General features: G+C 37.5%; 6 protein-coding genes across 13 annotated transcripts in view; 4 read left to right on the forward strand and 2 right to left on the reverse strand.

Annotated features, from left to right (window-relative positions):
• slc6a4b (solute carrier family 6 member 4b) overlaps positions 1 to 12,085 on the forward strand; it is a 16,111-nt gene extending 4,026 nt beyond the window's left edge. The window contains exons 6-13 of the mRNA XM_079814737.1: positions 1,328 to 1,431; positions 3,637 to 3,764; positions 3,904 to 4,016; positions 4,885 to 5,016; positions 5,277 to 5,376; positions 7,550 to 7,650; positions 9,649 to 9,816; positions 9,931 to 12,085. Coding sequence (XP_079670863.1) covers positions 1,328 to 1,431; positions 3,637 to 3,764; positions 3,904 to 4,016; positions 4,885 to 5,016; positions 5,277 to 5,376; positions 7,550 to 7,650; positions 9,649 to 9,816; positions 9,931 to 10,011 — 927 coding nt within the window. The 3' untranslated portion in view covers positions 10,012 to 12,085. The remainder of the gene's footprint in view (positions 1 to 1,327; positions 1,432 to 3,636; positions 3,765 to 3,903; positions 4,017 to 4,884; positions 5,017 to 5,276; positions 5,377 to 7,549; positions 7,651 to 9,648; positions 9,817 to 9,930) is intronic.
• Positions 12,086 to 21,201: 9,116 nt separating this feature from the next.
• ankrd13a (ankyrin repeat domain 13A) lies at positions 21,202 to 40,614 on the reverse strand. Of its 4 annotated transcripts, none has more exons than XM_079813908.1 (16): positions 39,848 to 40,614; positions 38,993 to 39,128; positions 38,530 to 38,654; positions 36,901 to 36,946; positions 36,674 to 36,817; positions 35,726 to 35,915; positions 35,055 to 35,121; positions 34,776 to 34,857; positions 34,000 to 34,061; positions 32,234 to 32,364; positions 28,288 to 28,445; positions 27,739 to 27,879; positions 25,782 to 25,957; positions 25,635 to 25,696; positions 23,380 to 23,579; positions 21,615 to 23,297 (listed from the first exon to the last, which is right to left on the reverse strand). In XM_079813908.1, the coding sequence occupies exons 1-15, from the start codon at positions 39,953 to 39,955 to the stop codon at positions 23,384 to 23,386; spliced, it is 1,824 nt and encodes a 607-aa protein (XP_079670034.1). In that variant the 5' UTR covers positions 39,956 to 40,614; the 3' UTR covers positions 21,615 to 23,297; positions 23,380 to 23,383. The 4 variants fall into 4 exon arrangements, with proteins under 4 accessions (XP_079670033.1, XP_079670031.1, XP_079670034.1 ...); XM_079813906.1 differs by having other exon boundaries at positions 27,727 to 27,879; XM_079813907.1 differs by having other exon boundaries at positions 21,202 to 23,579.
• A 304-nt stretch (positions 40,615 to 40,918) lies between these two features.
• Positions 40,919 to 74,217, forward strand: git2a (G protein-coupled receptor kinase interacting ArfGAP 2a). 4 transcript variants are annotated; one of them, XM_079816199.1, is made up of 21 exons: positions 40,938 to 41,349; positions 44,900 to 45,033; positions 47,931 to 48,043; positions 48,244 to 48,349; positions 50,941 to 51,027; positions 51,113 to 51,243; positions 53,105 to 53,199; positions 53,488 to 53,536; positions 55,397 to 55,448; positions 56,178 to 56,250; positions 56,351 to 56,448; positions 57,588 to 57,699; positions 57,784 to 57,926; positions 58,406 to 58,555; positions 60,686 to 60,955; positions 62,648 to 62,746; positions 66,992 to 67,074; positions 67,269 to 67,460; positions 70,749 to 70,904; positions 71,661 to 71,724; positions 72,834 to 74,217. In XM_079816199.1, the coding sequence occupies exons 1-21, from the start codon at positions 41,268 to 41,270 to the stop codon at positions 73,044 to 73,046; spliced, it is 2,502 nt and encodes an 833-aa protein (XP_079672325.1). In that variant the 5' UTR covers positions 40,938 to 41,267; the 3' UTR covers positions 73,047 to 74,217. The 4 variants fall into 4 exon arrangements, with proteins under 4 accessions (XP_079672322.1, XP_079672325.1, XP_079672324.1 ...); XM_079816196.1 differs by lacking the exon at positions 62,648 to 62,746 and having other exon boundaries at positions 40,919 to 41,349; positions 72,834 to 74,216; XM_079816198.1 differs by lacking the exon at positions 62,648 to 62,746 and having other exon boundaries at positions 70,749 to 70,933; positions 72,834 to 74,216.
• A 2,877-nt stretch (positions 74,218 to 77,094) lies between these two features.
• tchp (trichoplein, keratin filament binding) lies at positions 77,095 to 85,291 on the reverse strand. The gene is made up of 12 exons (XM_079816205.1): positions 84,701 to 85,291; positions 81,760 to 81,970; positions 81,607 to 81,663; positions 80,675 to 80,743; positions 80,301 to 80,474; positions 79,278 to 79,390; positions 78,698 to 78,764; positions 78,420 to 78,592; positions 78,255 to 78,336; positions 77,773 to 77,958; positions 77,551 to 77,694; positions 77,095 to 77,451 (listed from the first exon to the last, which is right to left on the reverse strand). Exons 1-12 carry the CDS (start codon positions 84,889 to 84,891, stop codon positions 77,419 to 77,421), a joined length of 1,500 nt encoding a protein of 499 aa, XP_079672331.1. The 5' UTR covers positions 84,892 to 85,291; the 3' UTR covers positions 77,095 to 77,418.
• Positions 85,292 to 87,208: 1,917 nt separating this feature from the next.
• On the forward strand, positions 87,209 to 94,389 carry gltpa (glycolipid transfer protein a). Of its 2 annotated transcripts, XM_079816207.1 has the most exons (6): positions 87,209 to 87,276; positions 87,361 to 87,469; positions 90,562 to 90,620; positions 90,748 to 90,881; positions 92,674 to 92,824; positions 92,975 to 94,389. In XM_079816207.1, the coding sequence occupies exons 2-6, from the start codon at positions 87,367 to 87,369 to the stop codon at positions 93,155 to 93,157; spliced, it is 630 nt and encodes a 209-aa protein (XP_079672333.1). In that variant the 5' UTR covers positions 87,209 to 87,276; positions 87,361 to 87,366; the 3' UTR covers positions 93,158 to 94,389. The 2 variants fall into 2 exon arrangements, with proteins under 2 accessions (XP_079672333.1, XP_079672332.1); XM_079816206.1 differs by having other exon boundaries at positions 87,248 to 87,469.
• Positions 94,390 to 95,712: 1,323 nt separating this feature from the next.
• On the forward strand, positions 95,713 to 122,750 carry trpv4 (transient receptor potential cation channel, subfamily V, member 4). Its single transcript, XM_079816195.1, has 17 exons — positions 95,713 to 95,916; positions 101,092 to 101,183; positions 104,850 to 105,286; positions 106,312 to 106,487; positions 107,765 to 107,917; positions 111,032 to 111,172; positions 116,251 to 116,549; positions 116,638 to 116,817; positions 117,102 to 117,260; positions 118,221 to 118,313; positions 118,540 to 118,613; positions 119,107 to 119,272; positions 120,156 to 120,222; positions 120,317 to 120,621; positions 121,092 to 121,219; positions 121,318 to 121,430; positions 121,602 to 122,750. Exons 2-17 carry the CDS (start codon positions 101,175 to 101,177, stop codon positions 121,712 to 121,714), a joined length of 2,613 nt encoding a protein of 870 aa, XP_079672321.1. The 5' UTR covers positions 95,713 to 95,916; positions 101,092 to 101,174; the 3' UTR covers positions 121,715 to 122,750.
• The last annotated feature ends 21,429 nt before the right edge of the window (positions 122,751 to 144,179 follow it).

Below are 144,179 nucleotides of genomic sequence, written 5' to 3' on the forward strand. Positions count from 1 at the left end.
TTCTTGGCTCGTAATCATAGGGGAACCTTTTTTAGTGCTATATAGCACCAATTTTGGTTCTTCAGTGGTTCTTCAGCGGTTCTTCAGAGGTGCTATATAGCACCTTAGTCAAAGAACCGGTGAAGAACCGCTGAAGAACCTCTGAAGAACCGCTGAAGAACCACTGAAGCACCAAAATTGGTGCTATATAGCACTAAAAAAGGTTCCCCTATGATTACAAACCATTTTGGTGCCATATAGAACCTTTTTTTTTAGAGTGTATTAACGAGTTGCTTATTAGCATGCATATGACTAGGATATTGGCTGTTTATTAGTGCTTATAAAGCACATATTAAAGGGATAGTTCACCCAAAAATGAAAATTAGCCCATAATTTACTCACCCTCAAGTCATCCTAGGTGTATATGACATTCTTCTTTCAGACGAATAAAATCGGAGTTATATTACAAAAGTCCAGGCTAATCCAAGCATTAGAATTGCAGTAATAGTGGCTCTGTTTTTGAAGTCCATAAAAAGTGTATCTGCCCATCAAATAACGTGCTCCACGCGGCTCTGCGGTGTTAATAAAGGCCTTCTGAAGCGAATCAATGCGTTTGTGTAAGAAAAATATCCATATTTAAAACTTTATCAAATAAAATTTCGGCCGACCGCCTTCCCTGTTCAATTTATGGAAAAATTGTTGAAAGTTCCCCTGCCGATCGAAACACTAACGCGACCAGGTAGGCATCTTGAGTTTCACTTTCAACATTCAACACTTTTCCACGGAAGGTGGTCGGCCGAAAGTTTACTTGATAAAGTTTTAAATATGGATATTTTTCTTACACAAACGCGTCGATTCGCCTTTATTAACACCCCAGAGCCGCGTGGAGCACGTTATTTGATGGACAGATGCACTTTTTATGGACTTCAAAAACAAAGCCGCTATTACTGCAATTCTAATGCTTGGATTAGCCTGGACTTTTGTAATATAACTCCGATTTTATTCGTCTGAAAGAAGAAAGTCATATACACCTAGGATGACTTGAGGGTGAGTAAATTATGGGCTAATTTTCATTTTTGGGTGAACTATCCCTTTAATGCCTTAGTCTGCATGACCATATTCTACATCCAATATCTAAACTTAACAACTATCCTGCTAACTATTAATAAGCAGTAATTAGGAGCTTATTAAGGCAAAAGCTGTAGTTAATTAGTTCATAGCGAGAATTGGACCCTAGTCTAAAGTGTGACCGATTATTCAAATGTTTACTCATGTACTGAGATCAATTTATTGAGCCATTTGTTTCTACAGTAGCTACCCCTTATTTACATTATATAATGCTTTGTAGGTATGGGTAGATGCAGCGGCGCAGATCTTCTTCTCTCTTGGTCCTGGTTTTGGCGTGCTGCTTGCCCTGTCCAGCTACAATTCCTTCAACAATAACTGCTACAGGTACAGACAAAACCTTCATTTTCATTATGTTGATCTACTGGAATTTTAGAATCTTCTATTCATCAGCATTCGCAATGAGTTCTTAATGTTTGCTTTAAAGATATTAATGTCCCCCTGTGGTGAAAATCAAGTTTTGAATGTTGTTTATATGTCTATGTGGTGTTTTTAATATGCTTTCAGACAAATGTGCAAATTCATAAGTCAACACCATTGTTGAGTATTTTCTCTTTAAAACTGCAGTGAACCAAATACAGCCTCAAAGACAGTCACTGCTGTTTCTGACATCACAAACTACTGATATGAAAAATTGGGTAGATTTAGCAATATAGAGGGTGAATTATGTGTACGATGTATATTACTATGAACTATATGCCTTTCTTCACTGACATTCTAAGTTACACGTTTCTAAGGATACTGACTGATACTGAAGGCAGACTGAGATGGCAAATGGGAACATGGTTTGTGTAACATATATGTACAAATTTTTTATCGAATCAGCCAGACGGATCCGCCATTTTAGGAGCCTGAAACCAGTATTTTTTGAAACCGAGTCCCAGAGTGGATAAATCTGAAAACGACACCCTTGCGTTTTTGTGTGTACAGCCAATCTGTCTATTTTGTGAAACGGTGATGTCATCACACCACGTCCCGCACGGTAAAGACTAGAAGGGAAACAGCTACGGGCACTCGGTATGCGCACATCAATATTACGTCATTTAATTACTGTATTTGCATTATTGTAAGGGTAGGGTTGGGGTAGGTGTAGCCATTAATAAAACACAATCTGGTAAGTAGCACATTTATTTATTGTTATTTTATCGTGAGATTTTGTCTCACTTCCGACCGTTGCTGTACCCCTTCTAGCCACAACTCTTCTTCCCCGTTTTTAGTGTATTACTGTGGCAGAATTACAGCGCCACATACTGGTCCTGCATGTATACTACATTGTTTTGAGTCGGTTTCAGTGGTTTCGTGTGGATGCTGGTATTTCTTCAGACGAGGGGGAAAAAAAGATTGAATAGGGAAAGCTCTGGCTTCGTGTGGATGTTCCATTGACACAAAAAAAATTTTTTCACTAGATCAAAGATACGTTTTAAGGGATAAAATTATTCACTACAGGTGGACTATAAGAATAATATTTACTCCTTGTTTGAGTTAATAGATGAATCATAAATGAATACTTTGTCATTTTAGCAGCACACATTACCGTTTAAAAGTTTGGGGTTGGTAAGATTTTTTTTATGTTTTTGAAAGGACTGCTCACCAAGACTGTGTTTATATGATCAAAAATACAGTAAAACAGTTTACAATGTTTACAAAACATATTTTACATTTATTTTATATTTTACCTAATTTAATTCAGCAAAGCTGAGTTGTCAGCATCATTACTTCAGTCTTCAGTGTCACATGATCCTTCAGAAATCATTCTAATATGCTGATTTGGTGCTCAAGAAACATTTATTATCATCATCAATTTTGAAATTCTTTAATGAATAGAACGCAATTATTTGAAATAGACATAATTTGTATCATTATAAATGTCTTTACTGTCACTTTTGATAAGTTTAATGCATCAATGGTGCATAAATGTATTAACTTCTATAAAATAAATCTTACTGACCCCGAACTTTTGAATGGTGGCGTATGTTATAACTGAGCAACAACAGTTCAGTGATACACTGTAGTGTATTACTAACAAAACAGACCTGCCAATTCTGGACAATGTGATTTCCACTCACTCTTAATTCTGATTCTATCTATAGCTTAGCCATTTATTTACATCTGGCTCTGTGTCCACTAACCAAGGAGAAATACCATCAAAATGAACTGGGCCCTGATGAATCATACGATGAACTGAAACAAATGCCCTGTCCCATGTGTAAATTATATAAAAACAAGATTAGAACTGAGAATTAGGGCCAGTTTGAAGAGATGAATGGGCAGCATAGTTGAGTCAAGGGAAATTGAATTGTGTACTACTGTAAGACTGCGCACGTGGGCAATCTAAAGGGGTCAAGTCATATCTAAGGACAAGAATATCACATAGACTTGGGCATGGTCTCTTTTGACTTGAGCCACCCAGAGCAACTGCATAGCTCCCTTGAAGCACCCATGGCGAATTTTGGACAATCAAGCATCACTCACATTTTCTTAAGAAAACGTAAATCTAGTTTGTAAGTTACTTTTTGTTTGTGTCTTGTACAGAGATGCTATTGTAACCAGTCTGGTGAACTGCCTGACAAGTTTTGTGTCAGGATTTGTTATTTTCACTGTCCTGGGATATATGGCGGAACAGAGAAATGTAAACGTTGAAGACGTAGCCAGGGACAAAGGTGAGCTTCCACTTTTACTGTGCGTGTGCTAATTTAAACCAAATATACTGTATACAGTATGAGTGGCTTTCAGCCCTACAAATAAAGCATCTCTACTTTTACTTCAAGTTTGTCTTTTGACCTTCTACAAATCCTCTAGGGCCGAGTCTTCTCTTCATCACATATCCAGAAGCCATTGCAAACATGGTTGGGTCGACTTTCTTTGCCATCATCTTCTTTGTGATGATGATTACTCTTGGATTGGACAGCACTGTATGTATATACACCAATACCTGTAAATGTGCACAAACAAAAAAATATTTCTAAATATGCATCTGCAGTCGGCAAAGGTATATTATTTATAAATGATATAGATAAATATAGATATGAAAAATGAATGACTAAAATTAATTCAGAGGTTGTGTGACGAAGGCTGTCCCAATTCAAAGTCTCCTCCAAATGCGTCCTTCGTTTCCTGTGAAATGAAGGATACTACAGATGGATCTTTTGCAGCTTTGCCTACCCCAGATTTCATTACGTATTGGGTTTCAGCATACTCAAATATCTAATGAATCAAATGTAAAAATTAATTAAAAAAAACTTTAAAGCAGTTCAAATGTTGACTTAATGTATATCAAAAGATGCCATTATATATAGTTTATACTATTTATTATATACAGAAACGGACCATGGTGGACATATTTAGACAGTTTGTGAACCCTGTTTTGTTTAAAAAGTCCAGTACAAATGTTACAGTCACTCATCAACGGCAGCTGTCACAGTTGCTAGGCGACAACAACAATCCTCCGTAGGCTAGAACGTCCCATTTAACAATGCCCGGTCCGACCTTCGTGGCCTTCGAAGGCTGCAGCCTCTGAATTGGGACACTGCGAGTGTCAGCACTGCTGATGTAAGCCAGTGTGAGACTTTTACTTATATAGTTTTTAAAAAACAATAAATGGCACATCGAAATGTCTGAAATGATCTACAAAACAGTTTGAATGGAGTCTGCACATTTAACAATTCAAGGTGAATTGTAGAACATTGTGAAGAAATAGAATAAAAAAGAAAGAGACATTTCAATACAGTTTTGCCTTGTAAGCTGGGTTTTTTTCTGTCTATATGTGCATTTCTACCCCAGTTTGGTGGGCTAGAGGCCATAATCACAGCTGTAATGGATGAGTACCCAGATGTCCTGTCCAATCGGAGAGAGCTTTTTGTTCTTGGACTGGTCGTTGTTTGCTTTCTGGGCTCTCTCAGCACCCTTACGAAAGTGAGTTTCAATTAACCTCTGGATTTGTCTATGTTCAGTAAAGTTTACCAATATAATAAGAATATTTCACAGAGTATATAATGTAGAATATAGAATTCGATTACATATCTTGCAGGACAGTTGAGATATAGTAAAGATAAAAAATAAATATATTTTCACCAAATAAATAAACTTAAAATTGCTCCTTGTGATTTCTGACTTTGAATCAGCACTTTATGTACGTACTTATTTATTTATTATGTAACTTTTTTTCATGCAAGGGTGGTGCATATGTTGTGAAGTTACTGGAAGAATTTGGAGTTGGTTCTTCAATTATAGCTATAGTCTTTCTGGAGGCCACAGCAGTATCCTGGTTTTATGGTAAGATTTATTATTTAAAAAAAAGTTATTTTGAACTTTCTATTCATCAAAGAATCTTAAAGGAAAACTCTGCATTTTGATAGGCTCATTTTCCAACTCCCCTAGAGTTAAACAGTTGAGTTTTACCATTTTCGAATCCATTCGGCCGATCTCCGGGTCTGGCGGTAGCACTTTTAGCATAGCTTAGCATAGATCATTGAATCTGATTAGACCATTAGCATCTCGCTCAAAAATGACCAAAGAGTTTCAATATTTTTCCTATTTAAAACTTCACTCTTCCTTAGTTACATCGTGTACTAAGACCGACGGAAAATGAAAAGTTGCGATTTTCTAGGCCGATATGGCTAGGAACTATACTCTCATTCCTGCGTAAAAATCAATTAACTTTGTTGCCGTACCTTGGGTGCAGCAGGCGCAATGATATTAAGCAGTGTCTGAAAATAGGTGCTAACGGTCTAATCAGATTCAATGATCTATGCTAAGCTATGCTAAAAGTGCTACCACCAGACCCGGAGATCGGCTGAATGGGTTAAAAAAATGGTAAAACTCTACTGTTTAAAGGGTCAGTTCACCCAAAAATGAAAATTCTGTCATTAATTACTCACCCTCATGTCGTTGGACACCCGTAAGACCTCCGTTCATATTCGGAACACAAATGAAGATATTTTAGTTGAAAGCTGATGGCTGAGAAAGGCTTCAGACAGGCCTCCATTGGCATTCAGTACATTGACACTTCCAAGATCCATGAAAGGCACTTAAAACGTCGTTACAAAGTCTATCTCACCACAGTGGCTCTACAATAATCTTACGATGCGACGACAATAGTTTTTGTGCACAAAAAGAAATCAAAATAACACCTTTAACCAACTTGTTCTCGACTTCCGTGTATGCCTCCACGACGCATGCGCGAGAATATGACGCAGATCCGGCGTTCGGACACATGACCCAGAAGCGATTTGTTTACGAGCAGAGGAAGACGCGCGTGTCTAAGCTGTTGGATTCTACATTGATCGTGCTTTAGGTCTCGGCGTAGTTCTCAAAATGGGACTAAAGTGTGTATTTCATGGATTCCCGAACGCCGGCGCTACGTCATATTCTCGCGCATGCGTCGTGGAGGCATACACGGAAGTCGAGAACAAGTTGGTTAAAGGTGTTATTTTGATTTTTTTTTGCGCACAAAAACTATTGTCGTCGCATCGTAAACTTATTGTAGAGCCACTGTGGTGAGATAGACTTTGTAACGACGTTTTAAGTGCCTTTCATGGATCTTGGAAGTGTCAATGTACTGAATGCCAATGGAGGCCTGTCTGAAGTCTTTCTCAGCCATCAGCTTTCAACTAAAATATCTTCATTTGTGTTCCGAATATGAACGGAGGTCTTACGGGTGTCCAACGACATGAGGGTGAGTAATTAATGACAGAATTTTCATTTTTGGGTGAACTAACCCTTTAACTCTAGGGGAGATGGAAAATGAGCCTATTTATAATGAGCCTATGAGTGTTCCTTTTAAATTAAAAAAAAATCTTGGTTTCCTCAAAAATATTACATTCAGCTGTATTAAGCCGCTTTCAAATTAATTACATTTTAAAATATATTAAATTAGAAAACCATATTTTAAAATTTGATTAATATTTTACAATATGTATATATACCCAGATAACAGAAATATGTTATAAGAATGTTTTGCTAACATTCCCATGAAGTTAAAAATATATATATATTTCAGAATGTTCTCAGAGCGTTCAAATTTTTCATCTTGGTTGTATGCAGAGCTGCCAAATCCACTGCCGCTTCATGGTTATGTGAATGTTAAGGGAATGTTCCATTTTGGAAACATTATTTTTGAATATTCTCTAAACATTCATACATTTTAAAACATGCAAGATGAACATCCAACTAAAACGTTTCAGAGAAACTTTTCATGAATGTCGTATAGATGTTTTTGTGCTAACGTTTTAAGAACATTATTAAAACCAGATAATTCTGAACTAACGTTTTATTAACATTACTGGAAAAAAACGCTTGTTCATAACTTTGAGAGAACTTGCTAGAATGTTACGAAAGTTCTGAGAATGTTCCATGTTAGTTAGTACATAAACATCATGTCTAAGTGTGCATGAACAAAATATTCAATATATAAAAAGAACAAACTAATTGATTTCATTTTCTCCAGGTATTAACAGATTCAGCAATGATATCAAGTCAATGTTGGGATATACTCCAGGATTGTTCTGGAAAGTTTGTTGGGTTGCCATCAGCCCAGCATTTCTTGCTGTAAGTTTAAACAAAGATCTTCTGATTTATCATTCAATACAGTATGTGTGAAGTGTCACCGCTGGTTTGAGTGCGGTGGCTGGTGAAATGTTAAAGTCATCTTTCATGCGCTCAAAACTATTTAAGCACCCACAACCTCCTTTCCACCCTTATTACCTTTATAATCTCATTCTCTCACCTGTCCACAGGTCACAATTCCCAGTCTGCAAATGTCAAACTGCATGCACTCTTATAGCTTAGTATTTCTCATATACTTCTGCATGCATTATATCTAATCTCAACAGGCCTGAGCTGGCACACACACAGCTGACATTTCCACAATCATAATTTCCCTGTTTCTACTTTTTTCATTCTTTAAAAACACATGATAAACGGCTGCCTGTTTCATCTCCTGAGACAGAGTTTGAGGCATTATTTGAAATGCTGGAGAGAAGACATTTGTCACTGTTCCTTCAAGACACAAAGGCCACCAATACAATTTTCCAGTCTCCATAGACCACATAGAGATGTGTCAGGTCTACAGGATAATATGGACCTTTTGAATATAAAATAATCAGATCAGAGCCTCAATCTAAGGATGTTCTCAAACATATCAATCCACTTGAACTCGCACAGAGACTGCAGTGGCCTACAGAGTATCCTAATCCGAATTCATTGCTAAATACTCTTAAAATGATATATATTTAGAAGAAATGTTCAATATTTGATCAAATGGAACAATTTAAAGCAAGAAAAAATGCTTTTTACATTTTTGAAATGCATCAACAAATAACACACTGTTTTATTATTGTTTGTATGTATGTATAAAATGCTACCTTAAAGTCAAATTGAAGTGGAAGTAGCGATAGTCCAACCCAATCTCACGGCAAGTCGTACGTATTTTAAATGGTGGCCTAAATCGAAAGCTTTGCTAAATCGTACGAATTTGACGAGTTGCCCAATTCATATTATTTCGTACGAGCACCCCTAAACTGCGGTTTAGACAAATCTCACGCTATCTCACGACTAATGCGTACGTATTTGTCTGAGGTGGCTAATTCATACGGATTCGTACACCTCACTCGTATGAATCTGTACGAATCTTAGCCACCTCGTATAAATACGTTCGCATTGGTTGTGAGATAGCGTTTGATAGTCTTTTCTTCTCTATTGTGACGTACTTTAAATCTGAGTGAAACGACTTCTCGAACAAGAAAAAAAGAAGGTGGGACTTGATTTTGTCCATCAGGGAATTGATTGGATCGTTGTAGTTTGCTATTGCTGTGATGTGTGTGAGTTGTCACGCCCTCACGCCAGTAAACACGTCATCAGAGCAGAGATGTCGCTGAAAAAGGGAAGGGAAATTATTTTGGTAACACTTTAGTTTAGCGTCTAATTCTCACTATTAACTAGATGCTTATTATCATGCATATTACTAGAATATTGGCTGTTTATTAGTGCTTATAAAGCAAAAATAATTCCTTTTTCTGCATGGCCATATTCTACATCCCTTACTCCTATACCACACTGTAAAAAAAAAGTTGCTGCCTTAAACTTTTAAGTATAATCAACTTGGATATTTAAGTCATTTCAAATTAAATGACATTAAACTGACTTTGAAAAATTTGTTGAATCTTGTATAGCGTATACATTTTGTTTTTGAAAATTGCTTAACTTTTTTTGATGAGTTAAAGCAATGTAAAAACACGTTGTCATAACCTATTGATCATATAATTTTTTTACAGTGCAATACCTAAACTTAACAACTACATTACTAAATATTAATAAGCAGCAATTAGGAGTTTATTGAGGCAAAAGTTGAAGTTAATAGTGAGAATTATACTTAAGTGTAACCATTATTTTAATGAAAGATTACGAGCAACTAAATTTTAAAACATGACGTGCATGGATAAATAATTTAAAATAAATACTGCAATATTCAATAAAAATAAGAACTGTCCATTTTGATTTCATGGTGATTTTAAGTCACTAAATATTTTTTTCTCCACATTTCTTCAGTACATTATTATCAGCTCACTGCTGAACCCTCAACCCCTCGCGCTATTCGACTACAAGTTCCCAGACTGGAGCATGACGGTTGGTTTTGTCATCGGAGCTTCCTCCTTCATATGGATCCCCATATACATGGTGTATAAGCTCGTTTGGACCCCAGGCTCTCTTAAACAGGTGAGACATGCACATTAGTTATTACAATTACTCCACTTGGTAGATTCCCCCTCATTTTATAGATCTCACTTAAATTATTAAGTTGTTCACACATTGTTTTCAATCCGATTTCAGCGCCTTGCTGTATGTCTGCGACCGGAGAGAACACTGCCAGATATCCACGCTGACAGTATGGGGTTAAGTCCGGTACCTTAGACCACTGAGAGAAATACACAACTCGCATAAAAAGGCCAGATCTATTGGGTGACGTGTCCACAGCAAACTAAGAATTTATTATAAGGGTAAGGAGCAACTTTTGCATAGTTTCAGGGGTTTGTCCATTTGAAATTACAATCAAAAATGAATTATTCGAAAATAAATGATGTACAATTTGATTTAATACGAAAAATGAAACGTTCGATTTAAGTTATAGTCCCTAATATAACATGCTGTGCAATTTACAAATGGTTGATGTTCTTAATTTAAGGTTTACGTATAAAATGAAGAGTTCAGTGTTTTTTTACATGGCAAGTCATATATACACTCCCAGTCACAGAACGTTTTTTGAGATATACATGCAAGTGAGATTACCTCATTGTGAGAAATTCAGCCAATGAGAAAATGAGAACAGAGAACTTCATACACATTTCTCTCTCATTTTTTTTTTTTCTTCAGAAATAACTGTTGTCAAGATTGAATCATTATGGTGTTTTCTGCCTTAACTCTGCCTAAATATTGTTGCTACTTCATGTCAAAACTTTGTTAAACCTGTATTGATATTGTGCCTCACCAAGAAAAGGAAAAATGACAAAAATAAGGGGTTTCTTCTGTTCCTCATTTGGAACTAACACGCAACCCGTTCTCACTCCCAAGGCGTCAAAATCCGAAGCATGGTCAAGTGCTTTCCGCGTCACAATAAATATGCTAAAGGTACTCCTAGGCGTCACTATATCGACGCGCTGCTCCATTCATTTCAATGAGAAACCTTTGGCGTCATACGCGTTGGGCATGGGAACGTTATCGTCATGATGATCATATATTGGGTTATGATTTTGCCATTATTGTTGGAGTGTGATTCTCAATTTAATCAGCCAGCATAATTTTATTTACGCTATCTAGACATGTTTTAACATGTAACCCAACCCCATTCCATCCCTAAACCTACCCATTTGTGTGGTGTATAAAACACAGATACTATAACAGGCAGATAGATGCGACTGCATGCACATTTTATTAAAAAAAAAGTACAAATATTCCAAGTGTTCCGAGGCCAAGCGATTGATTTGTATGAAGGAAATCCCCAAAAGCGATCAGCGTCTCCATCCGCAGAAGATCATGAACACATTAAATTTCAAATATTGCCGCCCGTTACGTCAGTTTTCATAGTGAAATTGCATTGGCTCTCTTTGTCTCGTGACCAATTGCGTCGTTGCGTCAGCTTTGATTGTAAAATGTTATTGGCTCTCTTGTGTCTCGTGACCGATTGCGTCATGCTAAAGAGTCGTGTGTATTATTTGAATGAAATATGAATGAGTGCGTTCTCGGAGCGGCGGGATCATCATCTCAACGATTAAAACATTAAGATCAACTCTGTTCTTTACATAAAGACATCGTGTGACTTGGAATGCAACATGAGTTAATACTTTTATACAGTTTTTGGTCAGTTTTTGCAATAAATACATGTGACTGTACTGTATTTGCCTGTTACGCGTTTTATATTGTTTAGAAGTGGGTAGGTTTAGGGTTGGAGTTGGGTTAGCTGCTCCAAAATATAAAAGTAACCTTTAAATATTAATAAAATATTAATGAAATCATGTCTGCTTTTACAAATGCAAAGAATAAAATGCGTCTTGATCTGACACATTGGGTAAACAACTGAAATTAATGGAGCATCCAGTGCGTCGATATAGTGACGCCTAGGGGGGCCTTCAGCGTCTTCGTTGTGACGCGGAAAGCACTTGACCATGCTTCGGATTTTGACGCCTTGGGAGTGAGAATGGGTTGCAACCAACACTAAACGACTGTTTGAAATTTTCGAACAGAACTTGAGCCCAAATCCTAGCTATGTGTTGCGTGTTCATTTCCCCACGTTTTTTCCAAATAAAGAACTGAGGATGTTACTGAACTCTGGATGTGACCAAATACTAAATTGCTATGAATGTCTTATTATGGATAGTTGAAAATGTGGTTCATATACTATGTCTGCACTGTAGGTTGTGGCAGAGAGTTTTGCTTGTATATATGTCTGGAAAATTAATAAAGCTGTGCTGAATATTCGTATCTATCCATCCATCCATCCAGTACTATGGATTTGTATGCGATTCTCACCTTCGTTCTCTTAGTGTGAACAGCCTTGCAGTGTTGCGCCTTAATTAACATGTTGATTTGCATTGAGCTGCAGTATCCAGCATCTGAAAACACAGAAGTGGTGAGAGAACATCATTGTGTCAGGGATTTAAATGAGATGTTTTATTAAAGACTAGATCTTCAATCGCCACCAATCGCAGCTCTGGGAAACGCTGCTCAGTTGTGCCAGTTTCAGGTATGGGGTGAGAGAATAGAGAAAAGATAATGCTATTCCACATTCAGCCACTTCTAGCAGAGGCCGCAGAATGGATCAAAGGCTTCAGTGCAGGCGACTGGAGTAGAGGTGGACCTCAGATTCAACTACAGAGGAGCCTAACAAAAGGGCTGCAGGCTATGTGCTCCTCTGTTAATTACCAAAAATGAAAGACCAAGAGTTGCATGGAAAAGGCTAGTGAGTGACAAACTGTATGTGACCTGCAATAACACTGTTTCATGAGGTGAAGTTGAGGCCATAGTGATATCTGAAGCAGGATTTACTTCAGGGTTTAGTTCATGAACAGTTGATGAAAAACTAATAATTAAATCATTAAATAAAAAATAATTAAAAAAATATTTAATTATATATTATATATATATATATATACACACACACACACACACACACACGACCAGTCGAAAGTTTGGAAACTACTGTTTTGATTGTTTTTTAAAGAAGTCTCTTATTCTCACCAAGGCTGTATTTATTTTATCCAAAATACAGCAAAAACAGTATTATTGTGAAATAATTTTTACAATTTAAAATAACTTTTTTTTCTGAAAGAAGTAAAAAATAAAAAAGCTTTCTATTTCAGATAAATACTGTTCTTTTGAACTTTCAATTCATCAATGAATCCTAAAAAAAAGTTTTACACAACTGCTTTCAACATTGATAATAATCATAAATGTTTCTTGAGCAGCAAATCATATTATAATGATTTCTGAAGGATCATGTGACACTGAAGACTGGAGTAATGATGCTCAAAATTCAGCTTTGCATTACAGGAAAAAAATACATTTTAAAATATATTCAAATAGAAAACAGTTATTTTACATTTTAATAATATTTCACAATATTACAGCTTTTTGTGTATTTTTAATAACATAAATGCCACCTTGGTGAGCAGAAGAGACTTCTTTCAAAAACAATAAAAATAGTACAGTTTCCAAACTTTTGACTGGTAGTGTATGTATATATATATATATATATATATATATATATATATATATATATATATATATATATATATATATATATATATATATATATGAGCATACACTCACTGGCCACTTTATTAGGTATGCCTGTTCAACTGCTCTTTAACGCAAATATCTAATCAGCCAATCACATGGCATCAACTCAATGCATTTAGGCATGTACATATGGTCAAGGCGATCTGCTGAAGTTCATCAGAATGGGGAAGAAAGGTGATTTAAGTGACTTTGACCGTGGCATGGTTGTTAGAGCCAGACGGGCTGGTATGAATATTTCAGAAACTGATCTCTACAGAGAATGATCCAAAAAAGAGAAAATATCCAATGAGCGGCAGTTCTGTGGGAAAGAATGCCTTGTTGATGCCAGAGGTTAGAGGAGAATGGCCAGAGTGGTTCAAGCTGATAGAAAGGCAACAGTAACTCAAATAACCACTCGTTAAAACCAAGGTCGGCAGAAGAGCATCTCTGATCTCTGAATTTCACGTTGAACCTTGAAGACCATGCAGGTGCCACTCATGTCAGCTAAGAACAGGAGGCTACAATTTGCATGGGCTCGCAAAAATTGTACAATAGAAGATCGGAAATACGTTGGCTGGTCTAATGGGTCTCGATTTCTGCTGTGACACTCAGATGGTAGGGTCAGAATTTTGCTTAAACAACATGCATGGATCCATCCTGCCTTGAATAAACGGATCAGGCTGCTGGTGTTGTAAATGTGTGGGGAACATTTTCTTGGTACACTCTGGGCTCCTTAGTACCAATTAAAAGCCACAGCCAAAACTGAGTTTTGTAACTGACCATGTCCATCCCTTCATGACCACAGTGTACCCATCTTCAGACGGCAGCTTCCAGCAGAATAAAACGCCATGTTATAAAGCACAAATCATGGTTTCTTGAACATGACAATGAGTACACTATACTCAAAACCTTTGGGACGTGGTGGAATGGGAGATTCGCATCATGGATGTGCAGCCAACAAAATCTGCAGCACTACGTAATGCTATCATGTCAATATGGACGAAAATCTCTGATGAATGTTTCCGGCACCTTGTTGAATCTATGCCATGAAGAATTAAGGCAGTTCTGAAGGCAAAAGGGGGTCCAACCCGGTACTAACAAGGTGTATGTAATAAAGTGGCCAGTGTGTGTGTATATATATATATATATATATATGAGGAAAATAAGTATTTGAACACCCTGCTATTTTGCAAGTTCTCCCACTTAGAAATCATGGAGAGGTCTGAAATTGTCATCGTAGGTGCATGTCCACTGTGAGAGACATAATCTAAAAAAAAAAATCCAGAAATCACAATGTATGATTTTTTTAATATTTATTTGTATGATACAGCTGCAAATAAGTATTTGAACACCTGAGAAAATCAATGATAATATTTGGTACAGTAGCCTTTGTTTGCAATTACAGAGGTCAAACGTTTCCTGTAGTTTTTCACCAGGTTTGCACACACTGCAGGAGGGATTTTGGCCCACTCCTCCACACAGATCTTCTCTAGATCAGTCAGGTTTTTGGCCTGTCGCTGAGAAACACGGAGTTTGAGCTCCCTCCAAAGATTCTCTATTGGGTTTAGGTCTGGAGACTGGCTAGGCCACGCCAGAACCTTGATATGCTTCTTACAGAGCCACTCCTTGGTTATCCTGGCTGTGTGCTTCGGGTCATTGTCATGTTGGAAGACCCAGTCTCGACCCATCTTCAATGCTCTAACTGAGGGAAGGAGGTTGTTCCCCAAAATCTCACAATACATGGCCCCGGTCATCCTCTCCTTAATACAGTGCAGTCGCCCTGTCCCATGTGCAGAAAAACACCCCCAAAGCATGATGCTACCACCCCCATGCTTCACAGTAGGGATGGTGTTCTTGGGATGGTACTCATCATTCTTCTTCCTCCAAACACGTTTAGTGGAATTATTACCAAAAAGTTCTATTTTGGTCTCATCTGACCACATGACTTTCTCCCATGACTCCTCTGGATCATCCAAATTGTCATTGGCAAACTTAAGACGGGCCTGGACATGTGCTGGTTTAAGCAGGGGAACCTTCCGTGCCATGCATGATTTCAAACCGTGACGTCTTAGTGTATTACCAACAGTAACCTTGGAAACGGTGGTCCCAGCTCTTTTCAGGTCATTGACCAGCTCCTCCCGTGTAGTTCTGGGCTGATTTCTCACCTTTCTTAGGATCATTGAGACCCCACGAGGTGAGATCTTGCATGGAGCCCCAGTCCGAGGGAAATTGACAGTCATGTTTAGCTTCTTCCATTTTCTAATGATTGCTCCAACAGTGGACCTTTTTTCACCAAGCTGCTTGGCAATTTCCACGTAGCCCTTTCCAGTCTTGTGGAGGTGTACAATTTTGTCTCTAGTGTCTTTGGACAGCTCTTTGGTCTTGGCCATGTTAGTAGTTGGATTCTTACTGATTGTATGGGGTGGACAGGTGTCTTTATGCAGCTAACGACCTCAAACAGGTGCATCTAATTTAGGATAATAAATGGAGTGGAGGTGGACATTTTAAAGGCAGACTAACAGGTCTTTGAGGGTCAGAATTCTAGCTGATAGACAGGTGTTCAAATACTTATTTGCATCATACAAATAAATAGTTAAAAAATCATATATTGTGATTTCTGGATTTTTTTTTTAGATTATGTCTCTCACAGTGGACATGCACCTACGATGACAATTTCAGACCCGTCCATGATTTCCAAGTGGGAGAACTTGCAAAATAGCAGGGTGTTCAAAAACTTATTTTCCTCACTGTATATATATACCTGGGAAAAATTGTCAAACATGTCATTTGATCACTAACAGACAGTGAAAATGCAAATATGCTATTAAATTACTGAAATATTAACGTAAATTTCAAAAGGGGTATCTTCAAATAAATATTTTAGGGAAAAAAATTGGGCAATCCCTGATCTAAAGCATGGAGCATTTCAATATGGGTCTATCATTCAGAATTTATTTTAGTAGGGGAGAGCGGAGGACAACCTAACGCTTTTTGACTTTCTCAGTTTGTGTAAATCTATTTAGGGTTCAGAGTATTTTTTTTTTATTTATTATTCATTTCACATTTCACACATCTAGTACAATTATGTGGTTTTGTTTCATTAATACATTGTATACTCTTTTCTGATTTGCTCCCAAAGAATGGAAGTGAAATGTGACAACATGCCCCAGAGGCGGGGTACGTTGTAACATGTGCATATGACACCTTAAAATGTTATCTGATCTAATCACAAAAATATACAAGACAAACTAAAATATTTTGTCAAAGAAATACAATTATTAACTTTTTAATATAAAATTATGGCACTATTTAATAATTAAAAATATACTAAATTTTGAGTTTGACAACGGACACACCACAAAACAGCTATACAGCATAGTTCAAAACATACATTGACTCTCAGTCTTTAGTCAACTCTTTCTCATGGGTTCTCAATAGAATTCATAAAAGTTGTTAATGTGAATTATATCACTAACATCATAAAATTATTAGCATAGTTCTAATAGGGGCTCATTGTAACGCAGTGTTACAACGCACCCCACCAGCGCAACTAGGATCTAAACCCGGGCTAGTGTCTTCTGTAAGTAAGTAAGTAAGTAAAATTTTGACCAGAAGAACGAAGAGTACGAGAGGAAGAGTATGGTGACACAGCAAGTCTGTGATATATTGGGGGGTCTGACCTTGTAGTGCTCTAAAAGTTAGAACTAAGATTTTATAATCAATTCTGTATTTGACAGGCAACCAATGTAATGTAAATAAGATTGGAGTAATGTGTGCCCTTCTGTTGGTTCCTGTTAGAAGCCTGGCTGCAGCGTTTTGCACAATTTGGAGACGACTCAGTGAGGATTTGTTAAAACAAGTAAAAAGAGAATTACAGTAGTCTAAACGTGAAGAAATGAAAGCGTGAATAATCAACTCCATGGTATCTTTTGGCAAAAAGGTCCTCAGTTTAGAGATGTTTCTCAGGTGATAAAAACAGTTTCTGACCAACTGTCTAGAATGACCATCCAGAGACATTGAATGGTCAAACAGAACACCAAGGTTTCTTAGGCTCAACTGAATGGTTGAGTCCAAGGAACAGAGATGTTGTCTTCTGCTGGTTAGATAAACATGAAAAGACTATCTAAATGGCTAAATAACAGATTGGAGATTAAAATGACAGCAGATTTGTCTTATTTTATATAAAACTAAAAATTTAGATGAAAAATTTAGCTATGGTTAAATAAATGTTCAGTGATATCTTCCAAATATTTTTTTTAATTTTGGCACTATTTTTTCTCTATATAGTGTTGATATGGCAACAAGTAAATACACTAAGTTTTGTCATGCTGGCATGTGTGGAAGTATCCGCATTAGGTTGTGCCCCGCTCACCCCTATTTAAAAATACAGATTTAACATGAATGCGATTCTAAATGGAAACTATTTATATGGTCAAAATTAACCATGTGTACAATGCCTCATCCAAAACAATCTTTGCACACTTACAGAAAAAAAAGCTTGGTTAAGGGGTTAATTTTGTGATAATGACTGGGACACATAACATGAAATATAGATTTAGTTTAAATAATTATCTAATAGATTCATGCAAAAGCTAACTTATTAGTATAAAAAAACAATTACAGCATAGAAAACTATGAATCTATCAACAAAACAAACTAAAAATGAAGGCATTTTGGCCTGTAATAAAAATACTGACCAAACAGAATCAAGAATAGAAGTGCCCTAGGCCTACATTGTGTGCAAAAAATATAAATTCCCCTATCATCATTGGATTTATAGTAAAAATGTAAAAAGTCTGCCTCAATAACATTATGGACAAGTTATTGATGCATAATCGCGGTTGAAACCAAACGGCGTCCACTAGATGTTGATGTTGTTTAAACCGACGGCGTTAGGACCCAGCGTTGAGCTGCTGGGTTGCATCCTTCTTACTGTTTCGCGACAATGTCAGCACGCCTGATCTCTCTCATCATCGCTTGCTGCATAACGTTTTTCCAATCTGGAAATGCTCAACTGGGAGAGTCCAAAGTAAATGGCAGACCTTATGAAGTCCTGCTGAGGCAAAACCTGGGTAAGAAATGAATACACACGACACGCGACTGAACCTGTGTCAGGCCTGTCACATCCACAATGGGTGAACCTGCCAGTGTCATTATACCTGACATCACAGTTGATCATTGATTCGGTTTTATAAAGGCTGACGTTTGTATAATGCTAAATTGGACTGTAAGTTAAACACTTAAAACCATGTTGATTTCACGGTAACTTAATGTGTTGTAAATTACTAGGTATCAGCATATTTATTTGATTTGTTTATTTTATCTCCTCCTGCAGTTCTTCTTTTAAGTGTTCTGTCCACACTGTTGGTGATAATGATTGGAATGGCAGTTTGTGTCTACAAACCTCTTCGACGCAGGTGACAATCCCTATGGATGAAAGAGAAAGACGCCGTGAACTGAACTCTACTATGGCGAAGGCTTGCTTCTGAATATTAATGAGTCTATGCTTCGCCATTGGACAAGAACCGCGCAACGTCTGCACGAGCTACTTAATAGTCGGGATCCAACAGTTCGCTATTGGGCGGTTTCAAATCAACGTCAGTATGACTACATTAATATTAATGAAGCCCTTAGCGTCTTCCATGTCAGTGGAATCGAGGCTAAAGCTCCACGAGGATCGTATTAAGACAAAACCCTATAATACAAGTTGTTAAAACTGAACACAATTTTAACCACATACATACTACAACGTTTTTTTCTGAATTTGCACAGTTTGTAAGCTGCTATATTGTTCACTGTCTGAATTTATACGTATTTATTTTTTTAATTTAATTTTTATTTTGGTGTATTTATTGAAAGATGTTTATTTGACAGGTTTTGACATCTCAGACCCCTTGAATAGGCATACTGAATAAATGTCAAATCTGTATGAATGTGAATTTCAAAAAATAAAGAACTGAAGGCAACAATACCTAATCAACATGTTATACATTTTTATTATGTTTCACTGCCCTTTCATAAAGTTAATTACCATTTAAAAATACTATGGTTGTATTTGGTATCAGATCGTAATACCATGCCCCTGTGTGAATTTTCTCCTTCCCATTAGGGAAGAGAGAACTCATCCTCCTAATCCAGTCGCATGCAACAAGATCAGCATCTGCTGAGCAGGTTATCTCTTCCTCACACCGGTTAAATAGAGGACAGATTGATACTTTTATATATATTTGTATAATGGCTTTTCATCAAATTTTTAGTAGGTCCACAAGCCAAACACCTGCTGAGCTGAACTCACAAACAAAGTTGCTTTGGGTAATTTGCCAGCATAGCACAAGACACTTGAGCTGATTAAGTCAAACAACCCAAATGAGTGAAGAACACAATTTCCTGTAAAAAATAATGAAAGGCTTTTAAAGCCAAAAATGAATACAGGCTGTAGCATTAAGGAATCATCCTTTGCATCAGGTAACACACGGTTGATCTATATAGTAAACACGACTGATATGAATTCTTACTTGCTACATAAAAATTAATTGGGCAGTTAGACTGAAATTCTTAGAATAGGTTTGGGAAGTAAAAAAAAAATTATCAACTTGCACCTACACTAGAGAGGACAATTAGCCTATATTTATATAAAATGACATGAAGGCCAACCAAGCTGCTGGCCTACATTCATTTTGCATTCATTAAATCCCACTTTACGTATTTAAAGGGATAGTTCACCCAAAAATGTAAATTCTGTCATCTTTTACATACCCTCAAGTTGTTCCAAACCTGTATGAATTTCTTTCTTCTGCTGAACACAAAGGACATTTAGAAGAATATGGGTAATCAAACAGGGGCCCCATTGACTTCCATAGTATGGAAAAAATGGGGCCCATCAACTGTTCGGTTACCAACATTCACTGTAAAAAAATCAGGTCTCCAATTGAACATTTTCTAGTGACTGATCACATCTACATTTTTTAGTTGGCCAAATTGAATTTCTGTGTGTAAAAATTAATTTTGCATCAATTCACAGAAATTCAATTTGGCCAACTAAAAAATGTAGATGTGATTGGTCACTAGAACATTTTCAATTGGAGACCTGAATTTTTTTTTTTACAGTGAATGTTGGTAACCAAACATGTTGATGTTTGATCATATCTTCTTTTTGTGTTCAGCAGAAGAGAGTGAGTAAATGACTATGTGAGAATGTGAGTAAATTTCATTTTTGGGTGATCTATCCCTTTAAGAAAATAAAAACTGTAGTTGTACAAAAAGCCTTTCAGTTTATCATGTAAAACCATATCATCTATCAGTAATCAGCCTTAATGTAAAGTTTGATGCAGTTGACACTAAAATTCCTTCAAGTCAGCTTCTTCAAAACTGTTAATTTCCTTCACTTTCACATGTAATCTCATAGAAATCATGATTTCATTCCCAGAGACGGCTGAGATTAACTGCACACTGCCTCAAACCACTGCTGACATACAGCTTTCCTCTGCCAACACATGGCACTCGAAGCTCTGTTGAGATGCGAGTGAAAATGAGGTGCCAAGACAACCGTTCACATCTAACGCCTGGACCTATATTCACAAAATGTCACATAAGATTTCTCAATGGCAAACTGTACATTTGGATGAATAAACAACCATTGTCACACACTTTTCTCACAAAACCCGAGTGATGTACCCTCGTGCGTGAGGCTAATAAACTATCAAACCTGAAACCTTGTTGTGCTACAAGGAGAATACCAGAGATCTCAAATGCACTCTTTTTAGAATAATGTTACTATAACTGTGTCACAATCTAATTGGTTGACTGTGGGAAGGAAAACAGAAACAGAAAGACCATTAACACATTTTCCTTTAAAAATACTCGCGATGAATAGGCCTACATTTTTCACAAAAAAAAAAGATATTATAAAAGGCATTCAAAACATGTTTAAAAAAGAAAGGATAAAAGGACAGATTGGTACACATCAGAACAGTGCCATCTGTTGGTTTGTTTAATACAATTCATGAGGCACAGGAAATGGATAGATTTTTCTCAAATAAAAGTTAAATAAATGGATAGATTTGAAACGATCGTATTAAAAACAGAGCAGCATGAATTTTAAGATAAACGTAAAGCCATTTCATGGATAAATCAAAACCATACGTTCGACATTTCAGATATGTCACTAATATCCAAAGTAAAAATACATTTTTATAACTTGGTTTTCATGATGAAATTGATCTGATCAACTTAACTGCTTTTATGCCTTTATTATTTGATTTGCCATGTCCATGCAGCTGTCATATAGTTAATGAAGCGCCATAAAGTCAATAAAGTGCTTTTATTAAAGTAAAAACATCTTTTTTTGTTTGTGTGTCAAACATATATCACAGTTTACAAATGCCTTCAGGATTTCTTCAACATGCTGAAACAAGATACTTTAAACTCGCATTTTGTAGCAATGACAATTAACCGAGAATCAAACCAACACTAACCCTGATCCAGTAAAGACCATTAAACATTTTGGCAATTAGTTAGTTAAGACTTATATCCAAATACCAAAAGTTAAATTAGGTTTTAAATAAAGAAACAAAACTATATTCTGTGTCCATGAATAATGTGTGGATAATCGTAGCCAGAACATTTGATTTATTCTAGTCTGTTATTTCAATGCAGGATACGAATAAAAAGAGGAAACTAAAATCATTATTATATTATATTATAAATGCAAGATTGTGGCCTCAGATCCTTGTTCGCTACAGGAAGAATAAAGCAATAGAAAAAAGTATGAAGTGACAGACATGGTAAAAATCAGTTCAAGCGCACACGGGTTCATACAAAAAGTAGTGAGAGATACTGCAAGCTGCAAGTCAAAAGTCAATACTCAGCCTCGCAAGGCTTTAAAAACACATACAGGAAGAAGTCAACAAAAGAACATTTAAGACATCAGGGAAAGAAAAAAACATTAACAAAATAAATAGCAATGTCTGCTACAAGAGGAAGGAACAGCATGATATTCCCTAAAGATTCCCAGACAGAGCAGGGCAGGTTCTTCCACATTTATCATTTATCAGAACCTCTGTCAGCAAACAATGCTGTCCAACCGCACACATTCCCACAGGCAACTATTTTAAAGTCACCTTCCGAAACAAAAACAGCTGGTTTTCTCTTCACACATTCGCCTAGTCCTTTAGTGTAGCATGAGGTTTGGTTGGTGCCAGGAAAAGTGACCCAGTACTGCCACATTCATGCTTTCATACAACATACGTATGGCGATCCGAGTGGTTTTAATGTATCATTTTACAAATTAGGCAGACTAAAAGCTTGAGGCGTATTGGCTTACATCAGACAGCCCCTTTGAGGAATATTCCGGTCTGTATGAGTGCCTCTCACTCCAGCGAGGCACAGTGGTGTGGATTTATTGCCTTTATAGTAGAGATGCTTCAGTCAGAAGTTGTGTAATGACAAAAGCACACGGGTTAAGGATGGTTCTGTCCTACTGCTTTGTGTAAAACATTCATTTCTTTCACTTTTCTTGGCGGTGTATAAAATGGTTTTAAAGGAACCGATAACTGGTGATCAGTTTAACCCTGAGATATAGTATTAATAAAACCTAAAGCTAATGTTAAATGCAAAAAGCCTTCCTTTCTATCAAAACAAACTAAATCTGTATCTAGTCATTACTGTCAAGATGTACAAACTCGCACAGGTTCATGTTTGGACTGTTAAGGACATCACAACCTTTCTACCACATAACCTTAAAAAAGCAGCACTGGATTTCTTATAAAATACAAGCGTGATAACCTCTTTACAGGAGGGAAAGAAAGAGGGAAAAAACGAATGCTTATTTCTTGGATAAGGAAGCAGAACTTTTCAGATGTCGGCTCCAAACTGAATATGTAACTAAGTGTAGTCGTATGTCAGTGGCAACAGAGAGCTGCATGAATCTGAAGAAAGGTATAAATAAAAAGGTTTTAATGGTTATGGCAATAACAGGAACTCCCTTTTTCTTTCCTTCCCTCGTCTTACTGTGTCACTTTTCCGTTAAGGAGAGTTGTAAAATCCTCTCTAATTCCTCTTCTTCTTCTTTCCTTCTCTTTTCTTCCTCCTCCTGTGCCCGGGCCGAAAGCTCCATAGCCAATCGCAGTTCAGTGTCGGGGCTGGAGGTGGAGCCAGAGCTTGAGGGTGTGGTGTCACTGAGGTCTACTAAAACTCCCTCAGACTCAGACCTGTGGTTATGTAACAGAACATGAGACAAATTAAGAAAATGTACACAGGAATGGACAGAAAGCACTACCCATACTTTTCCTAGACAGACTCAAATTTCCAAACCTCTCTTTAGATTATACAGCATAATTTTCAGCTTTATATTTGGCATTGTTGGGGAGTAACTAGATTACGTAATTAAATTACAAAATAAATGTAACTGCAATCAGTTAGTTACTGAGAAAATGTTTTATTACAGTTATGAAAATGTTAATGATCACAAAGTTGGTTACATCTGAATATGCGCGTGATGCGCGTGGTGGGAGCGGCGGCACTGTGTTTGACAAATCACTAAAGAACCACTAAACAGCTGCCATGAAAACACAATGTTTGATTTTTTCCCCATTAAATTCTTAATTTTCTATTATAGAAAACTAAATAGGGGCAATAGTTTGGAAATGGAAATATCAACCCTCTACGCACACCTTAGCAATAGAATCACCATTGGCTCGTACATTTTTTTGTTTAGTCGCCAGACTGATTTTACTTTATTATATTATATTATATTATATTATATTATATTATATTATATTATATTATATTATATTATATAAATTCCACCAAATGTATCAATATCTTTGTAAAATGGCACAGCTTTTTAAATATCTGAACGTACACTCTTAACATCAGTCAATCAAGCATTAGACTGTTATGATATTATTATAATCAAGCACTATTTAATGATAGAACTTTAGTAATTAGAACTAAAACTGTTGGTAACCATGTATGAATGCATTGTCATTTAACTGAACTTTGGACTGGTGGTGGTGCTTGTTGGTGTTTCTGTATAAAAAAAGATAAATGGTAATTAAATTATATTATTAAAAGATAATAATACTACTAATTCTACTACTAATAACAATGTACAATGCACTAAGGATTGATGAGCTGCTGGGTTCATGAATATTAATCACGTTGACAGCATTCGATCAAACTGATTTGCTGAAACCAAAACAGGGACAGGAAAAGATGAGCGGCAGCCAATGAGATTCCCGTTTGAGCATTAGTTCAGTCCACTACCGGAAAAAAGGCATATCTTCTGCTTGTTCTTAAAAGCTGAATAATTCCAAATGAACTCAAAGAATATTGTTAACATGTAGCGCGTCGATTTTGCGTGGTATGTAAGACTCTTGCACTCTCTCTCCCTCTCTCTCTCTCTCTCTCTCTCGCTGTGTGTGAGAAACGCGCTCAGCAAAGCGACGGAGTTCTTCACACTAGAGTTCACGGTACACTCAGATGAGCTGATTTGAAATCGTATAGATTTGACGAGAGCGAAACTCTCAAGCGCTCATTCGGAGTGTTCAGCGAGTAAAAATATATTTACGCTAAACTTATTCTTAGCATCTAACACACACTGACGAGTAAAATCTGAGAATTTATTAGCCAGCGGCTAATGATAGATATTATTTAATAGCCCAGAGTGACGATTTACTCGCATATTTGAGTGTTTTACTCGCATTGTAGAGGGTTGTAAATATTTTTCCATACTTTTCAGGACCTGGAAATAACTCAAATCAAATTCCATACTTTTTAAAACTGCATAGGAACCCTGACCTAGACTACTGCTCAAAAGTTTGGGGGGCCGGTGAGATTTTTATTAATGTTTTCCAAATTAATCTCTTAAGCTCAGTAAGGCTGCATTTATTTGATTAAATATAAAGTAAAACAGCTATATTGTGAAATATTGTTACTATATAACTGTTTTCTACTTTAATATATTTGTAAAAGTAATTTATTTCTGTGATGGCAAAGCTGAATCATAACTCCAGTCTTCGGTGTCACATGATCCTTCAGAAATCATTCTAATATGCTCAATTTGGTGCAAGAAACCATTCTTATTATTATTGATGTTGAAAACAGTTGTGCTGCTTAATATTTTTGTGGCAACTGTGACACATAATTCAGGATTTTTTGATGAATGGAAAAAAAAGAACAGCATTTCTTTGAAACCGAAAACAATTTGTATGTGTAACTATTTGCCACAGAATAAAAGACTGGACAAATAATGTAAAAATTACCCATCACTCAAGCGGTTCATCATGGATTGTGTTGCCTGTCCATCGGAATCACTCAAAGTGTCCTACAAAAAAGACCCACCAGACAGCATATTAGAGACAGACAACATCAAGAATTGCACAAAATACAGTCACAGGAAGCTTTCTGACCTGTGAATTAAGTGCACTGGACTCAAGCAGGCTCTGGTGAATGGCATACTGGAGCAGCTCTTCATCATGATGCACTGGGTTGTAATGGCGTGTGTTGGAGTGGCGGTTACCTCCTCGGTGGTGATAGTGTGCAGGTGCCATGAATACAGACGGACACACCTCGAATTGAGCAGGTCCTGCAGGAGCAAGTAAACAACACGCTACAACATTTCCCTGCTGGATCAATCCAAATAACGCATTCTCAATATGAACTTTGAGATGGATTGTGAATGGTACATTTAAAGGGATAATTCAACCCAAAATGAAAATTCGGTCATCATTTACTCAACTAGGGCTGTAATCAACCAAAGAAAATCTTGGTCGACTGAAGTCCTGAAATTTTCGACTAAAAATCGACTAAAAATGACGTTAGGAAAAAAAACGTTAAATTAATTAGCTGCGCACTGTGCGCAGTACTTGGTAGCCTTGTTGTCTGCATAAATGAATTATAAATAAACATAAAAAACTAGTAGGCTATTTGCAGTATATTAAATAGTTTTTGAGCTGATTATTTTGCACTGAAATGAGTCTGACACGCGAGTCTGTCGGCTATGACAGCGTTGCATCACGTGCACCTGCGCAATATCATAGCCTATGATTTCCCAAAATATAGTACTATTGTCAACTAGATATCATCACAAGAACTTTTGAGGAATATGCAACATAATTTAGACAATTGTTTTTGTCATATGTATTATAATAACTGACAGACAGTAAAATTGCAGCCGCTCTGTGCAGCTCGAACAGGAGCTGAGCTCAGCTTCACGGCTGAGACACGAATAGACTATTAACTTAAAGCTTTTACTCTTAAACACAAAAGGCACGTCCACTTTAATAAAAAATGAATATTTATTAAACAAGCCAGATCAAGAGCAGAAAAAACGCTCTCACAATTAAATAAATAATATAAGTTACAGAAAACTAGCCTTCTTCAATCTGTCTCTCTTCTCCAGTGGGTTGGGCTAATCCAAAAGTGAAAACAATGGGGGTGTTTTGAAGACAGTCTGTTACCTGTGAAACAGGGGTGCTCTGAAAACACCCCCATTAGCAATTAGTGCTTTCCACCTGATGAAATGAACGCGGCGCGGCAAAACTGATGAAATGAACGCGGCAAAACTGATGAAATGAACGCGGCAAAACTGATGAAATGAACGCGGCAAAACGGACAGTACAGATCCACTTTTGCGGCACGACTGAAGCGTGGTGTTGTGACGCTTCCCCTCATGTGTATGTTGATGGGCGTTCCTCAAGTTTACCGCTATGGGCGTGCGTTTGAGCCAGCGGGGAATGAAAAACAAAGGACGGGCGAGAGACTTCTCTTCGCCAGTTGGTTGGGCTAATCCAAAAGAAGTGAAAACAATGGGGGTGTTCTGAAGGCAGACTGATACCTGTGAAACAGGGATGCTCTGAAAACACCCCCATTAGCAATTAGTGCTTTCCACCTGATTAAATGAACGCGGCGCAGCAAAACTGATTAAATGAACGCGGCAAAAACTAATTAAATGAACGCTGCAAAAAAATCGACCAATCAAAATTTTGGTCGAGCCAGAACGTATCGACCAATAATCGACTAATCGACTGGGAGATTACAGCCCTATACTCAACCTCAAGTTGTTCCAAACCTGTATGATTTTCTTTGTTCTGATGAACACAAAAGATATTTTGAAGAATGTCAGTAACCAAACAGTTGATGGGGCCCCACTATTTTTCCATACTATGGAAGTCAATGAGGTCCATCAACTGTTTGGTTACTGAAAATTCTTCAAAATATCTTTTGTGTTGAGCAGAAAAAAAAAATTCATACAGATTTGGAACAACTTGAGAGTGAGTAAATGATGACGGAATTTTTATTTTTGGGTTAATTATCCCTTTAAAAGTTATTTAAACAGACTAGGAATACATTCACCTATTTCCAAACCTGAAGCCTGGTTGTCACACTTCTCTTCTGTGGGCGTGGGTGTAGAAGCTGATTGGTTGGTGTCCAGGGGCTCATCTGTACTGCACTTGTTGACGCTTCCAAATGTGATGCGGGCATTTAACACATGGAACAATGGGATTTCTGTCGGAACACAACAGAAATCAAACCCATGATCTAGTTATATTAAAGCCATTCACACAAGAAATATACAGAATTTATTTCCGTTTTCTCGGTCTGACTACCAAAATGTAAGCAGAAATGTTTGACAAAGTTTTCTTTAAAGACAACGCCTAAGTCCAGGCTTGAGACATTAAAGCAGTCTTGAAAAACAGGAAAGTTAGATTAGTTAATACTAAACTATTTTCCATTCATAATTTGGAAACGTTTAGCTGAATTTCATAAGTGCACTTGCAGTTTTGTTGCAGGTTAGATAAGTTAAAATTTAAGCTAATGTATAACTTTACAAATGCAAATTTTATGCTGGACAGGGTTTAATTTTAGAACTGAAGGGTAGGGCTGTTTGATCCTCTTTTTCATTCTTTCACTCACCGATCTTCACAGGAAAGCCAGGGGGAAACCTGAGGTTGATGAAGTCCCTGAGCCGGGCAAAGTGAGTGCTGGTGCGAGCCATCAGGTCAATGATGGGAGTGACTTGCTCCACCAGAGACAGAGGATGCTCCTCGCTCATCCACAGGGTGCCTTTAAACCTGAGAAGGGGTCACAAAAACCTCAACCATTTCTTCAATCCATATACACACACTCTCCATAGGCGTAATGGTAACAAAAAGGTCTCTTGTTACATTAACCAACATGAACTAACAAATGTATTGCTCATTGTTACAGTATTTATTAATCTGTTAATATGAGTTCATAAAAATCCATCTGTTAATTGTTTGTTCAATTTACTTCACACTCACATTGCATTAACTAATGTTAAAAAATGCATCTTTTGATTTCCATAATGTATTAGAAAAAAGTTTAAAATAACATGAACTAAGACCAATAAATGCTTTATAGAAGTATTGTTCATTCTTAGTTAATGTTAACTAAAGCAGCTAATGTACCCTTATTGTAAAGTGTTACCAGCGTAATGGTTTTTATATTGTACAAACCATATATTCTGTCTCCCTAGACTAACCCGACCAGGTCCTGAAATTAACACCCGACCACGCGCCAAATGCGGGTGAATTTTGCAATTGGCGGGTAACACTGTCAATCTACCTGCCACATTGGCAGGTAGCCAATGAGAATTGAGTGATTCATTGGGCAGTACGTTCATGTGATCGGAAAGAAGATGAGGCCCTTTTCTGACTACGTTTGGATGTGCGAGTATTAAACTGTTAGTGAGATGGGACGAGATAATGCAACACTGACGTAGGCTACAGTATAATGACAGTTGCACAGATGTGTGTGCGTCGTGTGCGTGTGCATGTTGGGAGTTGGGAAGTGGTGAGAAAATGTCCGGTACGCGGTAACTTTACCAGTAATAATAATATTAATTTAGTTCTGTTTAACCGTTCCTTAACGTGACTAAATCAGGCTTCAACACAGCTGCGGGTCTATATCTGGATTAACAGCAGTCAGTATGACTGTCTGTGACACTGGACATCAATGAATAAAAAGATTTTTTTTAAATGTATATTGTAAGAGTTATTAATACTTATATTGATTTTGTTAATAACTTGACAGCACTTAAATGTGTATTCTTACAAGTTAAAGAACAATGTTTGTGGGACAAGTGGATTTTTGAAGGGGCAAGTGAATTAAAATTTTACTAGACAGATTAAAACATCAATAACAAAAAACTAGGGAATCAACAAAATGCAAGAATGATTCTGCATTAATTTAGCACAAGTGGGGATCGATAGTGGATAATAATATATAGCCTAATGTATAATAAACTGACGGTAGCAATCAGGGCCGTGCAGAGAGTTCGTCAGGGGCAGGGGCTCAAATGTAAAAAGGGGGCAATATGTAAATATAAATATATATATATATATATATGTAAATATAAATATATATATATATATATATATATATATATATATATATATATATATATATATATATATATATATATATATATATATATATATATATATATATATATATATATATATATATATATATATATATATATATATATATATATATATATATATATATATATATATATATATATATATATATATATATATATATATATATATATATATATATATATATATATATATATATATATATATACCCTGTTCGTCCCTGTTCGGGCGAACCAGCCTCTTACTGCATTTCGTTGCCTTGTACCTGTACTTGTGTAATGACAATACAGTTGAATCTAATCTAATACACATTATATTTATATATATATATATATGTATGTATGCATGCATTTATGTATGTATGTATATATATGTATATATATCCTTATGCTCATCAAGCCTGCATTTATTTAATCAAAAATACAGAAAAAACAGTAGCCTAATATTGTGAAATATTATTACATTGTATTCTTTTTAACTTTTTATTAATCAAAGAATCTTGAAAAGAGTATCACAGTTTCCATCATTGACATTAAATCCTCATATTAGAATGATTTCTGAATGATCATGTGACACTGAAGAGTGGAGCAATGATGCTGAAAATCCAGCTGTGATCACAGGAATAAATTATATTTTAAATTATTTTAAAATGAAAACCATTATTTTAATATATTTCGCAATATTGCTGTTTTTTTATCAAATAAATGCAGGCTTGATGAACATAAGAGACTTCTTTCATAATGCTGCATAATATTAAAAAATGGTAATATAATAAAGTCCTTTCATGTAACCATTTTGCCAGCTTACACTTCACATAATAGGCCTGTAGGAGCCGCTGGCACTTGGGTTTTGTTAACTTTGATAGTTTCATGAAATAGTAAACGGTGTATCAATATACATAAATACAAGTGAATTTAACACTACTTACCATTAATGCGACTTTTGCTGCTGTGGTTTTGTGCAGGGATTTGTTTGTTGTCAGTTAAAATCCATTTTGTCAGTGATGCAATTTATAAAATTAGACAAACCGCAGGAAATTGTTCCACAAACGTTAGTTCGTCTGTCCATGTAATTTTCAACCGATTTATGAATAAGAACAGAAAATTACCGTTTCACATCACCCAATGGAATTTGAACTTGCTTTGCCAGATCACGATTGGTTGGTGTATATACATGACAAACGGGCATTGGTGAATTGTGTAATACTTTAAAATATATATAGCTAATATATAGATTTTTAATTAAATCAACACATTAGCTCTGATTATGGATGAAAAAAAAAATATTGGTTTACTTTTTTCCCGCGAGGCCACACACTCTCTGAAAGGACCATTTTTGGCTCGAGAGCCGTTTCCGAACAGTGGAAAATCAGCTGTCAATCAAAACGCATGCGACCCATAGCAACGCGTTATGGCAACGCCTCAACAGAAATTGTCCGACTTTTGAGCCTTTCGTTACTATTGTATGCATTGTCATGTTATAATAATCACATTTATTTAGTTTTATTGACCACGATATTATCATTGATATTTGTCTGAGAGGGGCACTTTTGATTCATTTTGAAAAAGGGCAGGGGCTCGAGCACCCAAAGCCCCCCCCTCTGCACGTGCCTGGTAGCAATGTTGCGCTGTTGATGCTCGCGCAGCCTCTCGAGGAGAAATCAATGTTACTGAATGATTCAACGCTTTGAATGAATCGTTTGTATCAAAGATTCAATGACCTGTTCATAAACGACTGCCTCATTCTTGAATGAATCAGCCGTTTGAACGAATCGACTCAATGACTCAAATTAAAACGGTCACCTGCTGCCACCTACTGGTGGTTTACTTTCATGTTTAAACATTCTTTCCAACTTTTCTCATAATATTTTTTAATGCAGTTGTAATTTTTCAGTGTAAATTATTTAATTTGATTGGTAACAGCCCTACAGTGTCTTATTATTCAAATTTAATTTATAGATCAAATTTAAGAATATAAACTGAAAGCTGAAGCATAGCCTATATTTAATTAGATTATGGAAAAAAATAACCTTTATAAAAGGTAAAAATATAAAAGATATGCAGATTTAAATATGTCAAAGCTGATTGAACACTGTTGAGAATATTTCTTCAGTATAAATTATATTCTAAATTATATTTACAACACACACAAAAAAAGCCTGACAAGCACGTGAACAGGGTTAATGTCGAGGAGAAAAAAGAAAGTGGCTGGTGGTCAAAAAAGTTAATTTCAGGCCCTGAACCCTACCCCCTAAACTACCCATCACAGAAAACGTTCTGCATTTGTTTGAAATTCAAAAAACGGTTTAGCATGTTCTTTAAGCCATTTGGTTTACGAGTTTAAGTGTCCTCATAAGCCATGTTTACGTTGCAATACTCATGTCATTATATACAAACCATATATACACAAGAAAACACACACACTCAAAAGACTAAGGTCAGTAAGAAAATAATTACTTCTGTGTTCTAATGGTGAGCTCAATGGGTCGACCAATATCTCTACCCTCCAGGTCAAAGTTGGGATTAAAGTACTCATCTGGAGTAATAGCTGTGGGGTTTGTGGCAGTAGCAAACTCCATAGTCATGTCCTGTAATCAAACACAGAAACAATCAATACAGAATCCTAATCAGAATCAGATCCTAAAATCAGAATCCTAAAATACAGTGGTCTCAAAAAGCACTGGGACGCCTAAAGTCACTATGAAATTAAAACTGACAATTCTTATTTCTTCATGAAATATCGCAGTATTTATTGTAAATTATTTCAAATGCACATCGTGTGTCCCCCATTATCTTTAATCAAAATAACTGCTTCTCTCTTACAGCAATACCTCTACTTGCTTAATGGGATCTGATTAGACCGCTAGCATCTCCCTCAAAAAAATGACCAAAGAGTTTCGATATTTTTCCTATTTTTAGACTTGATTCTTCTGTAGTTGCATCATGCACTAAGGCCCCGTCCACACGGAGACGCGTTTAGCTGTATACCATAAAATTTTGTACCGTATCAGCGTTTCGTCCACACGAATCCGGCGTTTTGGGAGCATGAAACCGATATTTTTTACTGGGTCCCAGAGTGGATAAATCTGAAAACGACACCCCTGCGTTTTCGTGTGTACAGCCAATCCGTATATTTTGTGAAACGGTGATGTCATCACACCACGTCCTGCGCGGGAAAGACTAGAAGGGAATCAACTATGGGCACTGGGCATGCGCGCATCAATACTGCGTCGTTTAGTTACTGTATTTGCATTATTGTAAGGGTAGGTTTAGGGTTGGGGTAGGTGTAGCCATTAATAAAACACATCTGGTAAGTAGCACATTTATTTATTGTTATTTTATTGTGAGATTTTGCCTCACCTCTGACTGTTGCCGTACCCCTTCTGGCCACAACTCTTCTTCTCCGTTTTTAGTGCATTTCTGTGGCAGAATTACAGCGTCACATACTGGCCTGGCATGTATACTACATCGTTTTGAGCCGTTTTCATGCTCACGTGTGTACGCAGGTATTTCTTGAAACGAGGAAGAAGAAAAAAAGATCGGATAGGGAAAGCTCTGGCTTCGTGTGGACGGGGGCCTAAGACCGACAGAAAATGAAAAGTTGTGATTTTCTAGGCCGATATATCTAGGAACTATACTCTCATTCCTGCGTAATAATCATGGAACTTTGCTGCTATACCATGGGTGCAGCGGTGCATTGATATTACACAGTGCCTGAAAACAGGCTAACTTCCGTCAACATAACCATCGTGACAACCTTCTTGCATAGAGAGCATGCTGGGGACTATTTTCAGGTGCTGCGTAATATCATTGTGCCTGCTGCACCCATGGTACAGCAGCAAAGTTCTTTGATTATTATGCAGGAATGAAAGTATCGGCCTAGAAAAAAAAACAACATTTTCTTAGTACACAATGTAACTACAGAAGAGTCAAGTTTTAAATAGGAAAAATATCGAAACTCTTTGGTCATTTTTTAGAGCGAGATGCTAACGGTCTAATCAGATTCAATGATCTATGCTAAGCTATGCTAAAAGTGCTACCGCCAGAGACCCAGAGATCGGCTGAATGGATTCGAAAACGGTAAAACTCAACTGTTTAACTCTAGGGGAGTTGGAAATTAGCCTATTTTCAAAAATAGTGGAGTGTTCCTTTAAGTGTGGCTGAAATGTCCAAACAGTTAAGAGGAAAATAAATTCCGTGTCTGTTTCGTGTGCTCGTCTTACCCCTTGAGCACCGATCTGTTGTTCTACAGTGCCGAGTAAAGATTCCAGAACATTCCTTTCACCTGTGGAGATCAAAAGCATCAGTAATTTATATTAATCAGTAAAAATAACAGAGAACCGCAGGGAACAGCCTATTGACTCTTTACCACCGACAGGGTGCTGGAGCCCAATCTGGAACAATTCCATGTGCTTTCATTGGCAGAAAAGCAATTATGGGCTTCAAACTGATAATGATCAAAGGCCAGGGGACAACGTAACATCTGCACTAAATAAAGTTTTCAAAACAACTTAATCTGGCAACGCTGATTCAAAACAAAACTAGATCATACTAGATTGTTCCTCAAATCTGTTTACAATGGAAACACAGATGCGGTGATTGTCGCACGTTCAAATGACAGACATTCTGTTAATATGTTTGTCACTCCGCAGAGCCGCTCCTCTTATTTTTCTCTGTCCATCTATTCAATATGTGTGAATTGATTGTTATAACTTTAACCCATTCCATCAAAAGCAGCTTGTGATGATATAAAGACCATGAATCAAAATTCTTTGGATGTTACTCTGTTTAAAACAAAGACTGTGGTGTGCCAAATTGTTTGTGTGCTGGTTATGTACTTTAATAACATCAATAAAGTCACTGTTCATCCCTTAAGTAAGTGTAAAAAAAATAGGTTGGTTTTGAGAGAGATTTCCAGCTTCCCGGTCGAGCATCAGCACCATTTTGGTGGAAAAGGGGAATGATATATATAGTGTAAATCTTAAAGTGGGTTAATTACTTTTTATCCTCGCCTTCTCCTCGTCTGTGAGGTGCTCCGTCCTGGTGCGAATCACAACGTTCACATTGTTCACTGAAAAAACCTGCCAAAAGCAGCATCATCACCCACAGGACAAAGACTGCCTTATTCTGAAGCTCACTGCTCTAAAAAAAGAGTCTGATGTTTCTGAAGATTAGCTTTTCACTTTGGAGTATCTGTAACTCTAAAAGGGTTTCAATGTTCTCTTTCCAATTATTCTTAATGGTATATTAGTTCATAAACAGCTGGTTGATGGCTCACCTTGGCTTCAAATCCATTTACTACTTCTGTTCTGTCTGACCTCCAACCCCAAATACCGGATTTAGACCTGAGCACAGAATAAATGTTTTAATAACATCTCTGATTTAAACTTCAGCAGAAAAGTTGTGTTAAGAGTTCCTTTTTGAGAATGAATTTAAATGGTCCGTTTTAAATTCAGCAATTTAATTCAATTACTGAATTCTTTTATAGCAAGGATGCATGAAATTGATCAAAAGTGACTGTAAAGACATTAACAATGTCACAATAAAATTATATTTCAAATAAAAGCCGTTCTTCTGAACATACTACTCATTAAAGAATCTTGAACAACATGTGCCAGGGATCCACAAAATTATTAAGCAGCACAATTGTTTTCAACATTGATAATAAGAAATGTTTCTTGATCAGTATGTTAGAATGATTTCTGAAGGATCATGTGACACTGCAGACTGGAGTAATACTTATATTAAAATAGAAAACAGGAATTAACAATTTAATAATATTTCACAATATTAGTGTTTTGACTGGATTTCAAATAAATGCTTCCTTGGTGAGCATAAGAAACTTATTTTCTTTTTCTTACTGACCCTAATCTTCTGAACGGTAGTATATTTATTAGAAGTAAATCTATATACATATATATGTACTATATAAAATATACATGGCCATACCTCTCAAACGCAATGTCCTTTGTGTCCAGATATGTGTTGACAATGGAGCTTGTCAGCCTCTTGGCAACTTCCTGTTCAGCGGGCTGCATGGAGTCCAGAGTGACATCTTCAATCTCACGGGAAAGATCAAAACGCTCTGTGTCCACCACCTCGTCCTCGTGATTCACTTCCATCAGCTCAGTGCAGTTGTCTGTGAGAACACGCATGTAAAGTCCACATGACACTGATCAATCACAAATAAACATCAGGCATATCATTCATCCTCATGCAAAGTGCACTAGTAAACATACAAATGAAGAATTCACAGCACATTTGCTAGAACCCCTAGCCTGATATCGTCACACTCAATTCTAGTCAGAATATGAGTCTGATACTGCTCCATTGGGCTGTGATTATGGGGCTGGTTTCAACCGAACCAGGAAAGAAAATGCCTCTGCACTCAATTGGATAGACCTACAACCAATCAGAGCAACGGAGCGACGCATAGTTGTCAACAGAACTCAACTGCACGTACACTGGAAGAAGTAGAAGAAGAAGATTAGCGTAAACAATCTTTTCTGGTGTTGTAAAAAATTATTAAAGTATACACGGATTACTTTCCAACACGATCAACATTTTTGAGAGAAATAGTAAAGGTGAATGCATATATTAACAAGTTCTCCGTTTAGGATTAGAACTAATTCATCCCAAGCACTGTTTGGTGACATGAATGATTACGTTACAGTTCATCATCTGTCCATCATCATATAAAGTCCGCCCTGACAAATTGATTGGTCCGAACAGCTCTGGTTCGAGCATAGTTGCTCCACAACAGATCAAGTCCAGACTGAACCTCCCGACCTCAAATGTTGTGGACGGGGCTAAGTTCGGCTGGCATCCAGGTTATAGAACCCCACCAACAAATACAGACAGCCTAGACTAGACAGGCAGACAGACAGAATAACTAACTCTCTTCTCTGAAGATATAGCTTCTTCTTCCTCTGATCCAGGTCATGTTTTCAAAGCCCAGCAGGGTGGTGTCCACTCTCAGACAGGCCCCACTCTTCCAGATTCTGCACACGTCGCTGGGACACACGCGGGAAACGAGAGGAACTGGAGTGAGAAAAGAAGCACAGGATAAGGATCATACTACATCCTAAAAAAAGGATTCATGTGAGGGGAAAAAAAGCACTTACTCCAGCTAGTAAACTCCCACTTCATTTCCATGTAGAAATCTGGAGACTGGGATGAAAAGAGGTTCATTACACTTCAGGCCTTTTCACATGACTCGTGTGAGGGGTTCAACCAGTAGCAGGTCCTGACTGTAAATTTAGGTAGGGCAGATTCTGGGCTAGATTTTGTAAGCTTTATACTCTAATCGCTGAACACATGCAGAACACTTTTGGCAGAGGCGCGACACACATAGACACACAGAATGCAGAATTGCCTTCATGTAGTGCTTATTGCCTCCGAATGTTGTTTTAGAATGTCATAAAGTTGTGGAGGAATTCCAGGCGAGGAAAAGAAAGTCATGTGTATTCTCAGAACAAACATAAAACAAACACAACAGAACAATATAAAGGCTATTCACATGTTTAAATTAAAGGATTTATACTTTCATTAATTTGATACGCTAGTCCACACATGAAGAACAGACATGCCAACTAGTTACTGACCTGATTCACATATCTAAAGCAGATTGATATTGTCTCTGTCTGGAGTGAGGTTTGCATAAGGTAACGTGAAAATAAGCGGGGCAGTAACTGCCCCAATAGCCCTCAATTAGAGCGTGCTACAGTTCCATTTTCACCACAAATTTACATTGGAAAATTGTGGGGTGCTGGACATCTGGGCAGGGCTCAGGCTCTCTCTGCCCAGCTTAGTATCATAATACACGCTTGCCAAATCTATACGTACAATTTTTGTATATCCTGCTCACGTTACGATGTAAAATAGTCTTGAATAATCAAAAAATATTTGTGGCAGAAAGCTGAACACATTTACAATGTAATATTGAGTCAGTTTATATATAGAGGTCTATGTTTTGGATATATATTGGTGGGGCACTGCCATTACAGATGAGCCGCAGCTGGCTTCAACACAAGTGCAATGTGCCATTTTGACTGCCATATAAAAATGTTGCAGATAGCACTACAGAAGGGCAATTTTATGAGGTTGTTTGGTAGCAAGAAAGAATAAACACAGTGAACAGTGAATAGTGAAAGCAAAAGCAAAGTTAAAATATTTGAACTTAGCACAGAAAATGCATGTGCCAAACGAAAGAATAAAACGTCTATGAATATCACACTATGCCTTTGATGTTTACACACAGAATGGGTTTTGTAATGACCATGTAGCTAAATCAATTTACACACAATCATTCAAAAACATGGGGTCAGTAAGATTTTCTAGGAAATTGTAAGGATGCATTACACTGATAAAACTTGACAGTTCACATTGTTAACAAATGCTGTTCTTTTGAACTTTCAATTCCTCAAAAGAATCTTGAAAAACTCCATCACAGTTTCCACAAAAAATATAAAGCTGTTTTCAACATTGATCATAAATAAGAAATGTTTCTTGAGCACCAAATAAGCATATTAGAAGGATCGAGTGACACTAAAGAATAGACTAATTAAATTGTAATAATATTTCACAATATTACTGTTTCTACTGTATTTTTTTTATCAAATAATTACAGCCTGGATGAGCATAAGAAACATTAACAAATCTCACCGCCCCATACTTTTGAACAGTAATGTATATTACACAATATAACCTCAAAATTCACCAAAATAATCAACAGGATCAAAAGACAGACGCACCTCTCGGATCTTGCACAGTAGATCTGGAACGCCACCCAGCGCAGTGGAGGCTTTGATATAATCTCGCCGCTGGAGCACCAGCTGCACCATCTCAGGATCTCCCGTGCTAACTGCTTCCTGCAGCACTGTGCAGACAACAAGATATATTAGATATTAATCCTTATCTAAAGAAATGGAAATGGAAACATACTAGTCTACCACTAATATATAGTGCACTATAAATCACATATGATAAAAAAGACTTAAATCTTTGAGAGGAGGTTATTATTAGAGTATATTTATAATGCTCACTGCAACGGGAAAGCTGAAACAGAGGTACTAAACACTTTCACTGACTGGAAAAACCACTGATGACACAAGCCGAGGAAGTGGTGGCGGTAATAGTTCTAATGGCATTCTTGGGAGAGCCAATGCAGTTTACTTTGAAGACTGCTATGGCGATAGTGCACAGCTTCATTCTCACCTGTCCAATGTTTGTCATTTTCTTTGGAAACATCCGCGCCATGTCTGAGCAGCACTCTCACCGACTCCAAGTGTCCAAGAGAGACAGCCAGGTGCAGAGGGGTCCGGCCCCTGGGATCCACCTCTTCAATGTAACTCTGAAAGGAATGTAAACACAGACAGTTTTTATGGAGGAAACTGAAAGGGGGCAAAACTCATAAGCATTGCTGCATGGCTTGTGGGTGGGGAGATGAAAATGTGGAATGGAACTGTAATTAACTAGAATATTAGATCCTCTTCCTGTGAAACGGTCATGATGTCTGATTTATTTGTCGAAATTGTCACCTACAGAAGGGGTGACTTTCAATTTTTTAGATGCCACATATAATATGATCATCCTCATGTGAGAGACCCCCCATCGTAAAATTTAAAAGGCAGCTCTACATTTAAATGTATAAAGAACCCATTTATACTGTGAAAATGTTATGTTATAATATGTGTAAAATATCATTAAATACATTTATTTATTTCACAATGTTTTACTCTAAACTTTTCCACAGAACCCAGTTTAAAAAGCCCTGATTTATAGCATGGTGCAATAAAATGAATCTCTTCTGCTGTTAGGATGAGCTCACCAGCTCTCCAGTGCAATGCAATACAGCAGGGCTGTGGCTAACAAGTGGATGGCAAGCTGATGAAGCATTTGCAATAACATCCAATAATGCACCAAGTCCAATTTCATTAGATTATTAAATACATGACAAGCAAGTCATTACATCCACAGGAGGCAGAAATATCTCAGCAGTCAAATCAATGATTCTACCATTAGCTTCATATAGTCGACATACATCAGCATTTACGGATACCTCACACATACCGTCTGTAGCTCTCTTTCCAGCTTCCTGTAATCATTCTCCCACACCAGGACATGCAGTGGATACCGGAGGATGAAATCCTCGACGCTGGCAGCGGTAGCGGATAACATTCTGGCTCGATCTAACTCCCCGTGTCTCACCCTCCAAAATCAAGAGCCAGCCTTCGAGCTAGCTACTGTCATGAACCATCAAATCTCTTCATGCGTTTAATTCATTTCAGATAAATATACAGAGACTATGGCTATTAAACAGATGCCTTAGTAAAGGAGACGCCGAAAACGCAACCAACTTTTTTTCAAAATAAACTTTTGAAAAACAAGGAAGTGGCAGGTTGAAACTATTTGTATAGGGGTGTACCCAGTCATTTGACAAACTGTTCCTCCAAACCTTTTTGCATTTAGTTATGTTTATAAATAATGGTCTCAACATAAAATGGTCGATAAGAGCCTAATTAGCCATATCTACTCTATCAAAAAATCGTAAAGGATAAATTATTATTATTTTTGTATAATTAAAATTGACAAGCCCAACGCCAGACTAAACCATTCCATGCGAAGGAGGGGTGGTCATGCTATAAAAATATGGCTATAAAATCGTGATTTTTGCGCAATCCTAATTAGATTTTTGAATATTACGCATAAAACAAAAATGTTACCAAATGACACATCAGTAAACAATCGTAATTATTCATCTTACTGTTACGGTCTGAAATTCGTTCGCTTGAGAGAGCGCGACGCCGCCTCGGTGTTTTAAAAGATCTTTAGCTCATAAGGAGCGGCGAGCGACTGGAATCCCTCCTGCGCATGCGCGGTGACGAATGCAGTATGTTATGAAGATCGCGTCCTACATACCATTTCATTTCCGACAGTGTTTGGCTCATTTGAGTTTATATATATATTCCAAACATAAAGAGGATTTGCTTCCCCACCCCCCAGACTTACTTATTCAATATAATCGTCTCACGGTCTGTGAATATGGAACAAATGGATAATAGATATAAATGGATCTCACGCGCTGCAGTGACGCGTCTGTCCACTGTGTGTCAGGCAGCGCTAGAAAGCTGATTTATCGTCACTATAAACTCAAATGTGTGGTCTGGGAGGGCAGATGGCACTCTACTGCGATCTGATGGGTTGCTGGGCAAGGATATCCGTAGTGTAGTTTAATGCATCATGTCAGAGGCTCCACTGTCTGACTCGTCTGTCCTAATTTCAAGCTAGACAGTACGACCTATAACGTTACGTTATTTCCTATGGGTATTTCACATGTAGCATTCGCACACATTTATCTCCTCCGTATGCGCGTCCTCTTCGGGTATGAGATCCTCTTTCAGTGATACAATACTTTTAAACGGATCCCGTCATTATGTCAAAGCGGTACATGCTTTAAATTTATCCGTGGACGATTCTGGGTCGATAATACATGGTAATACCCGCGTTACCGGAGGCAAGGATGTCGAAACGGCTGCGAAATAGCGAAGTTTGTGCGGACTGCAGCAGTTCGGGTGAGTATATTCCGCCGTATATTCGGCTCAACTTGCACTGGACAACCAGGTGATATTACTCAATTAAGTGACCGAATGATAACATTTAACTATACAAATACATGATTCAGATTTGTATGCAACCTTCTAGTCGCGTTAAAACCAGATTTAGGTTGGGGTTTGAATAGATATAGTAAATGTATGCGTTTTTGCAGCATGATGTATTGCCACTGGCTTTGTCTCAAAACCAAGTGAGGTGACTAACTAGACAACATTTTAGGCATCTTTAGCGCCTGTCCAAAAATTCTTCTCTCTGGCAGCTCAGTGTGTTTTGAGACAGAGCCACTGCATGCCGTGTTGACTCAATTTCACGGGGTTTTCTTCAGGTTCCAATGATGCTGTGAAGGTTTGTGAACAGTCATTGTATTCATATTTTATGTGGAGAAATGGGTACTTATACTTTATTGACCCTCAAGGGGAATTCCAGGTGTAAACATCTACAACATCTAAGTTTGCTTGATGTGGCCTTATTTATTACTAACAACAAGTGACGCTAACCAACACATGCAGTGCCCTGACTTTGGAGAGAAGAGATAAATAAAATGTCACATAGCATTGTTGTCGTCATTACATTATATAATAATTTACTGTCTTGATAAATACATTGACCGTGAATAACTAGAATTCACCTCCAAAGACTATAAATGACATTAACAACATTTATTTGATTTGATAAATGTGTAGAGAACAGTTCTTCATTTATGAATTGTACTGTATAGGATAGACCCATTTTAGTGTTTGAACTATGAAACACGGTTAACTTTGTCCTGTGATTTGTTTGGTTATGTTCTGTGGTTGAGTTTTCTCCTCATTCCACATATTGATTCCTCTTGATTAGTTACGCCTCAGTCACCAGCTGGCCTGGGCTGCCCCAACATGTCAGGATCATTGGGCAGTTGTTGTTAGGATGAATATTTTTAGTCATTCAGCACTGGGTTTTATTTTAGCCGCTGCAGCACTTGATGGGGAAGAGATCAGCGCTTGGCTTAGAGAGAAAGAAAAAGAGAGGGAGGGAGAATGAGGGTGAGAGGGGAATGATGCTTGTGCCAGGTGCTTGATTCTGGCCCTTGGCCTCTTTGCAGCTGTTGTTTGATACTTCCTGTGCATGAAGGGAAGTGACTTTTGCGTCTAGGCTGCTCTCTGCTTATCAGTGAATCGGTTTTTAATTTAGATAGCTCATGTTTCTTTTAGACTGGTGCAATTGTGGTATCATATATCCCTTCACACTGGCTGTAAAACCCCAAATGGTCACTAACTTCATAAGTGTCGGAGACTTTAATGACCTGCTCACTTGATGCAGTAAAAGGATCCATTTTAGTCCAGATTTAAAACTCTGATTTTCTACTTTGTTTAGGGGCCACACTAATCTTCTGCTGTCAAAATAGACCTAAGACAATAAGCGTATAAAAAAAAAAAAGTGTGTATATATATATATATATAATATAAATAAAAAATGTTTTTTAAATGATTGTAATATATTTTGTTTCAATAACATTCATTCTTTAATATTTTGTATTTTCAGGGTATTTCATTTTGTGGTACTAGACAACATTCTCTCTAAATGATGCACCATTTATTTCTATATGAAATAATACAAATAATACTGAAAATAGGGCTGTTTATTCCCTAGCTCCTTCCTTTATAAGAGTATTTTCAGACTTTTATTTTATTTAGTATTTTAATCTTCCGTATAAGAATGGAAAAAATTGATTGGGTAATATTTGCATTTAGTGAATAATTATTTAGAAGAAAAAAAAACATTTGCCTGTTATCAATCTGAAAATAAAATCCTCAACTCTCTCTTCTTGGGGAATTCTGACACTCTCAAGCGCTGACTCACATCGTTATTTCTGAAGGAAGTGAAATCACATGTTGGCCTGAATCTGTCCTTTGGAAAGGGGTGGGGGGTTGGATTTGGGTTTGGGGGGAGGGGGTACAATGCTGAAGAGTATGGGCTGCTCAGACACATTAGTCATAGGTCCAGTGTGGTTGGCCCCACTTTCACTGATTTGGCATCATGACTCAGTGAAGGAGTGAGACTATGTATGACATATTCTATTAAAAACTGCCTTGGTATGTAACGTCCATGAAGGACAAGTGCCAGTGACAAGTGTTGATTCTGTCTCCGTATAGGTCTTTGAGTTTGTCTAGTGTAGTAGGGGATCTCTGAGTGATCTAGGTCTCAGCTGGTGGGTCGTGACCCAAAAATGGTTTGCTGGTTGCGACTAACCATAGCTAATATATAACTTTTTTTGTGTTCAAGATTTACAATATACAACATGTACACGACTCGCCATAGACATAACCAAAGAGAAGTAGCTCCGGCTGTAATGTTCTTCCGCAAGACGCATGCAGTTCTGTTTATTAACCACTAGAGCGCCAAAAGTTACGCACTGCAGCTTTAGGTAAAAGTATAGTAAAATGTAAAATACGATGCTTTCCATATCTTCTATTGGCGACTTCTGGTGCACCCAATCAAACTCTCAACCCGATCACTTTATTTAGCATTCATGAAAACACTACGGTTGGATTTGCTTATACTAGTGAAAATTTACCAGCTAATACTGTTGCCGTTTTTAGCCATGTTTCCTGCATGCGTTGCACTGGTAAATCACTCCTCTGCTGTTGGTTATGCATTTCCAAATGCTATAAAAAATCCTGTTCAGCCTGTTATGTTATGTAAAAATTGCTGTATTTGTGCAGTTCATGGTAGTCTGATAAATGTTGTTAATACTGTATGATGAAGACATCTTTTTTTTTTTTTTTTTTACATTTTTGTATGATGAACAGATTTGTTAGTGTATGTTCGGTTGCCACTTTATGCTCAGTGTCTGAATCTGAAGTGAAACTAGTTTAGAATCACGCTGCAGTAGACAACCCTCTCGAAGGTAGTGAAACTAAGAAGCCGCACAGTGTTTCCCAGTTCACCTGCTCGTACCCTGGAAGTAAAGCTCAGCTGCTTAGCATTTGTTGTGGTTTTAATGCATGTGTATGTAAGAGGAAGTTGGCGTGTTTACTGCCATACATGAAAGGATGACAGTCAACCTTTGCTATTGTGGCCTTATAAGGAAGAACTGAGCACCACATTTTGTTGTCGTCATATATTACATCACATGCATATCAAAGCTACATATTAGACATCTGTGCTACTAGTAAAGGTTTATCAGGCTATTTTAGTGGAACAAATTAATACACATACAATGTATAATGTAAATGTTTAATTCAAATGAATACATTTTGAAGTCCAAGCTCTAAAATGTCCAAGCTTTCTTAATGCTCGTTTGTGATGATACGATTCATTTGTGCATATTAAGTTAGTTTGCTTCCGTGCATTCTTCTAAGAAGCATCTCCCTTCCATGCCTTTTAAAAGTATTGTATTTCTGTTTCCATTCTCATACACCAGCCCAAAAGCTCCATTAGCGTTATTATATATATTGATCAATGATCAACACTGCTGAGACACACTGTTGTTTTCTTTCTGCTAATCTGTTGATTTTCTTGGCTCCTTAGATCCTCGCTGGGCGTCTGTGAACAGAGGAGTTTTAATATGTGACGAGTGCTGTGGCGTTCACCGCAGTCTGGGACGGCACAACTCGCAAGTGCGGCATTTGTCACACACCTCCTGGCCGCCTACCCAGCTACAGGTGAGCCCTTGTCTTTAACTGATCAATCTCCTTCATCTTTAGCCTCAGGCACATTTGAAAGTAGTGGTTGAGTCTTGATATGGGTTTTATAAAGGGGACATAACACACACAGTTTCTGCCAGTTTCATGGTAATCTTGAGTACCTATAGAGTTGTATTGCATCCTTCATATTTCTGAAGAGTCTTTAGTTTTATCAGATTTATTAAAGACAGATACAGCTGCACCGCTTCATTCTGATAACAGTCGAGCTCCTGGAGGCGTGCTGTGGGCGGAGCTAAAGATTCACTATACGTTCGTGGTGTTTACATTATATGCACTTATGCGCCAATTGCCAACAGAACACAGAAAACCTGATGTTCCTACTCATGACAGGGATTTGTTTATGCCTGGGACTGCTCCATCTTTCAGTTTCAAACAATCTCCAAAATCCAGTGTCAAACTGGGTCTTGTTTAAAAAACATTTGTCACTAAAATGCCAAAAATTTGTTTTGAAAGGGAGGGGGAGGAGGGGGGGGGTGGATGGATGATGCTGAAGAGTATTGGCTGCTCAGACATTAGGTCTCATTCACAAATTTCGTGGATTCTTTCATATTTGTATGCACAGGAGAACTTCTCACGACAAATCTCTCATATTTGTATGCACAGGAGAACTTCTCACGACAAATCTCCGCCTGATTCACAAAACGTTCGTACACACATTTGTTCTTAACCTCGATCTGATGTTAGTGATTTTGCAGTATTCTAAATGAGCGGCCGCGTGCACGAGGTTAGTCATTTGCATAAAACACACCCAAACCATCTCCATATAAGGGCTTTCCTTACAGCCTTTCGTCACTCTCGTCAATCTTGCCGCTGTTCGCAGGCGCGCTCTCGCCCGGATCCTCGAGCAGTGCCAAGTGTGCCATTCTCACCAGTTCTCAAAAACACCTTTTATAAAGACACAGATTACAGAGCTCTCATTAGCCAGCTGTACATACGCGTACATCTGCGTTATTCAGAGAAACCTTGCAGCTGAGACTATAATGCAGCTTTTCTTACTCCTTAACTGTATATGATCGAATGTATTTAAAGGTTCCGTTTTCCCTGTGTTTTTGAAGCTTTGATTGTGTTTACAGTGTGCAATATAACATGTGTTCATGTTTTGCGTGTAAAAAAACACAGTATTTTTCCCACAATTTACTTATCTGTATACCGCTGTTTTCACTGTCCTAAAAACGGCCTGATGATTTCCTTGTTCTATGAAGTCCCTCCTTCAGAAATACGTAACCAGTTCTGATTTTGCCAGCGGTTCCCATGTTGTGATTCGACAGCAGCTTAGCGCACGTTGCCCGGGAAGGTCACGCCTCTTACCATAACGGGGAGATGCATGCGCTCAATGTTATTGTAAACATGTCTATATTACCGTATCAATTTGAGCCGGATTCAGACCCAGGATGAAAATAACACTGTCTCGGCGACATGGTGACAAACACACTCTACAAACGCAACACTTCCTCTTCTCCACGTGGGAGAGCAACAAGACCACGCCCCCTTTTTTGCGTATTCTTGTGGGCGGAGGTTAGTCAACAAACTGTTCAATTGACGTCATTAAAGCAGGAAGTACAGGGATGTAGTACAAACCGGCTGTTCGCTGTAGGCTTTGAAAGGGAACTTCTGTTAAATAAAATATCTCGCTTGGCATTGAACTTTGAGCTTTATAATTTTACAGGTATTATTTATGCTCTAACAGCAACATTACACATTACAACTTTAGAACATTACACACTAACTAAAGTTTGAAAAATGGGATCACGAAGAACAGGACCTTTAAAATGAAATTGTATTATTTATATTATATAATACATTTAATGCAAAATACTTCAATGTAATTATAGTCATGTTAGGATGAAATATAACTTCTTAACACGATTATAAAGCCATACAGAGTAGGTTATTCTTGCGTACGTGTGGTTTCAGTTTTTCATATATTTTTTGTAAATTTAGAAAAAAAACGATATTCCCAAATCTTTGGTGAATTGTGATTTCTTAAAATCGTTCATACGCAGATTTCACACACAAATCTGTGCGTACTCGTGCTTCGTGAATGAGACCCACTATGACCATGCATTAAAGTGTCAGTTCACCCAAAAATGAAAATTACCCCATGATTTACTCCGTGGATATCTTTTATGATGGATAGATGCACTTTTATGGACTTCAAAACAAAAAACAACCATTCACTGCCATTATAAAGTTTCGAAATCTCAATACAACATCTTGTATTCATCTGAAAGAAGAAAGTCATATACACCTAGGAGTAAATCATGTGATCATTTTCATTTTTGGGTGAACTATTTTTTTAACTAGACTTTGACCAGACAAAATACATGTAAAAAAAAAAAAAAAAAAAAATTCTGCCTGCTAATGCAATAATAGTAACAACTTTTCTTTTATTACTTTACTTTCTCTTGTAATCTACAATTACATTTTTTAAAGTCAATCTACATTCCATAGAAGGATATAATAATAGCTATTGTTTTAGTCTATGGTTCTGTAACTACTCCATCATATTTTAATTTGAATTAATGTGTTCTTCTTATACAGCCAGCAGCATCCTCTCTCTCTCAAGTTTCTGTTCTCTTGATGCACACGACCGATTGCTTTGATCCCATAATGTCTCTTTTCATTGAATGTGTCTACACTTGTACATTTTTCCAGTCTTATTTACAGATCAGTATTTTTTTAATCCTTCAATGGAGTCTTTTGAATCGTTTTAAGAAAATGGCTTATTGGTGTGCGACCTCACTGGAGGGCCTTCCAACAGAGAGAGTGACTCACAAAGCATATTTAAAAGAGCATGTTTTCATAATGGATTCTTGTCTTGTGATGTGTGCCCTGAATTTCTTTCTCATTCACAGATGGTTCAGACATTATACAACAATGGTGCTAATGCAATATGGGAGCACACTCTGCTGGACCCGTCATCCATCATGAGCGGGAAACGCAAAGCCAATCCTCAGGATAAAGTCCAGTGAGTATATTTTTACATCTTCTAACATAGCAGAATGATTGATGTTTGATATACTCCATCGTTCAAAAGTTTGGGGTCAGTAAGATGCATCTGTATTTTTGAAAGAAATTAATACTTTTATTCAACAATGATGCATTAAATTGATTACATTAAACAGTTGACTGGCTTTAATTGCTCCATTATTTCTCTCACCTAAAAAGCCCCAACAAGGCAGAATTCATAAAAGCAAAGTATCAAATGCTGGCTTACGTTCATCGTTTACCCTGTCGAGATGACGACAGTACAGCAGCCGCTGATCTAAGCAAGGTAAGGAAAGAGTTGACTGTTGTATGGTTGTTCTTCTTCAAATTCTTGTCTTTTTTTTCAGGTTTGACTTAAATTATTCTTGTTGAATTAAGAATTAAAACGGTTCCTCTAGCACATCTAAGACCCATCAGGTTTTTGTCTGCTATCTGGCTTGTTGAAATATCACTATTAGGGGTTGCACAGACTAGTCGTCTAGTCCAGGGGTTTTCAAACTGGGGTCCTCCAGAAGGTTCTAAGGGGTCCTCAGAAAATTTCAAAGAATAAAAAGATAAAGCAAAAATGGATAAAGTCTAACAAGTTTTTCTCACTATATCTTGCTCTCTGGGGTTGTCAGGCAGTATTCTGAATGCAGTACGGATGCTGCTTACGTACACTTATTGTGAGAGTTGCTTATACAAATAATTTTTAAGTGAAAATTTTCTTCTTCAGGTGTATAGATCCAACATTAAGTATAGCCAATTTAAGTTGGGAAACAATGTTATATTTGTAATGTTACACTTACTACCGGTATTTATCTTGTTTAAATGTTTTTTTTTATTCATAAAAATAGATGGATTTTAGGAAGGGGTCCCTCATAAAGGTTCATCATATTTGGGGGTCCTTGGCATCATAAAGTTTTGAAAACCCCTGGTCTAGTCGACATAGAGTGGTGCAGGTATGACGTCACTTTGTAGGCCAATTGGCAGTTAGCATCACACAGGTTCTCATGAGATAAACAGAAAAAAAGGATTTTCCTGTAGGCTTTTGGATTATCGCCAAAAACAAGCTCTGTGATCAACAAAAGTTATGATACTTACACGTTTTGTCCGTCAAGATAATTTTCACAGATAAACGCCTCTTTTATTAATTTTATTAAAAATCTAAATGCAGTCACCAGAAGTAAAAAGCTAAAGGTAGGCTATAAACGAATTACACCATGGGCCCGCAATTTCAACATCACCTTCACTAAGCTTCCGACAACTCTTCCAGTTTTATCTCAAAACATTTCCCCAGAACGTTTGAGTTAGGCTAGTTTATAGGAGCATAATGAGGCTGTAAAAGCAGACTGAGCTCACATTCTCGGCGTGATGCCGTTTAATGTCCCAGACAGCCACTGTAGTCCCATTTAGCTACTTGTTAGCAACCGCCTTTTTCAAGGCACGTAGCAGCTTCAAAAAAATCACTAGTGGGGTAATACTGATGTATTTTATGTCGTGGAATAAAACGTGAAAGTGTCTTGACTTGAGCTTGTGTTCACCACAAACCTTATTTCAGCCATTTAAACAAAATCCCATTCAAAAAAACCCTTGACTTTGGCACGAGGGAACCGTAAGTGCTAAAATGCTAACTCTGTCCTGCATTTTGGCCTGCATTCTCGGTCCTGCATTTTGGCCTGCGTTCTGCATTGATTTAAACAGGAGAAAGGGAACACCCCGCTGCACATAGCAGCTAAAGCAGGGCAAGTGTGTCAGGCTGAGCTGCTCTGTGTTTACGGGGCAGACTCTGGGGCTCCCGACTCTAACGGCAAAACGCCCATCAACTATGCAAGGTAATCAATAGCTACGGCATTGAAATCTGCATTTATTGAGTACTTTCTATATTTTATTTGTCAATGTGGTGATTTGTGCAAAAGACTACTTGTCATGTATTTGGCTGGTTGCTTTCACTAAAATATCACTATATTGACTTCGGGACGAGGGAACCGTAAGTGCTAAAATGCTAACTCGGCCCTGCATTTTGGCCTACAAAGTGATGTCATACCTGCACCACTCTATTAATGCTCTGTGCCATGACGCTTTAAACTTGATGTCGTCAAGTCGCTGATCATGGCCTATAGAGGGCGCAACAGGATAAGAAATCTTTGAAGTCCACTTCTACGTTCTGTTTCCAACTGTTAAAATGACAAATAAATCCATACTCCGAGAGCGCTCCACAAGATATGTTTGATTATACCATCTGGATCCATATTGATCGGGTGAATGCACTTTTTAAACAGCTTATTGTACACAAGTTAATCGCTGTTCTAAACTAATGCTCTGCTGCATTGTAACCCCTCCCACACACATAGAGACAGTAGTGCACATATCACGTACAGATCGCAGGCACACAGAAACATTCAGTAGTGCAGAAATGTATTGTCAACACTGTACTGTGATTTATCAATAAAATAGCTTAGAAACTGAAAAGTTCTAGCATATATTTCTTAGTAACTAAAACCCCTCAGCTTCACTATTAATAGAGAGAAGCTGCCAGGTAGAGTTAATTCACTCGCAATCGCTCTCTCACTAATGCATTCCTATAAATTTAATGTTTACTGTGCTAGTTTATCTGTATCTGATTTAGAATGAGCAGAAATCTTTGATAAATATAACGACCCAGAGACAAAAGAACTGATAAAAATAAGCTGTTATGTAGGAGCAATAGCTTTGTGGGCAGCGCTGTGTCATATGCCATAGCTGTGCACAAGGCAACTCGTGTTGGGTCTCAGCTCGAGGTTCAGGCTTATGCTATAAGTTCATTAATGATGTCATCAGCGACTAGTTGACTCGACTCGACTTTAATCACATTTAACCCCTAGTCTCTATTGATGCACATTGTCTTTGATTCTATAGCAACTTCACTCCAGCGTTAGAACCGGCAATCTTGAGACTTGTTTGCGGTTACTGTCACTTGGGGCTCAAGCCAACTACTTCCACCCGGTAAAAACCTCTCTTCTCACCTCAATTTATCATATTCGGTTACATACAAAATGCATTTTTAACTGTTCTGCATTGATTTAAACAGGAGAAAGGGAACACCCCGCTGCACATAGCAGCTAAAGCAGGGCAAGTGTGTCAGGCTGAGCTGCTCTGTGTTTACGGGGCAGACCCTGGGGCTCCCGACTCTAACGGCAAAACGCCCATCAACTATGCAAGGTAATCAATAGCTACGGCATTGAAATCTGCATTTATTGATTACTTCCTATATTTTATTTGTCAATGTGGTGATTTGTGCAAAAGACTACTTGTCATGTATTTGGCTGGTTGCCTTTAACAAATATCCATGTTAAGTCCATGGTAGTGATATTTTAGTGGTGTTGTTTATACACTATTATAGTATTTATTTAAAGTAGCTTTTATTTTTATATCATTTAATTAAAATTTTATTTTTAGTAATTTTGCTGTGCACTTTTGTAATTTTTATCAGTTTTTGAATTTTTTTTAATATTTATATTTCTCTTACATTTATTTTTATTTCAGTTTTAGTAATTTTACGTAGTGTTTGTGTAAGGCCAGTATTAATATTACAAAAGTTGTTTTTATATTTTCTTCTTTAAAAAGAGTCCATTGTTCACATTTGTACTGTATATCTTTCTGGAGCAGGGTGATTTTGTTTGTTTGAATCACACTAAAGCTGATGGTCTACATTTTTGGAGAGGTCTTGACAATGGTATTAAAAAGTAGGGCTGATCGATTATGGGGAAAAAAATCATAATCACAATTATTTTGGTCAATAATGAAATCACAATTATTTAACACGATTATTGGTGGGCGACATGATCAAAGTCTTATTTCATGATATGAGTAATTTTCAATGTCATGTGGCTGCGGTCACTTTAAGAGCTGCACAGATCCAATATACTGTTACACACGAGTTTCAAACACGCTTTATCACATTTTTACATTGACTTAAGACATAAACGACTGTGTTTACGAGGATGCTTACCAAAACAGCATTTCGACATAAGTGTAGGCTATTTGACCGTTTAGGCGGGTATCTGAAACCCACAATATACATTGCTTATAATAATAATGAATAATTTGTTACATTTATATAGCGCTTTTCTAGGCACTCAAAACGCTTTACATATAGAAGGGGGAATCTCCTCACCCACCACCAATGTGCAGCATCCACCTGGATGATGCGACGGCAGCCATATTGCGCCAGAACGCCCACCACACACCAGCTGATTGGTGGAGAGGAGACCAATCTGTATATGGGGATGATTAGGAGGCCATGATGGAGAGGGGCCAATGGGCAAATTTGGCCAGGATGCCGGGGTTACACCCCTACTCTTTATCGAAGGACATCCTGGGATTTTTAATGACCACAGAGAGTCAGGACCTTGGTTTAACGTCTCATCCGAAGGACGGCTTATGCGCGTTCCGCCCTGTTTCGGAGCGCATGCACAGGCGGCCGCATAGGGAACAGCGTCTCTTCCGCAGCTTAATGCACTTTTAATAACACTGTTTGATATCAATCACGTACCGCAGTTTAGCAACAGAAGACTGCATTTTACATCACTCTTATTTGGCTGATTTGGATGTTAAGTTTGGCATTGGGAGGAACGAAAGCGGAATGCAGCAGCGGCACAATAATCGTTTTACCCCGATTATCTTGCTTTCATAATCATTGGAAGCCGAAATCGAATTCGAAATACGATGAATTGCACAGCCCTATTAAAAAGTATTCTTTTGTGCAGATATCTGCATAGATTTCTAAGTTTTCCATCTTATGCTTTATTTCAGCTTTATTTCAATAAACAAAAAAGCTGCAATCTAAATCAATTATATTTATATATAATTATTAACAACACTGGTCCACGGGTCTGTATGCTGTCCCATTTGTCATTTTATTATTCAGAGGGCCTGCTGTGCACCCTATTACTGGTGCAGATTTCATTGGAGACTCCGAGAAGGACCACAAGGGTTGAGGGCAGCATTTGGCAGAGGACCTAAAAGTTCAAAAATAAAAAGCCATGTGTCATAACGTCATTGTGGGTTTTTTTGTGCTCAGGCAGGCTGGCCATCAGGACCTGGCAGACAGACTGATGGAAATACAGTACGAGCTCACAGACAGGCTGGCCTTCTACCTCTGTGGGCGGAAGCCTGGTGAGTCAGTGCACTGACGGGGTGTTATCATGATGAGACCTGATGTTTTGATATCCAGCTGTAAGGGTGTTTGCGCTGATGAAGCCATTTTACAGCATGCTTTCACTTTAGTCAGATTGGATGATGGGTTATGGTCTTCAAAGCGCCAGATGCCTCAGTAAAATACCACCGTGATGTTACAGTGAGCTTGTTGTGTTTAATGCTTCAGTGTGCATCTGTGCAGTTAATTGTAAATGATAAACTATGCCAGTATGTCAGTCAATAGTGTCAATACATTCTGTGTTTCAGATCACAAGAATGGACAGCATTTCATTATACCACAGATGGCGGACAGGTAGTAATAATCTGATACATTCTGATGTTCCCCTGTTAATGATACTGGTGCCATCCGTATACAGTGGTGCTTGGAAGTTTGTGAACCTTTTAGAATTTTCTATATTTCTGCATTACTTCCCGTCTGCAGTTTGCTAAAGTGGACAAGTCAGAGGGCCATTTGAAAAATGTTTTGTGGACGGATGAGACAAAAATAGAACACTTTGGATTAAATGAGAAGCGTTATGTTTAGAGAAAGAAAAACACTGCATTCCAGCATAAGAACCTTATCCCCTTTGTGAAACGTGGTGGTGGTGGTGGTGGTGGTAGTATCATGGTTTTGGCCTGTTTTGCTGCATCAGGGCCAGGACAAATTGCCATCATTAAAGGGATAAATTACCCCATAATTTACTCACCCTCAAGCCATCCTAGGTGTATATGACATTATTCTTTCAGAAGACCAAAAAAGCTCCGGAGGCCTCCTGAAGCAAATCGATGGGATTTATCTAGCTTCCAGCGGACCACCTTCCATATTCAACTTAACGAATAAAGTGTAGCACAATGCTTGCGTTACGTCCGACGTCATCGTCGCGCCAGTAATGTTTTTTTCATAACTTGAATATGGAAGGCGGGCTGCTGGAAGCTAGATATTTTACTTTATTACATGTTAAATATGGATATTTTTCTTACAAAAAACAATCAATTCGCTTCAGAAAGCCGTTATTAACCCCCCGGAGCCGTGTGGAGTATGTTTATAATGGATGGATGCACTTTTTTGGGCTTCCATTCACTGCCATTATAATGCTTGGATTAGCCAGGGCATTTTTTTAAAAATATATAACTCAGATTTTATTTGTCTGAAAGAAGAATGTCATATACACCTAGGATGGCTTGAGGGTGAGTAAATCATGGGGTGATTTTCATTTTTGGGTGAACTATCCCTTTAATGGAACAATGAATTCTGAATTATACCAGCAAATTCTAAAGGAAAATGTCAGGACATCTCTGTCCGTGAACTGAAAATCAAGAGAAAGTGGGTCATGCAGCAAGACAACGACCCCAAGCACTGAAGTCATTCTACTAAAGTTTGGTTAAAGAACAACAAAGTTAATGTTTTGGAATTGCCAAGTCAGTGTCCAGGCCTTAATCAAATTGGAATGTTGTGGAAGGACTTGAAGCAAGCAGTTCATGTGAGGAAACCCACCAACATCCCGTAGTTGAAGCTGATCTGTACTGAGCAATGGGCTAAAATTCCTCCCAAGTTATTGTGCAGGACTGTTCAGCAGTTACCAGAAACATTTAGTTGCTGTTATTGCTACATAAGGGAGTCACACCAGACACTGAAAGCAAGAGATCACATACTTTTGCCACTCACAGATATTTAATGCTGGATAATTTTTATCAATAAATAATTAACAAAGTATATATTTTTGTCTCATTTGTTTAACTGTGTTCTCTTTATCTACTTTTAGGACTTTTGTGAACCTCTGATAATGTTTTGGGTCATATTTATGCAGAAATATAGAGAATTCTAAGCGTTCACAAACATTCAAGCACCACTCTAGAAGTTTTTTCTGTAGTAGAGGAGTATTTGGGGATGTGCTTGGTCATGTTTTGGATGTTCTGATGGCATCCCAGAATACTTCCCTGAACAGCTGAGATGGTGATCCGAGCAAGTTTTTAAAGTTAACATTATTTTATGTTAATATCTTGTTATTTCTTTCTCGTTTTTTGCTCTCTTTGATGGAAAAGAAATGTGTAAGTATTTTACATGGCAGTTCATTAAATAGCACCTTATCTTTCACCATTACAAATTTTATAATAAAGCTGTTTTAATTTTAAAAAACAACAACAAAGATAACTAATATTTTATTCCTTTTTATAGCAGTCTGGAGTTAACAGAGTTTGCAAAAGCCGCAAAAAGAAAACTGCAGTCTGTGAGTCCTCTATTTTACTTTATTTTATTTATTAGTTTCTTCAGCATTGCGTACAGAACAAGACTAAGCACCAATGTTGGGGTGTAACTAACTAAAAGTAGAATGCTGCTAATCTAACTAGTAGTGAATCAGAACATTAGTGGAAATTTAACACAACAATTTCATGATTTGTAGCAAAATACTAAGCTAAATTCTGCTTTATTAATTTAAGCTGATTATATTAAGCAAAATATTCAATTAAATGGCCATCACTATGTTTTTGACTAGTTTTATTTACTATCAGTTTATCTGTTCAAATGCGGTCACCCGTAAGTGAATACAATCTACTAGCAAAACGCGAAACCATATCCTCATTGTTTTTTACTAGATAAATGCCACTGTGATTGCAGAGATAAATTGTACCATTTGTAGCTGCATCTGAAGAGTACCCCTTTACATATTGCTAGTAGATTGTAGTATAGATAACTACTTTTAACTGAAGTTTAACTACTGTAGCTTGTTACTTGGAAAGCTCATTTTAAAGCAGCTTCACCAACACTGCTGAGCACAGAGGAAACCGTTTGGGTTCTCTGAAGCAGATGGCTGTTAAGTGCCCCAACCCCCCCCACAACCGTTATCTGCCAGTCATTGATAAATAAGACAGCATCTTTATTTGCTATTTAACCTGTCTCTAAACATGCTTACAACCATTGATAGCACAGCTTACTAATGTAACTAATACTGTTGCAGCTCAGCGATCATTTGTTTGAGGAATTAGCAATGGATGTGTACGATGAAGTGGATCGAAGAGAGACAGATGCAGGTGAGATGATCAGCATGTGATGAACAATGGAAAGAAAAGGCTCATGAAATGTACATCATACAAGTGCAAAGCATGACACACTTTCTTTGTATTGGTGTAGTTTGGCTGGCCACTCAGAACCACAGCACTTTGGTAACAGAGACAACAGTTGTGCCTTTCCTTCCTGTAAACCCAGAGTACTCATCGACACGAAACCAGGCAAGTACTGCACAGAAAGTTTTGACGCTGTCACTAAAGTCATCTTGACAGGAAATAAAGATATAGCACTTTGACAAGTGACATTTTATAGCACCTTTTATGCAGTGTTTGCAGCTCAAAGTGCATCATGCAGAAGTGTGCCAGACGAACATGCAAACAGAGACGCCACAAAATTAATAAAGAAGGAAATGACATCAAAACAGTTATGCACTACTAGTTTGCTTAGACAACCCAAACCACAACGATGCATATTATTTGATTAGTTGTGCCTTTTTAACACACTGCCAACTAGTCAGGAAAGCAGTGCTTTTGTAACAAACTGTCCACTTTCAACAATACAATGTAAGAAAATCAGTTTTCTATCATTAATTGATTAGTTCTGTGCAGTAAAATTATAGATATTTAGCCTATTCGGTGAATATGTGTCTGTTGAATGAAGAGCTATTCATTCAGTTTGCACTGTTTTTTTGGCTGAGAAATTACCTCCAAAAGTCATTATTGTGTTAAATGAGAACAGCATCAAATAGACATTACAAAAAGGATCTTTAGAAATAAATATTATAATAAATTTAACTATATTATTACCCATAATATTTTAGGCTACAACGGCCAAGGGTGAGTAAATAATGACCAAAATAAAATTTTTGGTTGAATTATACCTACCTAATGTGTTTTTTATTAAAAGGGAATATGAAGACATTTTTGCCCCAATATCTTAATTCTTAACTGCATTCTATAGGCTACATCACGTAGTGAGCTGTTGCCCTACATCGTGTTCGTCACCATCAGCTGTATGAAATGTCAGATGACCTTAGTAGGTCTGGGGCGGGGAGGGTGCATTAAATGCATTCATAATTTTAGTGCATACTTTTTTTCCTTAATAATTAATTAAATTAACACATTAAATCGCCAGCCCTAGTTAATATATTAATAATAATGTCATCCTGAGGCCTCCTTGTAAGTTTGCGGAGTCCCCCTAGTGGGCCCCGGCCCCCTGGTTGAGCTGCTTTTGAATACAAGAATGTGTCCTGAAAAGAAAAATGCCTAATCGGGCTCTAATTATACAGGGTTTCCATAAGACCAGCTATTTGTTCAGACGGTGAATATGCAGTAAAATCATGATTTAACTTCTTTTGCAGGGAAGACAAAAGCTGGCAAGGTTCAACGCTCATGAATTTGCCACACTTGTGATTGATATTCTAAGTGATGCAAAGCGACGTCAGCTGGGGAATTCAGTCTCAAGTCCTAAAGGTACAGCCTGCATTCAAACACACCAGCCATTAGTCTTTGAGTTCTTTGTGTTGTTTCATGATTGTTGTGTCTACTTCTTCATAGACAATGTTGACGTGTTCTTCAAAAGTATGGGTAGTCGCCATGGAAGTGAAAGCCAGGAAATCGACCAGCCAGACTATGACAGCGTGGCATCCGATGAGGACACCGATACTGATTTACGAATAGGCAAAGCAGACAGAGCTAAGGTGAACTATCCCTTTAAGGAAGTTACAGTTTCAGCCTGTTTCCTGTTACATTTCTCAATGATTATAATAGACGATGGTGATTCGTGTATTTTTAAATGTAAGGTTTTGAATGTTTATGACCGTAACTACTTTGTCCTCTCTTAAAAGAACATGTACCTAGTTTAGTTGTGTTGCTAAAGGTCTCACTTCTTGCTTAAAATGTATGATGATTTGAAAGTGGTTTTGAATTAAACGTATTTAAATTCCCATGCAAAATGTTTTTCAGATACTTAAATGACATTAATGATTTAATGATTAGAATAATTAGACCATTGTGACATTTGTGTGATAAAACAGATACTGATTTACGAATAGGCAAAGCAGACAGAGCTAAGGTAAGCTGGTGGAGCTTTAGGAATTCTGTCTTGTGCCGTTCTTGCCATCCCAGCGTACATGTGTACATGTTGGCCATCTTTCCATCTTTCTTCTTTTCTCCTCAGAGTCTGGACTCTGATCTGTCTGATGGACCTATTTCGGTGCAGGAGTTTCTGGAGGTGAAAAACGCACTTTCAGCCTCCGAGGCCAAAATTCAGGAACTGATGAAGGCCAACAGTAATCTAAATGAAGAGCTGAGATTGATGCATAAAAAGGTACCAGAGATTCAGCAGTGAGCGCTGAACACCCTGGTCAGAGCAGCATTTCTGCTCCTAAACAAAGCAAGACTGTCTAACCCCTACACCTGCACCTCTTCTCGCACGTGAGGGGGCAAAATTGCAGGTGGCCTAAAAGTCCCTTCTGACTGAAGGATTATGATTAAAACCCTCTGGAATGCTGATGTCAAAATAATCCTGTGATAACTGATGTAGTGATCAAATAACCAGCATGACCTTGACCTCTAAACCACTAGAAAAGATGCTCTATCGATGACATAAAATCAAAACATACTGACTGTTTGGCATTTTATTGTTGATGATTAGTTGGCATGCTATTGCTAACCTCCCTAACTGCAAACCTGATTCAGCAGTTGGCTCTTGCATCAGCATGACTCGTTTTAATTGGCTGTTTCTCTATGTATGTACGTTAGACAGGGGTTTCCAGAATATAAATGATAAAAGCTCTGAGATAAAGTTATAGATTTGAATATAAGATAATAATTCTCAATTGAATTTGGAGCCTTTCAAGCCTTTACTGTAATTTCTATATGAAAATAGTTAGAAATATATATATATATATATATATATATATATATATATATATATATATATATATATATATATATATATATATATATATATATATATATATTTTCTTTCACGTTGACATTGAAACCCATTCAAGGATTATTCTGTAAAGACAATAAATTATAATGTAGTTGGAGAGAAGTGAATTTGCTCACACTCACTGAAGTGTGTTTAATAGTCTTGAATATATCAAACAGTATTTTAGTGATATTTTCTCAATGATAAAATAAGGGCAGTCCCTCAACGGCCAAACTTAAAGGGATAGCTCATGCAAAAATGAAAACAGTTGGCAGTAGCTGTTGACCTCCATAGTATGGAAAACAATACTATGGAAGTCAGTGGCTACCGTCAACTGTTTGGTTACCCACATTCTTCTGTGTTCAGAAGAAGAAGAAATGAAAGAATTTTCTTTTTTGGGTGAACGGTCCCTTTAAGGAAGTTACTGTTTCAGCCTGTTTCCTGTTACATTTCTCATGATTATAATAGAAGATAGTTATTAGTGTACTTTAAATGTAACGGAAGGTTTTGACTGTTTATGGCCGTAACTACTTTGTCCTCTCGTAAAAGAACGTGTACCTAGTTTTGTTGTGTTGCTAAAGGTCTGACTTCTTTCTTAAAATGTATGATGATTTGAAAGTGGTTGTGAATTATATGTATTTAAATTCCTACACAAAAGTTGTGTATTATGTTTTTCAGATTCTTTTGTAAATGTTCATGATTAGAATAATTAGACATGTGACAATTGTGTGATACAACTGTGTGGCTTTGCATTGGATGAACATCTGAAAATAGAGATGGCCAAAATCATCTTATCATGAGTGAAGTCCTAAGGCTCTTTTGTTGCGCTCTGAATTTCCTTTCTGATCCTGGCCAATGTGTCTAGCTCGAGCTATCTGGCTTCTCTCTGAGCTGCAGAGTGAATATCTGTCTCTGTTTCTTAAACACATCTAACATGCGCTTGTTCTGTGAACATGTCTAGACATTGCAACATTGCACATGTCAGTGCCTGCATGCAACTTGGATTTATTGAGCAACTCCATTTAACGCTTTTCTATCCCTTTTTCCTTATTTATTCAAAGTTCCCCTAAGATATATACTAATATAATATATATACAAATAATTACTTATTTTAATAAGACCTAAGGTAACTTAATATTTCTATAAAATAGGACATTTATTTTGTTATTATTCAAATTTGATAATTCGTTTTTTTTTTTTATCATCTCATGAACCCCCTACAGTTTCATGTAGCAGAAATCCTCTAAAATATGGATATTCTATTTATTATTCATAATATTGGCAATCTCATATGCCAGATTTAAAATAGGATTGTCGAAATTAGGATGTGATTTAATTTTTAGGATTTTTAGTGCAATTTAGTAATATTGTTTTGCTACTATTTTATTAGAAGGAAAATACAAAGTCTGATTTAATCATTTACACATTATTTATCTATTGACAGTTTTTCCTGTACGCTCAGCTTGGCTAGAGTTTCTGCTTTTCTATGCGTTTCTCTCGCTTACTCGTGTTTCTCTTCAGCTGCAGTCTCTGCAAAGCGAGAACAGCTCTCTCAGGCGGCAGGTCTCCGCTCAACAACCCTATCAGGCCCCCGGTGGCCCTGACCACCCCAATCCCTCCAGTCCCTCCTCCTCTTCCTCCTCCTCTGCCCTGAAACGCCACCTGTCTGCACGGGCCAGCCGCCCCATGTCTATGTATGAAACCGGCTCTGGTCTGAAGCCCTTTCTCCCCAAGGGAGAGACCCCTTACCCTGAGGAGACCTTCCCCACCCTGCAACCCTTCCCAACCTATGTAAGTAAAGACCTGCCTCTCGCCGCCTTTTCCTTCTTCAGCTTTCTTTTCTAATGTTGCATCATGCTGGTGGTATGTTTCCAATTCTCAGCGCTTCATGAGAGTTTCCAAAATGCACATTTGTGAAAACCTTTTTGGATTACTCAATGTATTACTTCACTTTGTGTCCGGTTGGCTCACACAGCAGCTATTTCTTTTTTCTGTTTTAATTTAATGTGTCATTTGGGACTGACAAAGCATGTCTTTATTGCCAACTCAATGCACAAGTCACACAGTCCCATTCTCTTTGCTTTATGTAACTTTGTACATATAAATTCAAATCACAGGTTTAGGTGCACCAAGCAATTTTTTCTTTCTATTTTGCTGGCTAATATGACCAGTAATGTTGTACCAGTGTTTAAAGATTAGGGTTTAAGTGAGTAGTATTTGGCTGTAAATGTAATCTCAACATGACGGCAATTTTTTTTCAAAGGTATTAAGCATTTATTTAGGGGTTCAAATTTTTCATAGTGGAAACATATTTTTTATTTGTTTTATATTTTGTTGATATTGTTTTAAAAAAACAATATATTTTGGACATGTCAGTTACTCACAAATTTCAGTATAATCTTGATGTAAAATGCCCAGTTTTTTATTTTCAGTTGTCTTTTATACAATGTAAGTTCCTGTTTCATTTCCCTTTTCATTATTTTCTGACCTCTTGAGTGTTTATATTAAAAAAAGGTTTTAACCCTATGGTTTTTCATCGCTTTTACTGCATATTAATGCTACTGATTAGTTTTAAGTGCATGCTAAATTTAGAGCTGTTCAAACTTCATTCATCAGTCGTTATTATTTAACACTTGCACTGGGTTCTATAAAACTGTTGCTAAAAAAATTACATGTTTTACCCCATTTATTAATCTAGATTAATGTTCATTTCAAAATGTAATATTGTTCTTTCGTTGTGAATTAGTTTGTTCTTAATACATTAACTTATATTAATTTATACAACTAACAACTTGAAATGTTAGAAATGTATTGGTATACCCTACCGTTCAAAAGTTTGGGGTGAGTACAATTTTTATTTTATTTTATTTTTTTGAAAGAAAGAAAATACTTTTAAAAAGAGTGCTTTTAAATGAACCAGAATTGACATTTATAATGTTACAGATATTTATATTTCAAACATTTATTTTGAAGGTTATATTTATGAAAGAACACTGGAAACAAATGTATCATGGTTTCCACAATATATTATGTAGCAGAACTGTTTTCAACATTGATAATAATAAATGTATTTCAAACGCCAAGTAAGCATATTAGAATGATTTCTGAAGGATCATGTGATGCTGTGAAGACTGGAGGGATGGCTGCTGAAAACTTCTGCTGATAATAAACTAAAATTTAAAGTTAAACAGTTATTTTAAATTGTAATAATATTTCACTATATTACTATTTTACAGTGTTTTTTATCAAATAAATGCAGCTTTGATGAGCATAAGAGACTTCTTTCAAAAAAATCTCTTTTTAAAAAAACTCTTACCGACCCCAAACTTTTAAATGGTACCATTTTGTCAAAAAGTTTATATTGACAATATCATGCAGTTTTACAAAAGTCAAAAATGCCTTTATTCCAGGCTTTTCATCATGGGGGAGGCAGGGGTGTATCTTTCATTCTCTGTCTTAAGTCTTATTTGCACCCCTTTTTAGATTGGAAAGGGTGTATTTGTGGCCACCTCTTCATCCCTCCCCTCCCTTCCTTCCTCCTCAACCTCCCCGTCCTATTTGCAGTATGAGAGTGCGCGAAGGGTTAAGTACATCCTCACATGCTCCGTTCCTCGTGGGACCGGCCGAACACCCCCAGAACCCTTTACCTCCTCTCCACCATCCTTCACAAACTCATCTTCTGCCTCCTCTACTCCCATCCATCCCTTTTCCTCCTACTCCTGTTGTGCTCCACGCATCACCATGCATGAACGGTCCCTCCAACAACCTTCCGGGGGCTGCTGTTTTCAACTGATACGTATTTCTGCCTTCATCATCCTCATAAATAGCAGATACATTTCATGGCTTGTGTCTTTATTCCCAGGGTGCACTGCTCAGGGCTTGTCCACTGCTGCTGCTCACACATCTGTTCAGGATGCCTTGGAATGCTACTGCACTTGCTCTGGGCTGAAAGTAAAAATATGAAAATGCACACTGAAATATGCAGATGAGCTTGATTAGCTTGTTTATTTTTATGTGTGCAGATTGCAGCCATATTTAGATCCATGTTTCTATTGTCACAGAGTCTGTGAATTGTGGGTCTTGTTCATGGCTGTTTAGCACTTGGAAAGCCATGTTTTGTCTGTAAATGTTTGGTCTGATAATTTTTTTTTAAATGCATCGATCTGACAATAGAATTCAATAAATCAATTTACATTTTTTTTTATGAACGTATGCTTACCAAGGCTGTGTTTATTTGATAAAAAAATGCAGTAAAAGCAGATATTTTGTGCAATGTATAATTACAATTTCAAATAACTATTTTCTATTTTAATATACACTATATTGCCAAAGGTTTTGGGACGCCTGTCTTTAAACTTTAATGACATCCCATTCTTAATCCATAGGGTTTAATATGGAGTTGGCCCACCCTTTGCAGCTGTAACAGATTCAACTCTTCTGGGAAGGCTTTCCACAAGGTTTAGGAGTGTTTTTATGGAAGTTTTTGACCATTCTTCCAGAGGTGCATTTCTGAGATCAGGCGCTGATGTTGGACGAGAAGGTCTGGCTCACAGTCTTCGCTCTAATTCATCCCAAAAGTGTACTATCAGGTTGAGGTCAGGACTCTGTGCAGACCAAGTTCCTCCACACCAAACTCGCTCATCCATGTCTTTATAAAACTTGCTTTGTGCACTGGTGCGCAGTCATGTTGGCAAAGGAAGGGGCCATCCCCAAACTGTTCCCACAAAGTTGGGAGCATGAAATTGTCCAAAATGTCTTGGTATGCTGAAGCATTAAGAGTTCATTTCACTGGACCCAAGGGGCTAAACCCAACCTCTGAAAAACAACCCCACACCATAATCTCCCTCCACCAAATTTTACACTTTGCACAATGCAGTCCGGCAAATACCGTTCTCCTGGCAACTGCCAAACCCAGACTCGTCCATCAGATTGGCAGACAGAGAAGCGTGACTCGACACTCCAGAGAACATGTCTCCACTGCTCTAGAGTCCAGTGGTGGTGTGCTTTACACCACTGCATCCCACGCTTTGCATTGCACTTGGTGATGTAAGGCTTGGATGCAGATGCTCAGCCATGGAAACCCATTCCATGAAGCTCTACTCACTGTTCTTGAGCTAATCTGTAGGCCACACAAAATTTGAAGGTCTGTAGCTATTGATTCTGCAGAAAGTTGGCGACTTCTGCACACTGTGCACCTCAGCATGAGCTGACCTCGCTCTGTGATTTTACGTGGCCTACAACTTCATGGCTGAGTTGCTGTTGTTCCCAATTGCTTCTACTTTATAATACCACTGGCAGTTGACCGCAGAATATTTAGTAGTGAGGACATTTCACGAATATACTTATTGCACAGGTTGCAATCTATCACGGTACCACGCTTGAATTCACTGAGCTCCTGAGAGCGACCCATTCTTTCTCAAATGTTTGTAGAAAAAGTCTGCATGCCTAGGTGCTTGATTTTATACACCTGTGACCATGGAAGTAATTGGATCACCCGCATTCAATGATTTGGAGGGGTGTCCCAATACTTTTTGCAATATAGTGTATTTTTAAAATGTAATGTATTCCTGTGATGGCAAAGCTGAATTTTAAGCATCATTACTCCAGTCTTTAGTGTCACATGATCCACCAGAAATAATTCTAATATGCTGATTTGGTTCTCATGAAACATTTTTTATTATTATCAATGTTGAAAACAGTTGTGCGTTCATATTTTTGTGGAAACTTATTTTCTAGGTGATTTGATGAATAGAAAGTTCAAAAGAACAGCATTCATTAAAAATAAAAATCTTTTGTAACATTATAAATGTCTTCACTATCACTTTAGAGCAATTGAATGCATCTTTACTGAAAAAAATCTTACTGAACCCAAATATTTTAATGGTAGTGTGTCCTCCCTGGATGTTGAATGAGGATCTGGATTTTTTTAAACTGATTATGTTGTGTATAAGAATGCAGTACATTTGGTATTATTAATTAAAATATAATAGATATTTAAACTCTTTATTGAGTTTTTAAGAAAACTGTCAAATTAATATATCACAATGCATTGATGCATTTTACACCTCTGTGTACAAGGAGATGTGTGTAGAGCAAAAAATTAAAAAGGTGATTGTGTGTTCAATGGAACATTAGTTTGATTGTTCCGACATCATGTGGCGGTTTTCCAAGAATCCTGACCGGTGCTGCCCTGACAAGAAATTGCTACAATATTCTGTTACACTAATTTAGTAATGTCCAAACTCGGAGTGCTGCTGGCATCTGACCCCATTACCTCATATCCTTGAGCACAGTAAATCATGCTCCAGTGAGACTGTCAATTATCTTTACTGTAAATGCTTTACGGCACTGTGAAGGAATACTCTAATCAGGGCCATGACCTAGATTCAATTGTATCCCTGAGGACACACTAGTTGTTTCATAGCAAAGATGATCGACCTACACACTGGACTTATACGTGCATTCAATATACACCGTTTAAATGTTTGGGGTCGGTAAGATTTTTTAATGGTTTTTAGTCTAAGTAATATTAACAGTAAAAAAAATTGTGAAATATTATTATTATTATTATTATTATTATTACAATTTAAACTTACATTTATATTTTAATATATTTAAAATGTAATTTATTCCCGTGATGGCAAAGCTGAATTTTCAGGATCATTACTCTAGCCTTCTGTGTCACATGATCCTTCAGAAATCATTCTGATATGCTGATTTAGTGCTCAATAACCATTTCTTATTATTATCAATGTTGAAAAAGTTGTGCTGCTTTTTTTTAATGTAAACTGTGATGAGTGTTTATTTTCACAATTCTTTGGTGAATAGAAAATTCGAAAGAACAGCATTTATTTAAGATGGAAATGCTGTAACAATGTAGCAGTCTTTGCTGTCTGTCACTTAAGATCAATTTAATGTTGCTAAACAAAATATATGGAGACTGGCACTCGGTTAAATGTGGTAGATTTGAGCTTGGCTAAAGTGCATTATTGATTAACATTATTGATCTAAGACCGCTCTCTTAACCACATTTAAGGACTCAACTAACCTGTTTGCTCACCTAAATTTTTCACATCTTGTGATGCTTGTCTATGGATCACCTAGAGCAGGGTTCCTCAAATTCGGTCCTGGAACACCTCAAACACTGTCTTGCAGAGTTTAGTTTCATCCCTGATCACACCTCAGCAAGCAAATCAATGTATTCAGGATCACTAGAAAATTCACAGGTGGGTGAACTTGATCAGGGTTGGAGCTAAACTCTGCAGGACAGTGGCCCTCCAGGACTGACTTTGAGGAACCCTGCCCTAGAAGGACAGTGGTGGGAAAAAAACGCAATTCTGACGTTATAACTCGCAATTCTGACTTCTTTTCTTAGAATATGATATAAAGTCGCAATTGCATGTTATAACTGCGAATTGGGAGATATAAAGTCAGAATTGTGAGAATCGCAGTCACGCAATTCTGACTTTAACACGCAATTGCAATTTATATTATGCAATTCTGAGAAAAAATGTCAGAATTGCGAGATGTAAACTTGCAAGAGAACACCAAAGCATTGCCAAATAGTTTTTTTTCTCCAGTCTCATTTTTTTCTTCACCATGTCCCTTTTGAGTTAAGTGCTTGAAAGATCTAATGAATCTAATGCAAAATGTGCTTCGACGCTATTGACCATTCCATCTAATGCAAATTGAATTAGTGTTATTTCATATGAACTAGCAAACATGTGGATATTTACAATTCCATCACCGCAGTTTCATTGCTTGGCACCTTTGGCATTTAGTGACGTCACATGTTTTTCTTGCCGTGTCCTTTCCTGTCTCCTTTAGGCCTCCAAATTTGACAAGCAGAGCAGTGTGTCTGATGGTGACTATGATAACACGGTCAACGAATCTGATCTGGACGACTCCGGGTATGTGTCCATTTTCGTTTTATGACCTAAAATAACTCAAATTCTAATGGAAAACAAAACCAACGGTCCTCCACTTTTAGCCTAGCAAACTGAGGAAACACACTAATGATGCTGCAAAGGCATGGAGCATGCATCAAGCATTACTCATCCCTGACGCCTTGGTTCCATTTATATTACCTCCTCTCTCCCTGCAGCTTTGGCCGTAGATGTCGCCTGCGCAGCAGTGGCTGGATGGGAGAGAGCGGCTCTATACCTGAGCTGGATGATCACGAATGTGAGCCTGACCCCAGTCTGCCCAGCACAGAAGACGTCATCCGTAAAACTGAGCAGATCACCAAGAACATCCAGGAACTGCTGAGGGCTGCACAGGAGAACAAGCATGAGAGGTGAGAGGACATCCAATGTCAATATTGTTCCTTCATCATTTATGGCAGCAAAAAAATCTGAGGGCATTTAATTCCCTTCCTCCTTTTTGTTAACTTCTGCCACATATTTAACAATTTCATATGTAAATGTTTGGGACTTTCCATAAGTAGGGTACAAATTGTTTATATTGTTTCCCCATTACTTGGTTTAGGGGATAATTCACCCCAAAATGAAAATCACCCTCATGGCATTCCAAAACTGTGACTTTCTTTCTAACAGTCATATGATAAATTTAGGACACCCTATTGAGTTCCATGGTTTTCTGTATCAGGGCATAATAAAAAAAATTATCAGGTCTTAATTTGGAAAATAAAACCTCAGATGAACAACAACACATGACATGTCACACCGTGTCATTATTTATTTAGCAGAAATAGAGCCAAAATGGAAAAGCCATGGGTGACAAAGTTAGGACACCCTTACTGTTAACATAGGAATTAAGAACCAACGTAACCAACGGTCAGGCAAAGCTAATCAAATGCCTTTGATTGACTGATCACCAGCCAGTGTGATCACCTCTATAAAAGCTGAAGTTCTGGCAGTTTGCTGGTCTGGAGCTTTCAGGTGTGTGTTAACACAATGTCAAGGAGGAAAGACATCAGCAATGATCTTCGAGAAGCAATTGTTGCTGCCATCAATCTGCGAAGGGTTACAAGGCTATTTCCAAACTATTTGAAGTCCATCATTTTACAGTGAGGAAGATTATTCACAAGAGGAAGACATTCAAAAAAGACACCAATCTTCCCATGAGTGGACGTACCAGCAAATTCACCCTAAGATTGCACTTAATAACTACATCTCACTCTACAGACCTACAAGTTCATGACAATCCAAATAGAAAAAGATGGGTCAAGTATGGCATGTTTGGAAGGGTTGCCGGGAGCCTCTTCTCTCTAAAAAAAACATGGCTTAGGTTTGCAAAGTTGCATCTGAACAAACCATAAGTTTTCTAGAACAATGTCCTTCGAGCAGACGAGACCAGAGTGGAGATGTTTGGCCATAATGCTCAGCGCCAAGTTTGGTGAAAACCAAAAGAGCATATCAGCAAAAAAAACACCTCATACCAAAAGTCAAGCATGCTGGTGGAGGGGTGATGATTTTGGGCATGTTTTGTAGCCACATGACCTGGACACCTCACAGTCATTGAGTCGACCATGAACTCCTCTGTAAACCAAAGTATTCTAGAGTCAAATCTGAGACCATCTGTCCGACCGCTAAAGCTTGGCTAAATAGGGTCATGCAACCGGACAATGATCCGAAGACCACCAGCAAATCTACCACAGAATGGCTGAAAAAGAAAAGAATGAAGGTTTTGCAATGGCCCAGTTGAAGTCCAGATCTCATCCTGACTGAAATGCTGTGGCAAGAGCTGTGCATAAACAAATGCCCACAAACCTCAACAAACTGAAACAATGTTGTAAAGAGTGACCAAAATTCCTCCAGAATGATGTGAGGGAAGCAATCATTTCCTGCATGATTTATCAGTCTAAGTTATTGCTGCTAAAAGTGGAACTACAGGCAATTGAATGATATGGTGTTCTAACTTTGTCACCCATGGTTTTCAACCCATGTCAACCCATCATTTTGACTGTGTTGAATTAATATCAAATTCATTGTAGTAAATATATATTTTTTATTACAATGAATTTGATATTAATTCAACACATTTATGGGAAATGTAAGCCACTATATCCAGGATTTTATACACACACACACACACACACACACACACACACACACACACACACACACACACAGTAAAATAATGTAATATTAATACAATTTAAAATAACTGTTTTGTTTTTTAAATATATTTTAAAATGTGGTTTATACCGGGCAATAAAGTTGAATTCTTCGATGAATAAAAAACATTTATTTGAAATTGAAATCTTTTGTAACATTGCACGTCTTTTATGATCAATTTTGATCAATTTAATGTGCCTTACTATATACAAGTATTAATTTATTTTTAAATAATCGTACTGTACCCACACTTTTGAATGATAGTATATTAATATTTATTTAATAAAATATCTGTGTATATTAAATATTTTTTGAAAAAATAAAATAATCAACAAATCAAAGTAAAGTAAATGCAAAATGGCATTGGACATTTTCTAAAGGTTAAGCGCTACCCTTTGTATATAGACATTTTATTACAGTTTTTCTCAGTCGCTTTGGTACATTTCTCAGATCAGAATTGAAATTCTCAAAGCTACCTGTTCAATCTTCACATCTTCACTTGTGCACATCAAAAAGCAGTTTCTCATTTCTTTGAACAAGTTGCAAATGCTTGTGTACATCCATGCAAATGATTATGTACAATTCTCTGCTGTTTCCTACATTATCAGTTGCTTATGTCATGTTGATCAAAATGTCTTATAATGGGTCTCTGTTGAATAGTCTCACCCCCCACAACATTTAGGCATTAGTTCATAGCATAAGTCTTTACATGCAAAATGGTTGAACAAGTTGTCATAAAATGTCAAGCATATTTCTATACATTTCCATTAGACGTTCACATTTCTACTTTTGTTTTTCTGTTTTTTTTCCTCTTTGTGCTATGCAGTGCTGTCTTTTCCTTTCTGTATCGCAATGACATGGTCTGTCAACAAATTACAGTACAAACAGTAAAAGCGTAAATGTGAATCTTGTCCAGTCTCTTGCATTCAAACTCCCACATACACTAAGGTGTAACCTACAATTTACAATAATTGTCATCAAAATTTTAGCCATATTTACATCGGAACATCCCTCCAGAGTACACAGTTATATTGACAACATGACTAAGCAATTTGACTGTCTTATTCATACACAATGACACAAGGACTTGTCATTCTGATGGCACTGACATGTTCATTGACACCGATATTTACTTTTGAGAGATGAACTAAGGATTTTGAGCAAGAGACTGGCTTTTGCAGGTAATCCATGGTGTTTTGCTATTTGTACGAATTGTTTTGAGAAATGGACTTACTGTTTTGCAAATGTCGAGGATGATTCGAGAAATGTACCAAAGCGACTGAGAAAAACTGTAAAAATAAATGAACTGAATACATTGTTGTACCCTATTCATGGAAAGTGCCTTTGTTTTGTAATTCACTTGTTTCCCAACCAATGAATCATTTTCTCCGTTCATACCTTCTCCATTTTCCATCTGTTCTCAATGGTCTGTGTTCATCATTTGTGGTCTGTCCTATCGGGGGCCACGCTCTTTTTGGGTCCCGATCGGTCTCTTTCCCAACCAGTGGACCATGTGAGCAGAGGGAGAGTGTCCGCAGACTTAGACACAGTCTGGGTTGTTTCAGCACACTGGTGCCTTGGGCAGACAAGCCCCCGTCTCCCATGCAGTCCCTCGGCCTCAGAGCTCCCCACCCTGCCAACCCCAACAACCCTGCCTCCTGGTACTCTGGCCTCTGTCCCTGCCTCACAGGCACAGTGTCTACCTCTACCTCTCTCTTCATAACTCACACACTAATTTGAACATGAATGTAATATGCATGATTACTAGTATGTCTACGGTTTTGCCAAAGGCCTGTATCAGTTTGCATTGCCTTCTAAACTTCACCTTTATTTGCAGGAACTCATGTTGGTGCATTTGGTTTCTCTTTTAGGAAAAGGCTTTGTACTGACATCCATCTAACTTTTGACCTTTCGGTTTTGCACTGGTTTGACTTTTATTGCAAAATAAGCTGTGTGATTTTCAAGATATTTATCAGTTTGCTGAAGAAAGCAAATTAGTTGGGGGGAAAAGTTTTACCCTCTGCATCATGTCTTCTGCACAACTAACGTTTAAAAAGGTCTGCATGTTATTGTTTGTTTTTTGGTGGATTAATGCACAGAAATGTTAACTTATAAATGTACTTATAAATAAATTAAAGCCAAATATATACCATATATTTTCTAAATATATCTGTAATTTTTCTGCTAACTGTAATATGCCAGAGTGGATTAAAAAAATCACTATTATTCAACAAAATTTATTTTTAAAAGACAGAAAAAAATATCTGTATAAATGGACAAATTGTATTAAACTTGTCCAGATTTAAAGCTTTTTCCACCGATTGCTCTGTGGTTAGCTCGAATTTTTTTTTTTCCAAACTCTGATGGTTTTTATTTTGAGATTATAATACCGTGTCTATCATTTTCTCCTCCTATAGCTTTATACCCTGCGCAGAAAGAATACATGTGGCTGTGAATGAGATGGCTGCCCTCTTCCCTAAGGTGTGTTCCACACTTCATAAATGCAATAAAAAAAGCTGTAGGCCAAGTCGAGTCAAATTTATTTGTATAGCGCTTTTCAAAATGCATATTGTTTCATAGCAGCTTTATTGAAAATCCTGATGTTAATGTTTATAACAGGATTACAGTATTCATTATATTTATATATATTATTCACTAAAATATTTCATATATTTAATATAATCATGCCTTATAGTTGCATTCAGCAGATTACAGCTCGTGATATAGTTTACATTTTGTTGATGATACAAGCAATCAAAAAGTTGAGAGTTGCTATGTAGTATATATTACTTTACGCGAGTATACTGTATGTTTGCAGGTAAAGTAGGATGTACTGTATATCCAACGTTTAATATATTGCTGGTTGATAATGTAGTTATATTTAGGATGTTTGTTCGATTTTTATTTGGATGTACAGTGGCAACAAAAACTATTTGGACACTTACTGTAGGTCACGCTTTTGATACAATTATTTATTTATATAGAAATGTATATTATGGTAACACTTTACACGAAGGTCCAATTAGTTAATAGATATATTAGTTAATAGTAGATAATGCATTAACTAACAACGAGCAATACATTTGTTACAGTATATATTTATCTTCTTTGTTGACCCTAGTAATTAAAAATACAACTGTTTATTGGTAATGTTAGCTCAAGTTCATTAAATAATATTAACAGATCTGATTTTATTAATATATTAGAAAATGAAATTAAGATTAATAAATGCTAGTATTTTTCATGGTTAGTTCATGTTAACTATTGAAGTTAAATAATGTTAACAAATGGAACCTTATTGTAAAATGTTACCAGTATTATTACCATTATATAAATGTTTATTTAAATTTGATATATTATTCAACACACCGCTCAGACTTGCTAACAAATTACTTCTTTTTTTGCAGCAGCAGTTTTTTTCTATTTATATATTATTCATTCAAATATTCTACATTTAAGTGTGTCTTAAGTGTCCAAATGCTTTCTTGGGGCCATCTGGACATGTTTTCAGTAGTTAGCGGAGTCTTGAACCACTTATAAAAATAGTCTCTGTGAATTTTATGTGTATTTATTTTCACCTTTGTCCACAGAGACCACGCTTTGAGACAGTGAGGAGCTCTTTGCGATTATTAACGTCCAGTGCAAACCGACTCCAGAATGAGTGTAAGAAAGCGTCTCCTTTGGAGAATTGCCCTGCAGCGGACATGCAGTTGGTCACCCAGCAGGTCATCCAGTGCGCTTATGACATCGCCAAGGCTGCGAAGCAACTTGTTACTATAACCACCAAAGAAAACAACAACTGATCCCGCTTTCACCCATTTCCACCTGTAATGCAACCCTGATGGGTTTCTCAATGTTATTTTATGAGTATTTTTTTTGTATGTCAGTTGAGATTTTTTTAAATTTATCTAAGCTGTATTTGCATGTTTTAATTTCTAATTTAACATTTCTGTTTGGCTTGAAGCCATAAGATAAAGCCTGAAATGCTCTCAAGGGTTGTGTAAGGACGTGTGTATGTGTTGACCCGTGAAAGTGTATTTGACTAGATGTTGTGAGCAGAAATCAAGCAGCCAGTCACTAAATATTCAGTTAATGCCTGACTCTTTGCACTATTCTGAAAACTCCTTTTACCTCTTCATAATCAAACATTTAGTCCATAATATGTGGATGTCTGTGCTGTTTTTGAACAGCGCAACCCCCCCCCCCCCCCCTTTTAATCCCAATGAAATCTATAATATATCAAAAAATATTATTGTAATCTATCTGTACAAAACATTCAGGTAGTGTGGTCAGGTTGGCCAAGTTTAGGTACAGATACGATAAAGGTATAAAAAAAAATAGACTTATAGTATAAAGATGTCAGATTTAATTTAATGTCCAATGTAAATGGACTTTTTGGATATGCCAGGTAGCTATAATTCAGATTTATAGGGTGTATTGAAGAAAAATATATATTAAGAAAAAAAAGGAAAAATGTTATTCAACCCTAGTTTAATCAGATTTCATCAGTGATTTGGAGGTCACGGTATTTAATACGAATATAAAAAATCCCAATACATTCACTGCAGATGAGTAAATGAGGATTAAATAATCTCCACCAGCAGATTAATGCTGTTTTTGTGATGCTATAGATGTGTTTCAGTTTTTGTAGATAGTTCTCCATATCGTACATTCACTTCACTGTTTAGGCAGCTCTTAACTTTGCAGATCTTTTTATTTCCTCTCTACTAAGTATTTTACCGGATCAGGTGACTTAGCAAACAGTTGTGCAGAGGACCGGTTGCTCAGTGTTATTAGAGCTAAGAGTCAGTGACTTGCAGCTCAGTGTTAAAAGTCTCCTCGTTTGAGTGTTTGTAGTTATTCAGATGAACTGGTCTTCCACTCATTAATTAATATTATTGTTATGCCTGTAGTTAAGAAGAAAAATGTGTTCTTTATTTTTTAAATAAACTTAATTTATAATTTTGAGCTTTCATTTTTGCCCCAGAGTTTTTGTTCATATCTAAAAGTGAGCCATATGAATTAACGGGGGAGTTGTGGCCTATTGGTCAGACTGGTAACCCGAAGGGTTGCAGGGGACCTTGAGCAAGGCCCTAGTCCCTAATTGCCCCCTGGGCGCCACTTCAAAAATGTCTGCCCACTTCTCCGGGTGTGCGTGTCCTGGGTTTGCAGTGTGTGTGTATGTATTCACTACTCACTAAAACTAATCTGTGTGCACTAACTTGGATGGGTTAAATGCAGAGGACAAATTCAGAGTATGGGCTACCGTACTTGGTTTTCACATGTCACTTAAGTGAAAAATAAGAGATAAACCTCATCCCAGATTACTTCTACTAACAAGTCCTGTTCTGCTTAATTCTGCTCATAATTTGCAGAATTGGAGCTAAATGATTTGATTTAAATTAACTTTAATATATATATATATATATATATATATATATATATATATATATATATATATATATATATATATATATATATATATATATATATATATATATATTCAGAACAATGTGTCAGTCAAGAACACAAATGTAAACATTTAATTGAAATCTAACTTATTACATTCAGTGTTAATTACAACCTCAAATCAGAAAAAGTTGGGACAGTATGGAAAACGCAAATAAAAAAGTGATTTCTAAATTTACTTTGACTTGTATTTCATTGCAGACAATATGAACACAAAATATTTCATGTTTTGTCTGGTCAACTTCATGTCATTTGTAAATATGCATCCTTTCCTGTCATTCAGACCTGCAACACATTTCACAAAAAGTTGGGACAGGAGCAATTTAGGGCTATTAATGAGGTAAAATTGATAAATAATGATGTGATTTGAAACAGGTGATGTCAACAGCTGATTGTAATTATGATTTGGTACAAAAGCAGCATCCAAGAAATGTTTATTCCTTTAGGAGCAAAGATGGGCCGAGGATCGCCAGTTTGCCAACAAATACGTGAGAAAATTGAAATGTTTAAAAACAATGTTCCTCAAAGAAAGATAGGAAGAGATTTGGATATTTCACATTCAACAGTGCATAACATAATTAAAAGATTCAAGGAATCTGGAGGAATTTCAGTGCGTAAAGGACAAGGGCGCAAGCCTAAGCTGAACAACCGTGATCTCTGATCCCTCAGGCGGCACTGCATCAAGAATTGTCATTCATCTATAAGCGATATCACCACATGGGCTCAGGACTACTTTGACAAACCTTTGTCAAGTACCACAATACGTCGTTACATCCACAAATGCCAGTTAAAACTGTACTGTGCCAAAAGGAAGCCCTATGTTAACAGTGTCCAGAAGCGCCGTCGACTTCTCTGGGCTCGGAGGCATCTGGGATGGACCATCACACAGTGGAAACGTGTAGTGTGGTCAGATGAATCAGTATTTTTTGGGAGGAATGGACGCCGTGTGCTCCGGACCAAAGAAGAAAAGGATCATCCAGACTGTTACCAGCAACAAGTCCAAAAGCCAGGGTCTGTCATGGTATGGGGTTGTGTCAGTGCCCTTGGCAAAGGTAACTTGCACTTCTGTGAAGGCACCATTAATGCTGCAAAGTACATAGAGATTTTGGAGCATAATATGCTGCCTTCAAGAAGACATCTTTTCCAGGGACGTCCATGCATATTTCAACAAGACAATGCAAAACCACATTCTGCACACATTACAAAGTCCTGGCTGCGGAGGAAGAGGGTACGGGTACTTGACTGGCCTGCCTGCAGTCCCGACCTGTCTCCAATAGAGAATGTGTGGCGCATTTTGAAGCGCAAAATGCGACAACGAAGACCTGGTACTGTTGCCCACCTTAAGACTTGTTGGCAGGAAGAATGGGACAAAATTACACCAGAAACACTTCATCACTTGGTGTCTTCAGTCCCTAAACGTCTTTTAAGTGTTGTGAAAAGGAATGGCAACATTACAAAGTGGTAAATGCTTTACTTTCCCAACTTTTTTTAAAATGTGTTGCAGGTCTGAATGACAGGAAAGGATGCATATTTACAAATGACATGAAGTTGACCAGACAAAACATGAAATATTTTTTGTTCATATTGTCTGCAATGAAATAAAAGTCAAAGTACATTTAGAAAGCACTTTTTTTTTTTTTCTGATTTGGGGTTGTATAATAACTGTTGTAATCAGATTACTTTTTTCAAATAACAAGTAACACAATACTTTTTAAATTTACTAAAAAATAATGGTTATTTTTTTCAAATATGTAACGAAACTTACTGTTTTTCCAACTATCAACTGACACCTCTCCTGTCCCCATGTTGAAAGATTTATTTTCTTCTCAATTCCCAAAGACCCCCAATGATACAATTCACCCATACCAATTGCAAAAGATTTGACAAACATCAGATTTGTGTTTTATTGCTAACATAATAGTGTTGAACTTTCTTCTCCTGCATCCTATTCTTCTGCAATCCAGAACGGCCACAAAGCTGCAAGTTTTGTTCTCTACTGTACAGTCATGAATTTGCATTTCCTTCAGCTCGAGGCTTATTAATTTCACTTTTGATGGGAAAGGGCTTTTACATTTGCCAAAAAAATAACTTTTTTTAAACAAGCAAACCCAGATAAAAAAGTAAAGCAAAAGTAACGTAACATTACATAAAAAGTATTTAATCAGTAATTTTCTAGGGAATAACGCAATATTGTAATGAATTACTTTCAATAGTAACTTTCCCCAACACTGACTATAATAGAAGCAATCTACTCATAACTTTTTTTGCAGTGTTGACTAGGTGTTACTTTTAGAGTATTTTAGTGAATTGTTTTTTATATTACTGCTTGCACACATTGCTGTCCAGTTACAATTCTTCATTATGAACGCAGTAGACAATGGATACAATTTTTTCTTTATTGAAAGTCAGCATTGAAATTCATCTATACAAAACAATCTACATATAAAAACAGCCCTACATGCAAACCTCAGGACTAGTGCAATTGAAATTTGAAATTGAGAACTTACCTAAACAACTATTTATGGAAGCCATAATGTAAATCATAAAAAATGTATGGGCCATACATTAAAATGATCTCTGAGGGCAAAACCGGCTCTCATTTATGCACAAAGTGGCCGAGATCAGCATGGACATAGATATCCCCGAAAATGCATCCTAGCATCTGATAGGGGATGTGGCACAATAATTCTTCCTGTAAAAGCGCTCTCATGTCCATGCTGACCGGGGTCTGCTGTAAATCTGCCATGATGAAAAAAATAAATAAGTTATTACCAAAGCACTTGAAATCTATTTTCATATAAACACTGGGTCTTCATTAACACTTTAATCTTCACTCACTCTCTCCTGGTAGCCCTGTCGATTCATTCTCTCCGTCTCATGACGAAGCTCCTCCTCCTGCAGCCTAAGCTCCTCCCTCTCTTCTACTTCTTCCTGCTCTTGTCTTTGCTGCTCCTCCCACTGTTCCTTGCGCCTCTGCGCCACCTGTTGGAGGAAAACACATCTATTGAAGATATCTATAACTCATATGCTAGCGCAAGTGTAGTGCTGCTATACACACACCTGTGCATTGATCTCCTGCTTGCGAGCTGTGCGGGATCCCTCCTGCTGCTCCCTCTCCTGGCGTACAGTGTCTCTCTCTTGCTCCAGCTGTTGGATGAGCTCCTCTCTCCTTTGCAGAGACTCCTCCCTTGCCAGCCTGTTCTCCTGCATTCGTTCCTCCAGCTGGTGCTGACGTCCTGTCAGAACCTACCAAACATAGATTGAAAATATATAACATATATAACAGCACTTGGTTTGAAAGTCATATATTATTGTATTAATCTGTTTGACTTTGGTAAATTCAGAATGAGTCTGGGGAAGATGTTTCTCAAAGATTTCTTTCACTTCTCAAAAGATTGAGGGCTGTTTAATTCCTCAATATTATTTAAAAGTTATTCACATGAAGTATGCAAGCAAAAAGCACTGTTGAAGGGGGGGTTAATAAAAGAAAACCAAAGTTTGAGCATGTAACAGCTAATCTGTTGGCTGTCAGCTCGTCTCACCTCTCGCATCAGTCTCTCTCTGGCTCTCCTCTCTTTCTCCCACTCTGCCTCTCTCCTCTCCCAAACACGCTGCGCTTCCTCCCTGCAGGCGGCAAACAAAAACAGAGCTTGAGTCTGACTTCCAGGTTCAAACTCATCTTTAAAAAGCATCCTGACTGTGCTTACCGATATAAAATATCAAACTCTGCCTCCCTCTCCCTCTCCAGCTGGAGCTGCTCCTCTATGACTCTCTTCATCCAGGCGGCGTCAGCGACAGCTCTCTCTTTCCTGGCTTTCTCCAGCCTCTTCTCTTCCACCTCTCCCTCCAGCAGCGCCGCCAGGATCTTGCAGTCTGCCTCCTGGTGGAATGGAAAATTATTGCAGTTACTCAGTCAGGACAAACTACAGTAAATTGAGTTCTGAGGCAAAAAGAGGTAAAACCGTCAGTTTTCACTGTAACATACCAGTTCCTCCTGCACCTGCTGTGCTCTCCTTTTCAGCTGAGCACGATACTGACGAGTCAGGAAATGCCTTTGGAAGCAGAGAACAATGGCTTTAAGGCTACTCATTTAGTATTATTTATATACTATAGTGCAACAGTCGGTTTGTAATGTTGTGATTCACCTCGTTGCTGATTGGCTGGGTTAATGGCTTATAACTCTTTAAACTCTTTTAAGTCCCAATAGGAAAAATGAATGTAAAAAATACTTTCAGAATCAATGCCGATTAAAAAGGTGATGGCACTGTTGCACTATTATAGTTTTTATTAATATTTTGAATTAGCTTTTATTTTTTTTAGGTCTAAATAGTTTTCCATTTTAGTTTTATTTCAGTTAGTAATTTTAGCCCTTCAACTTATTCCAGTTAGTTGCCAAAGCAACATTTCTAATTTTTGTTTAGTTACATTTTTTCATCTAATATTTCATCATTTTATTTTATTTCATATTTATTTCAATTAACAAACATGGTTTTAATCATATTATATTTAGACAACAGATAACAACAGTTGCAGAAGAAATCCCTTAACATGTTATCATATTTTACCCGAACTCAGTTTTCCTCCTGCTTTCCTCCATCCTCTTCCTCTCATCCTCTAGCTTTTCAAGCTCCCAGCGTTGAGACATCAGAGCTTCCTGTTCCTGCTTAAGATGCTCAGCCTGGAACAAATAAAAATATATAAAAACTCACATACACTTTCAGTGCCACTAACTAAACTTTAAAATCATTGCATCTATCGGCTTTTATTTATTTGATTTATTTAGGAAATGTTTTTATTTAGTGTTTTATTGGAAAAAAAAAAAAGGTCTCGTTTCTTAAAATTAGTTAAGTACATTTGTCAACATTTGTCTAACAATAAAAAATTCTTCTAAAGGCCCGTTCACAACAAGAATGATAACTATAAACGTAAGTATAACCATAACTATATTAGCATCCACACAGCAGACAATAAATATTGTTCTGTTCATTCTAAGCGTTTAGTCTGTCGCTTTAAATGCTCAAGGTGCTCATTACAGCTGGATGGATTCTGATGGCTGTCAATGTTTTTATCATTCATCAGCTGGGGAAAATGCAAAAAGTGATTCCAATGATATTGTTTCTCTGTGCGGTTATAGTTGTGGTGAGGACTCTGTGGACACTGTGGTTTTAGAGCTATATCTTTATCGTTATTGTCCTTGGTGTGAATGGGCCTTAAAGCATTTATTAATCTCAGTTAATGTTCATTTCAAAATTGACCAATACATTTTTAAAATCAAAAGATGATTTTGTTAATATTATTTAATGAACTCGATATAACATGAACAGTTGTTAACATTAACAAAGATTAATAAATACTGTAACAAATGTATTGCTCATTTTTAGTTACTGTTAGTTAATGCATTAACTAAACTTTACTAATATGACCTTATTGTAAAGTGTTACCAATAAAACAAACAAATAATTAAAAAAAAAATGAATATAATGCATTTACTTGATCTTTATGGTCTTTGTTTAATGTCACACGGTTGTTGTTGTGACAGACACAACTCAAAACATTACAAGTATAAGTATTCTACAGTAATTCCATACTTCCTGGTCTCGTAGTTTGAGCTCCTCCATCTGTTTGCGGAGATCTTCAGCTCGCTTCTTTTCCTCCCGTCTTCTCTTCTCCTCTTCTTCCTTCATTCTTTCCAGAGCCTCCCGTCTGGTTCTCTCATACTCGTTCTCAAAATGCCGTTTCTCATTCTGAGTTCTCTCATCAGCCTGTGTTACAGAACAGAGTCACATTTTAATGTTAAAATAAAAAATAACACAATTCTTAGACCTTTCAACAAGGACACGACTAATATTATTTGTACACAAAACTCAAGGTGGTTAATGTTACGTGATGCTCAACTGGTCAGCACTCATGCATGAGCCGACATGTCCGCACTGGCATTTAATACTTCCTTTGAACGTCTTACCTGTTTTTTCTCCTGCTGTTGAAACTGCCACTGGCTCACAACGTGATCTTTGTGCAACCCTGACTCCACCTGTATGCACAAACATTTGAGACACTGAGATATCTGATTAAATAATGTTCCAGAAGTGGTTGCGTGTGTTTGGAACCAAATCCAGAGCGCAGAGTTACAGATCAGTAATGGAAGAACACATCACATGCCCTATTAACTTACAGTCACGTGTGGTTCTTGATAAAAAAATAAAAATCCCTTAAAAGGAAACATTTTAATAACAGTAATGAAATTGAAGTGTATGTAAACAGGCCAGATGTGTACATGTGTAAGAAAAATCTTTCAGCACTTCCACTACCATTCAAAAGTTTGGGGTCTGTAAGATGTTTTTAATGGTTTTCATTAAAAAGTCTCCAATGCTCAGAAAGGCTGCATTTATTTGATCAAAAATATATTAAAACCGTAGTGCTGTGAAATATTATTACAATTTAGAAGAGCTGTTGTGTATTTTAATATATTTTCAAATGTAATTTATTTCTGTGATGGCAAAGCTGAATTATCAGCATCATTACTCCAGTCTGCAGTGTCACATGATCCTTCAGAAATCATTCTAATGTGCTGATTTGGTGCTAAAAAAAAACATGTCTTATAATAATCAATGTTGAAAACAGTTGTGCTGCTTAATATTTTGTGCTAATCGTTAAAAAAAAAATCAGGAGTCTTTGATGAATATAAAGTTCAATAGAACAGTATTTATCAGAATTTTTTAGCATTATAAATGTCTTTACTGTCACATTTGATCAATTTAATGCATCCTTGGTGATTAAAACTGTTTAAAAAAATTTTTTAATCCTATTGACCCCAAATTTACAGTAATGTATATAAATTCTTACTTTAAAAAATGATCTAACTTTCTTCATATAAATTATTGATATATGACTGACCTTCCTCAAATCTGAGTTGTTTTGCTTCCAGTGTTCCCTCAGCAGCTCCTGTGCAAGCTGAAGAAAATAAAAATCACCAAATCAGATCAGACACTTTTCACATAGCATATAGCATAACATATCATTTTATGGCAAAACAATTAGCGTCCATACATTTTTCCTCCTCTCTTCCCTGGCAGACCGGAGAGCATCTGTCTTTTCCACTAGCTGACTAGTCAGTGTGGCTCTGTCAGGGCAAACATTTCTGAGCTCTGTCTCCAACTGGTCCCTCTCCTGCTGGAGCATCGTCCTCAGACGCTCCCTGCGTTCCTCTAGTTTCCGCTTCTTCTCCTCCTTCATGCGCTCCCGCTGAAATGCTGACATACTAAAAGACCAAGAAAAGAAGTTTGTAACTTTGCTATAGAAACATAAATTGTCTTCATCATTACCGTGGATGCAAAAGCCAGTTAATACATATAGGATTTTTCATATTGTTCTATCATTCACTGTATAAGTGAAACCAGCCACAGTAATATAAGGAATATTCATTATAAAATAACAAATTTAAAGTAATAATAGTTTCTCATAAAGTTCTAAAAGGCAGTTTCATTATTAAACCATGCCCATTCAATTATACACTGTGTGCAGAATTATTAGGCACGTTGATTTTCTGATCATATTTTCTTTTCAGGCACATTTGACCAATTCCAAACCACAGTAATCCTAATAACTACTATTAATTTAGTATTTAATAATGCATAAGTGATATATAATTGTTCATAAAGGCTGGAGATTAAAAATACCTTATATTCAGGTGTGCAGAATTATTAGGCATGTTTTCTTTTACAGATAAATTGAGCCAAAAAAGAGATTTAACTCAGACTGAAAAGTCAAAAATTATTAAATGCCCATGAGAAGGATGCAATACTAATGCAATACTAGACATTGCAGTTAAGGCATGACCATTGGAGCATTTAGTCACTCTCAACCTATCTGTCCATAAAGCCTATAAAAAAACCTTCTTCATGTATTTTACAACACTTCAGCTTGTGATTCTTATTTAGTGGGGGTCACTTTTTAGGATTCTTTACCTAATTTAAGTCTCTGAGATCCTGACACCTTGCACTTCTGGAGACTCCAGGTAGGTTGCAGCTCTGGAAAATGGTGGCGCTGGAGACTAAAGGGTTCCTGATGGTTTCACCCTTAATTCTTCACCTTAATTCTTAATTCTTTTGCAGTTAACAGGTGTCTTTTCTTCACCACCTGTTTTTGTCTGACCCTGCTGACCCAACGAGCATTTCACTGTCCAATGGTCATGCCTTAACTGCAATGTCTAGTATTGCATTAGTATTGCATCCTTCTCATGGGCATTTAATTAATTTTGACTTTTCAGTCTGAGTTAAATCTCTTTTTTGGCTCAATTTATCTGTAAAAGAAAACATGCCTAATAATTCTGCACACCTGAATATAAGGTGTTTTTCATTTCCAGCCTTCATGAACAATTATATATCACTTATACATTATTAAATACTAAATCAATAGTAGTTATTAGGATTACTGTGGTTTGGAATTGGTCAGATGTGCCTGGAAAAAAAAATATGATCAGAAAATCAACGTGCCTAATAATTCTGCACACAGTGTATTGTCTACTGAATGACCTATATATTTACATGAATAACTTAATATGTGTCACAAAGTTTTACAAAATAATTTTCACATCCCAACATGCCACATTTCACAATTTAAATGAATTATGTTATTGGGTGCATTAAAACAAAATTTATACTTTAGAAAGTTTCTTACAGCACACTAGTGTGCAAGTTTTTTTCATATTTTATTTAATATTGACAAAATTATCCACAAATAGTGCCTTTTTCACTCAAAAACTGAGGTGCATGAGCTCAGATCAATGAGGCATACGATCAATCAATTCCAAAAAGAAATACAAAACCTGTCTTAACTGAGAGAAAACAACTTATCAAAAAGATAAAATCCAATATTTGGTGATTATGTAGCATAACGAGAGATTTGAAAGCTATTTTTTGTAGGCCGCTCATTTTTAATCGTGGGAAGGTGGGGAAAAATAACAAAAACTAGTAGTTATACCCTGTGTGAGCAAAGTCTGTAAGTTTTAGTCTAATACGATAACATTAACATTTTCGGGGAAAAGAAAATTCTCTCTGGGTCAAAATGACCCGAACACAACATAAGAGTCAACATTTTGTGCATTGTTCTATCTACTGTAAATTTATGTATGTATAATTTTGTTGTATGTTACTAATATGCTTAATGTCTTAGTCACACTTTATATTAGGTGTGTACTACTATTTGGTGCAATGTAACTATTGGGTACCTATTGAGTGGAGGAACATCACTTATGAAAGCTGCCAGGAAATTCGAGGGACACAGAATGAAAACTAAACAAGCAAAGCGTAAGCGAAAGAAAGAACTGGCCACTCAAGCACCCAATGACAGCGACCTGACCTTTTCCCTGCCCCATCTGCTCAAGAGTCTGCAAGTCCAAGACAGGCCTTTGCAGTCACCTGAGAGCGTGCCGCCTTAGACAAAATCCTTCTCAATGATGTTGGGAGACAAGGAATACGCCAAGAAGAAGAACCTATTGTGTTCATGCATTGCTTAACACTTTTGCTGCTATTGAGGTGGGATATAGGGGTATAGTTAGGAACAGGTTTGGTAATATAGAAAGGTTTCAGGGTGGGTTAAGGTGTAAGGAAAGGTTCAACAGTGTAAGTTACTTAGCAAAAATTAATTACATGCAGGTATGTCTTAAATATAATAAGTACAATATAACAACATGTATGTACACAATCAGTGCATTGTATTTGTATCAAATGGTTAATTTAAATGTTAGTACATAGTAGTACTGTAAAAGACACTTGTAAAAAGTGGGAACGTTTTCTTTGCTTTTGTTGTTGTCTTTGTTCAGTAATTAACGAAATCTTCGCTATTACTTAGACAACTTGAGCGGCAACTCAAAACGGTCTCATAGACTGATCCCATAACAAATGATGTGAAGTGCTCTCAAATATAAACGTTCAAATAATATACGCTCACACAAGCTAAAGAAACAATGAAGGTAATTCACCATCAGTACCTGCGCTGGAAGGACTGCCGTGAGCTCCATTGCGCCTGTTTGCTGCTGCGGACCTCCTGCTCTCTGAAGTACTGCGAGTGCAGCTCCCACTGCTCCCTCCAGCGAGCCTCCTGCTCCCGCTGCCGCACCAGCTGCCTCTCCAGAGTGCGCACTCGACCCGGCCAGTGCGCGGAAAGCGTCGGTAAAGCCATGGATCTGCTGCTCAACTGCTCTGCAGTGGCAGAGTTTCGTTCTCAAGTTTTATTTCTAACCGGACCTCTATGATAGACCTTGACCTATAATCATTGGAGCAGTCGATTTTAATTCACAAAATGCTGTAATTATAAAAGCATGCTTACTGCATTTGAAGATTATTAAAATCACTCGCACTGCAATTAGGTAAACTAGGCTCTGCTTGCTAAATCAGTTTGAAAATTCACGTTAAACGCTTTGACGCGTGTATCTTCTGGTGCTCCCTTAAATTAAACGAATAATATGAAAACAAAAAGTGTAGTAAAGAGGAAAGCCGTTAACGACAGCGGACGCGTAAACAAATAACCAAAAGGGAAGCGTTTCACCTGGTTACTGCGCTACTTCCTGGTTACCTACGGCGAGTAGCGAGGCACAAATAGGGTTGACAGAGCGAAGCGATTTTGTTATGGGGGTTGTTTAGGCTATTTTTTCTTTAGTGCATTAATTTACAGCAGATAAATATGTGAACATGATATCTAAGTTTTCATTAACAGATGTGGTAAATTAATTTATTTCTTTAATCTTAAAACAAGAGTATAAATGAAATATTTTTTATTGATGAATTTGAAAAATAAGCTTAAAAGGAAATGCAGGCATGTTCACTATTTTTACTGGGTCTTTGAAGAATTTCAGAGTGATTAATTTACATAATTGTAAAATTGCCAGTATATATATAGTTGCCAAAGCCCCAAATTAGCATTGCATACAATTCAAATAGTCACTTACAATCTTATAAACAATTTGAACTCTGCTAGACTGATTTAATCTAAAATAGTGAGTGCTAAATGTTTACCCATATCATTTTATCACCCCATTGGCCATTTTAAAATGTTTCAAAAAGAATCAAAAATGATTAAAAAACGTATAGATGGTAACAGTGCCCGCCCACTATTTCAGCAGCGTTGTGTTCCAGGAGTATTTTTCCATTCATTTCTCCCATAGGGTCTTCTTTAAAGCTTTATAAACCAAGTCAACCGATTTGCTGATTGGTGGATTTTCTGTACAGCATTGTGTGTAATGTAGTTTTTCACCATGAAATTCCGCTGTTAAACACGATTATTTTAAAACTAAGTTGAAATAATGCAGGCTGAAGGTAGCCAGGCTGAAGGCTTCAACAGCAGCAAATGCTATCTAATAACAACCTTGTTGCTTACTAAGGCCTGTCTTTAAAGGTTTATAAGTTATAATCAATTTCCCTATGGAGAAAATGAATGGAGTTTTACTGTTGGAACCTGACTGTTGCACTCTTTAGTCTAGGCATGCTAGCCCTTTAATAATATTCTGATTTTGAATTCATGAAGACATTGATTTCCAGGGGTATTTCAAACGTGATCAAGACTTGCAGTGAAGGTGACAGCAGTGTCTAACACTCTACCATAGAAAATTAAATATTGATTAAAAATGAGCAGTCAGCTGAGGTGTGAGATAAAGAGGCAAATCTGAAGGCAGTATTAATAAAAGACATGAGTTTCTGGGTCATTGTAGGTTAAGCCTACTGGTGGATGAATTAAACATTGCATGTGAATGTTTAATGGTGACCAGATAATCGTGTCTAATTGTCGTCAGAAAGACTCCCCGCTTAAACCTCTAATGTCAGCAACAGGGTAAAGGACATTTTAATTATTAACAATATGAGGGCCCTAAACTTTCAGCAAGGATTCAAACCTGAGCTGCTCTATGATTATTTTATTTCCTTTAAATAATCCACAAATAAGCAATAGTGAAATTAAGGTACAAAATAAAAACACTTGATTTAATACCTGATCAGTCGTGCATTCAATGGTCAGACAAAACGGAATCTTTTTTCTTCACTAATAATCAGCATTTTTACAGAGACCATAATTATATAAATGGATCTGGGAAGATCAAATAAGCCATAAGCATAAGCAAATGTCAATAATGATCATTACACTGGATAGTTTTTCTCTTATTATTTTGTACTAATATTTATCTGATTCATCTGTTAACTGGTGTGAGTAAAAAAAAAAAAAATGTTATATATCAATATAATATCCGACAGATGGAAAAAAATGGTTTAGGTGAACATTGAATATTGCATATTTCCATAACAGAAAACATATTTAATTGCTATTTAATGTACAGTAACATTTTTCATGACTACACTATAAAGTGTGGGCTCTGAGGAGAATATATTATAAACTTGAACAGTTTGGCCCCTCCCCCGTGATATGATTGGTTCCTCTTTAGAGTCCCCGCCCACATGTTGAACGTTTCCGTGATGAGTCTACATATATTTGCATAAAGGGGCGGTGCAGGGGGGCCGTCCAGCTGTGCAGTGCAGCGCTATCAGAAGAACTCGAAACGCTGCGTCTGTCTGTCCAGGGGTAGTTCCGGGTTCTGTCTTCACTTCTGTTGTGTTGTCCTCGTCTTATGTTGTAGACAAAAAAAGTCACTTTCGCCCACTTTAGGCAATCATGGCTCTTCTCATGGAGCACCAGTTCCGGCAACTTCCAGCCGACAAACAAGTGGAAACCCGGCCGTTTCTCGAGGCGGTGTCTCACCTTCCTCCTTTCTTCGGTAGGTTCTTCCGTCATCTCTCATAGTTTGAGCTCAGATTTGAGCATGAGCTCTGCTGTCATGAAACGGCCTCATAGGCTGGTTTTCAAAATGATCCTTAGGACAATACTTTCTGATTTTAAGTGTTCGTTTTTATATGTAACTTGTTCAGGTCGTCAGAAAAGTTATTTTAAAGTAGCTATTTCAACAATATCTAATACAAAACGCCTAATGTTGGTTTACAAGTTCCTCCCCTTCCTCAGTCATCGCTTCAGAATGGAAACAAAGTAACATGTATATGCATGCATTTCGCTATAATGTCTTCACCGAGTTTTAAAAAGATTCAATTACATAGTTATACACGTGTTGTTACCAAAAATCAGTAGACTAGTCTGATATCATCTGATTTTCTGGGATATTCCAGCTTCTTGATCAGGGGTGAGATTTTCCACTCCTGATCAAGATCTCCAGTGTTCTTCATAAGTTGTTAGTAGAGCCAGACAAAGCCTATCTGTCAAGCAGAAGCCATTGTTTGCTACTGAGGACTAATCTTTTTTTGGCTCAAATTTCTTTTCACAAAGAAGTCCACAAACCTATTGCATGCATAATTTAATCTGCTGCCCTCGATTTTCGAAGTTGAGAAAATGGATTAGAATGGTGTTGAGTTGCCCTGCTCTATTCATTGGTAGAGCGGAACATTAGGTCCTATTTGTTCAAAGCCTCATTTGGTATTAATATGAAAAATGCATTTGAAATGAATTTGCCACTTGAAACGCCAAGGCTGAAGTGTTCACATTAGTGCTCGATGTACTTTTCTATCTTAGCCAATAGCCATCACTAATAGGGTCATTTTCATGATGTAGGCCTAATTATAAAAGGAACTGAGTATGACGGAGAGAGAATAAACTAAAAGTTGTAGTGACAGCAAAGAACTACAGTGGAGTCTATAAGTGTGTTTTAAATTCTATCTAAAAATAGAAAATAAACAATTTTAGAATAAAAAAAAGTAAACATGTAAATCTTTTCTTGGTCAAATTCACCATTCACCAAGTTCAGGTTTTGCTCAAACTTGTGGAGTCCATCATGTCAGTTTATGCAAAATGCCACGTTTTATCTAAACCTTTTCATTCAAACGATTATGTTGATAATATTATTTCTAATGAAATTTAGAGAATACTCAATAGAAGCATTTTATATGTTTTATGTTTGTTCTTCTAGAAACTCCAGGTGGAGTCCGCAGATCTATGAACTTAGCTTCAGTAGATGGACTTTGTATGGCAGGCTGTGATTGGAGGAGACATATTTATGATCGCGTGACGTCATAACGTGATTAGAGACACTGGTCGTTGAGAATGTCACTTACTCCCACAGAAAGACAATTAAGCTTACCAGCCCTTGTTTACAGTTAACGCTTTATCACAAAAAGCCCTGTGTGGAGTACAAACACCAGAAACAACTGGAGGGAGGGCTGGCATTGTTCGACATGTGAGTGAATGTGTGTGTTTCTTTTCCTGTAAGCATTCATTTACAGTGAAAACGCTGAAGTGTAAGCAGTGTTTGAGCTCATTTGGAGTTCTCTGTAACAAGAGATGCTCCTTTTGCTATCAGTACAAAATGCTGATGATGGGCTATGTTGGTTTGAACCCTACACTGTTGAACATATCATTACTGTCCTTGGCCCGGGTGCAGCTCGGTAGCAGGGGGCTTTGTCCCCCGCAGTTGAAATCGCGTCTCGGGGGCGAGGGATGCTGATGGGGTGGGTCCTCCTCTATTGAAATCACCACTTTTCGCCCACTAGCGACGGCCCTGCTTTCACTTGAGGAACACATGCTTTATATCACTTTCTAGGGCTTTTCTAGTTCAGGCATTTTTATTGTATGGGTCTTCGATTTTGGCCTGTCATACATCGGTTTTTGTGAGGGGGCACCAGTGGCAGTCTTCGCTTTCTTGGTACCATGTTTTATTTATCGCTATCTGTCAATATATATTAAAATATTAAAATTATATATTTAATTGTGCATGCTCATTTCCACTTTTTTTTACATTTAGTTTATCTTTGTCATCATTTAACTCTCACTAAAAGTGTTTAAAAATTCTAATAATTTACTAGCACCGTTAAGTGTAATCTTTAGCAAATCTCAAAATTAATATTCATTTTCATACATTATAATATACATTATAATGTATAACTTCACTTGTAGCATTTAAACTGACTGTTTTATTTTTTATTTGTGTAGGAAAAATTAAGGGTATATATATAAATAGCAAATTAATTGGTTAACAGCCTTAACATGAATAACATGAAAATAATTGTCAGCTTATCCAGTATCAGCCAAAATGTTAATATCGATGCATCCCTATTTAGAGACTAGTAGTAATAAGGTTTTTAATCTAATTAGACCTGCAACCTAACTATTAAAATAACTATACAATAATTATACAATCTAACAACTGTATACAGCTTCTTTTATTTTTGGAAGTTGCATTCAAAATCTACTTTGCTTATTTTAAATAGACATGACACAGAAATGTAACATTGCATGTTATGTTTGCAAAATTAAGCAGTGCATGCATGCAACCAAACCCACAGTAAATCATGATCAAACATTTCTTAAACAAGAACTTTAATACAAAAATCATATACAGTATTTATTGGTTGCAGTAATGGAAACATCAGTGATTCAGTGTGTTTCCATTTCCACAGGTGTTTATTAGTCTTGCAATGCATTTGGTCTCAATGTGATAATGGGTGGTACTGAAACTTTAATGAACCGCATGGGTGCTTTCAGAAATCTGTCATGCTCTCTAAGCACGGTTAATTATTCATTGCTCTTTTTTTAAGGCGGTAATGTCAGAGTTCACTCTGAGTTCTTGGGATCAGAATCGGCAATTCTTTTTCTGTGTATCTGCCACTTTCCTGTAAAAAATCTAGTAAAGAGAGGACTATCTCACATCTCTGTGAAAGAATGTTGTGTTCTCACATGCGCATAACAATTCATGTAGGTTGCATGGCAACTCTTTCAGGGGACATTTCAAATACATGCAAAAATTTTAATAAAGTTTGTACTGATGTATGCAAATATTACTAACCTGTTTTCCTTATCTGCTATTAGATTGCCTCGGCTCTGCTGTTTTTTCCCCCATCAAGGCTGATATTGCGGGTAACATAACTGTAAGTTCACTACATAAACATATAAACATAAACGGTTGATAAGCATTGAACAATATAACTTATCACACAATATCAAATAACAATATCACAACCTGAACTCCACCCACCCCTCTGCTTTTTCTCACAGAAAATCAAGGCTGTGTATGACAGCAACCCCACCAGGTTTAAAACCCTGCAGCACATTTTGGAAGCAGAGAAAGAGATGCATGGATCCGAGTGGCCAAAAGTAGGAGCAACGCTTGCCCTCATGTGGCTGAAAAGGCAAGGCTGGGCCTGAAACGCTTTTTTTTTTTTTTTTTCCTTTTTTGATTTTCGAGAAGTGAAACTAAAAAAATGGACAGTTTTTGGTTGTACAATTAAATGTTGCATAATGAAAACATGGACTTTTAAACTTCCTATTTCTCCTTTTAAAATTGGCATGAAACGGAAGTTGCGATAGCTAAATGGCTTTTCGAACAAGCAAATGGCTTTTCGATAGAAATAGCTTTTCGATAGAAATAACTTTTCAAACAGGAAAAAAAATGGGTGGGACTTGATTTTGTCCATGGGGAATTGATTAGATTGTTGTGGTTTGCTATTGCTGCTATCTAATGTGAGTGACAGGTTGTCCCGCTCGCGTGCCAGTAAACAAGTCATCAGAGAAGAGATGGAAGTTAGTTATTTTGATGAAAGATTAAATTAATTTATTTACGTCCAAGGTTGTATTTTTTTCCCCCTTCTTTCTCCCTGTTTCTCCCTCTTTACTTTCCCGTCCAAAGGTATATTCCCCCCACCCCCTTCTTTCTCCCTGTTTCTCGCTCTTTACTTCCCTTAAGCAGGAAGTAACAGGTTCCATCTGACTCCAATGATTGGCTATTTGCTGTGATTGGAGGATGAGAGGAAACACTGGAAATTTAAGCAGCATCTTTCCCCAGAGCTCTGTGTTTGCGTGCATTTGTGTGTGTGTTTGTGTGTGTCTGGACCAGTTTGTGTTAGACCAGTGGAGTGAGGACAAAGAGAGTAAAGTGAGGACATTTTGGCCGGACCTCACTTTCTGAGAGCCCTTTAAAGGCCTGTTTAAGGTTATAATTAGGTTAAGGGTAGGTTTAGGGTGAAGGTTCGGGTTAGGCAGTTAGCTGTGATGGGTAGGGTTAGGGTAAGGAGCTAGAAATTGCATTGTGTCAATGAATGTCCTCACAAAGATGTACAGGAATGTGTGTGCGAATGTGATTCCCACGTAAACCACATATGCCAGTTCCTGTGCCACTTCCTGTGGCCTCGTAAACATAGAAAAAACATAGTAAACGGTATTTGTTTTTTTATTTTAAAAAATGCAGAAAGTTTTGTGTGATGGGTAAGGTTTAGGGATTAGGGTTAGTGTAGGGGGATAGAATATACAGTTTGTACAATATAAAAAAACATTACGCCTATGGAGAGTCCCCGTAAACAACATATGCCAGGTTGTGTACGTGTGTGTGTGTGTGTGTGTGTGTGTGTGTGTGTGTGTGTGTGTGTGTGTGTGTGTGTGTGTGTGTGTGTGTGTGTGTGTGTGTGTGGTGTGTGTGTGGTGTGTGTGTGTGTGTGTGTGTGTGTGTGTGTGTGTGTGTGTGTGTGTGTGTGTGTGTGTGTGTGTGTGTGTGTGTGTGTGTGTGTGTGTGTGTGTGTGTGTGTGTGTGTGTGTGTGTGTGTGTGTGTGTGTGGAGCTTCTCAAAGCAGAAGCTTCACCAGTTGAGTTGTTTTTGGTTATTGCACTGTGGTTGAGAACTGAACCTTGCTGCCTCCACACATCACACCATTTTATTCTGTTACATGTTCCTCCAGCAAAAATGTGGATGTATCAATTTTATGGTGACTTTAAAGGAATAGTAGATAACAAAATTAAAACTGTCATCATTTACTAGCCCTATAATGTTGTTCCAAACTACTTTTATAATTTATGACATTTTTGGTGCTTGACAAAGTTTGTCCCCATTCTGTTTCATTCTGTTAAAAAGGAGCGCCTAGAACATTCTGTTAAACTTCTCCATTTTTAGGCGAACTAACCTTTTAAATAACCCTTGTGTTTTTCTGTTAGGGGGCTACGCTTTATCCAGGTTCTTCTCCAGAGTCTAGTGGATGGGGATAAGGATGAAAACAACCCTAACCTCATCAGAGTCAATATCACCAAAGCTTATGAGATGGCACTGAAGAAGTATCATGGCTGGTTTGTTCAGAAGCTCTTTAAAGTAAGCTTCTTTAAAAAATTGTGAAATAAACAAAGGACACGTTTGGAAATTCAAATTGAATTGATGTAAATGAATAAATTAGAATGTCTGTTGAACGACTGTAAATGCTTGGACAAACCTTTTGAGTGTCTCTTGTCTTCATTCTTTCAGGCAGCACTATATGCCGCTCCATACCGATCCGATTTTCTCAAAGCTCTTTCTAAAGGGCGAGAGGTCAAGGACGAAGAATGCTTGGACAAAGTGCGGCAGTTTCTAGTTAACTTCACAGCTACTATTGATGCCACCTATGAAATGTACACCAAGATGAATGCAGAGCTGGACTACACTGTGTGATCTATCATTCACAAACAAGCAAACTTCAGACCTTATCTTCCTCCCTCCCAGTGGTTGACTGTTGCCTCCCATTAGACGTCTCCTCATGGGCCTTTCCTCTCTCTTACTGGATCCTGCATCTCTACAGTATGCGATTTTGTTTTCTCTTGAGGGACAATTAGGGTCCAAGCTGCTGAAGACTCTGGCGGTTTCGGAAAGGGAGGATGTCTGTTATTGTTTGTTTTGCTCATGTTGACGTTTTAAATGCTTTGGCTTTTCTTTAGAAAAGTAGTATTAAAAAAAAAAAAAACGTGTTTTATAACTTTACTGATAATTTTTGTTTGATTCTTAAAACACTTTAAGTATGGAATGCTTCTGTATGTGTTCCTTTAAGCAAACAACAATAGATGGCAAATGAGGGTTTTAGTTATACTTAATTATACCAAAAACAAGAGTCTGCTGACTCTCTAAAGAAATATCTGACATTGACTGCTGCTTGTTTTTTTTACCTTGGATTCTGTTTGATGAGGAAAAAATACTTGAATATGACATAAAATATAAAGAAACGACTTCTTAAGAAGTGACTATGAAGCCACTCTATTGAGCGGTTAAACGTATATTAATTTCTTAGATTCTTAAATTCTATTATGACATTCTATTATGATATGTGACTAAGAATCTTCATAGACTCAATTGGTCTGGTGTTTTATTTATGTAATATAATGGATAAGTATTGTTGGTGTGTAGTTTTCAACTTGTCATTCCCAGATTATCAAAGGTTAAATTCATGCAGGTTGCTTTTCTGTGTAAATGTTTATTTATTTAAGTGATTTGCTTTTTATGCCAGTTAACTTGTGATTCATTTTCTGGCATTACAGACTTTCTTTCCACTTTGGGTTGGTCAGTAAGCAAACACTGATCAGCATTTCAGGTTTTTTCCAGGTGACACCACAGCAGCCACACAGTAATTACTGGAGATGTAATTTTAACCAATGGACTTTTCCTGTTCTTGTTGTCGTCAGCTGACTTGACGTCACTAAAAACTAATTTATTTGAAACAAATTATTTTTAAATAAATATCTCACTGGCGTAGAGGACTGACAAAACTGAAGGACATCATGATGACCCCATGTGATTGATGTGTTCTGGTGCTGTTTTGCTCTTCCACTGTAATTTATTATCTTAAAGTGTCTTACATTGATCATAGTTATGTGTAGTCTCTTTAAAATCTCAATAAAACCATGACCTTGCATAAGTTGTTTTGTTGTGTACTTTTGGTTGCACTAAAAAGGGCCCTTGCTTTATATTTTGTTTTATTTTATTTATTCTAGTATAACCATGCTCCCCCTCCCACATGTAAATGCATATTCAATCATCATATGTGTTCCTTGAAACAACATAAAAAAGAGCTACTAATGAATAAATAAAAATCACAACTAGGAGCCACAAGGGGGTCTGTGGAAAAAAATATTTTTATGAAAGAGAAATATATTACAAAATGTATTTTATGGCTTTGAGTTTAATGTGGGACCTAATATTCACTATAGGGTTCAAATCTGGATTTAGACCAGCCCAAAACACGAGCCTGACGGACTTGTTCTCAAACCACATTTTAGTTGTCTTTACAATTTGGGCAGGAGCACATCTTGTTAAAAGATGGCATCTGATCATTCCTCTTTATATAACAACTTTTCATTTGTGGGAAGCAAGCCATTCTGCAATATTCTCTCGTTCTCTAAAGCATTAAATGACTTAGTGAAGTACCAATACCAGTCTTTCCAATATGGTAGAGATGCATTTATAATTATATTTCTCATCAGATTTTCGAAGACACAGCTACTTTCCGGACCAATAATTTGTGGTTAAGACAACTAAAAGCTTAGTTGGCCCATTTTTTGTGTTATTTTTTGCCTAGGAGTGGAGTTTTTCGTTTTTCCTGTACGCTGTACACCAGAGGGCGCCGTTCCCAACAGTTTTCATGTAGACGCCTGGCAACAAAAAGCTTTAGCGGTGAGGTGACATGTAAATTAGCCAGCCAACCGGTCATACCTGTTATGCTTATGAAAGACCTTTATGCTTCACAGAATGTTAACTTTTGTGTTGCGGGTTTGCCTAATAATTTATATAGTTTTAGTATCACAAACTGTATGACAGCACAATATTTCCATTATATTTTATCCTCACAAACAGCTAAAAACACAATTAGACAACCTTAATTTAGGCGCGTATGCTACTGATAGGCTACCAGGCAAAATATGCAGATTAGACTATTAGCTTGTTGTAAGGGGTATATTTAGTATGCTCTCGATGCTTTAAATGTATATAAAAAAGAAATAAAAAACGTTTTGCTAATGTTGCTGGTTAGAATTATTTCCTTGTTTAGGCTTTAGACGCCAGAAACAACTTCTTAGTGAAGTTAGACTGTTAATATTTATCTTACCTACAAGACTATACAAGTAAAATGGCTCGAGTTCATAAGTTATATGGTGAATGCTTTGTTTTAGCTTAAGTAAAAAATGATCCCAGTCATACGTCTGAAAGAAAAGGTCCACACCCCTAGCACATTGCAGGTCTCCAGTCAGTGGGCGGTGAGAAAGCAAAACACTACTTCTCCAGTCCTTTTGAAACACTAGTCTGGAAGGATGAAGCTTTTTCTAAAGTTTCCCAAAAGATACGGATCCCACCTGAAGAATGAATGTACGAGTCTGACCTCATAAACGGAATAACTACTGATTCGACGTCTAGCAGTACTTGTATCTGTCTGTGAGCAACTTATACGGGTGAGAAACTTTTTTTTCCTATGACTGATACTGTTTTCAAACTGTGTTGTTCAAATGTGTAAGAGATTGCAGATCCATGGTGTAAACGTTTGGAAACAGTTTACAACAATTTAGAACTATTTAGATTTAGATTTTTTTTTTTTTTTTTTTAAAGTCCAGAACTTATAGGATACCTGGTTATCTCCAAATCACAGTGTTGTTTATATCCATATATTAATGCATATGTTTGACATGCACAGATCTGTTGATTAAGATTTATCTTCTTAAAGTTAAAAGTCTTACTGTAATCTCATGCGCTCAGAACTATGAACTGTCAACAGAACCAGTATTTGACACACTTTGAATCACATTCATTGATTTTTCCCACAACCTCATATCTAGTTAGATCACAGCTGTTTGGCTCTTTGGGGACCTTATGACATGGAAAAGGAAGTCTAGATCTTCCTCTGAGGCCATGGAGATGGAGTCATTTCCATCATGTTAGCTAATGCTATATAGATAGTATGGACTTTTTCTCCATCTGTTACATTTCTCATTAGAGCGCACCATCAGTGCTCCCTCCAATTCCCAAAACACAGTAAGATAACTTAGGCCTTTGCACTGCCATGTTATCAGAGTGTATCAAAACCTTTCCACTGTTCTGCTTTCACTCTCTGTGGTGATAATGGACTGTATTGGAGTCGGGTCATTGACTGTAGTAGACAGTATTTGGATAGCGCCTGCCTGGTCCGAGTCAGTAACTGTGGGGGTTTGTTTTAGATTTTCCACCACTCGCTTAAACAAACATGAGGGGCAGATGAAAACTTGCATGCTGAACAGCTTGGGGAACAGCTAGACTTGTTAAGGCTGGAATACACTACACAACTTTTAAAATCTGAACAGATTGTAAAACACTTGTCGACTGAGGATCACACACTACCTGACTTTAAATTCCTTTCAGACACAACAAAATCACACAGAAACATGCACCTTGTCGCTAAGAGATGCATGACAAATGAAAACCATGGCTGTTTCCGAAATCGCATACTCTCTTGAGTAGGTACTTATTTTGAATAAGTAATTACTTTGCAACCGCTAAAAAAAATATGTTCTATATAGTATGAATGTGTGCTTTATGAATATAATCTGGACGTACTACATTCGCCATATTGTTATTATCATGTGACCTAACAGCAGTCTCTTCACTGTCATTCACAAATCCTCTCTTGTGGCCTCATGGGATAATAAAGTGTCCATCGAATGCACATGTCAGAATCTCAGTGGAAGTAGTAGGTCTTCCGGGTACTCATTTTTTTCAGTACTGTGAATTCGAACAAACTTATTTTGTCACATACTGTTTTTCGCCTACCTATGTGATTTCAGATGCAGCCAATGTGTTCTAAAATCAGCTGAAAATATCATACATGTTTGATATTCTCCGACTGGGTGGAATATAATGAAGCTAAAACAGGCATACACTCCGACTGCCCAAAATCTGCAGATTGGCTCTGAGTTTCGGTAACTCATGTTGACTCATCCAGACTTTAGCTAAAATTTGAGTATTTTGTGATGTGACTGCAGTAATTGTTACATAGACATTTGTAGACAAGTGTTGAGCTTAAACGTCCTAAGGCTGCATGCCTTTTCAGGGCAGTTGTGGAGCGTCTCAGACATGCCTAAACAGGACAGTGTTTGTTCTTGTGGTGATGAGAAAAAAAAAAACAGAAATCAGGAAGCTGACACTGTCCCGGATTGCCAATGAGCTGTGGGCTTGTGTATAAAATATTCGTCCCCTCTGCCATAGTTCTCAAATCTTATTCCTTCTTTCTGCATGTTAAACTTAGCGGTCACATTTGGTCACAGTGTTTGGTCATTGCAATCAAAACTGGCACAATGTGTCTTCATGTGTCATAAATTGATAAATGGTTAACAAATTGTAAAGTTGGTTGCTTGACCTTTTTTAATTCTCCTTTAAAATAATTAAAATATATATTTATGAGTTATTACCTTTATCTATTTGTATTGCAAAACCGTCTTTTTCTTCTTCTTGGTTTAACCATGGCGGTCATCTTTTTGCCATGGTCCACAACAAATTTTGGTGCATGACAGCCCCTTGTTACTTTATACTTTAGTTGAATGAGAAAGAGCAGCGTGAATGTTCTTTAAAATGTCTTCTTTAGTATTCCAAAAAAGCAAGAAATTCAGTTTTGAAAAAAATATGACTAAGAAAACAATGACAGAACTATCACTTTCGGATGAACTGTTCTTTTAAACAGTACTGGAATTAAATGCAACCTCAGCAATGGTGGTTCTTTGATGTAGTCATCGTTCATTGCCTCAGGAGTTTGGACTAAATTTGATGCAATTGTGGAACTTCCTCTTAAACTGGGAAGATAATAGGACCGTGTGAGTCATACCTGTTCTGGGAAATGAGAGAATCAGTTTAGGACTGAGATGAATCCCACAATAAATTGTGACATGTGGATAAAGGTTTTGGAGTGGAGTGTGTGGGTGTGTACAGAGGATGAATAGGGGCAGGGTTTTTTTTTTCAGCTGTGAGGAAGTGTCTTGGTTCAAAAAAATGACATGGCATGGGCAACAAAATTTATCACGTCTGAGCCTAAATGTTAATTTAGGAAATATTTATATATATATAATATGTATATGCACTCAAAACCATGGAGTCAGTAAGAATAAGACATTAATAATTGTATTCATCAAGGATACATTAAATTAGTCATGACAGTAAGACTTTTACTTTGACTATTTTAAATAAATGCTGTATAATTGCTTTCAGCACAAATATTTTCAATATTGATAATAATAAGAAGTGTTTTTTGAACACCAAATCATTATCATATTATTTATCTAAAAATGTATCAGAACGATCATCTGACACTGAAGACTGGAGGAATGGCTGCTAAAAAAAATTGTTTTTGCCATCACAATAATAGATTACATTTTAAAATATATTAAAACTGTTATTTTAAATTGTAATACAATATTTTTCTGTATTTGTGATCTCTCTCTCTCTCTCTCTCTCTCTCTCTCTCTCTCTCTCTCTCTCTCTCTCTCTCTCTCTCTCTCTCTCTCTCTCTCTCTCCTCTCCCTCTCCCTCTCCCTCTCCCTCTCCCTCTCCCTCTCCCTCTCCCTCTCCCTCTCCCTCTCCCTCTCCCTCTCCCTCTCCCTCTCCCTCTCCCTCTCCCTCTCCCTACCTACAACCCCAAATCAGAAAAAGTTGGGACAGTATGGAAAACGCAAATAAATTACTTTGACTTGTATTTCATTGCAGACAATATCATGTTTTGTCTGGTCAACTTCATGTCATTTGTAAATATGCATCCATTCCTGTCATTCAGACCTGCAACACATTTAAAAAAAAGTTGGGACAGGAGCAATTTAGGGCTAGTAATGAGGTAAAATGGTTAAATAATGATGTGATTTGAAACAGGTGATGTCAACAGGTGATTGTAATTATGATTTGGTACAAAAGCAGCATCCAAGAAAGGTCTAATCCTTTAGGAGCAAAGATGGCCTGAGGATCGCCAGTTTGCCAACAAATACGTGAGAAAATTATTGAAATGTTTAAAAAACAATGTTCCTCAAAGAAAGATAGGAAGAGATTTGGATATTTCACATTCAACAGTGCATAACATAATTAAAAGATTCAAGGAATCTGGAGGAATTTCAGTGCGTAAAGGACAAGGGCGCAAGCCTAAGCTGAACAACTGTGATCTCTGATCCCTCAGACGGCACTGCATCAAGAATCGTCATTCATATATAAGCGATATCACCACATGGGCTCAGGACTACTTTGGCAAACTTTTGTCAAGTACCACAATACGTTGTTACATCCACAAATGCCAGTTAAAACTGTACTGTGCCAAAAGGAAGCCCTATGTTAACAGTGTCCAGAAGCGCCGTCGACTTCTCTGGGCTCGGAGGCATCTGGGATGGACCATCACACAGTGGAAACGTGTAGTGTGGTCAGATGAATCAGTATTCTTTGGGAGGAATGGACGCCGTGTGTTCCAGACCAAAGAAGAAAAGGATCATCCAGACTGTTACCAGCAACAAGTCCAAAAGCCAGGGTCTGTCATTGTATGGGGTTGTGTCAGTGCCCTTGGCAAAGGTAACTTGCACTTCTTTGAAGGCACCATTAATGCTGAAAAGTACATAGAGATTTTGGAGCATAATATGCTGCCTTCAAGAAGACATCTTTTCCAGGGACGTCCATGCATATTTCAACAAGACAATGCAAAACATTCTGCACACATTACAAAGGCCTGGCTGCGGAGGAAGAGGGTACGGGTACTTGACTGGCCTGCCTGCAGTCCCGACCTGTCTCCAATAGAGAATGTGTGGTGCATTTTGAAGCACAAAATGCAACAACGAAGACCCCGTATTGTTGCCCACCTTAAGACTTGTTTGCAGGAAGAATGGGACAAAATTACACCTGAAACACTTCATCACTTGGTGTCTTCAGTCCCTAAACATCTTTTAAGTGTTGTGAAAAGGAATGGCAACATTACGAAGTGGTAAATGCTTTACTGTCCCAACTTTTTTTTACATGTGTTGCAGGTCTGAATGACAGGAAAGGATGCATATTTACAAATGACATGAAGTTGACCAGACAAAACATGAAATATTTTGTGTTCATATTGTCTGCAATGAAATACAAGTCAAAGTAAATTTAGAAATCACTTCTTTTTTATTTATTTGCGTTTTCCATACTGTCCCAACTTTTTCTGATTTGGGGTTGTATATATATATATATATATATAATGCGCTCACCTCTTTGGTCAGTTCAGTATATACAGAAAGCAAAGTGATGTGGAACTTATTCATCATATGGTGTCGAATTACACCATGTATGTTGATTCATGTACTGGATGATAAAGATTAAACACAATCCAAAGTACAATGTAGGTTCACTCCAATAGGACCAGACGGTCAAAATCCCAAAGGCCAAAGGCCAAAGGCTCTTCAGAACACATGCAACAAATCAAAATCAAAATCCAAAACTACAAGAGGGTGGGGTAGAAAACCAGGACAGACAAAACCACAGTAGCCAAATTAACTCCCAGAACTGCATGTGGGCTTGACAAGATTTAACAATGTGTTTATGTGCTAATGTTTCTTGTTGAGCTCCAGTTTGACAGTTGTGTTCTGACATTGTTTTATTTCTTCTTTCAGATTTGTTTGGGCGCCTGCAAAGCCCCTGACACTTTCCAGCACCCCTGAGAAATAATTTGGGAAGTACACATTGTATACAAGCAATGACTGAAGTAAGTAGCATATGTATTTCTATAGATTCAGAGTACTGAAGCTACTGGACACTCCCAGTACCGTTGAGATATTCTGTAGTACATTTATGTTGTTTTCCTTTTCAAAAGAATGGTATGATTAATATGTCATTGTTAAAGAAAGAAAAGAATAGAATGTATAAATAAATGGTTTATAAAACAAGCCTCTTTACACTGCAAAAGGGTCTTGCTAAATAGTTGAAGGCTTTCATAAAGTCAGAAATGCTTTTGATTAAAACCCTCTATGGTATGTTGTTGCCTCCAGGCAACATAGTCTATTTTAGTTTATTTTTAATCAAATGACACACCAATTTATTGGTCAAACCTATCTCAGGGAAGAAGACCTCAAATACTAATCAATGAAAGTGCAAAAAAATGGTCATATGACCCACAGGGGTCCATTTTGAGTCCATTTTGTGCACAGGTCACATGGCTCCATATTTTCTCCAATGAAAAGTGCATTTTTCACTAATTTGCGTCCAGTTAATCACCCACAAAAATATGAGTCACCTTCACTGGTAAGTAAAGAAGTTTTTTCAAGAACTTTACATTATTTATCATCAAATGTTTTAGAGTAAATAGCAAAAAACTGTGTGTTGCCTCAAGGCAACATTGTACCATAATGGAATCGCATAAGGCCATACCAGACATACTAGGGTGGATACAAATATATTATATTTGTAAGGAAAAGAGCTAGAATTCTCTAAATATATTTAGCATTTTTAATATAATTCACATACTGTAATTGCACATATTATGATCTGCACATTTTCTATTGCACAAAAAAAGGTATAAAACACAACTGCAGTTGATGAGGGTGAGGATGAGGTGTTGTACTTTGATGAGGAAGATGAGGTCATAGTGACAATCCAGCAGGGAGAGAGTGAGGGTGAGAGCGAAGACGGAGATGAGGATGAAGATGGATATGATAACTTGATATGATGGTTTGGTAATACTTGTGTTCCACGATGGTACAATGTTGCCTGAGAGCAACAGCTGAATTTCAAATGTTACTTTTTATTAAATATGAAATTTGTATTACATTAAAAACTGGATAAATGTGTTTGTTCAAGTGTCTGGTTAAAGAAATTGCTGTTTTCAATAATTATATTTCTTTTTTTTACATGAAAATGTCAAATGTATCAATTTGTCCATTGTGGTACAATGTTGCCTTGAGGCAAATAAATAAACAATAATTTTTTGAAAAATTTTATTGATATTGTCATAGTATCCAATTTTAAGCAGGAAAAACACCACAAATAATTTTTTCCTCATTGATATCATATTGCGTACCATAGAGGGTTAACAGCCCAAAGTTACAGCAGATGTTTGGTAAGAGATCTCAGCAGCGATACCAACTCTTACGTACAAAGACCGTAAGAAAAAAGAAGGGAAAAAAGCTATTTGGACTGTTTGTAATAAATGTCATGAAAATGTCTTTGAGCTATTTTTGCTGATGCATCCAGCTAGTTCTTCACTGCAATTTGAAGGGAGGTCATATACAAAGTGCCCCTATTATTCTTTTTTTAAGGTTCATATTTTTGTTTTGGAGGTCTCCTACTGTATTGGAAACGAAACGCCTATTACCATATCTTCCTCAGCACTTGTACACAAAGTGATACGAACAGTAACAATGGCATTGTTTTTTTCCATATATATATATTTTTTTTTAAACGTCGACAAAACAAACTAAACTCTTCCAGGCCTCGGCTACAACTACAGTTTTTGGGTCAAAGTAGATGTTCGCGGGCAGCCAATGAATGAAGACCATAGTCTTGCATTATGCAAAATTGCACAGGAAGTGAGACTGGAATTGCTTGTTTCAGCAGTTCGGAATTAATTCTTTCTTTTAGGAGACAATAACTTTATTTGTCATGTACTTTGATCTTTCAAACTTTTCAGACCTTTTACATTCACAAACAGCTATATTACACACTGCATGAAAGGTAATATTTGAAAAGCATGATGGGGCTTTAATAGTTGCACATGGTTTGTCACTGCAAGGAGGATCAGCTCTTCTTCCTGTCTCCATGTTGATCTGTCTTAGGTGTCTTACTGGACATTGCAGTGTATTGTTCTGGCCACATCTGCGGTCCTCATGCCTCCTGCAGCAGGACTATAGCATGTTCACACAGGTGATCAGGGACCCTGGCCATCTTTCTCCTGGTGTTTTTCAGAGTCATTAGAAAGGTCTCTTAAAGGGTAACTAAACCCCTGCTCAGAGCTTAACTCCACCCACTGGCAAATTTTGAAAAATGCTGGAAAAATTATTTAACCGTATTTTCTTCAATACAATGTTAAAGCAAGTGTCAAGTCAGTTTCATTCATAATGTTTCTACTTCATGTAATATGAGAGTTCATACTGGAGTGAAGCGGTTCTCATCATGTGATTGGGGGAAACATTTCTGAGGGCGTGGTGAGCTCGTGCTAGGGGCGCGGATAGTGAGCCGTTGGAGGTACCATCCTACGTCACGATGTACCACAACGTCCAATAGGAAAATTCAACTGCAGTAGCCACCGTTCAATCTTAAGAGGGCAGCACTTTGGCGGTTTTACACCATATTTTATAGAATTAAAACACTTTATACTCAAATGTCAAAACATTTACTCGAATCAATGAACAGCATTAATAAAGCCCCAGTATTACAGATCATTAACTAAAAAAAGTTGGTTTAGGGTTTAGTTACCCTTTAATGTCCTAAGTTATTGGAACTGTGACATTAATTTTCTTCTGCCTGTAAACTGTTTGTGTCTTAAGGACTGTTCCACATGAAAAAATTATTTATGGTTAATTGAACGAGCATGAAAGACATTGTTTAAACACTTTCCAATAAAGATCTGTAGGACTTATTTGTTTTAGTTTTTTACTAAATTATCTTTAAAATACATTATCTTGAAAAAGGGATGTTTCTTTTTTTGCTGAGTTTAAAATATAGATCTTTCAATGCAAGTCAGCAGTCAGCACAAAAGTCAGCAGCTGTGACTCAGCAAGAGAGGTGGACTTAGACAGGAAAGATCTCTTCAGAAACAAAAGAAGCACACCCAATTAAACAATTACTTCCCCAGCTAACATCCCACACTATTACCTTGTCTGGTAGTACCAACAGAGTAAAATGATTCCAGGAACCTTATTTCTGGAATATATCTTCATAGTTCTTGTGCATTCAGGAGTAAAACATTTACTTGATTTCACAGTGCAGTGCAGATTGATTCCAGGAAGGTTTTTTTTTTTTCTTCTTTCTTGAATGCTTCTCTCAGTCTCCAGCAGAGTTTTCAATGTTTGGTTCTGTTCATGCTGAAGTGGATTTGCTCAAAGTGAACGGAGAGACCTAAGCTGTATCCCATCTCCTTATGTTTGAAGTTTTCTAGTTGGCTATACTAATTGGCCTGCAGTTGGTGAAATGAACTTTGACCACTTGGTATAATTTGATATTGTTTGCAAAGCTCTAGACAAGTTCCATTAAGTAAGCATCTATTAAATTATGACATATTAGTTGAGATAGTTGCCTAGCGGCAAATGTAATTGTTTTCCATTTAAATGATCAACTTCCAGAGGTTCTGATGAGAACATGCATTAGCATACGTTCCAGAGTAATTGTTTTGTCTTGTGTTTAAAGTCCACTCACTTCATTTTTGATTTTACTGCAGGGTTTCTCCGCTTCCACTCTACTAAAGCGCTATGGTCTGGCCATGACAGAGTCAAACTCTGTCTCCTCACCGTCCGGGACTGCTGCTCAGGACTCGTCGGAGGGTAAGGACCTTTTGGCGGATGGGGATCCCAACTTCCCCATGTCTACACTGGCAGAACTACTAGACAATGATGATGGATCACAGCCAACCCAAGATTTGCCCCAGGAGTCGACTCGACCTGGACCACATACTGACAACAAGCAGAACTTGCGGATAAGGTTCCCTGGGGCCTTTAAAAAGGGTGTTCCTAACCCCATGGACCTACTTGAGTCCACCAAGTCTGAATATCCAGGGGCACCTGGGCCTAAGAAAGCACCTATGGATTCCCTGTTTGACTATGGCACATGTAGGGAGATCAACAATCAGAAAAAACGCAGGAAGAAGCTTCCACGGGGGTGAGAGACAGTAGCGTTTACCTATTATTATTATTATTATTATTATTATTATTATTATTATTATTATTATTATTATTTTTTTTTTTTTTTTTTGAAGATTATTTTTGGAAGATAAGGGGAAAGAGATGAGTAAAATGCTGGAATCTCTCATTGCCCAATAACTGAACTGCTATAAGCCACAGCGAAAATGCTTCTGGGTGGGATTTTTTTTCTTTTAAAATTAAATTTCAAGATTTAAAAAAAGCATAGTGTCTGAAATACTATGGCAGAAATCAGTTGTCAGGACAATTTAGTTGCACCATCTGCAGATCATATTTAGCTTTATACAAAAGTTGCTGTTTTTCTTACAATAAATGCATGGTGAGTATAGTGTAGTGTTTTGAAAAACAAATCAAAATCAAATGACTATATAATATAATAATGTAATAGTTACTTTTGTACATATTATGCTCCATGCTGAGGACAGTCTACTTATGAGTTGACACTCTTGATCATGCACAGTGGGGCAACTGAATGTCTGTTGACATTTCCATGAATGCTTATGCAGTAATGTTTATGTTGAGGTCAGTTAGGCAGTCAGTGTATACTGAGTACAAAGACTTATTTATGGAGGTTTTTTCTTAGTCCACCGTGACTTAAGTATTGTGACAGGTAGGGTGGTACGGTACCGCAAGTTTTTGTGAATGCCCTTGTGCAATTTTAAATGTGTAATATGCATTGCATGTTTAAAGGTGCACCAAGTAAAGTTTCTGCTAAAAAAGTTAAATAGTGCTTTTTACAGATGTGTAAAATGATCACACACATGAGATTAAGACATTAGTCAGTGGCCTATAAAAATAAGTCACCCCCTCATTAAATAAACCGTATTACACCACAACCAGCCCTGTCTTGCAATTCAATAAATGTCAGATTGACAGTTTAGGATACAAATAAGAGACTTAACATACTTTTTACTGGAGCACATTTAACTGGAGTCATTATTTTTTTTAATGTTCCTTTTAAAAGCGTATATTTTCCCCCTGCAGGAAGGCCGAGATTGAGATGTCATGTGATGAGGGATCTCCAGAGCCCCCTGTTATCAAAGTCTTCAACCGCTGGATGTTGTTAGAAGCTGTATCTCGAGCAGATTCAAGAGCTCTGGATGGTCTCCTGCAGTATCTTCAGTCACATGAAAAGAGGCTGACAGATGAGGAGTTCAAAGGTGCATTCTGGAAATGGATTAGTCTATGAGTGAAGGGCAATGGGTGATGTTTAGGTTTTGCTATCCAGAATACAAACGGAAAAATTATTGAACTACTGTACACTGTTCTTATGTGAGTAAGAATCTATTATTAGGACTTGCTTTAATAACGATCTCCTTTTTTTTATTAAAAAGACAAAGCCTTGATTTATTACACATGAGAAATCTACAGGGTTGTGTCTCTAAATATCCGATGTTGTTGCAACCCTTTTCCCTCATGGTCCATTTGTTAGGCTTTTGTTGTTGTACCTTTTTAATGTAGTAAAGGAAATTCTATTATACAAGCTAATATGACCTGGCAAGGTGGGGTCCTGTCTTTACTTCCTGGCTCAAAGAGTCAAGCAAACTCAACAGAGAGAAGTGAGAAATCACAGCAAACTGTCACGACAGGAACATAGGACTCAAAAAGATAACTCCGGCTAAATTTAAACTGACCCATGAGTGAAGCATACCAGGTTTTAGAAACTAGAGGAAAATGTAATGCCTTGATGAAAGAAATTCAAACATTGATATTACTTCCATATCTTATAGCAATTTCAACGAACCCCTTAATGTTAATTATTAAACCATGACGTGTAAATACTATGTCATTTTCTAAACGTTTTCACCGAGTGGTACGGTTCAGTATAGTTCAGTTCAGTACGATTCGGGACGCTAAACCCTGATCCGGCTAGCGTTTCCACCACCAACAGCACCCTTATGATAGGCGTGGTGTAGCGATCGACATAATTCTCGCGCGAAGAAGAAAGTGACACCGTAAACAACAGTGGACGACATATAGCAGATTTTGTTCTTGCTTCTTGGCATGTGGCTGTTTGTCACAAGAAGAAGACAAGCTTTGTTTCAGCCAAGGCTGCAAGGAAAAACACAGTCAAAAAAGCATGCGCAAGTGACAATTCTCTGTCAACCAATCAACGTTCTGCAGTGAGTCTAGCTCCACCCTTTAGTACCGGACAACTGTGCTAGATACCCCAACGGAAGGGTGCCAAAAAAGTGGTACGGTATGGTTCGGAATTAGGGTACAATTCACAACTTTTGACAATGGAAACGGCAATAATTGCGCACTGTACTGAACCGTACCGCTCAGTGGAAACGAGCCATAAGTGACCAGTCCTAAAATTTGCACTTTCTGGATGATAAAAAGACAGAAAAATACCCTGGATGTGGTACACAGGCCATATCTAGGAGCCCCAATATTTCATACAGACTTGTAAAACTCTATTCTCTACTTTCTCTAGAACCTTCTACAGGGAAGACGTGTCTACCAAAAGCACTTCTAAACCTGCACAATGGTCACAATGACACAATCCCGGTGTTGTTGGACATTGCTGAACAGACGGGAAACCTCAGAGAGTTCATCAACACACCCTTTAGAGATGTGTATTATAGGGGTGAGTCCAACCACTAAAGACTGACCAGATTCAACCCTCATATAAAAAAAAATCAGCCGTTAGGACCAGTTTTCAAGCATAATTTGTCTTAAAAGTTTCCAAAGTCTTTAGTGTGGCATGAGCTAACATTTACTCTGAGCAGCTTCCAGCGCCCCCCTGAGCAGGTCAATGAAATATGAGCAAAAAGGTGGAGTTTCACATGCACTTCTGACTGAGCTCAATGTTAGAGAAGTTACCTCAGAGTTAGCGTTGGGTTTCCTGCAGTCTCCACCCTGTTCAGTACAAAGAGTCCTCACAAACACTGCTGAATTTAATGCTGTTCCTCTGTGGCCTGTCTGTGTTTAGGGCATTAGTGCCACACCCGATACAGAACATAACTTTCCTTTCCCTCTGATACAAAAAAGATGAATGTTCATTTATTCATTTTTTAAAGTTTTCAGTACTGTGGTCTAGCAGATAAGACACATTGGACTCATGCTTCTGTGGGTGACTGTCCAGTTCATGTCATGTCTCTTCTTTCTTTCTTTTTTGTTCTTCTGTATCAATTTAAGTAGCAAAAAGCCATTTTATATATGGCTAGACGACTGGGTCAGAGCATCTCCAAAACTGCAGCTCTTGTGGGGTGTCTGCAGTGGTCAGTATCTATCAAAAGTGGTCCAAGGAAGGAATAGTGGTGAACCGACGACAGGGTCATGGCCGGCCAAGCCTCATTGTTGCTCTGCCGTATATGCCGTCTCTGTGGATTCTGTGCTGGATGCACAGGAGGAAGGAAAGGGAATCTTCCTCTTCCACAGAGAGAAGAAAGTCAGATTGTCCTTCTTCCTCAAAATCAAGCACATCCTCTTCCTTAGACTTGCTGAGCACTTTGGGCAAAGGGACGCACACATCAAGCTGTTCACCTCAGGGTAAAGTTGCCGTGGTGGGCAACTCAAGAATGGATACCTGTGGAGTGACAGCTGGAGAGGGGCTAGGTGACATGAGGAGATCCTGGCCCGAGAGGCTAGATTGGTATGCTTGCCTGTGAAGAAGAGCTCTTCATGGCTCTTCCAAAATCCCGGTCCCAGGAACCAGGATTTTTGATCACCAATTGGACATGTTTTAGGCCAAGACATGCAGAGCAGACTATTGAGCTGGAATGCAAATTTAAAAAGCCACCAAAAATAGTGTGGTGGCCAGTTGTCTATCTAGAAGTTTAGTGCCACAATTACTAGCCAGCAACCAGAAAGGAAGCTAGTTGATGAATCAGAATTTTGTAGGGTTCTGGTGTGAAGAGAGAAGAAGTTTTTGACTGTCGAAATGACGTTGTGTCATTCATTTTATACTGAGAAGGGAGGATGCCCTCCCAGACACAACGTCTGGTCTGCCAGCCAATTGGGGCTAGTGTAATGTAATAGGGCTTCTGAGGAATAAGCGGAAGGGTTGTATTCCATAGTGAGACATCGAAACATATGCTTGAAAGAGAACAGCATATTAGAATGATTTCCAAAGCTGCTGAAAAAATTCAACTTTGCCATCACAGGAATAAATTACGTTATATATAAAATTGTAATTATATTTCACAGTATTAATGGTTTTAGTGTATTTTTGATTACCATGGTCTGTCTGAATACTTGATTCTGATTGGCTGGTAGGTGTGCAATAAAACTGTTTAATGCACAAGTAGTTCCAAGTCAGTTTAATCACCATTCTATATTAATGCACTGTGTTCATTCGCTGTTCTATATTAATGCGTTGTTTTCAAGGACACACACATACGTCACACAGAGATCACAGAAACATTCAGAAGCACAGAAACTTGTTATCTGTAAACCTTGACTTTTATTAATAAAATAGCTTTGCTACTGAATCGCTACATTATATTTCTCAGCAATGAGGGGTAACTGTTGGTTTTGAAGTAATTCAACTGGGCTTCATTGTTAATAGAGAGAGACACTGAAAAGACACACAATTAATTCACACACGCATCTCTCTCGTAATTTAATTTAAATAAATGCTATAATTCATTCATTTATTAAATGTATTCATTGATTAAATGTAATCTTAAGCACTACTTTATCTGTCTGTCTGATTCAAAGCGGGCAGAATTCTAGATCTAACGAACCGTAACTGACGAAATTAACTGTCTTTTTTACCCTTCCAACTTGACAACTTAAAGCTGTTATTGATGTTTGCAGCACAATATTTGACCTATTGCACTGCAGACATCAATAATTATATTACAACAAAAATAATACTTTTTAAGTTGTCAATGCTGGCAAATAACCATGGTATAATTGGGATAATCCACGGTTAGCTGTGTCATTTAATGCACAGCTAGCCGTGGATTATTCCTTACTTATTCTCTGGCGGTAGACTTATATTTAAGCCTAATTTTAATTTTAATTTTAATCCTTCAAATGCTGTACATGGCAGACATTTGTGATGGCAACATTATTAATACTGGGATGTAATAGTTCTCAAAATACACAGTAATGTACTTGATGTTGATGTTTTCGTTTCCTCAGGAAACAATCACTCACACATTTGTTCAGTGTTGATTCCAGTCCTCGAGGCAGTAAAGTGCATATGTCAGATAATTCTAATTCTGTCTGTCAACATATTTCCTTTGTAGACCCACTGCCAAAACGCAAAGATGCACTGAACTACTAAAATAAAGTCATTTAAGATAATTCCTTTCTTAGTTCAGCCAAGTGTATGATAAAATACTTCCTTAAACTTAGACTTTTAAGTCAGGCATCCTTTATTATCTGAGGATCTGAGGAGAATAACAGAAATATAGTGAGCTCTAGCCTCTATTGGAAATATGAGAGTTTTTCTTATGTCCTGTTAAGCTCTCACACAAACACTTAATACAAAACTACAGGCTCTGGACACAACATGAACTGTATTGCCTTATTTTCATATTGCAGGACTTCCTCTTGTATAAGTTGACAGTATCTAATATCATGCTGCTTCCCACTGCTCTGTCTGATAAGATGTATCATAGATATCAGTTTTCCTGTAATGTTACAGAGTGCTTTGGTTTGGACTTCATGGTCAATACATTATCATATAATGAACTTCTGATTCTTCACTGGCATCATTATTTATAATAAAAATGTGGCATGTCTGTAGGTCAGATGGCACTGCATATCGCCATAGAGCGACGATGCAAACCATATGTGGGGCTTCTGGTGGAGAAGGGGGCTGATGTTCACGCCCAGGCCAGGGGCCGATTCTTCCAGCCCAGAGAGGAGGGTGGATACTTCTACTTTGGTGAGTTTGTAGTTGCTGGGCTTTTTCTACAGCTTTAAACAGTCTTTAAAGGTTTCGTCACCCAAAATATTGAAAATTCTGTCATCCTTTACTCACCCTCATGTTGTTCCAAACCCGTAAGACTTTCGCTCATCTTCGGAACACAAATGAAGATAGTTTTAATAAAATCTGAGCCAGTTCTGTACTCTCCATTGACAGCTACACAACCTCTACTCTGACGCTTCAAAAAGTTCATAAAGAGATCATAAATTGAGTGATTTCATCAAAAGTGTCTAAGAGACACAATAGCTTTATATGATGAACAGATTTAATCTAGGCTTTTACTCGCATATAAATCAGCGAACATAAACAGAAGCTCAACCATAGTTGCTTGACGTGTGAGAACAAACCTCATTGGTTCTTGTGGAAGCTCAAATGTGCTGCGTAACACATGAGAATGAACCTTATTGGTTCTTGCACATCAAGCAAGCATGCTTGAGCTTTCGTTTATCATAACTGATGTGTGCGTTGATGAATGTTTATATTTGAATAAAACATTTAATCTGTTCAGCGTAAAGCTATCGTGTCTCTTCGGAAAATTTGGACTAAGCCGCTCAATTCATATGGATTAGTTTTAGCTGTCAGTGTGTGGACAGAATTCGCTCCGATTTTATTAACAATATCTTAATTTGTGTTCCGAAGATGAACGAAAGTCTTACCAGGTTTGGAACAACATGAGCATGAGTAGATGATGACAGAATTTTCATTTTTGGGTGAAACAGTCAGTGATAAGGAATATAGTTTAATACTGTTAAATGTATTTGAAATATGAGTGTATTTATCAAAAGCATATCCAGTCCACTCTGTTCTTTCGTACTGTATATTACATGTTTTAATGCTCTGTTATGGAACATGGTGCCATGATAAACTGCTAACCTCATTACAAGATACTGGAGCCTTACCCCAATGTTACGTGTGAGAAGCTCCGTTTCCTGTTTTATCAGTTACTTGCTCACTAGTTACACTACTGTTCAAAAGTACTTATTCTAGTACTTATTCAAATTAGAACTTTTATTTAGCAAACATTAAATTGATCAAAAGTGAAAGACATTTATAGTGGTTTTATAAGAGTTCTATTTCAAATAAAAGCTGTTCTTTTGAACTTTTTATTTATCAAAGATTCCTGAAAAATGTATCATGGTTACTACAAAAATATAAAGCAGTACGACTGTTGATGATGATAAGATTTTTTTTTTTCTTGAGCAGCATCATGTGACACTGAAGACTGCAGTAATGGTGCTGAAAATGCATCTTTGTCATTACAGGAGTAAATTAAAATTTTAAATTATATTAAAATGAAAATAGTAATTATTGTAATAATATTTCACAATATTACTGTTTTTACTGTTTTGATCAAATAAATTGAGCTTTGTTGAGTAAAAGAGACTTCTTTTAAAAACTTGCAGGAAAAAAGTGTACAGTATGTCCAAATTTTTTTAAGAAATTGAAGGGAGATAAAAGCAATTTCCTGAATCTTGACCTGTATTTCTTTTCTATGAGACAGTAACATCAGTAGCACTCAAAAATGTTACTCAAGTAAAAGTACAAGTACTGAGTGAACATTTTACTCAATTAAAAGTAAAAGTATCTGGCCAGAATTATACTTGAGTAAAAGTAAAAAAGTACCACATTAAAATTGTACTTGAGTATTAAAAAAGTACAAGTAACAGCAAGAATGAAAATGAGAGATTCTTGTTTAAGCATTTCATCTCTAAAAACATGAAGTGAATGAGGTTTTACCCTGCTTTAGAACTGTTTTTATTTAATTGTATTTATTTATCAAACTATGAGACTACTACCTAATGCCAGTATGCAACATGCTACTCAAAATATCGGCCTAGAAAATCATTCCGTCGGTCTTAGTACACGATGTAACTACAGAAGAGTCAAGTTTTAAATAGGAAAAATATCGAAATTATTTGATCATTTTTGAGCAAGATGCTAACGGTCTAATCAGATTCAATGATCTATGCTAAGCTATGCTAAAAGTGCTACTGCCAGACCCGGAGATCGGCTGAATGGATTCAAAAACGGTAAAACTCAACTGTTTAACTCTAGGGGAGTTGGAAAATGAGCCTATTTTCAAAAAAGTGGAGTGTTCCTTTAAGCAGAAACTGATCTCATTGGCAGAATAAATAACATTTAAATTAAACTGGGTATCAGCGCAATTCAATTGGTTTGGTAATAGCAAGGTAAAATAGAATGAAGTGATCTCCAATAAAGAAGTACTTTTTGACAGTAAAATAATTGTTTATTTTTTCTTTAAAAAATGTAATTAAGTAAAAGTATTGATTTTTAATTGTACTCAAGTTAAATAAAAATCCCCAAAAATAATACTTAAGTTCAGTAATCAAGGAAAATTACTCAAGTACTTTACACCTCTGCTAGCTTTCATGACTTTGTCAATAAATAACCGATACGTTTAGAAACCCAGTGGTTCCCATAGTAACATCAGGTGATTTTATGTCCTTTTTCCTAAACTACTCCCTTTAGTGCTATGGTTGGCAAATGTGAAGAGTATTACACAGTTTATGCATTCATTAAATGTTTAGCTGTGAGCAAGACAGTTTCTGGAGTTTATATGAAAACCAACAAGATATGATGTCACAAATAAAACAGTGCTGTATGTACTAAGGATGTAAGAGAGTCAAAGGAGCCTCTGTGATTCCAATGGAAAATACAGTAAAAAGGTCTTCAATTTAGGAGGCCTGCCTGATGATAGTCTGAAGTGTATCAGAAAAGGTTGCCTGAACACATTCCGCCCCCTGTTGACCAGAGTGAGTTATTACAGGTCTGTCAAACGTCACCTTATTTACTTCAATACATGTTCCTGGTCTTATTGCGCTTGTCTTTGTAAACTTTGTAATGACCTCCTGAGGTATTTTAATCTAAACTATTCTAGTTTATCCTCCCAGGACATCAGTGGTTACAAAACTGTGATTTGAAAATCAAGCTGAATTCTTTCAATCACAAAACAAGACGTCTGCTTTGGAACTGATTGAAAGGTGCAAAACTATTTTAAAATAATCCAAGGATGACAGAATAGGATTATCTTTTCTGGTGCCCTGCCAGGAGTCTCCATCTCTCTTTTATTCACCTGTAAATTATTTTCATTTGTATTAGACACGGCTGTCAGTGTTTAATCCCTCCTGATCTGAGCACGAAGGGAGTCATTCGCCGCGGAGCTTCCCGGTGACGTGAGCACGAACCTGAGAGCACTGACAGCTAATGTGATTTAGCAGTCACGCTAACCGCTCTCTGAGCCCGTGCAAATCAATGAGAGGGAAGCGTTTCTATATGAAGTGACATGAAAATAATCTGTCCCCCCTAGCAACAGCTCACTCTCAAGTCTCTCTGTTTGGCTTCCCTATTTGAGATGGGTTCTCATGAGACGAGCACTAATTGAGCACTGGATACCAATGGTGACATTTAGATCAAAGCACATTTGTTATGCGAGCCCTGCAAAGGACTGATTGACTTTAGTGGCTAATTGTATTTCTTCATCGTGGTGTTTAATAAAGGACAATTATAGATAAAAAGAACATCTGGAGTTTAATAGCTGGGCAGGCGGGAAATATCCCTGGCTCTATAGGACCCTGGTCAACAGTCATTTTTGAGTTGTGGATCCTAGTATTCTGGTCCCCTTCAGGCTGTTTAACTATCTTAACCAGCAAGACTTCCTTTTGCAAACAGATTTATCAGATCATAACGGTCAACGACTAGCATCAAGCCAGCATAAACCATAATGCTAGTCTGAACTGATATTGGATAAAAGTGTCTTCTAAATACAGGACCATTCAAAAATGTGACGATCGTTAACTTTAAAAAAGAAAAGAAAAAAGAAGTCTGTAATGCTCACCAAGGCGCACATTTATTTGATCAAAAGCAGTAAAAAATTGTGAAATATAACAATTAAAAATGACTATTTTCTATTTGAATATATTTAAAAATGTAATTTATTGTGTAATGCCAAAGCTTAATTATTCTAATGTTCAGTGTCACATGATCCTTCAAAAATTATTCTGATATGCTCAAGAAACATCTCGTTATTATCAATGTTGTGCTGCTTAAAGGAACACACTGACTTGTTGGGACTTTAGCTTATTCACCGTATCCCCCAGAGTTCGATAAGTCCATACCATTCTCATCTCCATGCGTGCCATAACTCTGTCTGACGCACCCACCGCTAGCCTAGCTTAGCATAAAGACTGGAGGTAAACGGCTTCAGCTAGCCCATAAAATAACGCCAACATTTTCCTATTTACATGTTGTGATGTGTATAGTTACATCGTGACCTAAGACAGATGGAAAAATAGTCCCCAGCACGCAGGTTGTCACCTTGGTTATGTTTACGGATGTTAGCCTATTTTCAGGCGCTGCATAATATCATATGGCCGCTGCACCCATGGTATGGCAGCAAAGTTCCATGATTATTACGCAGGAAAGCGAGTATAGTTCCTAGCCATATCGGTCTAGAAAATCGCAACTTTTCATTTTCCGTCAGTCTTAGTACACGATGTAACACATCACAACACAACAAGCGTTATTTTGTCACTTATTGAGCAGTAGGCTAGCTGGAGCCAGCGGTGGGTGCGTCAGACAGAGTTATGGCACGCACGGAGATGAGAATGGTAAGTATGGACTTATCTAACTCTGGGGGTTATGGTGAATAAGCTAAAGTCCCAAAAAGTCAGTATGTTCCTTTAATATATTTCTGGAAATCATGAAGCCTTTTTTACAGGATGATGAATAGAAAGTTCAAAGGAACAGAATAAAAAAATAAAATTAATAAATAATATATATAATATATAATATATATATATTATATTATATATATATAAATAAATAAAGCAAAAGTCTTTTAATTAATGTGTTCTGCTGAAGAAAAGTACTAATTAGGATTATGAAACAACATTTATTTGAAATAGAAATCCAGTCATAGAAAGACAGTAATAAAATCTTACTGACCTGAAACTTTTGAAAGGTAGTATGTAAAAATATATTTGAAAGGTTTATGTTGTCTCTTTCTCATTGTACAGGTGAGCTGCCTCTCTCACTGGCAGCTTGTACCAACCAACCAGACATGGTGCGTTACCTGACCGAGAATAGCCACAAGAAGGCAGATATGCGGAGACAGGACTCAAGGGGAAACACAGTCCTGCACGCCCTGGTCCATATTGCTGACAACAATCGGGACAACACACGGTTTGTCACAAAGATGTACGACTTGCTGCTCATTAAATGTGCCAAACTCTACCCAGACTGCAACCTGGAGAATGTGCTCAACAATGATGGCATGTCCCCTCTCATGATGGCCGCCAAGCTGGGCAAAATTGGGGTAGGAGACTGCTTTATACCAGCAATTCAGCTTTAAGGACTTGCATGGTTGGAAATGGCAAAGCAAACTAAGATTGTTTCCTCCACAGGTGTTCCAGCACATCATCCGGAGAGAGATAAAAGATGAGGAGGCTCGGCATTTCTCCCGGAAATTTAAGGACTGGGCTTATGGACCCGTGTACTCCAACCTGTATGATCTGTCTTCCCTGGATACCTGCGGAGAGGAAGTCTCTGTTCTGGAGATACTCGTCTATAACAGCAAGATTGAGGTGAACATGTGGATAGACAAAAGAAAGCGAGAAAGATAGACTGTGTACTGTATGGCGCTCCATACTTTCTGATGTTATCGCGTGTGAGATTTAGAGGCCTTGCAGGTAAACGGCGGCAGTTGAATGATGAGACATAAACTTGTGCAAGTTATTATGAATGTATAGAACAGCATTTATGGAAATTGTATACAAATACAGCCAAATCACAATCATCAAGAAACTGTCCTCATGATTTTGGTGGCAGTGTTTAGCTTTCTGACATGTTTTATTGATTGTACCCTCAGAATCGCCATGAGATGTTGGCTGTGGAACCGATAAATGAGCTGCTAAGGGCCAAGTGGCAGAAGTTTGCTGCTGTGACCTTCTACATCAGTGTGTTTTCCTACCTTGTCACCATGATCATCTTCACTCTTGTGGCCTATTATCGCCCATCAGTGGGAAAAGTGAGTACAGTCTAAGTCCCCTTAAGGCAAGTCAGTTCACTCAGCAGCCATCATGGCGATTGTCCCCTAATTTCCAGTCATATTAGTATTTCCTGCGTTTGCATTTGGGGAGAAGCTGTTGGTCAAGATTATGTTTTGGTAACATGCCAATTTGCCAGTCAAATCACACAAACAATGGTATTATAAATTCAGCTTCTTCAGCTCAAAGGTCAGGTTAAAAACCCAATTGGTCCAGTGGTTATATTGATCTTTCTTCCATTCATTTTTTTTATGTGTAGTCCATCTTCTGATATTATTTCTGGTACAGATGTACACCACTGTTCAAAAGTTTGGTGAAGGATGCATTAAATTGATCAAAAGCGACAGTAAAGACATTTTATAATGTTACAAAAGGATTCTATTTAAAATAAATGCTGTTATTTTGTACTTTCTATCCATCAAAGAATCCTGGGGTATCCTGGGCAACACAACTGTTTTCAACAATAATAATAAGAAGAAATGTGTACCAAATCAGCATATTAAAATGATTTCTGAAGGGTTAGGGTTTTTTGGTTACACTTTATTTTAAGGTGTCTGTGTTACAGTGTAATATTTAACTACATGCACGTATTATAGGGTTAGGGTATGGTTAAGGTTAGTTGCGTGAAATTATACACAATTTATTGTAATTATGTGTTATCATGTGTGTATTTACTGTTATCATGTGTAACAAGGACACTTTAAAATAAAGTGTTACCCTTTTTGATCAAATAAATGCAGCCTAGGTGACCATAAGTGACTTCTTTCAAAAACATAGAAAGAATTTTACCAACACCAAACTTTTGAATGATAGTGTACATGTGGATGTTAATGTTTTTTACCCACATGGGCCCTCCTGTTTGAAAGAGAGTCCATTAGGTGGAGATGCATTCTGGGAATGCACAGGTCTGTAGTTGATTCCTAAATCTTATACCCCCACAGCCCCCTTACGCCTACGACACCACTGCGGACAAGGTGCGTTTAGCAGGGGAGATCATAACAGTGGCTTCTGGAGTCTTTTTCTTCGTAACAAATGTAAGCTTTACATACACAATAACCTACTACTTGTGATAGTTTTTCATTTTAAAGATCACACTTCCATCTCAGCTTGCTGTAAGAACACTTCTGTGTATGTTTCTTATGTTGTGGTACCCAAATTCCCTCTTACGTTTTTTTCTGTTTTCTTTTGGTTGCCCTATCTTTCCTCTTTACCAGGCACTAAATATCTTTAGCAGCATTTCTTGGTTTTCTCCCGTTTTAGATTAAGGACCTTTTCCTGAAGAAGTGCCCAGGGGTGAAATCTTTATTTATTGATGGATCCTTTCAACTTCTCTAGTAAGACACTCTGCCCCGTTCTTTGTGTCTTCCTTTACTCTCAGTGTCTTTCCCTAAGGCGATTTTCTCCCTCTTTTTAATTGAGCTGTCTAATTAATTCCAAAACCCTTTTCTTGGCATGTTTTAATAGTTAATCTCCTTGCATAAAAACAGCACAATCTCCGCAAAGATGACTGCAGTTCAACGATATGTTTATGTTAATTATAATTAATATGTGGCATTGCTAAACCAGTGAGGCATTTTACATTTAAAAAGCAAATCTTACATAATGAAACTCAGCAATAGAGGCAAATAAGAATTCAAAGACGTTCTGTAACCTTCAAAGTAACAAAATACCAAAGTTGCCAGAGGCCACAGCATGTTTTTTTTTATCAGTTTTGAGCTGTTAATTTATCGCCAGTAAACTCAAAGCAAATGGTTACCTTATTAGTTGATAGATGTTGATGACAAGTACATTCCTTGCTGACCAATCCTTTGTGTTTCCTTTGGTTAGCTTCATCTACTCCGTGTTGGTGCTGGTGAGCGCAGCGCTGTACCTGTCAGGGATTGAAGCCTACGTGACTGTGATGGTGTTTGCTCTAGCACTAGGTTGGATGAACACCCTCTATTTTACCAGAGGCCTTAAACTCACTGGAACTTACAGTATCATGATTCAGAAGGTATGAATTAAGCAGCACATATACGTTTAATTTTTATGATTGCAAATGCTGAAATCAGTTTGATATTTGTTTTCTTTGATTTCGCTTCTCTTCAAATATCTTTGTGAATTATGTCAAGTTTTGAAACAAATCATAGCTTATTGAGCCCCCCCCCAACATTTATATATATATATATATATATATATATATATATATAATGTATGTATATGTATATTACTGTTCAAAAGTTAGTAAGATTGTTTTTGAAAGAAATTTCTTGTACTCACCAAGGCTGCATTTATTGAATCAAAAATACTGTAAAAACAGTAACATTGTGAAATATTATTACAATTTAAAATAACTGCTTTCTATTTTAATATATCTTAAAATGACATTTATTTCTGTGATGGCAAAGCTGAATTTTCAGCATCATTACTTGTCATCAGTATCACATGATATATAAGAAATTAAAATATGTATATGTATTTTAGTCCTTAGCAAGGCCCAATGAAAATGTCAAAATGCCACCATGTGTGGGATGTGTGACTCTTTTTCTGATGTAAATATAGTGAAAGTTACCAATAATGTGCAATACCGATGAAGTATTCATGTCTATATGTAGTTAATGTTATATTATCCCCCAACAATCACTTTTTTAGGCTCAGATATTATTTGTAATTCCTGTCTTCTTGAATTAGACAACATTGGCCTACTTGTTAAGTTCAGCAGCAAGTCTCCATAGTTAAGCATATAACAAGCTCTTGTTTCCAGTAATGACTACATTGCTACTGGGAACTACGTAAAAAAACAGAATAATTAGCATGCTTGCCGGTCTACTTTCCTCTCATATTGTCAGTGTAATTATGCTTACTCATCGTGTCTTCAATTTGGATATTTTGCTCAGATTCTCATCAAAGATTTGTTCCGGTTCCTGCTGGTCTATGTGCTCTTCATGATTGGCTATGCATCAGGTATTCTAGTAATAATAGTTCAATTATTGGTATTTTATGGTAATATTCGTTGTAATTAGTGACTCTTGACTATTCTTTTTGTATTCTTCACCAGCATTAGTCTCACTTCTGACCATCTGCCCTGATAAGGACACATGTAAGGATAACTGCCTCAAATACCCAGAATGCCGAGATACAAACACCTTCAGCGAATTCCTGTTGGACCTGTTTAAGCTGACCATAGGCATTGGAGAGCTGGACGACATGCTAAAAGGCGCACAGTACCCAGGCGTCTTCCTCGTTCTGCTGGTTACCTACATTATTCTCACCTTTGTCCTGTTACTCAACATGTTAATCGCTTTGATGGGGGAGACAGTGGGACAGGTGTCCAAAGAGAGCAAGAAGATCTGGAAACTGCAGGTGAGAGGTACACAAAAGGTCAAACGAGGCAGTCTGTTCTATTGTGGTCATTTGACCCAAAATGGAAATCGAATCACATCTTATTTAAATGCCTCTTTGGAACACAATAAATGTAAGACAAAATGACTGAAATTTTAACTGGCAGAGGACATTAAAGTATCATAAACTTTGGTATCCTTTTTGTCAATACGAGTCATCATCATCATACACTTTAGTCATGGTAAACAAATCTCGTTTTGTTTTTGTTTTTTGGAAGAAAAAAAAAATACTGTGTTGGAATGACATAGGAGAGAGTGAGAATGATGATTTTTGGGTGAACTATTCCTTCAAGTTGTTGTTGCAATGGTTTATTTTGGTACCCATATGACAGGATGTCATATTAACTTCAGTCTAAGGATTTTTACCTCAGTATTCAGTGGTTATAAATGCTTCTCATCTCCAACATGTCATTTTCCTTCGGTTTGCATCAGTGGGCCACTACTATCCTGGACATTGAGCGGTCCTTCCCAGTGTGTCTGCGGAGGTCTTTCCGGGTTGGAGAGATGGTTACTGTTGGCAAGGGCTTGGATGGAACACCAGACAAACGCTGGTGCTTCAGGTACAGCTACAAGAAAACCACTTCTCCTTTATTAAATTACAGCCTAACCCTTCAAGTCATTTACCAGAGTTATCCATCCTTCGTTTTCCATCTTATAGGGTGGACGAGGTCAAGTGGTCCCATTGGAATCAAAATCTGGGGATCATAAATGAAGATCCGGGCCAGAAAGTCTATTACGAACAAACGCAGGGTGGACGGGGCCTTCGAAGAGGTCAGTAAATGAGCAGGCAGGATTTTTCACAGCCACATAAACCCTTAGCAAAATGTTATGCTTTTTTTAGAATTAACTTTTTTTGACTTCTGGGCACAATTTCTCTATATAGGAATATACAGGAAAAGGAAATCACCTAATAAACACAATTTCTCTCCACTGCACCAACAGATCGCTGGTCCACGGTCGTCCCAAGAGTGGTTGAACTGAACAGGGGCTCCAGAGATCATACCGTAGAGATGGAGCCTCTCACAGACAGACACAGACATAAGTCTGAAAGCTAAAGCTGAACGCTTAGGACGTCACAGGGCGACAATCCATTGAAGCTTTTTTTACTTGCCAGACAATTATGTATTTTATTAAAGCTGACAATAGTTGTAGAGTTTTTAATCACTATTGGGAGAACAGAAAAAAAATGTGTTTTCTTTTTCGTTTTTTTGGATGATGATGATAGTATTTTACATGTATATGTGGACCCATGAGACACTCAGGAACACTTTTGATTTTTTTTTTTGGTCAATCCATATTGTGGCAAGAGAGATATGTTAAAATATAGTTATTTACATTATAGTGTTTTTCATGGTGTGTGCAATAGATTCTCTAAACAGATTCTATCATTTTTATTTTATATATTAATCCAGGGGAAAAAAAGACCACACACCACAGGGTCTTAGATGTCTCTGTTGATTTTTGCTGGCTTTTTTTTTTTTTGTGGATTTATATGGAAAAGGTTATATTTTAATCAATAAGATTACCTCAGTGTTAAATGTGCCTTGTGATAAAGTATGGTCTTTTTAATGAAAAATCGTATTGTTATTCTTTTGTTATATTGCCCAACCATAATGGAAAGACAAAAAAAAAAAATTCTGTTCTGATTTGGCCTTTGGCTTTGTTTTGTAATAAAGGTCATGCAGAAAACAGATGTGGCGCCCACTCCAGGAGTGTGCACAATGCCAGGCAGCAGCAGTATGCTATTTTCACCTCAGTATGCTGGCAATAGTGTGACTTCATTGGTGGGATACTGGTAATTATTTAAAATGACTAGTTCTGTTTAGAGGTTTCTTATTTCACTGGTAAACCCATGCCAAGAGACAAAATGGCAAATTTTGTAGGGGACCTTGATTTTTCTGTTGGCATGTATTTGTAATACATTGTATATACAATTTTTTTTTTTTTATTACAGAAAACAAAAGGCATTGTCTGTATACTGTAGTTACAAGTTCATGATTTTTTTATTTGAGAAACTGACTATTTCAATGCTTTTATGTCTTTTTGTATTATTTCTGATGTCCATGAACTGGAATAGGATTCTGTGTCTTGTTTTTGTTTACAGGCCTGATTTCCACACTCTGGTCATTTAAAATATCCAATATTTATACACATTAGACACTAAGTATATTAGGTATCAGAGGTGTACATAAATAGATGGTAATATATTCTTGATAGCCAGTATTATCTTGCCGGTATGTTATATCTTTGATGCTGCTGAAAAAAACAACAACATTATTTTATGTCCTGGATTGGATATGCTGATAATTTCAGCAATCACAGAGATTTTAGTTTTTTGCCCACTCTTAAATAAGACAAAGCTGCACTTTCATATGGTTATTTAAATTTGTAGGCTACTTTTTGTATATTTTAACTAGGGATGCACCGAAATGAAAATTCTTGGCCGAAACCGAAAACCGAAAAAGAGGAAACCAAGGCCGAAAGCCGAAAACCGAAACACCGAAAGAAATTATGCCAATTATTAGTACCATTGCATTTATGGCTATGACTGTGTACTAACTTTACTAAAATCAAGGCATTGCAATTGTATACATTAATATTAAAGTTTCAAAGAATAAATCAATTACAAGTTATGCCAATATTTATTTAGCACATTGCAACAATGCACAGTATAAAATAAAATTCAAACTAAAATGTTTAACTTGACCCCACTCATTTGTACATTAAATAATAATGTACAGGCCTACAGAAAGGTTTTTAAATTAAATGTTCTCATAAAAACAAAGAGCATTTAGGTCTAGTGCATTTAAAAATGTTCTCTGTGGGACTACAAGAAAGTGCATTCAGAACAAGTGCAACTGCTTAAGGATACAACTATTTTCTCTGTAGGCCTTCAACATAATAGTGTATCAAAGCAAAGCCATAGCCCATATGTTAACTGTAGAATAGGGAAAGCGGTACACAAAACTGACGGCTCGGTACAGCAGTTTTACAAAATGGCTTTTAATTTATTTTTATTGGTTTACTGAAAAAAAAAAAGTATCTGTCCTTAAATTAATTAAATTATAACTACAATTTTATTGAAGATATTTCTGTAAACTATATAGGGAGCCCTTACTTGCACATTAATATTAAAGGTTAACAACAGAGCCCAAACTATTAGCCTAAATTCATTTGCTATGTATTTTTAGGTCTAATAATCAACACTCAAATAACATAGTACACAAACATGTAAACTTCACATAAGGCAGTTTTTGCAATAACTTCTAAATCTAATTATAAAATAGTTTTTTTATCCAATTCGTTGTTGAAATATAATCATTTATACAGAGTGTCTGTCATTTTATTTAAACATAAATGAAATAATCAAGATATCATTAACAGGTTAAGTAGAATATAATGAATATAACGGCTAATATAGGTCATATATTTAGTGAAAGAGTTGATCTCTCTAGTGAACTAACAGATGTGGACACTGAATGACTGCCTGAGGTAAATGTGATGCTCATGTTTAGTTTACAGCAGTTATATAGAGGTCTTTCTGCCGTTGAAACACTGACTGAGCGATTACACCACATATGATACGTGACGGTAAGTTGTAATGTATCCTCAACACACCTTAGATGTTCATTCATGTTTATTCTTAAGGAAGAGATGATCGATCGCGCTCACAGATGATCGCGTTCACGCGCGCGCGCCGCCGCCAGATTGAAGTGTGTTCCGCGCTTAAAACATGCCCACTGTTAAAGATTGCGTTCGGTTTCACAGTGAAGTCTGTTCCTCTTCTAATCGAGAACATGAGCTCTCGTGTGCATGGAGCAGACGTGGGTGTTTCTTAGATATACTGAAATACGTCCACACCGCAGACATGTTGCTTCAGACAAGCACGTGCAGGTCGCGGTTTCTGTTTGCGTCATCACAACATTTCGGCCATGTTGTTTCGGTGATAAAAGTCTTTCGGCCGAAAACCGAAAATGCACTTTTGGGGCATTTTCGGCCGAAAATTTTCGGTGGCCGAATATTCGGTGCATCCCTAATTTTAACTCATTTCATAATATTTATTTTTCGGCAAGACAGAATAATCTACTGACCTGATATGCGTAATGGAAAGAATCTGCAGCAGTCTTTGGTTTCACATTAGAAAAAGAAATCATCTAGTTCTGCGAGTTGATTGCGACGGCCGACTCGAGAGGTCTGATTCAGTTCACTGAATCGGTTCTTTCGATATAGCCTATATTTTTAATGAAGTTTGTTTCAGTCATTTTTTTGCATCATGTAATAGCTCTAAAACGTTTTCAATAAAACTCATGAAATATATTGGTCTTTTCTTAATGTGTTTGTAACTTATTGTGTCCCCATTCAGCTTCTACTCATAAAAAAGGTGATTTAAAAACTAAATATAATAGACCATTTATATAAAGTTTTTCCTCTAGAATAAATCGCATTTTTATTATTTTGTACGTGACTGTTGGTAAAAACTGCACTTATTATCAAGTCATAAACATTTCCAGTTCGTGTTTTGTTAGAGTGTCTGACTTTAGGCTTTTACACTTTTTTTTACCGAATCGACAAATCCTCGCTTCCACTTCTTGGTTCATTAGAGTGAATCAGTAGTGAGTTGGTTCCAAGAACCGATTTCATTGAAGGGATTCAGACTCAAAGAGCGATTTCACAAATTTCATGCATGTTTAATCATAATTGTTGTATAAATCATCCAGTTGAAAAGTCACCCACCGTCATACCTCTTAAGAATGAGTCCATTCATGTGTCAAAAACGCCTTTAGAAAAAAATAATAATAAATAAACACTTAAAATCATAGTTGTATTAAAAAAATGTTTGCTCTATGGTCAAATTAGACAAAAGTCTTCTCCTCAAGACTAGCCTGTAGAGGTGTTTTTCTGTTGGCCACTAGATGGCCATAGAGTGCCATATGTTTAATGTTGCTGTCCTAACACATCAAATGCAACTTACATTCACATTTTCAGTAGTTTTACATATTTTACAAATTGTGTTGGAAATTAAGCATTTACATGATACCCCATATCATATGATGCATGTGATGGTGTCAAAAATGTTACTTTTTTGTTAATGTAAAAATAATGAAAACCACACATCTTCAGACATGTTAGTGTAAAAATAACTTAAATCACACATCTTCACACAGAATGTATAACATTCATGCACAAATATCCACTCATACATGAACAGCCACGACTCCAGGAAACCTGCTGAAGTTGGTCCAGTGCACCGTCCACTGCAAATCAAATCACTGCTGGAGTCACGATTTGCAAGAACACCTGCTACACACTTTGTCTGTGCCATCATTTTCCACCACCTTGGTGACAGGCGACATTTTGTTTAACCTGCAAGATACAATTCTTTTGTGTTGTTGTTGTTTTTTGCATGCTCAGTACCAACCTGCGAATTCCCCCCTCCCCCTTCATCCCTCTGCCTCCACCGCTGAAGGACATGCTGGATCTATTGCCACCTCTCCGAGGAGGCTAATCCTCTTTAGCTCCAACTTTAACTAGGCCATTAATCCCATAGGAGTTTATCTAAGCACTGAGCACCTCGCACTGCTGACACTTTAGCCTACCCACCCTCCTTCTTTCCCTTCTCTCTCTCACTCTCTGTAAGTAGGCCACGGTCTGGGCCGGCAAGTGTCACCGTCAGCACCTCTGTAACCACAGAAGAACCTAAGCAGCTCAGCACCCGACCGACAGCGAGAACGACAGACCACAGGTGAGAGCTGCAGGAAAGAGAAAATGCGATAGAACGACGCAGGAAGGAAATGAATAAGAAAAGAGATGGATGAGGCGAAGAAGAAAGATGAATGTTTGGCCTCAGAATTATGAAGCAATAGCGGTGCGTTGTTTGCCAGCGCTGGACTAACGTTGATTTAACTCTGCCCCCCAGGCCCAAGCAGATGGCTTATTTGCCAGTGCACTGATACTGTGAATATAAGTGTGAGATAAGATTGCGCTCAGAACCCAAAGAAAATTACCCTTTTTCCATCGGTGTGGGATAATCACACTGCAAAAGATAAATCCTCTTTTTAACCAATATCTTTGTCTTGGTTTCCAGTAAAACCATACAAGCCATACATTTAGTGAAGTTTATGCTGATGCCATTTTTTTGTTTTTGTTTAAGTGAACAAATAAAATAGAATATTAAAATGCAATACATAAAATGCATTTATATTCAAAAAATTCTCTGAACATTTCTAAACCATCATGTCCTGCTGAGATTGACTGTTTGGGGTCTCTGATTAAACCACCCCCTAAAGGGACATATGGTGATGGTATTAAAAAATAAATGGGAAGAAACTTTGTGTTTGTTTGCAAAACATTTTTTTGACAGAAATAAGTCGCGGTGGGAGTGCTCTTGCGAACAGACACAATTTCTCAGGGGAATGCCATAGCTTTTTGCGAGAGAATGCTAATTTTCTTGAGGGAACACAATACTTTTGTGAGTGAATGCTAAAGCATTTAAAGGGATAGTTCACCCAAAAATGTTAATTCTGTCATCATTTACTGACTAAGTTGTAAGTCAGACTTACAACCCCCCCCCCCCCACCCCCACCCCACCCCACTATGGTAGTCAATGAGGGGCGAGATCTGTTTGGTTTCAAACATTCTTCCAAATATCTTCCTCACTTGAGGGTGAGTAAATGATGACAGATTTTCCATTTTTGGGTGAACACATTTTTCCTCACACCTTCATTTTTTTCCCATCACCGTGTTCCTTTAGGGGCTTCATACTCAGAACCCCCATTTATATAACCTATGTGAAAAAAATTCTGAATAGTTATTTCAAATTCTTTTTTAAGTTCATTTGACTAAGTCTCAGTAGACAGATAATATTGAAGCTTTAAAGTTTGATGTATTTTTCAGTATCAGGAAAAACACTGTAGAACAGTGCAATAAAAGAAATAAAACAAACGGCCCCAGTGTGTAATTTTGCAGAATATATACCAGCCAGAGAATGACAGGATCTGGAAATGTCAAAGATTCATTTAATTGAATCATGTTTTATAGCTCCAAACCAATGTAACGTTTACTGATTGAAAACAGAATCATCTTTTGCAGTGAATGCGTGGAATGCATTATAAACATTGCACACCGAGATCTTCCATCAGAATGAAGCATACAGTGTCAGTCCAACTGAAACGTCAAATCTAACTGCCCATGGGTGTATTATTGAATCCATGACTTATCTGAGCACTCATTTGCTCCAACATATGGGCAAATGGCTGGGCTAATGGCTAACATCGGCTGGCTTTGCCCCTGCTGACCTAAGGGCGGCAGATAAAGGAGGTTATGGTATTGACACCGTTTAACCCCTCTCTGTTCTTTATTGGTTCAGACATTCCTCTTCCTCAAAGTAAATGTGTCTTTTCTTTGAAGAAGGAGGACGGCACAGATTTCAGACACAGCAGTGAGATTCATCGCCAAAGTGAGACATTTCTGAATGAATGAGATTTGCAGAATGAGACAACAGAGATGGGGGAGAGGTGGGAGTTTCCTTATTTGGATTTTTGTGTTCTTACATCACCTCACTGAAAACTCTGATGCTTAAAGTCTTAATCTACTTAATGGGGTGGGGGGGACCTTTGTATTTATTGATACAAAATCAGCACTTAAGTTCACAAATGAATTACTTTAATCATCGATTTGTTCCTTGGCAGATTACGTACTTTTGATGTTTACAGTATGTACTTTATTAATGGTCAAGTTCTTCATCAAATGCAGTATACTCTGACATTTATGCAATGTCTTTAATGCCGAGGTAGTAAAAATGCTAGTATGCTATTCCAAATTTAGTCATTATCTTTTTTTCTTACTGAAGAAGTTGCAGATATGCTTTAATAGTACATTGAAAAGTTTCATGATGCCTTTAAAACAACTAATATACTAATTGGCCACATGTGACGAGAAAGATTTACTTCAAGTAGTAAATCTAGTCTAGATTTAGCAAATACACTCAAAAAAATTATTTAGTGTACCAGCCTAGTCTTCATCCTGTAAATGTAGTTCAATTATTCATTTTTGACAGCCGTCGGTTTGCTAATTTGCTGCTGGCTAAAAGGCAGGAAGATGTGCAGGTGAGTGAGTCTGGCTGATAAAAGGCTTCCTGCTCACTGAATTTGTTCTTCTGACTGATTAAGTCAGAAATCATTGCAGAGTTAATCAAACACACTCATGTGCCGCTGCACCTTCGCTCGCGAGCCTTAATGAAGTCAGACACCGCTCGGCTTATGGGTGGAGTGCTGATGGCACAATTTTGGGTGCTTGAAGTTTGATTTGTGAGGAATTTCTGCACAGTTGAATTTTCACGCTGTTATTTTTCCACGTTCATGGTTATTTGCATTTCTCCCTCCAAACCACAAACACGTAGGCTACCCTCCTCCATCCCCCCGAAAGCTTTCTCGCTCTCTCTCTTTTTTAATAGTCTTCTTGCACACAGAATGATAAACCATTTATCTGTTCACTCACCAACACCAGGAAAGCTACTTTAAAACTGTAGCTTCTCTGTATTAGTATCTTTTTAAGTACATTGCTATCGGATCATTTCTTTAACATTATTGTTTTTACGCACACCCACAGGGAACAGTCCAAAAAAGAACATATCCAGCGAGTGGCAGTTCTGTGTGTGGAAATGATCTTGTTGATGCCATCGGTTAGAGGAGAATGGCCAGAATGGTTCGAGCTGATAGAAAAGCAACACTAACTCAAATAACCACATGTTACAATTGAGGTCTGCAGAAGGGCATCTCTGAACACACATCACATCAAACCTTACGCCGCATTCACACGGGGCGTCGGCGTCAACGCTTCTCGTTGACTTTGAATGGGTGACGTCATGCGTTGCCGAACTGAATTGTGGGTTCCGTCGCGGCGCTTCACTCGCGCTGCAAGCGGCAAAAGTTGAAGATTTCTCAACTTTTCAAGCGCCAACGCAGGCGTCATCCAATCAGATCACCCTATGCAAATATCCTAGAGCAGACGCTAGCCAATCGCGTTCGTTTAAAACACCGGTGAATGAAGAGTGAATGAAGAGTGAAGAACGATCTAAAATGGAGGAAAAGCTAATAATTGCGGTGGATAATCACCCGGTCCTTTACTACCAATCATTATTTACATACCGGGACACAAACTGGAGAGACCAGGCCTGGAAGGAGGTGGCAGAGACGGTTGGAGAATCTGAATGTATCATGCTTGTATTCCGTCCGTGTACTCTGTTTATCATTGAATGACAGCAGCATATCATATCATGTGTCGTTCAAATAGGCGCTATCCCCCAGCCAAATGAGGAATCAAATATTAAAGTGATCAGTTTTCATACACAAAATAGTCTCACAGACTAGCTGTCTTTTTTTGTGTTGTGTTGTGGTCCAAGCGGCAAGTAATGTGATTAGCTGTTGTCACTATGACGGTCGCGTCAGGCACCAAGCTTCAGCCACGCCCTCCATCAAGCGTTGACGCCGAAGCCCCGTGTGAATGCGGCGTTAAAGGGTTAGTTGACCAAAAATTATCCCAAAATGTACTCACCCTCAAGCCATCCTAGGCGTATATGACTTTCTTCTTTCAGCCAAACACAATTGGAGTTATATTGAAAAAATATCCTGGCTCTTCTAAGCTTTATAAGTGAATGGTACTTTAGATTTTGAAGCCCAAAAAAGCATATCTATCCATCATTAAAGTAATCCACACAGCTCCAGGGGGTTAATAAAAGCCTTCTGAAATGAACGAAAACTTTTTGTACGAAAAAAATCCATATTTATAGGATTTAGTCACTCACTTCCGGTAATGGCCGTACGCAAGTTGGAAGCGTGACCTCTGACCCGAGTTAGGTGTAGCATAAGCTTAGACGCCTCTCATGGTTCAAACAAATAAGGCTGGGCAACAAACTCAAGATCCTCTTCGGAATATCGGATATCGAAATCCTCAGACATTTCTCTTTAAAAATTCTCATTTTAGATTTCTAATTCGTGACTGGTGTTTTGTTGTGCTCTATCCTGTTCATCAGTACGTCATGCGTCAGGTCAGAGGTCACTCTTTCGCCGGAAATAGATTCGCGTACGGCCGTTACCGAATGCCAGTGATTATAGTTTATAGAGCTATAAATATGGATATTTTTCATACAGGTTTCAGAAAGCCTTTATGGATTATTTTTATGATGGATGGATGCGCTTAAAAATCTAGGGTACCATTCACTCCTATAATAAAGCTTGGAAGAGCCAGGATGTTTTTTAATATAACTCCGATTGTGTTTGGCTGAAAGAAGAAAGACACACCTAGGATGGCTTGAGGGTGAGTAAAATATGGGATAATTTAAATTTTTTGGTGTGAACTAACCCTTTAAAGCAGATGGGCCACAGCAGCAGAACAACACACCGGGTGCCACTCATGTCAGCTAAGAACAGGAAACTGAGGCTACAATTTGCAAAGGCTCACCAAAATTGGACAACAGCAGTTTGGAAAAACGTTGCCTGATCTGATGAGTCTCGATTTCTGCTGCGTCATTCAGATGGTAGGGTCAGAATTTGGCGTAAACAACATGAAAGCATGGATTCATCCTGCCTTGTATCACCAGTTAAGGCTACTGGTGGTGTAATGTTGTGGGGGATCATTTTTTGGCACACTCTGGGTCCTGACCATGTCCATCCCTTTATGGCTACTTCGAGGAGGATAACACGCCATGTCACAAAGCTCAAATCATCTCAAACTGGTTTCTTGAACATGAAGAGAGCTCAAAATGTATTTCACCTATTTGAAAGAAAATGCAGTAGACAGTTCCAAAGGTGAACTGGTTTGACCTTCAGCTGATCAGAGCTAAAACTACAAGTCAAAGTCTGGAAAGATCTTTATTGTTACTGTGACTGCATTACTAATTTAAATGGGATCATGCCTTTTAAAAGTGTACACAATATAAAGGCCATCTCCATCTACAGTACAGTACATTCCTCCCTTCTAAAAGTCCTTCACTACGATGCTGAATATGATGTTGAAGCCCTTCTGTGTGTCCTCATTTGACTATTACTCAGAGAACACCAACTAAAAGCTTACAACGAATCATCCATAAGACCAATAAACACGCGAGACGCTCAAATGAAAACAATTAGCCTGAAACATAACAGAAAAGCACAGACATTTACAATGTATGCATTAGCCAGCAGACGCTTTCAGAGGAGAGGAGAGTAAGTTATCAGCATATGGTTCATGTCCTCTTTGTCTTCATCTTTCAAAAAGTCAGATTAACAAGGTACAGCTCTTTCAAAAGATAAATACAGTGTCTTGTCAAGCATTAAACTGCATGCATGACACGCAAAGCCAATTCTCAGAATGTCTAGATTCATTGTCTAAAGCTTTTGATCGGTTCTCTCTGGTTTTTATCCACCCGTTCTTCATTTATGCATGCTGAAAACATCGCGGAACTGCTTCTGCTCGATCACAGATGTATTCTCAGTGTGAGCCCAACAAAACAATACAGCAATTAATGGGAAATAAAACTGCCGAACTAATCTCCAGACTGTCTAGTGCTCTTCTTATATTAGACAAGTGAGAGAAACAGCGGCGTTTTAAACATTTTTCAAAGGGTGGGAAATTTGCCAAAAGTGCAGTGAAGTGTAGTTATGGTAACATTAAAAGGAAACTGCTCATCCCGTGGAGATTGTGTTCAGCGTGGCTGAATGCACTTTGTTCGGTTTCAGTATTAAAGCTCTTTGAGTGAGAGAGGCTTCTGAGCAGCGTTTAACTCTGCATACATTACTACAAATGATGCCAGCTAAATCTTTAATCCAATTTAGCGACAAATACAAAGCTCTTTCACCCTCCCTCTCGCTCTCTTTTCTGTGTCTCTTTCATCTGTGGCTCAGCTATCTTCAGTTTCACTGCAATTCCTCAGAGGAAAGGCCAGTGAAGTCCACGCTGAAATCTTCAGGCTTGCAACTTAGCAAACAATGCAATTGTTCTTTTTGTCTTTTAGTTTTGCTGACTGTCTGACTAAAAAGAGACCGCGACTTTCACTTGCCTTTAGTTGAAGATACCAGTACAAGAAGGGGGAAAGAAAAGAGACTTTCAGAGCTGAATTCAAAGAAATTCCTCTCATCCATTTATGAAGCATGTCTGTAGGTGTAAATGCATTCCTGCACGTATTATCTGCCATGCTGACATTGTACTTTGATTCTTATGTTCAACAATTTACTTCTTACATTTACAATTTAACCACGAGGAACATCTTTCTTGATTCTTAAAGAACTTAAAAAGAGTCGTTTGGTTCAAAGTTCACATCTTTTTGATTCATCTGATGTTTCCTCAGACCAGAGTTCTCTGGTTGCATACTTCAGAGTATTTATTTATTTGATGTTCTACTCATTTTGCATAATGTGTAAGAGTAAAGGAGGCATATTTGCTGCAGAAAGAGGAAACAAAAACAGATATGATTCTCATTAAAATGTCTCACGCGACACTAGCACTGCATCCTAAATAGTATGCGAGATTAACATTAGTGCCTCCCAATATTGAGCATGTTGAAAATACAAAGCCAAACTATTGCTATCTGTAGACATTATTCGGCTAATATTGCTCAAAATATTAGCTGAAAAACTGCTTGTATTGTTGACCTTTTTCTACTTTTTCACCTGAAGTGGCAGGAACATTAAGTTTCCACAGCATTTTTTAGGGGATAGTTCACCCAAAAAATGTTGTCTAACGTTCCCATTAAGTTATGAAAACATTATTTCTGAATGTTCTCAACGTTCAAAAGGTCCAGTTTTACTTACATATATTTATATATAAATAGCGTTTTTGTGCTAACATTTTAAGAAATGTATAAAAGGCCAGATAACTAGGTTTGTTCAAAACTTTTTGAGAACCTTGCTAGAACATTGCTAAAGTTCAAGTTAGCTGGGCTGCATAAGTTTCTGTAATTGATTTTTTGATGGGTTTTCTTTTTCATACAGTATTGTTTTGTTCTTCAAAATATATTCTTTTGTGTTCCACATATAAGAAAGAAAGTCATACAGATTTGGAACAACATGAGGGTAGGTAAACAAATACTGGCAAACTCTTTTGCAGTATATACTTTCCCCCTCACCAGTGAAGTGCATACTTTCAGTGCATACTATAAGTAGGCGTATTGGGTTGCAGCCCAGTGAACTCCTGACAGAACATTAAAACATCTAAAAATGTTATACCATCAAAGGAGCGTTAGGTTCGGATGGGCCGAGTTACCCAGGATGCATTGAGGCCCCTGGCATCGATCGGTTGGATGAGCGTCGGGCCTGTATCTCTTGTTTATATGCGTAGTATGTGTGCTGGAGTGCAGCCAGATCACAAGCGAAGCTCTCCATCAGAGTACATACATTCTGCACTAGAGGCAACGCTCTTTTAAAAGAAATGTTTTGGTTTACATGCACCTCACTGAGTTTGAGCCACAATGGGGGCAAGACCTACAGTTTGTGTTTATGTGTTTGTGTGCGTGTCATGCTTGAAACGCAGTGCCAGAGATCTGCGGTGAGAGCAGCTGCCCTTATTTTTATTTCTGTTTTCTGTGCGAGATGGATAAGGAGGAAGGCAGAGAGATGCTTTTATCAGCACGCCTTGTTTTTTGGCCTTGTATGCACACGCACACCGAAGGTTTAGACCCTGCCATCAAGCGCACTAGTGGGGAAAGAGTCTCTTGTGGTTTGAACCAGAGGGATTATGGGCTTTAGCTCTCTATCAAGCTCACTGTGTTGCCATATCTCTCCCCCTGTTACTGGCTCCTGTCTCTCTCCCACAGGGCCTGTGCCCTTCAAATACTTGGCTGTGTAACAATGGCCTGCGGTGCACAACGCCACCAGTGTTGCCTAGACGTAGACGTGAATCTAGATCTAGATAACGCTGATATACAGGCGGGGCAGAAATGCCACTCAATTCATTTCAAGGAAAAAAATAATTATTTTGACGCATATTTTTTCTTCCGATTTCAACCGAGTCGCATTCACTGATAATATAAAGCAGAGGTATTCAATTAAAGACCCAATCTCTACATCTGCTTCCCAGCAAGGACAGTCCAAACAATACACTGTAAAAGGAACCAATATGGCTATGAAACAAAACAAGCAGTGTAAACCATTAGAACTTGAAAAAAAAAATCTGTAAAGTCATTTATGATAAAACAAAAGATTCCTGTTTCTAATAAATGCTGATTTGAACTTTCTATTCATCAAAGAATCATGAAAAAAAAAGGAAAAAATACATAAATAAAATATCACGGTTTCCTCAGAAAATTAAGTTTCAACATTGATTGAGCAGCAAATCAGCACATTATAATGATTTCTTAAGGATCATGTGAAATCATTAATTACTCACCCTCATGTCGTTCCGAACCTATAAGATCTTTGTTCATCTTCCGAACACACATAAAGATATTTTTTATGAAATCTGAGAGCGTTCTGTCCCTCACGCTGACAGCTAAGTTACTCAGCTAGGCTACCACTTTCAAGCCCCAGAAAGATAGTAAAGACATCAATAAAGTAATCCATGCGACTCCAGTGGTTTATTTGTGCCAAAAAAACAAACAAACTCATTATTTACTATAACTTTATTTACAAAATAGTAATCTCCAACACGCATTCACGAGAACACCACAACGCATGCGTGTTGTCGACGCGAGAGCAGACGTTGTTGCGTGAACGCGCATTGGAGATTATACAAAACAGTTCGCTTAAAGGTCCTGTTCTTCGTGATCCCATTTTTCAAAATTTAGTTAGTGTGTAATGTTGCTGTTAGAGCATAAATAATACCTGTAAAATTATAAAGCTCAAAGTTCAATGCCAAGCGAGATATTTTATCTAACAGAAGTTCCCTTTCAAAGCCTACAGCGAACAGCCGGTTTGGACTACATCCCTGTACTTCCTGCTTTAATGACGTCAGTAGAACAGTTTGTTGACTAACCTCCGCCCACAAGAATACGCAAAAAAGGGGGCGTGGTCTTGTTGCTCTCCCACGTGGAGAAGAGGAAGTGTTGCGTTTGTAGTGTGTTTGTCGCCATGTCGTCGAGACGCTGTTATTTTCATCCCGGAGTCAAATCACCGTTCTTTGGCCAGGGACGCTGTACTTTGAGCACATGCATCTCCCCGTTATGGTAAGAGGCGTAACCTTTCCGGGCAACGTGCGCTAAGCTGCTGTCGAATCACAACACGGAACCGCTGGCACAATCAGAACTCGTTACGCATTTCTGAAGGAGGGACTTCATAGAACAGGGAAATCTTTCAAGCCGTTTTTAGGACAGTGAAAACAGCGGTATACAGATAAGTAAATTGTGTGAAAAATACTGTGTTTTTTTACACGCGAAACATGAACACATGTTATATTGTACACTGTAAACACAATCAAAGCTTCAAAAAAACAGGAAAAACTGGACCTTTAAATAATGTAGGCACATTTATTTGTGCACACAGTTGCTTTACTCTATTAAATATCACTATCTGATAATAATTTCCTATGAGTTGTGGTATCCTAATTGCTCAAAGTAACCTTGAGGCAAAAAAATAATTCATAAAGATATTTCAGTCCCTCCATTGACAACTACCACTTTCAAGTAAAGAAATCAGAACGCTCTCAGATTTCATCAAAAATATCTTCATTTGTGTTCCGAAGATGAGCGAATGTCTTACGGGTTGGGAACGACATGAGGGTGAGTAATACATTACAGAATTGTCATTTTTGGGTGAACTAACCCTTTAAATAAATTGAGCTTTGACGAGCATAAGAGACTTTTTTGTAAAATGTTTATTTCCTCATCATGCAAAATTCATAATTGTGGTAAATATGACGGTTCACTGTAGCACTGGGTCTCTGTATGTTGTTTGGGGGTTACTGATCTCTAAAATGACTTAAAATCGTCTTAAATCAACTGCTTTCAGAGGGATGCCATGCATGACAGGCAAGGCTGTGGAAAAAGATAATGTCGTCCATGATCTGGATGCAAGGGAACGCCAATCATCATGTGCTGGAAATATTAAGGCAACTTACTTTTTCTTCTGCCAGTAATTTATTAAAAATATTAGAAATTAGAAATATGACAGATTTGCTAATTATAAAGAAATAAAGCAAAACAGTTCTCTTAATTAATGTAGACCTATTTGTGCACAGTTGCTTTACTCTATTAAATATCCCTAATTAATAATATTTTCCTATGAGTTTTGGTATCCTAATTGGTAGTCATAGTAGCCTTGGGGCAACATATGAAATTAGAAGTAAAATAGTTTTTCCATGGAAAATAAATGTGTGCTAAACCTCAGACTGAGAGCATTAGAAATGTAGAGATGCAGCTTCACTTACGCAGTGTAAAAAACAATGTTAATAGTTCTGAGTGGAGTGGCTGTATATATCAATATGAAAAATGATTCACGCCCTAGGTGGAACCAATACTGGGTTCAGATGTGGAGCATAGTACCCTAATCGGTGAATTCTGATATATGTAGGATGGATATATACAGGCTGCAAGTACTCTAAAATCATGTTTATCTTATAATGGAGAAGAATGGAGAAGAAGAAATGATTCATACAGTAAAGTCAGAGAGCTAAACCTAGAGCTTTTTCGTCTGACAGCTGAACAGAACCAAAGATGAACTAATTAATGACTGTTGCACTGAACCAGCAGAGAAGAACAGGAGCGCTGCTTTAGCCATTTAAATTACAATGAGAGGGTGAGAGAGACAGAAAGAGAGTGCGACAGACAGAGAGAGAATAAAGACCCCTCAAGAGAGACCGGGTATTGAATGAAAGCCCACATATGGATCCGTTAATGGGATGCTCTGACCCCCTCCGCCACTTCAATGGTTAAGTGACAACAAAATCCTTTCAAAGTGGCTGAGCATGTCAAGGTATGTGGGCATAAAAAGAAGGAAGGTGAAGCAGTGAGGCTGAAAGACAAAAACTTCTACAGTGAATTCAAATGAAGCAGAATGCAAAATCTGCCTCTCCAGCAAAGCCACCTCAAAGTCAACATGAAACGGCCTTCTATGTATGCGGTATGCAATGCATTTCATAGTATATTTCTGAATATTTAGCAAGATAAAAGTAGGCCAGGGCTTGATTTTATTCATGTGGAATTGACTAGGAAAAATGAGAATTGGGCGTTCCACACCAGAACCTTTGAAGGTTAAAGTTCAAGTTCACCCTGCAGAGCAACTCAATATATCCAAATGGTAGTGCTACATTTGCATTTACAGTGCATCCATGCATTTGGGAGACACTTTTATCCAAAGCGACTTGAAATGCATTCAAGGTATACGTTTTATCCATTTATGTATGAACTTAGTGTTGCACCATGCATGCAATACTTTTATTATTACATTAACATTAAATGCCTGTCAACTACTGGCAATATAACAGAAGCCTAAAATGCTACATCATTTTTTATAAAACATTATTTCTGGCCTAAGTGATGTCATTTAAAAAGGAAAGTTGTTTCAGAAGTTATTACATTTATGAACAATACCAGACAATTTTTTCTTCTGAATATTACCCACCAAAGAATTGTACTCAATAAGACATATGCATTAAAGAGGTGGTTGATCATGATTTCACTTTTTTAAACTTTAGTTAGTGTGTAATGTTGCTGTTTGAGCTTAAAGTTGGGGTAAGTGCTTTCTGGTAACCGATGTTGATTTCAAATTACCAAAACAAACACGCCCCTATTTTGATAGCTCCGCCCCACACATGCGTAACCCAGGCAAACACTATGGTGGAATCTGCTGTGCCAGCCGGCCGAGGGTGTGATGTCATCAATAAGTGAAAGCAATGTGCCTAGATATCTAGACGCAACCTAGCGCCAGCAAATGTAATTTGCAGCCAGGGTAGTTCAGCAACTCTCCGTTGGCTTGCGAGCTGGAAAAACCAAACTCTGGTCAGGCCAATCACATCATGTATAGAGTCGGTGAGTGGGCTTAACATAATGACGGCAGAGTTGCCGCGGTTCCACGTGCTACTTGTAATCGAAGAAGGTGTCGAACAACTGTCTTTCAAAACGGCTTTGGCCGCGACTCTGGAAGACTTGGAGTTAAGCTTTTCTTTGAGAAAATAACAAAGATCGGCATTGAAGTCATTCTCAAGAAAGGAAGATGTGTTCGGAGTTTCGCCGACCGGATACGGCAAAAGATTAATCTATCAACTAGCTCCGCTTCACCTTCTTCGTTGCTCTGGTTGGTTGTAGCGCTTTCCTATTGCGTGCAGAGGGAATTTGAAAGACAACCGTTTATCCCGCCCCTCGGATTGAGCCCTGCCAATGGTGAGTTCCCAGACCCAACATCTTGATATGGGTCAGGCTGTGTTACTATGGTAATCCAGGTTGAATGTTCGGTGAAAAAGTCTTCTCTTACATCCCAAAAACACAAACACAGTTCTCATGAACAACTCGGTAGCACGAGCACGACAGTCCAACTAACGAACATATTACAATTATGACAAGATTAGAGGGTTATATCGATCACGAAAAGAGGAATCAAAGGAAACAAACATATATTAGGAGTATGTTAGTTTGGGAGCTGACGCTTGAAACAGACAGCGAGGAGGTTTAGACACTTCAGGCTTATACGAATGGGTCTTTATCATCGCTGAAGTGAACGACAATACGATCGCAAATGTACAAGAAAGTAAACACATAAGGCTGAGCAATTTGAACGATTCTGCGATATAAATCGATATAAATCGATATTTTTTTTCCCAAGAAAGTATCGATTTTTAAGCCGCGAGTATCAATACATAAGTCCCATTCAAATCCCCGTGTTTACCCCCATTTGGTCAGCCAGCCGCTAGTGTCGCTGTAGAGCAAGTTACACGTACTACTAACTTTACACAGACGCCGACGTCAACCTCTTCCTGTTTACGGAGTCAGAGCGAGGAGATTCAAGAAAATGGCGGCGAATATAAATCCAGCACATTCATGCTTAAAGGCAGATGTGTGGGAGCACTTTGGGTTTAAAAAGAAGAAGGAAAGCAACGACTTAGACAAAAGCATCGCGGTTCGCAAGCTGTGTGACACAAACGTGAAATACTGTGGAAATACCACCAAGTGTCAGTGTCAAGCTAAACTTGCTACACTTTTTAAAACTCCATTGTTAATTGCAATACTGCACTTTATTTACTTTTCAAAGGCTTGTAAGCTACAGTTTGCACTGTTTCAATAAATGGAACTAATTTTCTCAACACATCTTTGATTAATTTTGTCCAGCATTTGCAAGCTGTAGACTCTCTGTCCAGTCAGAGACATATATTTTGTAATTGAAGTTTTTAGTTTTCAGTTCAATTAATTCAATCCAAGTAAATGGAACACTCACAAGATATCACCAAAATCACTTCTTTCACAAATCTTTCAGAAAATGATGTAAGTGTATCGAATTATATCGAATCGTATCGTTGGCTGAATATCGTGATATATATCGTATCGTGAGCTGAATATCGTGTATCGTATCGTGAAATTGGTGTATCGCTACAGCCCTACAAACACATGAGCATATTGAAGCAAAAGCCAGTATATATTAGTTCTGTTAAACAAAACAAAATCAATGTTACTCTCCTATTGAGCATAAATAAAGCAACCTCGGCCTTCGCTCCTTGAGTTCTCTCTCCAGCGCTGAAAAGCTGATACTTCTTGCCTGATCGTAAGCCTTCTTTTGTTCCACAGACATCTTCCACATTTGTTTTTTATCTGCCATCTCTGTCTTTCTGTCGTCGCTCGGCTAATGTCCGTCCTGTGTCGTGTCTTTTGAATAATGACGTGCACTGAGCGCTCTCTTCTCCCAGTCATTAGTAGACACGCCCATTACTGCTGATTGGCTATACGTTTGTTTTGGTACTTGGCCCAAGACACTTTTATTAAGCAGTTTTGAAATACCCCACCTTTAAACAATATCTGCAAAGTTTCGACGCTCAAAGTTCAAAGCAAAGGAAGACATATTCTTTTAAAGAAATTGCTTTTTAAGGACTACAGCAAACGACGGGTAGGGACTACAACGAATTCCTCCAGGGTTAGTGACATCACTAGGGTGTTGTGACATTGTTGTGACATCACGGGGTGAGGCCATGTTGAGGAGATTAAGAGTTGCTGTGGTTGTGTTGTTGTCATGCTGTTGATCTATGCAAGTTCAATGCAGGATTCACGAAAAAGCTTGTTCTGAAAGATGGAGCAGTTCCTACTTTAAAAGCAGAAGCTGTAGTTTATGGGCCACAACCTGTAAGTATGTTTGTTTTTTATTCTTTGTTGATTCCATAACTAGTTTATATCATTTTTTGTTATGTTGTAGCAACGCTGTTTGGCTCCACTAACGTTAGCCAGTTACCAAATTACTCATTAAAATGTATTCGACAAACCCACCAGCGAACTTCGTATGTTGGTGTTTGTTGGCGTTTATGTGACCAGTGTAAATTATTCTTTGATTGGAGCTTTTATAGTGTTTACATGCTTGTTTATTCTTCGTAATGTGCTCATAGTTCTGGCGACAGATATTTGGCTACACTTGTTTTATAAAGACAAAACTAACGGTGCTCTACAGTCAGTAGCGATCACTATAGATTCGCAGTCTGTCATCAAATAATCCCTTCGAGGACTGCATCATGTGTTAGAACGATTATATGAAATGCATGGATATTTTGTGTGTTTATGAACATAAACAGCAGTAGCATTTACAAATAACAGCGTATATAAAAGTAGTATGAGACAACTACAAAAAAACATACCATTCTGAAATGTCCTGTAACAGCTGTTCTTGCACAGCTTCTGATTGATCCTCTTCACTAAATTATCTGGGTCTGATTCGGGCTCAAATTGATAAGGCAATATTGTTTTGCATACAATGTAAGATGTCTCACTGCCACTGGTGTTTGAGATTAGTGATGAGATGTTGTCTTGATTGTAAAATGATTCTTTTCTTTTAACCCCTGAGTGCAGGGCAAGTTACATTATGTTTCATAATTTCTTGAATATGTTATAGTTTAATTTAAGGAAGCTGTAGAGAGTTGGGCACCATTTTTTTGTAAATCTTTTTCTCCTGTTTATGTTGAGAGAGGAAGTTAGATTGTTTGTCTGCATCGTTATGTTGTGTTTAGGTTATTTTAGTTATTTAAAAAAAGAAATGTTCCAAAATAAGATCTTTAGTGTTCTTTGTTACTGTTTTTCCTGTTTCTTAAATAAATCTTTATGCATGATTTATGGTTCTGGTGTTAAATCAGTGCTGGGGACGGGAGGACAGGGGCTCTGAAGACGTTTAATGCGTTCAGCTTATTTCATTTTTTTATTTAATCTGTTCCTTCTCCTCTACCCTAGACAGGAGGAATTCGTAACACCATTGTTTACAATACAGCGGAGCACATGCAACTACTGGTAAACATAGATAGTCTATGCTCTGGACAGCGAATCACAACTCACTGGCCCAGCTAACCAATCTGAGCCCATTGCGTATTTCTGAGGGAGAGGCTTCATATAACCAGGAAACCATCAGTGTTTTTGCGAGAAGGGGCACAGTGGTGTAGAATAAAGCTAGATTATGTGAAAAAGAATGCGTTTTCTCTTTTTTAAATGAAGCATGAACACACGTTAGACTGCACCCCATAAACACAATCAAGCCTTTGAAAAAAGCTGATCAACCACCCCTTTGACAATGTAAATAGGGTCTAATTTAGATCTTGTGTGGACTTGAATAATGTCACAATGGTGTATTTTTATCAGTTTTACGGTTCTCATTAAATGAATCTGATAAGTATGTCTAATAAGACAGGCCTGAGGTGGAGCCGTCTCACTCTCCGTCTCTGCATACGGGAATTGCAGTGGCCCGGTTCACGGTGCCTGAGGGGCCAATCTGCACACGGGGCCACAGAGGCACATGCTCAGAGACTGGAGACTAGAGCACTAGCAACGCTGCAATTATCCTGATTACCAACCAGGACGACTTCACGCTCCAGGGCTGCTCTGAACCCCCCCTGTTTGGTCTCTTTCTTTCTCCAAAGTCTACCTTCCTGTTATACTGCAACAGCACATCTGAGCACCAGTCAGCGCAAAGAGTAATCCTTCTGAAAACAAATGATCACTCAAAGAGATGGTGCTTCAAAGGACAGGTGCAGCTGGTGATGGTCCATATGTCTTTCTTAAAGCCAAAGAAGATGAGAGGACTCGACTCTCAGAGATTCTATACGGGGTCTAATGCTATTATTCGTATGGACGCTAAGAGGCCTATTGTTCCTGACACCAATCTGTCTCTCTGTTTGCATTAGGGCTTGGGCCAGTTCAGCAAGATGCTAAGCAGAACTGAGTTACACTTCATAAAAACTTTAACTTTCACATAATATTATGCTTAGTAGATCAACAATTTAGCTACATTCAAATGCAATATATATATATATATATATATATATATATATATATATATATATTTTTTTTTTTTGTTTTGTTTAAATATTAAACACTTATCTAATGTGCAGAGACAACTATACGTCTTTGTAGGTTGACTTCCTGGGAAGTGTAAACACCGTCTCTCGTTGGTGATTTCAAAACATTGTTCTGCTTGAGTGGTCCGACAGGTCAACATATGGCATGAGTTTGAGGCGGGACAAAGTATTTGTCCGAACAATGGAGTGGTTGAAAAAACCTGTTTGGAAAAGATCATCATTTTTGCAATTACATTGAGTGCTGCTAAATATGTTTGACAGTATATTAACCTTGATCATTCAAACTATTTAATGTAGACTACATACATTTTTTATATTAAAATAAATAATACAATTATAAGTTAAATTATTTTAATGTATACCATTAAAAAATATGCTAGCAACATTTTATGTTTTACGGATTTAAATAAAATTCACAGTAAAAAAAATTCCCATTTTATACAAAACTACTCAAAGTCAGTTTTTTTACTGTAATATTATATTATTACAAGTAGCTTTTTCATATATACATGGAGAATATTATGAATATTATGCTGTTCATCCTCTGCGTGCAGCCAAAACAGTGCCAACCAGTCAAGGCATGGGCTCCACAAGAACCCTGAAGTTTTCCTGTGGTTTCTGGCAACAAGACATTAGCAGCAGATCCTTCAAGTCCTGTAGGTTGTGAGGTTGTGAGGTCGAGCTGCCATGGATTGAACTTGTTGGTCCAGCACATCGCACAGATGCTCAATTGAATTGAGATTGGGGAATTTGGAGGCCAGGGCAACACCTTGAACTCTTCATCACATTCCTCAAACAATTCCTGAACAATGTTTGCAGCGTGGCAGGATGCATTATCCTGCTGAAAGAGACCACTTCCACCAGGTAACACCATTGTCATGAAGGTGTGTACCTTGGTCTGCAACAATGTTTAGGTGGCACATGTCAAATTGACGTCCACCTGAATGGCCGGATCCAGGGTTTCCCAGCAGAACATTGTCCAGAGCATCACACTCCCTCCACCGCCTTGTCGACATCCCATAACTTCCCTAGGTAAACGGCACCCACGTGATGTAAAATAAAATGGGACTCACCAGGCAACCTTCT

This window comes from Gobio gobio, assembly GCF_949357685.1.
Source record: "Gobio gobio genome assembly, chromosome: 4".
In the NCBI taxonomy this organism is placed as follows: domain Eukaryota; kingdom Metazoa; phylum Chordata; class Actinopteri; order Cypriniformes; family Gobionidae; genus Gobio; species Gobio gobio.

Excerpts from the sequence above, each read along its gene's own strand:
- ankrd13a (XM_079813905.1), bottom strand. The coding sequence starts at position 39,955 with ATGTTATCCGCTACCGCTGCCAGCGTCGAGGATTTCATCCTCCGGTAT. Across the intron at positions 32,365-33,999 it reads AACAGATCGGTGCTCAAGGG|GACATGACTATGGAGTTTGC; the intron begins GTAAGACGAGCA and ends GTTTGATTACAG. Across the intron at positions 23,580-25,634 it reads ATGAACCGCTTGAGTGATGG|GTCTGAGTCTGAGGGAGTTT; the intron begins GTAATTTTTACA and ends ACATAACCACAG.
- git2a (XM_079816199.1), top strand. The coding sequence starts at position 41,268 with ATGGTAATACCCGCGTTACCGGAGGCAAGGATGTCGAAACGGCTGCGA. Across the intron at positions 60,956-62,647 it reads TGCAACCCTTCCCAACCTAT|ATTGGAAAGGGTGTATTTGT; the intron begins GTAAGTAAAGAC and ends ACCCCTTTTTAG. Across the intron at positions 67,461-70,748 it reads CAGGAGAACAAGCATGAGAG|TGGACCATGTGAGCAGAGGG; the intron begins GTGAGAGGACAT and ends TTTCCCAACCAG.
- tchp (XM_079816205.1), bottom strand. The coding sequence starts at position 84,891 with ATGGCTTTACCGACGCTTTCCGCGCACTGGCCGGGTCGAGTGCGCACT. Across the intron at positions 81,971-84,700 it reads CGGCAGTCCTTCCAGCGCAG|TATGTCAGCATTTCAGCGGG; the intron begins GTACTGATGGTG and ends TTGGTCTTTTAG. Across the intron at positions 79,391-80,300 it reads TCAAACTACGAGACCAGGAA|GCTGAGCATCTTAAGCAGGA; the intron begins GTATGGAATTAC and ends TATTTGTTCCAG.
- gltpa (XM_079816207.1), top strand. The coding sequence starts at position 87,367 with ATGGCTCTTCTCATGGAGCACCAGTTCCGGCAACTTCCAGCCGACAAA. Across the intron at positions 90,621-90,747 it reads ATATTGCGGGTAACATAACT|AAAATCAAGGCTGTGTATGA; the intron begins GTAAGTTCACTA and ends TTTTTCTCACAG. Across the intron at positions 92,825-92,974 it reads TTGTTCAGAAGCTCTTTAAA|GCAGCACTATATGCCGCTCC; the intron begins GTAAGCTTCTTT and ends TCATTCTTTCAG.
- trpv4 (XM_079816195.1), top strand. Across the intron at positions 120,223-120,316 it reads CATGATTGGCTATGCATCAG|CATTAGTCTCACTTCTGACC; the intron begins GTATTCTAGTAA and ends ATTCTTCACCAG. Across the intron at positions 121,431-121,601 it reads TGGACGGGGCCTTCGAAGAG|ATCGCTGGTCCACGGTCGTC; the intron begins GTCAGTAAATGA and ends CTGCACCAACAG.